This window comes from Chinchilla lanigera, unplaced genomic scaffold (assembly GCF_000276665.1).
Source record: "Chinchilla lanigera isolate Chin_1 unplaced genomic scaffold, ChiLan1.0 scaffold00005, whole genome shotgun sequence".
Taxonomy (NCBI): Eukaryota; Metazoa; Chordata; class Mammalia; order Rodentia; family Chinchillidae; genus Chinchilla; species Chinchilla lanigera.
The window spans coordinates 14,868,781-15,012,959 of record NW_004955406.1 but is presented as its reverse complement, the minus strand read 5'-3'; the positions used below and the strand labels follow the sequence as shown (position 1 = coordinate 15,012,959).

The 144,179-nt window shown below is 44.6% G+C and overlaps 3 protein-coding genes across 6 annotated transcripts in view; 2 read left to right on the top strand and 1 right to left on the bottom strand.

Annotated features, from left to right (window-relative positions):
* The window catches only part of Tnr (tenascin R), a 504,972-nt gene extending 499,260 nt beyond the window's left edge, over positions 1-5,712 (top strand). For both annotated transcript variants that reach the window (XR_001236464.1, XR_001236463.1), the window contains one exon: positions 5,111-5,712. The gene's annotated coding sequence lies outside the window, so the exon portion shown is untranslated. The remainder of the gene's footprint in view (positions 1-5,110) is intronic.
* Positions 5,713-51,500: 45,788 nt separating this feature from the next.
* On the top strand, positions 51,501-52,123 carry Kiaa0040 (KIAA0040 ortholog). Its single transcript, XM_013520951.1, has one exon. It carries the CDS (start codon positions 51,524-51,526, stop codon positions 51,845-51,847), a length of 324 nt encoding a protein of 107 aa, XP_013376405.1. The 5' UTR covers positions 51,501-51,523; the 3' UTR covers positions 51,848-52,123.
* Positions 52,124-62,387: 10,264 nt separating this feature from the next.
* Tnn (tenascin N) lies at positions 62,388-130,546 on the bottom strand. Of its 3 annotated transcripts, XM_005374897.2 has the most exons (22): positions 130,389-130,544; positions 124,592-125,008; positions 122,978-123,352; positions 122,148-122,411; positions 117,715-117,900; positions 116,503-116,592; positions 105,937-106,200; positions 101,189-101,452; positions 100,328-100,591; positions 95,060-95,323; positions 93,124-93,387; positions 91,119-91,382; positions 89,228-89,491; positions 87,284-87,544; positions 82,853-83,116; positions 80,620-80,750; positions 79,506-79,638; positions 78,919-79,070; positions 72,941-73,037; positions 71,528-71,695; positions 65,550-65,713; positions 62,388-63,570 (listed from the first exon to the last, which is right to left on the bottom strand). In XM_005374897.2, exons 2-22 carry the CDS (start codon positions 124,983-124,985, stop codon positions 63,430-63,432), a joined length of 4,668 nt encoding a protein of 1,555 aa, XP_005374954.1. In that variant the 5' UTR covers positions 124,986-125,008; positions 130,389-130,544; the 3' UTR covers positions 62,388-63,429. The 3 variants fall into 3 exon arrangements, with proteins under 3 accessions (XP_005374954.1, XP_005374955.1, XP_013376393.1); XM_005374898.2 differs by lacking the exon at positions 91,119-91,382 and having other exon boundaries at positions 130,389-130,545; XM_013520939.1 differs by lacking the exons at positions 89,228-89,491; positions 91,119-91,382 and having other exon boundaries at positions 130,389-130,546.
* Between the last annotated feature and the right edge of the window lie 13,633 nt (positions 130,547-144,179).

Here is a 144,179-nt window from a genome sequence, read left to right as displayed (position 1 = left end):
GCTTTTAATATTCTGAGCTTTTGCTGAGTTTCTGGGATCTTGATCACTATATGTCTGGGTGTAGATTTATTTTGGTTATGATTAACTGGAGTTCTACATGCTTCACTTAACTGGATGTCCAATTCTTTTACCATGCCTGGGAAATTTTCTGCTATTATTTCTGCAAATAGTCTTGTTATGTCATTTGTGTTGACACCTGCTGTTTCATTAATACCTATTAATGTGACGTTGTTTCTCTTTGCTTCATCTTGCAGTTATTGAATTGTTATTTCCTGGTTCCTTGTTGTTTTTAAGAGATCCCTCCTTTCATGCTCATTAGTGGCAATGCTGTCTTCAAGTTCTGAAAGTCTATCTTCAGCTTTGTTAAGGTGGTTTTGCAAGCTTTCAATGCAATTTTTAATTTCCTGGCTATCTGTTTGCATCTGTTTCATACCTTCTAGTTCTTTTCTATATTGCTCCCTGAAGGTTTCCATGAGTTGTCCATGCTCTTCTATTTTCTTGTCTATGTCATCTTTAGATATGCTGAACATTTCTTTCATTATTGTTGTCATTTCTTTTCTCACCTGAGACATTATTTCTGATCTGAAGTCTTCTATGGCCTGAAGGAGTTGTTTCTTTACTTCAGTTGCTATCATTTCAAAAATTTCAAGTATATGACTTCCAGGCTCTTCTGTATGACTTCAAGCCTCCTGGACTTGTTTTGGGTGTTGTGGAGGTCTGGGATTGCATTTTGCTCCTTCATTTTGTCATTTTTGAAGATCCAGAGGCTCCCTGGAGTGCAGCCTCACTGTTCTGATTGTGTGTGAGTGGCAGGGCGAGAGTCTGAAGATCCCCAGTGGTCAGTGTAGCTCCTGTGCTGGTGAATGGTAGCAAGGTGGGGTCCCAGATGCTCCCGACATTTCTTGTATTCAGTTGGCTCCCAGGCATGTGTAGGAAGTGGAGGAAGCTCACTGGCATTCCTGAGACTGTCTGGGGTTTAGGCCAGCTTCCACGAGAGTAGTGGGAATGCAGATCATGTTCATCAAGGCTTCAGATATTGCCCAGAACAGAGCCTGCTTCCCACACTGGAAGGGGAGGGATGAGGTGAACTCCCTGAGGCTGCTGTTGCTGTCCAGGTTTCGGTTGAGCTCCCAGGGGGGTGTGAGTTGTTCTGTCAGTGACCACCAAGGCCCCAGAAGTTGTCCAAGGATCCACATGCCTCATACACTACTGGGGGAGGCACCAGAGTGGCTCACCGAGGTTCCTAAAGGTGTCTGACCTTCAGCCCAGCCCAGGAAGACACACTATGGATGTGGCGAGGAGCCTCCAAGGCCCCAGAGTGTGCCCGAGGTTTCACCTGCCTTGCCTGCTGGTTAGGGATGCAAAGCAGCAACTCACCGGGCTTCCTGAAGACATCTGGGGTTCAGCCCAGGCCAGACCAACACACTATGGGTGTGGCGGGTAGCCACCGAGGCCCCAGAGGGTGCCCGAGGTTTTGCCTTTCTTGTTCGCTGGTCAGAGGGGCAGAGCCCAGACCCACTGGACTTCCTGAAGATGTCCCGCTGCATGGTAACTTTAATTGAGTCTTTGTACCTGCCACTCATTTGGTTATGTGTCCTTTCCCCTTTCCAACCCATAAGTGCTTTGTGACTGTGTATTACCTATCTTTGCTTATCTAGGGCTTCAAATGGTGAATGATACATTTGAGATTGTCAATACCATAAATGTTTGTGGAATAACTAAATATCCAGCAAGATATCTGTGAATTTCATTGTTCTTTGATATTTTCATCCTTCTCCCTATATAATTGTCTTATTCTCCTAAAGATTTTTCTCTATATGTTTGTTATTTATACTCTATAGAAGTTTCTTACTTGTACTCTATATAAAAAACTCTATATAAGTTTCTTACTCTCCTGAAAACTCTTAGACTTTGTTCACAGGACCAATATAGAATAAATTTACCATCTTGCACTCTGCTGTCTGCATACTTGCCTAAGAGTTCTTCAAGGGTGGCCACTGTGTACTTTTCAGACACTCTGTGATCACATCAAAGGACTCAGGAATAACTGCTGAATGGATGAACAAATCAATAAATGACTGTGCTTTAGTTTACATGTTACACATGTACAATTTTTTTTAATTTTCTCCCTGATCTGAGAGAAATACAGATAAAGATGCATACACACACACACACACACACACACACACACACACACAGGCACATGACCGTGCAATTCAGAAGGAAGAGTTCTAAAGAGTAGAAAAACAAACAAAAAATGAATACATAGTTAGAACCATGAACATCACTGTGCAGCTTTTCAGTTTGGGGTTAGGTCCTACAAATTGTTCTTCATGATTGATGGAAGGAGAAAAGATGTGAAATCTACACATCATTTTTAGCTGCCTAGAGAGGAATCTCAGTGTGAGTCCTATTTTTCACACAGATGGGGAAAATTGAAAAACAAAGACATGTCAAAATCATCCAATGGCACATTTCAGTTTTATGCATAGCTCCAGCCTAGAGGAATTTACAATCTACTTTCTATTGTAATCATTCCAAATGTTTGCCTTTGGATAAAATTTGGGTGGCTTAATGTAATAAGAAAAATAATACACAGAAAAGATTATGAGCTTGTGATTATAGGATCATGCCAACTCTGAGTCTAATTCCTTAGCTGTAAAATATGGTATAAGAACACCTACCTATGGGATGGCTTTGAGAATTAAATAATATAATGTATGTCAATTTTAGAACACACTGCCTGGTACATAGGAGGCCAATAAATTATAACTTTCCCTTTCCTCACTGACAGCAACAATCTCTGGGTTATGAACTTCAAGACACTTTTATGTGAAATATTTTCCTCATTGAAACTGTACTAGAAGCCAAAGTTATATCACCAGGAGAATACTTAAGAAAAATGTGATATGCAAAAAAAAGTCATGTTAGGCACCCCCACAGGGCTTTTGATAAATACTTGTGACTGACAAATATGTTGTCAGGGCATAAAATCAAATAGATGGGAAGAGATAGCAACATAAAAAAGTAATTTGGGCTCTTCACAGGATAATGATCACACTTCAATAAATATTTTATTTTTTTAAAGCAGTAGTAAAAGAAACTGGAAATCATTTGAAAAAAATCAAGTTTTCTTCAACAACTCAGTTTACATGAACACCTATAGGCACAGCAGCACTGGGCCCAGAATTGGTAGATTGGAAGCAAAGGTGTGCCAGGTATCAAAAGATATATTCACTCTTGACATTTGTGGCCATCTCTTTCAGAAAGACCCAGGGAGCCAGAGACCTGGCTTCCCTATATGCCAATCACTCAATAGCCGGCTGGAACTCTTCTGAGAACAACATCACCCTGAAGACAGGGTTCACCTCATAAATATCTGTTCAGCTTCTAGGTACCATGATAGGCTCTGGAACACCAAGATGAATGGAGCATGATTCTGATCCTCATGTACAAAAATAGATATGTAAACAAGCAATCACAAATAGAGAGTGGCTGGCTATACATCAGGTGTCTACAAGGACGTGTGGTGGCACAGAGGAAACAGCAGTCAGTTCCACCTAAAAGACAAGGAAAGATTTCTCAGAAGTGGTAACAGTTGAGCCCACCCTAAAAGATAAGAAGCTCACCACACTAACGGAAGGTAAAGACAACTGATGGAGGAGTACACCTTGAACAAATGCTCAAATACTAGAGTAAAATCAAGGAATTTTGGAAAGCTCCAGAAGAACTGAAACATTCATAAGTCATGCATACTATATATGTATACAAATATATGTTTGTAAATATAGTATCTTAAGTGGATAGCAACCGGCAGCAGATGATTATTCCCATCTGGCTGATGCATGCACCATAAACTTTCACTCCCTTTTCTGTGAGCTCATCAGTTCCACCTAATATTTCTAAACTAAATACCTCAAATTCTGATTGGTTATAAGTCATAAATGATCTTCCTTTGTGGATGCCTTGCTCCCCACAGGTCCTTATCCCTAGGGAGGGATGCCAAGGAAGAGAAGATGAAAGATAGAGAGACACAACTCTCCAGTATGGGGATCAGAGTGGCCCAGCAAAATAACTTAACTTCCTGGAAGAACAAATATTTTGGAATTCTTAGAAAATGACAGAACTGCCAGTATTATATGAATCATCTATGCACACTGTAAAATCTAAAACATAGTCTCCTTCTTTTGCAATATAAAAATGGAACTTTTTTGAGCAAAATAAAAAATAAAAACGAAGACAATATGTGCCAATTTGTGGGCAAATCTACATCACTGTAGGGGTTTGTGCCACTGGAGATTATCTTACTTATGCTACAGAAACAGCCAATGTATTGCATGTGGACCTCCACTGCAGACATCACTAAGTGATCTTAGGATATTTTCCCACTGAACCTGAGAGAAGAGGTTGAACATGGTCAAAGAAAAGAATGAAAGTATTCAGTACTCTTAAAAATAATGTATTTTACGCACCACTGGAATGGCCCTTTGGTGGAGTTAAAATTAGCACATCTCAGTATCATTTTCTCAATTTCACATCCCATACCTGCCACAAAGCGGTTATGGCACCTTTCCCTGGGTCATGTAATTTCTATGGGTTTCTAATTCCTTTCCTATAGAGCAAAGAAATGAACCAAATAACTTGCAAAGTTGATTACTTTTCCAGTAGTTCATATTACTGGGTTTCCTCTTTACTCTACATCAGGTTATCTCTCTATATCCATATTAAGAACCACTTGTCTTGGACTATAGAAATGTAGCTCCTCTTTCCTGATGGCACATGAGCAGGTTCTTGGTCCAAACAACATGCTTCAGTTAAAGAGTCCAAAGGGCTCAGTTGCTCAGTGTCTCTCTGCCCCTGATCTTTGACAAACGTTCACTAGACCCACAGCTGCCAAGATGAATACTTCTGCCCCAAAGTGTTAACTTGAAAATCAAGATCTCATTTGTTCTCTGTGGTTTCATTTCCTGCCAGGAAACAGAGCTAAAGGGTACAGATGGGGCCTAAAATGGCAAACACTTTTAAAGTAAATTTTGAATTCACCATAGTTTCATTTTCTGAGAGAGACTGATAAACACAAGTACCCTCTTCTTTCTTTGGGGTCACGCAGGAAGGCTTTCCAATGGAGGACCTCTGGAAGCCCTACTTCTAGATGAAGGAAGTGTGAAGCTCACTCTGGAATATAAAGTGCATCCTGGAATTGCGATGTTGGGTGGGGCCTCCAGTAGTGATTTCTACCTCCTTGGAATCCATGGACGGGAAGAGAAGAGGCCCTGGAGTGTTCCAGCCAGTAGGCAAGAGGTGCCAGGAGCACAGGGTACTTCCTCCTCCAGGAGGAACATGGTGGGTCACTGGACAGAGCGCACCTCCACCCTAACAGCAGTGGGGGAACAATCTTCTCTTGGAGCAGCGCACTCTGTGTGCATATTGGTACACAGGACAGTATTCAGAAGCATGAATTGTAAAGCCTGTGACTAGGTTTTGTAGCCTCTATGACTTGAGCTGTCTAAACTTCATCTTTCTCATCCATAAAATCACATGAATAGAATCTAATCATAAGGATCATTGTGTGATTAGATAAGACAGTGTAAAGCAAGAAGGTATAGTATCTGGCACACAGCACTGTGCTGATATTTACTGGAGTCTGAGATGGAAGAAATCTGTAATAATGATCCAATATTTCCTTAAATAAAATAAGTTTGTTAACTATGAGTTTTATGCTTTGATTCTGATTTCTAAAAATACTGCATTAGGGCTAGGGACATAGCTTAGTAGTAAAGCACTTGCCTAAAGCATGAGGCCCTGAGTTCAATCTCCAACACTGAAAAAAAGTTATATTACAATATTACTTACCTTGATGATTAAGAGTGTTTTTTCACACCCCTTAAGTTTTGCACACTTGCCCAAGAACTAGTGTTTATTTAGCCATCACCATAAAATGACTACATAGTATAATTTAGCACTTAATTATCTAGTGTCTTGTACTACTACTACTATAATTTCTATTTCCTGTTTTCCCAACTAATTTGTATATTTATTAAGGACAAAATTATGACATGCATCTTTTATCCCCAAAACTGCCAAGTATGTAAGAGGTTCAAGTGGGTATTTGTCTAATGATTCCATATAGCCCATGATATACAATTTAATGATCTGCTGTTCTGCACTTGCTTCATGTATTTGAATATTTTGTTTTATGATCCTTGAGGGCATGGATGACATCTGGCATTTATCCTGTGCTATATCTGACCCAAAGCTTGGGGGCACAGAATTAAAGCACTGCCAGGAGCCTTTGAGTTCTTCTAATCTCACCTGCTGACTTTACAAACAAATCATTTGATACCCAAAGAGGTTACATGGTGTGACCGAACCAATCAGAGATCAAGGTGGGATGAGACTTCAGGTCTCTCGGGGTCTTTCAACACTAGTACTTTGTTGATTTTCTTTTATTGCTCCCTGCTTTTCAGTGCCAAGCATGTAGGGAAAATTCAATAATGTGTAGATTGTTGACTTCTGGAACTTGAGTAATTTTTGTTTAAAAGAGGCATAGAGAGTCATTTCCCAGAAAACTGCATGTATATTTTAGATGTATACTTACCAACTAAGCATATATTCTAGCTTAGTATGGCAAGACAAGTAAGAGAATACTGGACAGTTCTGAGTTCAAGTCCTGACTTCACTATTTTCTAGCTGTATGACCTTTAATGAATTCAACTTTTAGTTTAATTTGCCTCATTGAAATCATGGTACTTAACATGAAGAATTATGAGAAATTATATGAAACAAGCATGTAATGAATATGGTAGACTACTGAACACATACTAAATTTGCAAAAACTTTTAGTAATTATCACTGTTCTAAAAGTAAGCCCTAATTGTGAGGTAGGCTCTAATGCCAGAGAGATTGAATCATGCATATGATTTTGTAATATACCCATATTTTTGTATTAGCATGAATGAAGATTGAGAACAGAGAGCTAAATTTTGATTCAAGCATGTACGTTTAGGCTATACCTTTTTCATCAACTCCCATAAACAACTTTTATTAGAATCATTGTGTGAGATCTCAGTTCTACAGAACCATGACAGAGAGCCCCAGCATCCTAGCTCCTGAAATTTTACAGATTCCTCAAAGCTCCAGGAGTCCAGGTCAGTAGACAATGAAAAAAGAACTGTTACAGACTCAGAAATACCTAACCATGATTCCATTTTTGGTTCCATTGAAGAGAAAAAAATTTACATTAGCAAGGATGCCTAATCAATAAGCAGACGCCTAGACAAATATAATACAACACTCCATGGTTTGGAATACTGCTAGCAGAAGCCTGGTGCTGCATACAATGGATTGAATAGCTCAGAGAAACCATTTACATACTTTGCACAGTATCTCACCTTTTATTCCCTTTTGCCCTCACCACAAAGCAGATCCCTGAGCCAAACTTACATCACTCTACAGGAAAATATGAGGTAGGAGGTTTTCACCTGTTTCTTAGGACTTAGAAGTGGAGGAGAGGAAACATCTAAATATTCCAAATTTCAAATTGAACATCACACCATTCTACATTTTTGCAGTACCTTTGCTCCAAAATACTCAAACCACTTTGCATTAACATTCCAGTGAAGCAATCAAGAAGCCAAGAAAAGCTTTAAAGAGCACTTAATTTTCAAATCATTGTGGTAAGAAAAATAGGGGGAAATTACAAATAAAAACTTTTTTTATTCAGAGTCAAATCCTCCATGGCCTATTGGAAATTTCTCTGAAATTTCAAGATTCCTCAAAAACAATGTGATATCCTAAGTTGGATCTTCAAACAAAGAAAAGATATTGGTATATAAACTGATGAAATCCAAAGAGCCCATAGTGTAGTGAATATTTATATACCAACTCTAATTTCTTAGTTTTGACAAATGCACCATTATCAACATTAAGAGAAGCTAAATAAAGATCAGCCATGCTCCTTATACTTATTTTTGCAACTTTTCTAAAAATTTACTATTATTCCAGTGTTTATTTTTAAAATAGCCCCACAAACCACATTAAGGTTTTTGTGGAGTTTTTAAAATTTGTTTATTTTTATTTTTGTTTTCATTTTGCCAAAGAACTTGTATTTGGTGGGTAGGAAGGGTGTGGATTAGTTTTTTCTCTTCATGGTAAAAAGAACACTCAAAACACAAACATTCCATCTTTTTCCCAGAGGGCAAGCAAAAAATGGTGGCCAGTTACGCTTCTCTTCCAGGTAATGCGTTGGGAAGGTAAAGAGGGTTGGAAATTGGATTCTACAGTTTGCAAAGTGTGGATAATGATAACTTTCTCAAGAGTTACTAAGGGGAGGAAAGGAGGAAAGGTGAGCTCACTCGTGCTCCTTCTTAGAATAGTCTCACAGGCAGCTCCATCAGCCCCATCACCAAGCTCTCAGAGGGAGCCTCACCCACTCGGTGCGGCAATTGTTCCTCTGTCTTGTCAGGCAGGGCTCCAGTGTTCCTGCCCTCGCAGAGCTGCTGGATGGCCCCGCCCCTGGCCAGCCAGCAATGGTCTCTCCACCCATCACACTTCTAGAAGGCAGTTTGCACTCTGCTGGACTCCTGCCAAACCTCCTGCTAGCAGCTCTGTCCTTGTATCACTTTTTGAAAAAAACAGTTCCCTTATCACTCTGTTGGGGAAAAGAGACAGAAAAACCTACCCCTGGTTCCTGGTTTACTTTTTGGTCAGAAGCGAGAGGGGGACATGAGCCACAGGTTAGGGTTAGGGGTCCAGCCCCTGCTGCACAGAGTGGTACTTGGGGCTTGTCTCCAGAGCAACACTTACTCCCCTTGGCCTTGGCCAACTTCAGGTGCATCCTCATTGACTCAACAGTCTTTGCTCCAAGGAAACACTTACATTCATTAGGTCTCACTGTTTTGTGACAGTGTAGTTCCTATCTTTTCTTCCTGGCTTTGTCTGGTCTTGTCGATAGAACTTGTTAGGCAAAAAAGGCCAAGTTTCTTGTCCTACTTTTATAGGTTGTAAACTTTCTTCAATGATCTCTGTTCCAAATATTCTTCCTTATTGTTCTTTGAAAGCATCCAAATATCCCAGAAATTAAAAGTATTTCATCATATTTATATATAACGTATTTTCCCACACACAGCCTTGTCTACCTAAAGGTGGCCGCATACTCTATGCTATATGCTAGCCCACCGGCTTTTCTGCAGAAGTGGTCAGGTGTGTGATCTGTCAAGAACATTCATTGTGCTTTTTGGCCTCTTAATATCTGAACCCCCTTCCTTTGTTTGGGGGTCTCTCTCATTGTGAGGCTGAGCAGCTCTCCCTCTGTGGAGGCTAGCAGTGACAGATTTGTTTCACCAAACTCCCTTGCAATTGGGCTGGCCTTAAACTAGTCTCCACCAACCAAATGCAGACACCAAGCTGTAAAGTGTGATACAAAAAAGCAGGAGTCACACAGAATCCATTCTGGCAACAGAGAGAGCTCCATCCAGCACCAGCGGCAATAGAATCAAGGGTAATTTTCAGCATTTACTGTCAGTGTGGCATGGAGACTAGCTGCAGCATCTGTGCCCGGCAGAGGCAGCCTGTTTTTCACTAAACCAGTGCTCTAGCACAATTTGGAAATTGTTCCTGGCTCCCTAGCCATTGAGCCCGGCCCTTTGAACTTTCTGGAAATTCTATGAGCTGGACAACTTCGCAGGCATGTACCCTATGTAGTTAGTCACACAGGTCCCAGATTTAGCAGGCCCCTATGTTTGCATAATGGTCGACTCTTGCAGCCTTGCAATTCTTAAGATTTATTTTTTTGACAAAAGACCACTTTCCTTTTGCTCTTGGCTTCTAAAAATTACATAGCCAACTCACTGAGACTTAGCTAATACGCTTTAGGTCAAAGAGTTCTTAACCTTTTATGTGCATGAGCCCTTTGCTGGTCTGGTGCAGCCTCAGAAGCATGGGAGAATATATTTAATGTACAAATCAAAATATATAGAAAACCAATTGTATCAAAATACAGTTTTAATTTAAAAAATAAAAATACGTAGCATAACATGTATGTCTTTTTATATTTGTGCTTTAAGTAAATTTAGTGACAGAACAAATACCTTCTGTTAATCAGAAATAGTAATGCATATACACAACACTTGAAATGTCTAAAACAACTGAAATTGACTTAAAAATATGATTTCCAAAGATGATAAGTCACATACATTCATAACTTAAGGAAATACTAAATTCAGTATAAGTCTATTGAGGAAAGATATCATCCAATCATGTTATAAACCCCGAAATTGTACACGAGAAAAGCAAGAGCACTGGTTTAAATAAATTCCTTTTCTATTTATACAGTCAACACTATCACTTTGTGGTTTACAATCAAGAACCCTGTTTGATAGATACCCAATGTGATCCAAGTGCCAGGACAGCCCTGGCAAACCATAGTCCCTCCAGAGAAAATAAAGGAACTCAATAATCATAATGGTTTCAGGTGAGTCAAAGGTGTATCTAACAAAGCCCTGCCTTCAGCCATTTGGATCTCAGAGGTGAAAGTATCAACGATGACACTCCAGGATGCTCTCTGAAAGCATGTGACGAGCACCATGTGTGTGGCATGTGCTCTAGATGGCTGAGCATCTAGATGGCTGAGCCAGTGGAGATCTCTTCCACCAGGGGCAATCAGCTGTGAGGAATGGTTTTTCACTACAAGAAAGGAGATAAGAAACACAGTAATACAACTCTTGCTCCAAAGCCTGCAACAAGCTAACAGAATGATAAATGTTTCTCTTCCTCTATTTCTCAAATCCTAATCTAAGAGTCTTTACTTTAACCTAACTTTTCTCAGGTATTTCTATCTGGTTTTTTTGTTTGTTTGTTTGTTTGTTTTTCTGGTGTACCATGAAGGAAATATGATGAGAACATACCTCCCCAAGTACTCTTCTCTCCTCCCCCAACTCCTCTTTTTAGAAGAGGGAGACTCAAGAGCCCTTTGGTCAAAAGGAATATGTATATCTTTTGGACACACTTGAAAAGCCTGGATTTAGCAAAAGCAGAAAGGAATCCATTTACATAGAAAGCAATCCATTACTCAATTCCACTTGAGTTTTAGGCATCTACTGTGATAGCTAATGCATAGATGAGGATATGGGAGGCCAGAGAAGTTGTAGTTTACTCAGTGTCACAAAGCAGCATATCGGAACTGGAAGAGAAGCCCAGGTATCTTGCCTCTTACCCAGTGTCCTTTCCTACTGCCACGCTGCTGCGATGAGCAGATCATAACAAAATGGAAGGTTGGTCTGCAGAAGTACATGCAAGCAGATCATCTAAAAACCAAGAACACACACCCTAAATCCTAGAGAGCAGGTGTCCACTAAGAAAGGAGAAGCTCACAAAGGAAGACAGATCACTCAATCTTCCAGCCCCCTCCTGGGCTCAGCCTGAGCCCCCACACAGCTAGAAGTCACTTGGCTGGTGACCAGGGCAGCCCATCCCCTTCCTGCCTGGGAGTTCGACTCATAACAACAGCAGCAGCAGGAAAAGGGTTTCATGAACATAAAAATAAACAAACTTTCTATTTTTAGCACGGCTGCAGCTGTGAGAGCTTCATTCTTTGCTTTTAGCTGCAGCATTCTGAGGGAGCAGAGGCAGGGGTGGGGGGCTGGGGACCAGGAAAGTAGGGGCAGTCCTACTGGGAGGCAACTTTTCCTTTACTGAACTTAATTACATGCAGGCCACAGAGACCAATGTCCAGCCTGGAAGTCTCTGGAGTCTGCAGGTCTGGAAAAACTGGAGCGTGTCCACCAGGAAGTCAGCCACATGATTGGGCTATTTTCTGGCCATATATAGAAATAAATAATCTTTTACCCACATGATTTTTACAGCCACTGAAAACTGGGTTAGTGACTCCATCAGAGGAGAGGAAGATAAGTGGGCACATTCTGCCCCCCTCCTCCCATCTTCACTTAGGCTTTCGTTGCAACTTGTGTGAATCTCACAGGAACACAGATCCAGCATCTTTCAGGCTGACATTCCGTGTGCAGAATTCTTGATGAACCTGCAGCACTGTTTCCCACCCAGCCCTCGCTGACAGCTAGCAACATCCGGAACCTGAGAAAGGACAATGTAATGCTGAAGGTGAGAAGTAATTGGAGCTGTCATTCTTTTCTGTTTGCCTGGGACAGGATTAGATGTGGAGAGAAGGGGGTTCCAAAGCCCCTACCAGGGAAGCACAGAAAGATCCTTCCTCATGAGTGTCACAGTGGTTTGGGGGAAAGTACACACCTGGCCTGGTTTCAGAAGTGCCTCTTTAACCTGGTCCCTACCATATCCTCACTCCCAGACACTTTAATTAGTTTCCTTTCCCCATTTATGTCTTTCTCATGCACAGTCCCAACTATACTTCCAGTCCTTCATAAAGGGGACAGAATCATAGTGCCAAAGAAGAACTGACGAAGGAAAGAGCTGCTTGCTTTGGGTGCCTACAGGGAGCCAGGCATATGAGGAAAGATGTCATGCACATTCCTCCTCAGAGAAAGTTTCTAAAGGTTCCCAGACCTGTCCTTGTGGCTGAAGGTCTTCATTCATTGACAAATGTTTACCAAGCCACTCACAGCGTGCCAGGCACTGTTCCTGCCCGCAAGAGCTCACAATGCAGTGTGGGGAATAAACAGGCAATTTTATTTCCATGGGTTGGCTCTTTGATAAGCAAGCACATAGTCCTGTAGGAATACAAAGGTCTGGCTTCTGCCTGTCTTGGGGAGCCGAGGAGACCTTGTCAGAGGAGATGGTGGCTGAGCCAGGAACCAGGCAGGTAGAGATTGGGTAGGAACAGTTATCAAATATTCACAGCTAAATTATGTAAGAACTTAACCTGGCATTTCAAAGTTACTGACTTCTATCACCTAAAAAAATTTATTGTGATAGTTAACTGTGGTATCAGCTTGAATAAGAAACACTTAGCTGATTGGTTTAGCATAGTTCTGGATGATGGACTTACTGAACAGGGAAAACCCACCCTGGGTGTGGATGGCACCAACCAATAGGCTTGTAGCCTGGATAGAATAAAAAGGGAAAGAAGGAAGGCTTACTTCTACTTCTTTGAAGGAGCTCCAACCTTCACCATTGCCTTAAGATGTCTGTCTCCAGGCTTCCAGCTCAGACTCCTCAGCCTTCCAACACAGACCCTTTGGCTTCCCGACATGGGTGCACACGGGACTTTTCAGTGAGCTCCAGGTCTTCCACCTTTCACTGGACCATCCAACCCTCCAACATGCAGACAGCTCTTTTGCATTCTTCCACACCTGACTCTGCAGGTGGCTATTGTAAGCCCACCTTATAAAATCATATATATGTAAAATCTGTTCCTCTAGTGAACCCTAACTGATACAATTTATCATGTTACTCAATAATATGTACTAAGCAAAACAATGGGCTGTCAAATTATAACAATGAGAAGAGAGTATTATAATTTATTTAAATATGAATTTCCACAGCTAACAATGTAATACCTAGAATCTTGGAGTTGAAAGAGGTTATATGGGCTATTAAATCCTCCTTGCAGGTGTAGTAACCCCTTCTATGCATCCCTTTCAGGGGGGTCATCCCACCTGTATGAATCACTTCAGTGATGGGGAACTCACCACTGATCAAGGCAATGTGTCAGTGCTCATTACTCCGTTGGTTTTAAAGACAGAAGCTAGAATACAGAGACATTTTACCCATTGGACTTTCTGGCTCTAGTCTCCCAATCTCTCCTCATTCTAACAAATGTTACAAAAGGTCACTAGAGTTACTTTCTTTTAGAGCAGTTAATCTATTCCCCCAAATCGGCAGTGACCTCAACTATCTAGGTACAAATTCTAATCTCTTAAAAGACTAGAATACTCCATACACAAATGTTATACTGATTATCTTTGGTTATCAGGATTATGAATGGCATGTTGTTTCTCCACTTCATAGAGTTTTTTAGTCTTTCCCTAGTTTTTCTGCAAGAGACAAAAATTAATGTTACCAAAAAGTCTTATCATTTTTATTCCTCTTTCACACCTTTGTTCATGCTATGCCCAGCTTGACAGCTTTTACTCTCTTTCCTTATATTTAAATTCTTCTATACCTCCTGGAGTCTGGTCAATCCACTTTTATCACGAAGATTTCTATCAGCCTGCCAGCCCTGACTGCCCTTGAATTCAAATTACAAAATTTAGCATTTCATTATAAGCAGTTTTCTGCTACTTGCTAATCATTTCAAGGGTCAGTGTCACATTAGGCTATAAATTCCTTAAGGGCCATAGCATAGCATAGCATAACATAGCATAGCATAGCATATATCATATCACGGTACCAACCTAGCACAGTCCAGAGGTTATTGTAGGATCTGTATAAATATTTGCTATTTGTTGTGGATGGATATACAGATGAAATTCCATGGGTTGTATTTATCAGCTTGGTGGTTAGAGCACAGTTCTAATGCAGTTTCACAAATCATCTCATTCTGTGATTCTCTAACCATATGCAGAGAGCCTCAGAGGGATATGGAAAAGCCTCCACCAGGGAAGGACAGAAAGATCCTTGTATCCCACGATACACTCTTGTATCCCATGATTTCCCATTAGTAAGAATTCCTTCCAAGGCTGATACCCCTATTTTGCTTGAGTTTGTTAGCCTCAGTTCTGCTTCTAGATATTTTCAGATGACGCTTTCAGTATCCCACCAAGAAATGTTCCTGGAATGTGTCACTCCTCCTGTATACTGCAAGTAGAGACCACTGGTCTAGGAGCCAAAACACCTGAATCTAGAATCGAGTTATACAACTTCCAGGGACAACCAGGCTCTACAAGCCCCAGCTAGTCATTGACTCTGCCCACCTACCAAAAACTGGGTCAAATTAAGCAATTCATGTGAAATATCTTTATAAATGAAATTTACAAAGGCCCAGCCATTATTATTGTTGATGGTATCATCCTAGAATCAGTTAATCGCATTTTGTCCCATGGACACGCTAAATCTGTACAAATGATTGAAGTAGATGGCACTGGAGCTCTGAATTCAGAAAATCTGGGGTTGAAGCCTGACTCTAATATAAAATCTACTAAAGTCTCATTTGTTTTTATATATAGCATTTGGCATGATACTGGTAATATATGTGTATGGAATAAGTGTTTCTACTTATTGAATTCTCTGTCTCCCACTTACCTGAACTTTGATAAATTTTTGTGTGTTCTAGATCTGAGTTTCTATAACTGTTAGGTGTCTAAAATAGCAGTACCTCATGGTGTTGTTAGGAATTTTAAAGTAATACATAGAAGTTTCTTGTATTTGTATATACCAGTGCCTGGCATATAGAAAACAACAAGCAAATACCAGTTAAAACAGAGAGCATAAGTGCATTCCACAATTTAGTTAATGAAGGCTATCCCATTGTTTTAAGATGTTTTTGTCAGCCCTTCCTTTCACCTGTTATGAAAGAGCCAGCCTAGAAACAGGAAGTTGGTTTGTTGCAACACTGATATTGTGAGTCACTGAAGTAGTTAAGGAAGCAAATTTCAAAGCCACAGTTACCTTGTGGGCCCTTGAGGCAAAAAGAATGAACAATTTTAGCCTTCACAAAAACTTCTGCAGGAATGAATGTACTGGGCAGGGCAAGCAGGGCCTCCCAGGAGTCACTTTGTCAGATGGACTCTGTTACCTAGGCAGTGTAAATGCTATAGGAAACTCACAATGGGCTCACTCAATAAATTCGTAAGTAAACCCTCCCCCAAGAGAAGCGCAGATGACAAGGGAAACCACAAAGAAAGGAGAAATGAAAGATCTTTAAGGTTCTGCTCCCACCCTGGGACCACAGCCACAAAAATGGAATCCAGAGACCTACTGTTTACATTTGAACAAAGCCAGGGCTGAATCCCAACAAAGGGTCCTGAACAATATTGCCAGCCAGTTTACAATTATCAAAGATATACTATAAAAATAGCTTTAAAGACACAATGGGGGGAAGGAGTGAGCCCGAAACAGAAAATGAAAACAGAGCCCCTAAATGTCCCAGAGGTATAAACAAAGAGACTCCTAAACCACCACAGCACATACTCAAACTCTAAAGCCAAAGTGAAGAAGTAATGCAGCCCAAATGGGCTTGGGTAAAAAGAACAGGGTAGGGGCTGGGGATTTAGCTCAGCGGCAAAAAGCACCTGCCTGGCAAGCGCAGGTCGTGAGTTCGGTTCCCGGTACCGGAGAAAAACCAAAAAAAAAAAAAAAAAAAAAAAAGAACAGGGTGTTGCTCCCTTCAGAAGGCTAAGGCCACAGAGACCGTAGTAGACTCAGGGAGATCATCTTGGCACGGCCCATCAGCTGGAATCCAAGCTCCATGTGAGACAGGAACAACCATGGTGGAACAGTGGTGGACATGAAAGCCAGGCCAGGATGACAAAAGAAACTCCTGGGCGCAATAAATGATCACCCTTTGCAGCATGGCACGTTTCAACAGACCCATCACAAGACCTTGATTAAGCCACAAAAGCAGAATGTGTGCATAGAGTAAGAAATGGTTACTGAGGAAAGATCTTAAGCCCTCCAGCTTCACTTATCCTAAGTCAACTTAAAATCACTAATTTCGAAGGTCACATGGCTGAGCAATGCATTCAGTAGCTTTGCTGCAGATGACAGCTCTGAGTGTGAGCTGTGGTAACAGTTGGCTGGGTTACATCCCACAGACCTGAAGCCCACTTTTTCTGAGAACACTGACTCTTTGCATGGGCTTACAGATGTCAGGTGGGAGACTAAAATAGGAAGAAAGGCCTGGCCCTCCTTCTCCATATTACGTGTCCCCTTTGCTAATTAACCCACGAGTCAGAAACTACTCAGCTCTGCACACAGACTTGATCATTTGAAAAAGTTTTGTCCAAGATTATGATACTGTCTAAGACTATGATATTGGGTTAACTTGGTCTATTGCCCGTTGGAGCTGGTGCTTCTTCTCTTGTATCCCTGGGCTTTTTCAGCAGCTCAAGCACTGAAAACCCTTCAGCCCTTCCATAAAACCAAGACATTTATGCAGAATCACGCCACCACCTGTAAGAGTAACTCGGCAGTTCCTGAGCAAAGCTGACCACCTGTTAGCCCACCAATCACAGACTGATGGTGCCAAACACAAAGAAATTTGAGTTGACCATGACTGCCAGGTGGCTCAAGTTTGTCACCAAAAGAAATATCTTTTGGAACCAAGCCCCCAGCCAATGATAACTGTCAGACTTTAGCTCACCCTCAAGAAATCAAAAAGCCTTGCTGCTCTATTTGAAATGAGAGCAGCAGTTTGATCAATCTGTAGACCAACTGCTGCCTCCCTCTAGCCAAAGCCCCTATTTGGCTGAAGGCTCTTTGCCCCCGTAAAGGTTTGGCAGTGCAGAAGTGTGTATGTTGGCAATATTTGGCCCAGTCTCATTTCTACCATTCCATGGTCAAAAGATCTCTTCTGGCCAGGAAGGCCAGGATTCTTTTACCCACACAAACCTTGAGGTACGTACTGTGTAAGGATCCCCTGGGTCTTCCTGGACTCCTAACCACGTGGAATATTCCCCGTCTCCTGCAGCTCTCTGCTACGGCCCCACCATTTACACATTCTTCCAAATCCTCTGGAATCCATTTGCATTGCCAGTTGTGTCACTTCTGAGAGACAATCCATTCTATCAATTCATTACCTGCTGCATGAAATAGTATTTCCACTGACTTGTCCTGAACTTGCCTCACTGTTCTCAGACAGTGCTATATTTCAGGATCTGGTGAACAAGTCTCTGCGCATCTTATCCACACCATTTATAGATTCATCATCTCCTGCTAACAGCCTTCGCCTTGCCAGCAGCCTTCTGATTTCTCATCATCCTGATTGCTCTTCAGGGACTTTCTCAATCCCTGCTTTAGCCCTTATACCATGCTCCAGGCAAGAATATTTCACAGTTTTAGATGAGACTAGGACTATGTCCTCAGTGGAATATTTCCCACACTTGACAAAGGTGCAGTGCTGTCCTGGATGCAGCCCTTTGTATTAAACTTGGACTCTGTAAACCGATGGGAACTGCCTCCCACCAGTGGATTTGTGTAAGTGGATCCACGCTGGCCAAAGCCACCACCCACCTCTCTAAAGCAGGGCATTGCCAAAAAGAAAAACAAGTGTAGTCAGTCTTAACCTTCAAAGCAGCTCAAGTTCAGTACCTCATATACCCCACTGATTTTCACATCTGAGAGGGTGGCAACACCATTTGTCCTAAACACACTGATGTGAAACCAGAGGTCATCAAATGTTAAAGTTGTCCTTAAAAAAATGAGCTTAAATTTCCAGCCCTAGCTCACCAGTCTGCTATTTTGGAATTTTCTTTTCTAATTAGTTGCTAATGCTCTGTCTCACTCCATTTAGAGCCCACTAACCTCTTGACCATCTTCAAATATCCTTCCTGAAAACAAGAAAAATAATGAGGATTCGGCACGATGTAACAGCCCTGTGGTTGCCTAGGGCCATGCATGAGTTCATAAGAGTTTGGATTCCACTGCCAACAGAATAAAAATAGTAAGTGGGTGTTCAAACCTGCTTTTCTATAAAGGATGCATCATCCATCCAGAATGAGAACATTCTGGCCAGGTGCCCACTCCTTTCCTTATACCATGAGTGCATCTTCCTGGTAACATAACTGCCCCAAAATACTTTGCAGCCTTGGTGAGCCAGTGCTAGCAAGTCCACCATCTTGCCCATCTGTGTGTCCCTGATTTGTCTGCCAGAGAATCTACTGGCTTTTGCCCTAGACTTTTGTCCTCATGGACTGACATAGCACAGAGGTTCCATCTTACGGATAGCCCTAAGGTTTTCCTTCTGATAGGCACATCTAAGAAGCTCTAAGCTCAAGTTAATTGCCTCAGTTTCTCCCTGTATTCTCTTAAAAGCAGCCTGCAATACTGCCCAGGAAAGCGTTTTCTATAGCCTTCACCCAGTAAGCATCATTTCCAGCCTGTACATCACCCTGCCCTGGTGTGAAACTCCCTCACATATGCCATTTTCTTCTCTTCTGGGTGATAGAGGGGTTACAGGATGGACTGAGAGATCAGGAATGCTTCATTCAAATCTGAGCTCCACCATTTCATAGCTATGGCCTTGAGAAAGCTACTTTCCTCTTTACTTCAGGAAAAGGAGAACAATATTATATCACATAAATGTGGAAGACCGAATGCTACATTGCGTGTAAAGCTCCAGGAGGAAGGAGATCGCCATTTCCTAATCCTCAGGTCAGCATTCAAACCCTCTGGTCATCTCCACCCCCACCCCCACATCCAGGTCTGTGTCCCTCAATGTTCTGGTAGACTAAACTCTGGATTCAGGCACCTGGAGTTCTCTCTGTATAGAGGAACCAGCTCTATACAGAGAGATTATTGTAAATCAAGGTGTCATTGCAGACTGTGCTTTACCTACCTGGTCACCTACGTACTGAGGAAAGCCTCTCAATCTGCCACTCCCAAGCCATTGCTTCAACCCACATCTAGGCTCTGAGCTCCCTTTGGGCCCTACCTGACTACCGGCTACCCTATTTCTGGGGGCTCCCTTCCCCTTTCTTCTAATTCAAATCTAGATTGAGTTCTCTCAGCTTGGATTTCTGAGATTTCATCTAATCTCCCTTTGAAAGAATACTGGTTTGGGGTTTTTTTGTTTTGTTTTGTTTTGTTTTGATTTGGTTTATTTGTTTGTTTTTCTCTTTCCCTAAATAATGTTGGCATTTCTGCCTAAAGTGCTGAATTTTCTCTTTAGCCTTTCAACTCAGAACCCTGCATAAACAGAAGGAGTTGTTGCTAATTTGTAGCAGTTGGTCACACCAGTCATTGTAATGCCCCCACACAGGGGCCAGCGGATATTATTGCCCAGGCACTCAGGAAAGACTAAGTCGCAGCTCTGCACCTGGTACTTGTTCACCTGGTACCTGGGCACCTGGCAATTGCAGCCAAGAAAGCAGATTCTCACGTCCTTCCCAAGTCTACTCTGGCAAGGCCCCAGGTGCCTGCCCCAGGTCCCCAGGTCCCGCTCCACAGCCAGGTCCGGCCATCACCACCTTCCCGACCCATAGGAAGCTGGGAGACCCTGCCCTGGATCATCAGATCTGTATCTGCAGTCCTGCATCAGCAATGGCACAGGACTCTTCATTCTTCAGAGTTCCAGTTGCTAGGAATCAGCTCCCAAGAGATCTGAATAAAAAGTAAACAGGAGAGCAGCTAGGTATGAGAGGAAAGAACCCCGGAGAACTTGCTGAGCATAGCCTCCCCTCCATCTCTGCTTCTGCCGGTCCCGGGGGCGCACAGTTTTCCTGAACGTCTTCAGGGAAGGGCATTATCTCCGCGGGGGTTGCAAGCGCCCCCTGCGGGACACCGGGTCACCGGGGCCTGTCTCGTTCATCGCTGCAGTCAGGGGCCTGGAGCCTTCATCCACCCTGCGCCTGGTCTCCCTCCCCAAGGCCTCCCACCCGGTTTCCAAGAGGGCTGCTCCGGGTCTGCCCCAAGTTGCGCGTCCGGTCCGAGAGCACCGGCGCGCCGGTGGAAGCCCCGGCTGGCGCCTGCGGGAGGAGGCTGCTGTCCTGAAGGAGGCGCGCTCCGGGCCGGCTCGAGGGGCAGGAGCGCGTCACGGCGGGCGGGGTGGGGACTGGCGGGAAGACCGCGAGGGAGGGCGCGTCTGGGGCGTGCGCGCCCAGTCCAGGGGCACCGGTGACCGCCGGCTCAGGGTAGAAAGCTCGGGCCCGCCGGCGAGCGGGAGAGACGGCAGGGCGGTCAGATTCAGGAAGTCGTGTCTGTGACACGCGGGGCAGGACGAGCCCTGCATAGGTGCGGCGCGGCCCGCGGAGGAGCAGGTACACGCGGCGCGGCGCCCCCGCCCGACCTGGCCGCGGGGAGGCGGGGAGGGGCCACGGAGGAGCCCCGCCCACCCCCTGAGCTGGGGTCGCGGTCCCCGAGCCAGCACCCGCGGATCCCCCGGCCACCGCGCAGGCAGGAAGCCCTTCCCGGGACCCGAAGGTGAGTTTCAAGACTTGCTGTTGCTGCCGTTGTAGTTTTTCAAGATACATTTTAAGCTGCCCTCTGTTAGGAAGGGGACTTCCCACTCACTCACTTCTTTCTGTTTGAGAAAGACGAGATCCGCCCTAGAGAGAGGCGAGAGGGAAATACTTCTAAAAGCCTTGGCTGGATCAGGACTTTGGTTCTGCTTTGCGCCTGTCCTTTGTGGGGGCTCCCAGCAGTCTCCCATCTGCTTCTGGCCCGAGGCCACATGGGCTCCTCCGGAGTTTGAGGTGAAGTTCTCTAGCTCCACTTGACCACGGCTGCCTGGAGGAGCAGCTTGAGAGGACGGATAGACGAGCTGTCTTGTGAAAGCGAAGGCCTGTGACCGCCCCCCGCAAAATACATCCTGGGCTGGAGTGTTTCCTTAATCATTCTAGGTGATGCCAAAGATTCACTGAGGCCAAGAAAGTGGCCCAAAGGCACATGTGGCCCGGAGCCAAGAGTGGAGTGAGACCTGTCTGAGTCTTTGGGGCATTTGCAGCGACAGACTGTCTCCAGCCTTGCTGACTCTTTAAACGGCCCCACTGTCTGACCCTCTCCCACCCCTAAGGGTGGAACGGGGCAGCCAACAGGACCCGTTTCCCCCAAGATTTTGAAGCGCCTAGTGGAATACTTTGTGTAAAGATAGTCAAGGGTAGATATTAGCTGGAGGGAACACCAGCCCTGCTAACTGAAACGGAAACTGAAGCAGAGGCCAGAACCTGGCCTAGTTTAACCTACCTACAACACCAGCAGCCAGGTGCTTGATGACTGCGGGACTGCTCCCAGGCTTCTGCTGAATGAGGGATGGGAGGAAAGGCATATGCTCCCATCTTGGAAGCCCCTGCCCTCTAAGGCACCTATACTTCCTTCACTCAGATACAGCTCATAAGAACCCGAGGCTAATTTTAAGGACCCCTCCTCATTTGGAGGTCCTCTTGGTTAATGGGAGAACCTTGAGTTGCAAAGAGCAAAACTTAAAGATATTGGTGCATCTGTGTCTAACCCTTTTACAAATGGCCTGCAACTTCTACCTGAAGGATTCCACAACTGTCTTACGGGCCTTTAAGTTAATTCCGTTCCATCAACCACTTAGTCAAATGGGATTGTCCTTTGCTCCAGTGCTGGGCTGCAGAGGCAGCTGCAGAGGAAAATCCGATCAAGTCCTTCCTTTTGTCTGAAATTCCACCTCCCCATCTCCACCCCAGATACAGTTTTAGGAAAGAGGAAAACAAATGTTTCTCTGGCCTTTGAATATTGTCAGTATTCAGCCTATAGTATGAAAAGATGACTTCTGCCCTTTTCTGCCCAGACTAAACTCAAGAGGATAAGAGACATTCAACAAGCTGCGTTGTTGATTGTATCAAGGAGGGAGGTACACCACCCCATCCATCCATTCAGCACTGCCGTACCTACTGTGTTGTTGACCAGTATGCTAGGGCCTTGCAGTCTGAAGATAGTACTGAGGAAGCTTCTACTTTTAAGGAGCCCTAGTCTGGCAAACACACAGCTACAGAAACAAACTGTAGTTCAGAATAGCAGTGAAACTGTATCCAGGAGGGAGCAAGAACTCCTCTCCAAGGAGTCACCTGGGAAGCCAACACCTCAGGAATGGTGCATGAGCAGGGGTCTTAACACTGACTAGGAGTTCCCAGGGCAAGGGTATTTTGGTCAAAGGTAAAATGGCAGGTTGGAAGAACAGCATTTAATAGGCATTATGCTACTATACCGTCAAGGGTGCACTCTCTCCTACAGCAGTGGGAAGCCATTTTTTGTTTGTTTGTTTGTTTGTTTTTGAGACAGCATCTCTGTTTGTAGTCCCGGCTAGCCTTGAACTTACTATATATCCTAGACTGTCCTCAGACTCACAAGCCTCGTGCCTCAGCCTCCTTAGTGCAAGAATTACAGGCATGAGCCACCACACTGGATCATTTTTGTTGATTTTTAACTGGGGAAAGGGTACAGTCTAATCCTTACCAAGGTTTGTGCTTAGACAAAGAATTAACGGAGACTGGCTTGAAGAGATGAGAAGTAGATAGTGAGGACCTCCCTGAAGACAATGTCAATAGAAACTGTGAAAAGGAATGGATTTTAGTGGTGTTGTTTAGGAAGTAGAACCAAAAGTGTCTGGTGACCAAGGGAGTGCAGTAAGGGGGGAAGGAGTGGGACAGAGGTTGACTGTATGGTGATGTTCATGGAAACCATGTAAGCTAGAGGAGGATGCCTGGGGAGTGGGTGGTGGAAGAAGGCAACAACTGGCACCTGAGCCATATCTGAGTTGGACATGGCCCCCAGAGGTGTCCCCCGGGAGGTGGAAGGCAGGCGATTGGGTGTACCGGTCTGGAGCCCAGGCAGAGGTCAAGGCTATTCCAATTTAACTGTCCCAGGAGCTGTGCAGAAAAACAGTCTTGAAGACAGCTAAAGAGGTCTGTGACGGCACTATCAGTCAGGCCCTGAGGACCCTGCAGAGGCTTGACACTCTCAGCAGAGGCGCCCTGTAGGCATTATTTTCATACCTCATGGAGGGATGACTCTCTCCGCCTTCAAGGCTTTCCTGAGATGCCTGGCAGGGTAATTCCTAAAACAGTGGAGAGAATTCTGGGTTAATGGCATACAGTTAGTACAGATGTGTTTAACTAAATGAGTGAATCCCCAGGAAGCAACTGAAAAGTGAATATTTAGCTCAGTTGTAAGATCTGCCAAGACATCTCCAGAACTCATACTCAAATCCTTAGTTACTACACCTGTGAGGGAGAATCCTGCCTTCGTTATAACAAGGAGGACGGCCTGCTCAGGCAGACCTTGCAGAGTTCTTTTGGTCTGGCTGCCAACATCCTGATTAGGATGTTATGCAACTTGAATGGGGAAAAAGACCTTGAATTTGGAGCTAGACAGATGTGGATTCAATCCGTGGCTTGACCACTTATTAGCTGCCCTTGAACAAGTCTTTGAATCTATCAGCTTCATTTCCCTTGTATTTAAAATGAGTATAATTATTACTCACCAGGGCAGTGGTTAGAATCAGAACCCAAATGAAAAAGAAAGTACACTTAATGTGCTACATAAATTGCAAGGCTCTATAAAAATGTAAGGGGTTTTATTATTATTACTAATCTTACCTCTTGAAGGTACCCAAATCAAATGGGCTCTGTGGGTGTAGGAGATCTGGACAGCATCAGAGGCTCATATTTGCAGCTTTTCAATTGCTTGAAATATTTTAAGTCAGTATCATATCAATGATATGCATCTATTCTGGTCAGAGTCCAAAGAAGCCACTATTCTACTAATACATATGCATGCTGGTTGTTCATTGTACAAGGATTCCTGGGAGCTCATGGGGCTGAAAGTGCCAAGATTCCACCTGCTAGGCCTTGGATGCACCCCACTTGCAGCTGAGCCCACCTGTTGGCAGCTTACCTTTTTTCTAATCCTTATCAAAGTGCTGCTTATACCCACAGTTCTCCTGATTGTGAACATCAGTTGACTGCCTAAATTTACAGTCTTCCCTCATTCCAGCCAGGGAGGTCTAATAGATTTCAACCCAGCAGAGCTCAAAATTTATGCCAGCATCAAAATTTTCAAGTGAACAGAATTCTAGTAGTGGTTGGTTGTTGATAAAGAAGAGGAAGTAACCACAGATTCAAAGATTTCAAATGGAAAAACACTTTACAGATGAGCCAACTCCACCCCCTCATTTTGTAGATAAGCAAACTAAGGTTCAAAGGAGGAAAGTGTGTGCCCAGTCACACAGCTGATTAATGGAGTCACCAGAATGCAAGGTTCATCTTCTTCTTGCTCAGGAATACCCAGTACATCTGGAGTCCCTATTTCCTGGATCTTCTGTACCCTACAACAGGACACGTGCAGACACTCTAATGCTGGCAGAGTGGTAAAATGGAAGGCCGGCCCTTGGAGGTTGAACCTTTCCCAGCAGCCCCTGGGGCAAATCTGGTGCAGATCCTGAAGAAATACCTGTAGATCTCATCCATGAAGACGTCTCCATAACACACCCATCCCTTCTGTTTCCTCAAATTCAATCCTTAAATTTTTCTCAGGAGTCGTCCAAGTCCTCTCAAGAAGGAAGACCACACTGAGTGCCTTAATTAGCTAAAATCCTTGCAAGGGTTTGTCAGACTTGTCTTGTGTACTGTTGGGCCTCAGAGATTAGAAGGTGTTGGAGACCAGTGCATGAGTCAGCGTTACACATCAAATACCAATGCATAATTTAGCGATGATGAGAAAGACGCCAGGTGAACAACTTGTACTATGAAACAGTTTCAGTAAGAGAGAGATAAGGACAGGAGCCAAATAGACTTTTTTTCCCTCTCCAAGCAGCAAAAGGAGACTCTGCAGCAAATTCTTTGAAGGGCAGTCCCTAGGGCAGCAGGACAGCTCAGGTGTCTGGTGTCCCCACATCAGTCTGAGCCATCTGAACAGACCATCAACTAGGGACCTAGGTGGACATTCAGTGGGGGCTCGGAGAGCGGAGACAAGTTCTAAAATGACCCTCACACAAACACAAGGTTCCTTTCTCAGGGGCAACTCCCAAGGGACCATGACAGTGTTCAGACCTAGTCCCTGCTCCCGGGAAAAGATTGGCTCCAACAGTTGTCAGCAAGTTGCTCCATGGAGTTTGTCTCTAAGAAATGAAAGAAAACATAACCATCACTACATTTCTTGGCCAAAATTGAAGGCTGTGCTTCTAAGCCACTGCAGACTTGCTCTTAACTATCTCAAACTCTCTCTCCCCATGGGATGGATTTTTCAGTCAAGAGTTTTTCCTCCTCAAATATGACCCTCATTTCAAGAAGAATAAGTTTAAGGAAAGCCTACCAGCAACCTCACTTAGTTTTCTGGGCAAATAAGAAAAGAAAATTGATATAAAAGGAGGAAAAATATAAAAGAATAGCAATAGAACAATTGCATGTCATAGAACTTACAGTCTTTAGATTGTCCTGAAAAAGAAAGAGTTGGGGGTCATGGGCTTAGAAAAAGATATGGTATGTCCAGCCTTGGGCTGTACATGCCTGGGCTGCACTGAATAGAAAGGAATATCTTAGGCTTCGTATAAAATATATAATATGATTAGTGTATATCAGCAACATAACTTCTTTTTTAAAATATATTTATTACACCACAGTTGTGTGCAACCCACAGGCCAAAGAGAGAAACAGTGAGGGAATTCCATTAGCTTTAGCTTTATGGAAGCAGAATGACACAGTAGACACGCTGTGCATCAACCTAAATAACATGACCGTGACTACTGTAAGTAAGAGAAAATATTGCTGTTCTCTGAGTCTGGAACCTACTTATCCTTTTCCTGATCCAAGTAAGATGCTGAGCCTACGTCCTTCTGCTTGCAGTTTGTAATCTTAGAATCTTGTGCACCTCCACTGGAGGGACCAAGTGCAGGCTGTCAAAAGCCCTCTGCGTGTGGTCATCAGTCACCCAAAGCCCTGGCCAGAGCCTGCAAACTCCAAAAAGCCATTCATATACCCTGACCTGACACCACCCAGGAACAAACACCAGAGTCCAAGTGACCTTCCTAGTAATTAGGAGCTCAGGGTAAACAGATGTCCATCCAGCTTTCTTGGCTCCCTAAGACTTTCAGTGTGAATGCTACATTCTCAATAGCCACTTGTTTAGTGGTGATGCTAAGAATCTAAAGCAGACAAAGATGACAGCCATGGCCTCACCCACCAAACTGTCTTATGAGGACATCACAACATATACTGCTTATTCAACATTATGCAGGAGAAATTTCAAAGCCAACAGAAAATACGCCACTCTTCAGGCATATGCCAGCCTTGCAGACTTACCCTAGCTATTGAGCCCCCTTATTGTAAATGACAGTGGTTTCCATAACCTCCTCTGCCTTTCACTCCTGACTTGTAATATCCCCTCCTACCCCAGGGCCGCAATCTGCTGAGTAGCACTTGCCAGCGCAGCACAGCAGGGCCTCGTTTAAAGCAGCCAGGCTCATTCCACGGTGACCTACACCATCCCATAATGAAACCTCCACTGGGGAAGGGGAGCATATTTGCCCGCCATACCACCTAGATGTAGCCTGCTCTGCGCTATTACAGTTTCCAAATTAGAAACTGAGACCCTGCCCTGCAGGATGTTTGGACCAAAGCCTTCGCTGGGGAAGGATTAAAGCAATGCTGTGCCGGGTGCCAGGGATCCTTGGTGATTTCCAGTGCCTCTGCCCTCCCAGGTTTGCATGAGGAAGCCAGAGCTAGGCTCTAACCATTTCGGGCCATGGAAAGAATACCTCACTTCCAGCCAAAGGCCCTGCATCCTCCCACACTGTCTAGGACAAGGGAGGAGACATAGTCACAGGGCATGTGCCACCCAGAGAAGGAGGTCAGACGCTCTTGACTGACATTTTCCAAGAATAAGCTTTCGGTGGCTTGAAAAAATATTAGTCTTGCAAGGTGGGGCCTCAAAAAGAGGGAAAAACATTTAACTACTGGGTGTATGGTCATTTAACTTTTGCTATTGGACTGAATTAATAAATAGACACCAAGGAGGTCTTTAACATCATTTTACGGTTCTAAATGATTAATAATAGGAGCTATCCCATTCTTTTCCATGTAAAATCTATCAGTTTTTCATGAGATTTTTGCATTATCCCCTTATGTATTTTTTATTAAGGTGAAATTCACATTATATAAAATTCACCATTTTAAAGTGAACACATCAGTGGCATTTAGTATGTTCACAATGTGGTACAATCCCTGCCTTCACCTAGTTCTAAAATATTTTATTATCCCAAAATAAAACCCGCTCAGCAGTTTCTCCTTATTGCTTCCTCCTTTCAGGCCTGGCAACCACCCACCTGCATTCCCTTCCCATAGAGTTACCTATTCCAGGTACTTCCTGTCAATGGAATCAGGCACTATGTGACCTTCAGTGAGTGACTTTTTCATTAGCATAATAGTTCTAAGGTTCATCTGTGTTGTAGTATGTATTGATACTTTATTCTTGTTTATGCCTGAAAATAGTCTGTTCTGTATACACGCCACAATTTGCTTACCCATTCATTTGTTGATGGACATCTGAGAGGTTGCTATCTTTTGGCCTTTGTGAATAATGAGGATCCAAACATGTGCCCACAAGGACCTGAGTGCCTATTTTCAATTATTTGGGACATACACCAAGGAGTGGAACTGTTGAATCTAATGATTATTCTACATTTAACTGTTCCATGAACTGCCAACCTGCTGTCCTTTTCCCCATATTTTTACCAACATACTTATGCATTGTTTCCTTTCTTCAAGATACTATGCATATTAATATATTCCTATGCCTCGTCCCTTATCTGATGCCTTTGATCTTATGCTTTCAAAAGCAGTGTTGTTGGGTTGCTTGAGATAGAAAATACTTGGGGTAGACTAAAAATTCTTGGTGTAACTGAGCTGGAGCCAAAAGCAACATTTATAGAGTCCTGTATGTGTACTGGGCATCGAATGGAGCCTTTTGCCTACTTCCTCTCATCTAATCCTCAAGACAACTCCACAAAAGATATACCGCTGGTATACCCACTTGACAGAGGAGGAAACTGAGGTCTCCGCCAAGGAATAGGTACTTTCCTCCCGGGTCCTACAAAGGAACGCTCCACTGATGATAAATAAGAAGCTGTTCTGTTTCTCAGGAGCTTACAGTCTACTTTGGCAGGATATTCCTAGGGCACAGAATCTGGCAGAGTAGCTGCTCATTAAACATAGGCTAAGAAATGCAAGGCCAGGGATATAGCTCAGCGGCACAGCGCCTGCCTGGCAAGCTCAAAGTTCTGAGTTCGATTCCTGGTACCAAAAGAAAAAAAAAAGAAATGCATATACTTCTTCAGCTGGAACTTCCATCCCCTGTCACACTGTTACGGGACTTCAGTGCCTGGCACCTGTATTTCAGCTCAGTGGCTTTCTCAAAAAAGGCATGAGCCAGAAATCAGGAAAGGACACAAGAAAAGGCCTAAAATGGCATGTGTTGTTCTGTTTACCTCTGAATGGCTCTGTGTACATGAGAAGAAAATAGGAAGGAGAGGAAGAGGAGGGCTTTCTAATGGCATTGTGTGTGGTCTTTCCATGCCCAGAGATGAAACTACGTAGAGTAGCCTAGGATCCAAAAGAAGAAAGGTGCTAGTAAACCTCCTTCCAAGACTGTAATTTCTTATTCCATCTCGAGGTCTTATTATTCCTGCAAAGACTCCGAGCTTACAGCTGCACAGGTCCTGAGGCAATTCACTGCAGCCAGCAAGGCATAAGAAGCAGTAACTTCCTGGGAAGATCTGGACTCCCCACATGGTAATTCTCGCCCCTCTTTCCCACGGTCAGAGAGATCTGGGTGTGGCACCCTCAGTCATTTCAACTACCCTTTGCAAAAGGAGAATTATAAAAACTCTTAGAGGCCTGGTGGCCTTGCTCTAGATGCAGAAGCTGCCCCAACATGACTCTAGCTGCTTTTTAAAAACACGCATTTCTAAAACAGAACAAAGCAGGGGCAGATTCCACCCTCAGGGACCTACCCCGCAAGGAGCCTGGGAGCACCTCACTGCACGTCCGTGCCCTCTTTCTTAAAGCCGTGAGAAGCAGCTTCTTCCCAGAGATGAGTGTCGTGGGTCTCTGCTCCCTAGTTCCACCATCTCCTCACACACCACCCAGGCAGGCTCAGGACTGTGCCATTCTGGAATTCCTGTCACCTGCTTTGTCCCTGCTCAGGTGGCTCCCCAGATGAATAACCTAGTTACCTGAGCCATAAGTTGCTGCTTTGGGCTGCAGTCCCAATTGTGACAGTTTTCTTTCCTGTGGTGCCCAGGCCCCAAGCCTTGTTCCCTTACCCTCCCGCCCCTCCCGGCTCTCCTGCCCCATGGGCTGGCCTGTAGATACAGGAGCTCAGGTTGCCGGTGATGAATATGGAGCCCTGTGCCTGTGTAGGTAACACACAGTCCCCGCAGAGACATTCCTAGCTCTAGTTCTTTTCCATTCCCCAAGGCCCTAACCAGTCAGCCGGTGAATCAGTCAGTAAACATTTATAGGCCTCGAACATCCAAGCACCATACTAGGCATTGGTGATAGCCCGAGGAAAAAGTTTGCAAATGACTTAGTGTCAAGTGGGAAAGCAGACATGAACAACCTCTGTAGTATCAGGAAACAATCACATTCCAGGCATTGGCAAGGAGGTAAGGTGGTAGTAAAGGAAAACGTTTTTCAAGGAAGATGGTCTCAGTATTAACACATGATTCCAGAAAAGAGCCCTAAGCTACCAAGCCCACTTTATTTCTCACCGCTGTCTGGTGGGAGCTACGTAAGAGTCAGTCTTTGCGACAGTTTTACAGCTCTCACTGGCTGTGAAAAAATGAAAGCCATCTTTCCATAACACATACCAGAGTCGTCGTCGTTGTGTTCCCTCTGCATGCTTGAACTCCTCACTGTTGGACAGCAGGCATCACAAGCTCAAATACCCACAGCGAGCCTGATGGATAAAGCTAACATTCACTGAACACATACTCTGTACCAGGAACGGTTTTTAACTATATTACATGCACTACTCAATTCATCTTATATCCACAACAGTCTTAGGATGGAGGGTCTATTGTTATTCTTCCTTTATAGTTCAGTAAACTGAGGCACAAAGAGGTTAAAAGGATGGTCAACTAGCTGGAGTGTGCTGGGGTCAGGCTTTGACTCAGTCTACTCCATCCAAAAGGTTGGTGCAGGTGTTGCAAGAGCAGAGGGATGGTGCAATGTGCAAACTGGAGAGCTGTAGATTGAACGAATTCCATTCACTGGTCACATCTACCTTGTGGGCTTCCCATTGGCAACCTCAGGTCTAGGTTTGTTCATCTTGAAACAAAAATCTTAGGTAGTGTTTGCAAACCTTGTGCTAGACATTGATAGTGTTGCTATACAAGCTGTGTGCCCCTCAGTGTGTGTATAGGTGTGTGCGTCTGTGATAGAGACAGAGACAGAGAAAGGGAGAGAGAGAAAATAGCAAAGAAAGAAAAACAAAGAGATCCCTTTGAACCAAGCTTTTGTTACTCAGAGCCTCATGACAGATTTGAAGTTAGGATTATCATCAAACTGAAGGATATACAAAGAGATAACATATGGATAAGGTGGATCAAGGCAGGAGATAGAAAACCCATTATTCATTCATGTTTTCATTGACACAATAATCTACCTTGTTGGTCAGCTGTGAAAAGTATCCCCTGAAGGTCCTTAGACCAAGTCATCATCAGCTGCCTCCATCTCCCAGCCCAGGGAGTTCAATATCCCTGGCCATTCAAGTCATAATACCTTATGAGGTGTGGAGGGAAAGGAAATTTCCCAGTGACAGTCCTCCTCCACGGACCACAGCCTGGAGGAATGCCTGCCCCATGCCAGGCTGCTCCCTGGAATGCCCTGGCATTCGGAGCAGCTGCTAGAGAAGGGCTGAGGGAGTGGAGGGCTGGAGGACAGAGCTGCTTGACTGTTGCCATAGCAACAGAGGGAGGTTGGAACCCTCCAGCTCTGGGCTGGAGCCCGCGCCACCTTGATTGGATTTTTCCTTTGAGCCACCTGTGCCATCTTGCACAGCCTGGAATCCCCTTTGTTTCTCATCCTTGTTGCTTTTAAACATCCTAACCACTCTACAGGTGCCCACTCAAATCCCACCCTCCTCCCAGGCTTCCCTAGAAACCTCACTGGAATTAACAGCTCCCTCCTCTCTGCCCCCACAATGATTTGTTTAAATTTCCCATGGGACATTTAACTAGTCTTGCCTTATGCTCCTTCCATTTCCCCAATAGAAAATAAATTCCTGGAGTTCAGAGTTTCTGCCTTTAATTCCATTTTGAATCCCTTGTCCAGATAGCTGGTGAACATTTGACTTCTCTTCATGCAGTATTATCTAGGAAGATTCAGCAAAGAGAGAAGGGTGCTGTGCACATAGTAGGTACTGAACAAATGTGACCAGAACTGAATTATCTGCTGCTGTACTACAGGGAACAGAAGTAGTAGTTTGTGGCTCCCTAGGCCTCAGATGTATCAGCCATCCAGGCTCAGGAAAGAAAGACAGAAGGAAGGCAGTCCTTCCTTCTAGGACAAATCAAGGTGAACCTTTTGCAGTGATAGCAGTGGGGTAGTGCGATGTGGAGCATAACATAAGCATACTTGACTCAGGTGGCTCCGCAGCCAGAGATGACTAAATGGAAAGCCATCAGTTCAAGCACACCGATATGTCCAGAACATAGCAGTAAGGACTTTCCAAAGCATAGGACAGTCTCACTTCCATTTGAATCATCTTAATATTCATTATGGCACCCATGACAACAAGGCCAACGTCCACTGAGGCCATCAATGTTTGCAGTGTGCCTACCCTGTAATGTCCAAAAATAGCTGGTATCTGAGCATGTTGCCCAGGCTCAAAGAGTTCTCCAAACCCCAAATACTGAAATTTCAGAAATACTAAATTCTTGAGTATCTTCCTTTTCTTACCATATTTAGTATGTGAACCTAGAAAGCAGTGTGCCAGTGTGGAAGGGGCCAGAGATATTCAGAGGTGGAAGAACTATCATGTCATCTTTTAATACCTGGGAGACCTAGGACACGTCATTTAATTTTAGAGAGCCTCAGTTTTCTCATCTGTGAAAGTTTAACAAATGTTTCCCAAAGACAAAAATATGTCCTAGATGTTAGGGAAGCTGTGATGGAAATAGAGTCCATGTGGAAAGAAAGAAAGATGATTAAATAAGCAATTACCCTAGCACGGGGTTGTGGTAATAGGGTGGGTTTGGTGAAGGACACAGAGCAGGACCTCTGACATTCAGTAAGATCAAGGAAGGCTTCCCAAGGAGAACTAGATTTCAGCTGAAACTTAGGGGAAGAGAGGCCAAGAAACTCAGTGGTTAAGGTGGGGCTGGGGTGATAGTTGGGAAGCAGCTGTGGTTCCACTTACAGAAGTTGGTGTGAGGCCCCCAAACAAGAGGAGAGCCGCAGATCTCATAGAGTGTGAGAAATGGCGGCTTTGCCAACTGTGACAGTGATTGGTGGTCACTGCTGCTCTCCTTTTTCTCACTCTTGAGCAGTTGCTGTAGTGAAGACAGCATCACACTGGGAAACTGGAAAGTTGCAACTCTATCTGCCCTTGGCCACTAACCGGCTTCACAGTTCTGAACAAATGTTTGCTCTTTAGATTATTTGCGTGTGAAGCAGGACAAGAAATCCCTCCCCTTCCCACATTAGAGTGGATCTTAAGAAGAAATGTCTGCAGGAGCTTTTTAAAAATTCAAATGCGCTGTAAGTGGGTGCTCTTGGTAGGACTTTCCCCAATCATAAATAAAACCAAGCCCATTCGTATGTCACTTCCGAGCCTGGAGAAGTGATTGTGTCAGTGTTTTTACCTCCTGGCTCCCATTCCCAAGAGATCAGGAGATAAATAGCAATTTCATTCTCATTGGTTTGGTGATATTTCATTTCAGGTCATAATCAGATTTTGTCCAAAGGAGAAAGTATGCTATTAATAAAAGGTTTTTCTTTGATTGCAATATCTGTGATTACTTTGCCCAGCTGGTTAGGGCAGACTGCCAGTGAGCCCAGGGGCGGGGGCTTAATCCTGCATAATCCCAAATTCTGGCAGTTATGGCTAAGATTAGATAAGAGAATGTAGAGCCTGAAACCAAGTCTCATCTGCTCCCGACCTCTGGGGCCCACTGCGTCCAGCCTATCTGAAGCCTTCAAAGCTCCTGGAACGTTACCAGTCTTGCCTCTACCACCTCCTTTCCCACTGTTTCTCAGGTTTCTTCACTACCACCCCAGTCTCACCCCCTGAGCGTGCTGGCCTCTGCGGCTGGCTTCCCCTCTTACCCAGCCTCAAGCCTTCCCCCACCAGCATGCCCAGCCCTACAGGTGACAACAGGCAGCAGAGGGGCCAGCACAGCCTCCATCCCCTCCAAGCCAACCTTGATCTCTCCTTTCCAGCACTACATGATTTCTGGCACTTGCTTGTATTTAGTTTAGCATTTAATTACTTTTTTTTAATTGCAAGGTATTTCCAGATTATAAAGCACTCATCTGAACATTATTGTTTGACTTACACAGTCACACTGGCCAGTGAATGAAGTCAATGTTATTATTATCTTCCCACCTTAGCGGTGGGGAGCCTGAGGCGTATGAGGTCCCATGATTTACCCTACTACCTGGCTAAGCTTTATGAAGAAAGCGCGTTAGGATAAGAACTAGGTCATACACTTCTTTCCCCCATTGGCACTATGTGGATCACACAGTAGATTCTTAACTAACACGCTTTGAGATGCGATTCGTCTATGACTACAGGGAAAATAATTCAAATGGCATATTTTACTGAGGAAAGTAATTCATTGTTATTAGTTTTATGAGCCTCTTTAAGTATAAAGAACCATATGTTTGCAGCATTATTTTTATTACGGTAGCTCAGTAAATGACGTCAGGTAGACTCATATAATCTGTACGAGCTCCCTGCCCCAACCCTGCGGGTCATCAGAGGGCAGCCAGAAATGCAGTTTCACTCCCTCTGCTCACGTGAGCAGCCCCACCGCCTCCTGCGATGGATGGAATGTGCTTGTCAGAACTTGCTCAGCAGGATGGACACGCTAGGCCAGTCCTTGAAAACCTGGAATCCCTGTGCACCTGGAGGACCCAGGTCGCCTGCACTAAGCCAGCAATGGGCCCAGCTCCACTCCAAAACTGTCCTGGAGAGAGGGGAGAGCGGTATCCATTCATGCATTCTGCATTGAAGGCATGACAGCTTCTCACCTTCAGGGCAAATTTTCCAAGAAGTTCAGGCCACGTTGAACACTGGGGAGAAATGAGAGTGGCATTTCTCTTTTTTTGCCATGCTCCTTCATCCACCTGGAGTAATACTGTGACTTAGAATACTTGTGCAGTTCCCAACAGCCCAGGTGCACATTCACAAGCATTTTCTGCTTTGACCTAAGGACCTGGAAGGAGGTGCTTGCCTGCTTGCCTCCAGCTGTTTGTTTACCTTAGCAAGTATGCACATTTAATCAAATATTTAGAATGGTTCCAAAAGACTAAGAAAAGCCAATCTCCTTTCCAGCACCATCCTCAATTTTCTTCTAAAGAGGCAACACACGCTATCATTTCTCGTGTACTCTAGATTTTTCCCAAGCTTGGAGATAAAGAAAATGAGGCCAAAAGCAGCAGAATGACTTTCTCAAGGACACACACTGAGGAAATCCTGCTTCTCAAGCTAGAGTCTCCCATACAAGTGCAGCTCTCAAACTGTCCTTTAGCCGAGATCTGGCTCGTATGAAAACTTACAAGAACATACACAAAACCAGGCTTCTCTGAGAAAGGCACTTCAGAGATGGAGCGGAGAAAGTTTGGGTACCTTGAAGGGATCAAGTAAGGGCTGAAGCCAGTGGAGTTTAGGGGCAACAGTCTATTTATAAGGAGGCAGCTACATATGATTAGACTAAAGACATACCGTCTGTATCAAAGAAAGGAAGCCAGGAAACAAAGGATACTGCTTGCCTGGCACGGGATGATGCGGCACAGTTACTATATTACCTTACTCATACGTATTCTATGCATTCTTTTTATTTGTTTATTTGTTTTGATTTGTTTTGTTTTGTTTTGTTTTGTTTCCGGTACCGGGAATCGAACTCACGACCTTGTGCTTGCCAGGCAGGCACTGTGCCGCTGAGCTAAATCCCCAGCCCCGTATTCTGTGCATTCATGCATTACTATTTATCAAAACTATGGAAAGGAAGAAACCTCCATGCTATGTTAAGAATGCATATTTAAACCCACACGGAGAGGAAGTGAGTTCATCTCCAGTCAACATCAACTCCCCTGGGCAGCCCTCTGGGACACAGGCAGCAGCCCAAAGCCTGGTGACTCTGAAATATACTGCACTGAGTGTACCTCGGGATGAGTTATTATGGAAGTGAGAATGCTTCTCTTCACTCCCTCTATGATTTAGCCTTCGCATTTTAAGCCTTAATGTTACAATACGGTAGTGTTTGGCTTTTAATGGCCCTGAACTTTTGTTAACATTAAATGAAGGGAGGAAATGGAAAGGAAAATAGAACCATATCTACACTGCTTCTGAGTTGCATAATTGTATATTTTTGCCACTCCATTAGTTTTCCACTATTCCAGCCTGTAAACTTCTCCCCCATCACCACTGAGAAAAAGAAATAAGTCAGTCATTCTGTTATTGCTGCAAAGTTTGCAGCACTCTGAATTCCTTTTCCTGGTATTAAAGACAGTGATGCAACTTTTAATTTAAGGTCTGTTTTTTAATTACCCCCTATGTGGGAGACCCTGAATCACACAAGGGTTTGGTTGTCTTCTTGCTTTTTCAGAAAACATTTTTTCCCTCCAAGAGGCTCTGACGTTTGAGGACTTAGGTGTCCACACTTGGCGTCACCACCCCGGGAGTAGAACTTTCCCTTCATTTGTGGAAAAGAAAGGCACCACCCCACCCCAGCCACTCCTAAATGACAGATGATCTCAGAGGCTCACACTTTCCAAAAATAAAACCTCACCTAGTCGCTTTACCGCACCCACAAATACTGGCTCCAAAATCTACCAAAGAGTTTTGAGCAGTAAAAATGAGAGCTGACTAACCAAGGTCTTTCACCGTAACCATGGCTACAGGTTTTATTAGCACTAATACCAGGATGTGGTCAGATTGGATGTATACAGAAGTATGAGCTGTATCAGAGTGTGTGCTCATAAATCCTCCACACTGGAAACACAGCTCCTGATGACTACGATTCATAAAAGACCTGAGGGAAAGGGAGGGTGGAGGGCTGCATCAGTAAGAAAAGCTGTGTTCTAATTTTAGCTTTAATTCAGCTTTTTAATATCATCCCCTAACATACCACCACCTTGCATTTAGATTGCAATTTTCTTTTCCCTTCTCAGTGTTCTTTCACAAGTCTTGTCTGTTCTTCACAACAACCTTGAGAGATATCCAGGATGGGTAATAACCTCATTTCTTAGATGAGGAAAGGGCTCAAGAAGCTTAGCTGATTTTGTCCAAGGTCAAAAGCATGGAGGACAACAGAACAGGACTATAACTGGGTCCTCTGACTCCTTGCTTAACAGTCTTTCTACTCCCCTCCCCCCACCAATATCTAACGTGCTTGTTCCTCTTGCGAACCTCCCACATCTTTATCATTTGTCTGAGCAGCCAGAGACCCGGGTTGGTCCATCAAATTGGACATACAGCTGCTAAGAAAGACTTGCCTTGGTCCCCAAGTGTATTTTTCAAGCCACTGCATGACTGATAAGTGATTGCACAGAGAACAGGCAATGTTGTCCCTTCTCCTGAGGGCTTGAAAATCCAGGGGCTACAAGCATCGATTGTCTGCAGGGATCAGGTGGGTGGACAGGACTGGGTGGAGTGGTGAGGTAGGGCATCAGAGAGACTGCAGGCCTTTTTAAAGCTGGCTGCAGCAGCTTCATGGGAAGTTATGTGACTATGAGGGAAGTGAGTGTAGCCAAATCTTAGGACTAAGATTGAGAATTTGATATGAAATCGGAGGAAGCAGAAAAAATAATCTAAAAAATAAAAGCGCTTGTGTGTTAGATACAGCTCTTGGACTGCCAGTGAGTACTATGCCTACTATAGGAGTTTCCTGCCGCTGGGGCCCATCACCCTTGTCACAGGTGATGTTGTATTGCACTTCTGTACTGGTGTGTTTAGTCTTATTAAATCTGAGCTCCTTGAGGCCACATTAGCCATTAAATCAGGCATGCAGGTGGCAGCTTTCAGATGTTGGGAGATGAAAGCTTGGGTGAACACACCATCATCCTGCCAATGACAGCTGCAGAGTGAGTAATTACAACAGGATCATTGAACTCTTAGGGACTAATTTCAAACCTTATTTTGTCTCTTAGTAACTCCATGGGTTTGGGCAAATTTCCTAATCTCTGATAACCTCAATTTTCCCTTCTGTACAATGGGGCAAAACCCAGGCTTCCCCTGAGTTGTTGCATGAGACCTCATAAAACCTTGAGCACACACAGAGTTGTGAACTAAACAATGACTCAACGGATGGCGGCGTTTGATTCAACAGATGATTGCCTGCTCTTGTAAGAGGCAATAAAACATTTGCCGGCCCTCTGTTTTGAGGCTTTGGCCTTTTGAAGTATCCAGTCCAGAGAGGTGGGTCAGAGGAAAACAAGTGAGCCTTCCAGTTGAAATGAAAAGGAGAAAGTTGATAGCAATGGGCAAAACAAGGCTCCCCTAAGAAATTAGATGCCGGAGGTCAGAAGGGCTGACGGAGGGAGCAGCAGCTGGATGAGGGGAAACAAACAGCAAGGAAGCAGAGGGAGCAGAATGTGTCTTCCCCGCTTCCCTGAGGCAGTCAACTTGCCCTTTAAGCCAGTTCAGTGAAAATTGATCAAACTCAGGTTAAAACAAAATAGTTCATTAATAAAAGGATGTTGCTACCTTTCATAGAATATGAATCACAATAATAAAGGTGTTTTACAGTTTTCAAGACAGCTTTAAGGCACCCACTGTGAAATATACTTAACTTCCTGCTTAACACACACTGTTTCATTTGCTCCACCCAGAAATGCACTCATTCATTCACCCATTCAGCAAATCCTGCCGGCACACGTTCCACTAGGCACAGTGCCAGAAAGTAATGCCGTCAGTGGATAGAATATCAGATCCCAAGATGCCGCTACCTCTGTCCATGGAAAAGAAAGCTGTGCTCTTAGTGTTTACCTGAATGTCCCCAGACCCCACTGTGTGTTAGAGAGGGAGGCAAAACCCTTGGCTATGAGTTTTCTGGTTTATGAGAAGAAAAATTAGGAAATTTCCTTAACGATCTCAGGGAGGTAAGTATGCAGAAGACGCGGACTTTTAACAGCCTGAGATATCGTGTTCCTTTACCTTTAGCATGGTTGAAATTTGCAGAGAGTTAGACACCGTTTCCAGTGGTTATTGCTAAGAGGGTGCCAGAAAGGACAAATTATTCTCAGAGTCTATGACCTGGATCCTGGGGACACAGTATAATTGGGGATGACTAAAGGTAGGGAAGAAGAAGGAAACAGAGAGGAAAAGAATGCTCCATTTTTCCATAAGAGAAAAATTGAAGGAATCCCAATGAAAATCTCTTTTTAAACTACTTTGATTATTCTTAAATCATGCTCTAAGAATTATTTTCCTGGTATCACTGTTGAGAGCAGAGAAGGTATCTTTTACTTTCCCTGCATGTCTAGCGTGGCTTAATTAATACTTGATTGATTGAAAGATTGACTCATTTGAACCTGAAGTAAAATGGAGCTTTTTAATTTTCTTTTCTGCTGAACCTGAAATAGAGCATATAATAATTAGGAAAGGGTCCCTTGTTATTAGAATGTCCCAGCTACAATAGGCTCTTTGTAACTGAGCGAAAGGAAAGTAAGTGATTACTTAGGAGCTGATAAAACACACACACCCCCTCTCCCCACTGCTTTTAGTGACCATGGGATTTTCTTGATCATTATTTCCCCCTGAGTCTAGTGGCTAGAGGATCTGACTGGACAGTTGACTAAATAGGTAGGTAATTATTATCACAGTCCAGCACAGATGGCTGTATCCTTCACTGCTTCTGCTCTTTCTCTCCAGTGACCTGGATTGACTGACTGGTGTTTATCCAAGATTTAATTTTTGAGATGACAGGAAATTAGACCTTTAGAGATGGAGAAGAGGATCAGGGCAGGGAAAGGCAGAGAAGAAGGGAGTTAAGGGACAGAAAAAGGTCAGTGTGTTAAATACATGCTCCAGTTTACCAAGTGAACATCATCATTCTATATAACCAACGTGCGTAATGAAAAATTTAAAATCCTTTAAAATCTCACTTTTCCTTCCCGACCCTTGAGTTAGCTTCATGTATTCATGCAGCTATATGGTATACTCTGAGCATCCAAATGGAACAGAATAGTCGGGAGTGGCCCTGTTCTCATGGAGCTTATATTCCAATGGAGGAAGACAGGCTTTAAACGTGTACAGCACCATGACCGGGGCATCATGAGTGAATGGGGAACTCCAGAGAAGGGAATACCACAAACGTAATAAGATGGGATCGTGTGACAGAAGTTGACCGGATTAGGAAAAGCCTCTTGCTGAGGTAACGTTAGAGGGAATTTGAATGGAAATGCATTTGAGCTGAGATCTGAATATTTTGAAGTACTCACTCCACAATGTGAGAACAAACATACCAGGCAAAGGGACAGACGAGTCCCTGGTCAGGGGGACAGAACAAAAGCAGGTGTGGCCAAGGCACAGAAGAAAGTAGGGAGAGCAAGGCAGGGTAGAGATGGAGCAGGGGCTACGTGATGGAGGCAAGGGACAGATGATGGAGGGACTTTGGGGATATAATAAAGGATCTGAGATTTTACACTTCAGGTGATGGGAAGCCATAGGGTATAGACCAGAGGTGGGAGCAACATAATCTGGTTTGTGTAGGAAGAACAGACCATAGTGAGGGAAGAATAGACCTGGAAGGTTGATAAGGAAGCTACTGCGGTAACCTGGGTGACAGACGACAGTGACCAAGACACAAAAACAGAGGGAAGTACACGAACTTGGAATATAAAGGTAGAGTGCATGAGACGATCTGATAGGATGCAGGTAAACGTGAAGCAAAGGAGAGAGAGAAGGATGCATGGCCCTTCTACTTAGTCCAAGTGTTAAAAGAATTCATTCATTTTTAAAATATTTATAAGCACCTATTATGTGATAAGCACAACACTAGACTTTCAGGTCATATGGAGGATTGAGACTCTCTCCACTTGAAGCAAGTATGAAAACAGGTCAAGTACAAGGGAGTATTTGAAATATATATATATAACCCTTTGTATTTTTCTCTATTCTTATGATTTGTCAAAGGAAACAAATAATTATAATACAGTGAGATCAGGCTTTAGAGATAATTGCCTCTGAAGAAGCTTGAAAGAGATAGAAATCAGTTTGGCAATGGGAGACGGGAAACAGAGTCACAGAAGACCTCGCAGAGAAGGCTTGAGTAACAGGAACATCCCAGTGTATTAGTCAGCATTTTGTCACTGGGACACAATACTCGACAACTTAAATGAGGAGAGGCTTCATTTGGTGCATGATTTAAGGGGATTCAGTCCATGGTCTGCTAGCTCCAAGGCAGAAACATCATGGTGGAAGAATATGGTGGAGCAGAACTTCTCACTTGGTGGTAGCTAGAAAGCAGAGCCAGAGAACAGGGCCAGAGAGGAAAGAGCCCTGGGCCAGATACAGTCCCCAAGGTCACACCTCCATGATCCACCCATACATACCCAGAAGTATACTTTACTAATGCCCTGGGCATCTATCGAGCCAATCAAGTTGACCGTCCAGCTTACCCAGGCAGACAGAACATAGCAAAGTGACAGCAGGGAATTAGGGGAAATTTAGGAAAGTGTGGCACTGTAGAAGAAGAGAGTGGGATGATGGAGTCATAGATTACAAAAGCCTTATCCTCCTTACTAGAAGTTGTATTTATTATAAGTAACAGAGAGCCAAAGAAGGATCACATTCAGATTTTAGAAAGATGAATTGAAGGAAGGAAAAGCTGGAGACCAGTCTGAGGGACTGAACAAAAGCAGTAACAGTAGACATGATACGGTGCCACCCCTTCATCTCAGGACCTTTTCTCTTGTCTTTCCACCCCCACCCTCCATGCGTGTACCAGGCAATGGGACAAATGAGGCCCCAGTCAGCTCCCTGTCCTTAGCCCCACCTCACCTTCCCTATTCACCACGGTCCAGCTGCACAGCTTCTCTCTCTCCTGGAAATGCCATGCTCTTTCCCACTTCAGAGCCTTTGCACTGGCTGTTTGTGCCACCTGGAAGTCACTGCCCTTAGCTCAATGCACAGCTGGGTCCTTGTTATCCTTCAACTCTCAGTTTAAAGTCACCTCTGTGGAGGTCACTCCAATGATTTCCTTTATAATTTTCCTTTATAAATATAGTGACATAGTTGGACTCATTTACTGTCTTCTCCCAGTAGACCTCTCCCAGTAATACTGTTATCTTGACTGTATCTGCAGCACCCACTGCCGTGTACTGGCTAGGTGCTTACCAAGTACATTAGCAGAAGGAAAGAAAGGAGACAAAAGGCCAGAATAGTATGGAGGTGAGAAGGGTGGGTTGTGTCCCATTCCACACAGTTCCACAGACACAGGGTGAAAAGGCATATCTAAACCATTATAATTCTGCCTCTGATGATGTCTCCAGTTTAATTTTGGAAGGATTGCTTTGAAAAAGAATGATGAAAGGAATAATGTAAAGCCTCCTTAGTATAGGAAAACTAGAAAGAGAGGGTAAAAGGCCTTTTAAAGGAGACCTGCATAATCAAGCTCATGACTCCAGAACCATTTGAAATTTGAAAAAGACAAAATCATTAGCTTATGAGTAAAGGGATATTTATGTGGACCACCCTATTTGTTTGGGGTCACATCATCAGGACTCACATTTATTGTGAGGCTAGGCTGCAAGGCACTGATTCATTTAATCCATACAATACCCTATCATTAATTCCGTTTTACAAATAAGAACACTGAGCCACAGATAGAGAGGTTAACTTGCAGTGTGGTACAGCTAGCGAGCAGTGGAGCCAGAATTCAAACCCAGAGGATTTGGTCTAGAACCACCACCCAAAAGCATTGAGGTGAACCACTCATGGGTCAAAGCTATCCTATGGGAGAGTTGTTGAAATCATCACAGTGGAAGCATTACCCACGGGAGCTTTTTTGTTATGTGTATTAGTCAGGTAAGGCCAACTGCTATAGCAAAACCTCCCCAAACCTCAGTGGCCTCATCCAAAAAGATTTATTTCTCACTCATTTTGCCATCCGTTGTGATCATCCACAGAGCACTTAGGAACACCTTCCATCACTGCTGTCCCGAAGCTCTTAGAGTCCTTCCCTGGGTCCTTTGTAGATGGCCCAATGAGCAAGCAGAAATAGGCAAGGAGCAGTCATAGGACCACATAGGGAAGGACAGACAGGGGCTGAGGGTGCAGTCTAGCTCACGCTCAGGAACAGTGTGGTGGGTCTCTTGCAAAGGTCTGAGCAACTAATATGAAGACAACAATATGCAATATAGCAACCATTGGTGAATTCCTACCATCCTGTCCAGTGAAACTCTGTATTATCTCTAATGTTTTATCTAATAATTATTTTTTTATTCCCTTTAATGGTTTGAACAATCTTACTTTCTTACATCTGGTAATCTGAGCAGTTTTGTTGAAGATAACAATATGTAATATAACAACCACTGTTAATTCCTATCATTTTGTTTTGAAATCCCATATCATTTTTAATATTCTTGCTTTGTTTTGTTTGTATTTTGCTATTATTCTTTTTTTTTTTTTACTATTCTCTTTAAAATTTAAAAAAAAAAAAGCACTGCTGAGGTACAGATTTGTAAGGACTTTTGGAGGGGAACCTGGCAAGAAGGAGAACTGAGAGTTGAAGGATCTTAATTCTAACCCTAACTCTACTAGGTTAGCTGGGTAACCTCGAGCAAGAGGTCCCAGATGTCTCATCAATAAAGTAAGGAAATTCAATCAGGTGGCCCATTTCAGGGTTCCTCTAATCCACAGTGCCCATAAAGTCAAATATCATTTCATTATTTTTAATAACTATAGCACCTTAATCATTTCTATATTGATGATCTATTTGTGCTGTTGTTCAAAATTGCAACCATAATTATAACATCGATCCTGAGAGAAAATACCATCTATTTTCCCTTAACAATCAATATCTAGTTGCACATCATATATGCATGCTCTAGGAAATAACATAGCCTCCAACTTTTATTAGGACTAGTTATTTGAAGCAATTAATTAAATTGGAAATAATAGTTACCTATTTTAAAATGCTTAGATCTGGGTTTAAGTAATAAACATAATGTTCTACAAGCAGATTATTTGCCATGATCTGACAGTTTTTGTACAACACAGTACTTACATCTATTAGAGGGCATCTAAGCATGCCAGGTTAGCAAGGTGAGAACCGTCAAGAAAATATATACCCAGAGCAGCAGAGTTAATAACCATGGACTAATGTTTCACTGTGTGCCCTCACAGCCAGGGAGCCTGGGTGTCTGATGCGTGTGATATTATCATCACTGTGGGGAGTTGAAAGCAGGGCCAAGGTGTGGATGGACAGACGGAGAGGGCTAGGGTTGAATAAGATGTTTTAAACCTCCAGGAGAGATGGCAGGGGTCAGAGGCTGTTTGACAGGACTCTTATTTTGGCAAAAAGGAAAATGTGTGTGTGTGGGTGGGTGTGTGTGCATGCCCACGCACACATACACACCTAAATTTGGAGAACTCACAGCAGACTAAAGGTAGAGAGTAGAGCCATGCTGTCCTTTTTGGATCCTTTTCAGGAGAAGCAGTGGATCCAGCTGTTCATCCGGTAACAATCCCAGTAAATGTGTTTTTTCCCTGTGATTCGACTTCTGGAGGACACTTGATGATGTATTAATAATGGGAATCGTGGCTGTAAATTTAGAGACGCTCACCTGGAAGGGTGCCCGAGGGTTGCAGAAAAACATGTCGGGCGTATTCTTTTAAACAAATTTCTTCTGTGTCTTAGGATGTTTCAGACAACCTGGCTGTGTGTTTGCTGTTTTTGTAATTCAGGTGGTAGCTCAGTCACACCCACTCAGAGCCTCCCTTACCCTCCCAATGGGTCCCTTGCCTGGTGTCCGCAGGCATAGCATGGGAGTTTCTTCCTGTTGCATGTACTATGTTTATACTGCCACTCCTATCTGTATGGTTCTCTGATGCATGTTTGCTTCCACACTAGACTTTTTTTATACATGTCTGCAGTACATGATGTTTATGTTCCTTGTGTGGAGTTGGTGTGTGTACATAGCACATCCCAACCCCCTTTTCAGCCCCTTTCCATCCCCTCCTATCTTTTTATCCTGTTCCCATTTGAGAAAGCTCTCTTTCTCTTCTTACTGTCTATATTTTATTTTACTCTTTATTTATATTTTAAGTTTCTCATATAAAAGAAACCAGGCAATATTTAAGCTTCTGTATCTGATTTATTTCACATAACATTGTGGTCTCAAGGAGCACCTGTTCCCCTACAAATGACTCAAGTTTATCTTTATAGCAGAGTAGTGTTCCATTGTGTATGAACACCACATTTGCTTTACCCACTCATTTTTTGATGGACGTATAAGCTGCTTTCAATATTTAACTATTATAAATCGTGCTGCTATAAACATAGGTATGTGGGTATCACTGTAATATAATGTCTTACACTCTTTCGGCAGGGTACCAGAATATGCTGGGTCAAATGGAATTTCAAGTTTTAGTTTGAACACTAACAAGTCAGGGGTCTTGTTGCTTACTCTTAGATGATCAAGTCCTAGTGTCACTCCCAACATGTAGTGAATGCTCACAAATCACTGCCCGACAAGACAGCAGACATCTTGACTGTTGCTTCGTTTCCATCCCTTTCCCTTAACCCTCTGCACCCCGATTCACCTGCCCCGTCCACTGCGCTGCTCGCACAGCACTGTAGCCCTTTGCGCACAGCTTGACCACAGGACTCATAGTGCACTGCTGCTATTTTCCTTTCTCCTCCTTGCTAGACTGGGAAGGCTCCAAATCTGAAGGCGTGGGGCCAGATACATTGTTGGGCCTCAGCAAATGTTTACAACATGGAATTGTGACTTCCAGGAAACCAGTTCTGGCTCAGATGCCCTGACTACACACAGCAAGAAAAAACACCAGAGGAGGTGCCCCACACAGGCCACTGTGCTGCTGTGTGAGGAGACAGACCTCTTCCCTGCTGCCTGAGGCCACTAATTCATTCCTTCATTCCTGTGCTCACAGGCGACCTCACTCACCTTTATAATACTTCGCACACAGCTGACAATTATCCTGAAGCACTCAGGCTATCTGTTGCCTGAATTATAAATTCCTAGGTTGACATCCGATCTACTGAATCAGGATCTCTAAGAGTGGGGCCTAGGAATCTGCATCTTTAACCCCCTGAGAGACTGCCTGGCCAGAAGTTTATCTGGCTGTCATCCGAGGTCATTGGGCAGAAGAGATAAAGCAAGCACATGATAATCCCAAAGCAAGACAAAGCACAAAGAAAGGATATGAGGAGAGAGCCAAGGGGAGATCATTGCCCCTATTTTAAACTATAAGGTAGTCCTCCATGCCTACCGGGAGTCTGAAGCTACCGCAGAGGAATCTCTTACAGTTCTGATAGAGACCTGAACTTCTCTCTTACAAGAAAACTGAGGATTTGTACCATTTCGAGGTCATTTTGGGGTTGGTCTTAGGGATTTAATTGGATGCCTTCATGGTCCCTGTCTTGAACATTTCTAGAATGCATTTACTACTGGACAGACACTATTCTTTACATGTATCTTTTACATGAACTTTACATGTATCATTCCATCTAATCAGCAGGAATAATGAGTGGCAAATTAGAATGCACTACCCCCTGTCTTGGAGAGCTCCAGAAGAACACCAGCCCCAGGCCAGCCCAGAACACAACATCACAGCAGCTGTTGGCCCACAGAGCGTGGATCAGACCTTCCTGAGGAATGGCTCGCCCCTGTATACTTCCCAGTTTCCCAAATCCTGGGAGGGAGGCTGGGGCCTGCAGACCCTCTCCTCAGACACCAACAAATATTCCCCAGGTGACCTTTCCCCATACAGTCATTGGATGAAAATCTAGAGTCACAGCTACAAACCTACAGATCAGCCATAAGCAGGCTGGTCACTCATGAAACCCTTTTCATTTGAGTGAGATGGGGACTTGTAGTTCTTTGCCAATGACGATTGGGCTTAGAGGTCAGGGATGGGGAGGAAAAGCTCCAGGCTGGGATTAGCCCATTGTTATTTGGAGATAACCCACTGTTATATGGATTATGTTTGTATAGTATTTTACAGTTTACAAAATGCATGAAATAGATTGAGCCTTTTTAATCCTCACAACATCATTATGAGGGAAGCCTATTAACTTCTTTGTATAGCAGAGGCTCAAGAACTTACCAAGGTCATGCAGGTTAACCCAGGGCTCAAACCCAGGTCAGTTTTCTGGTCCTACTATCTTGCTCCCCATCAACACCTTACACATGCTGGAAGAAAAAAGAAGACTGGTTCTCCCCCAGCCCCAAGACATTACAGAGAGTAGAGAGATAATAGTATTTGGTTTCCAGAGAACTGAAGGTAACTCCTCACCCCCCCACACACACAACCACAGTCGCACGGTGAAGGTTGATTGGCATCTATTGTTGGTTTTACAACAACAGATGAATTCCATTTCAAATAGTGTCAGCGATACTTGAAAGCCAACAAAAGGCGAAGGTCTCCCAGAGAGCATTCTACGGGCCCGGAGTGTGGCTTCTTTTGCAAAACATCCCACAGAAGCGCCAACTTTTAATTCATACCACCAAGGAGATATTTGATTGTTTCCTGGAAATGCTAATAATGCAAAGCTCATAAATACTAATGAAACACTATAGATTAGCGGAGCTCAGCAAGTAACCTAGGGGGGCCAAGAAGAGAATTCTTAGACTAAAAAATATAAAGAATACCTTTTAATCGAATTTCCCCTAGACTAGGTTCCCAAATGTTAATGAATACTCTCTTTGGCTGTGTGGAGAACAGACTCAAATAAGTACCTTTAGAAATGCAGAAGTGAGTTATTGACTTAGCCTTAGTTTGAAAAGAAATCTATTTATTCAAAGGCTATTTTAGGTGCCAAGGGATGGACAAGTTTAAGACAAAGGTAGGAGGGGTAGGAGGGGCAGGAGGCCCTGGGACGCAGAGGAAAACACATAATTCAAATGCATGCTTTTATTTCAGCCAACCAAGCTGCCTCAGTTGGAGTTTGCTTATTATATTTGTCTTTTATGACATGATCCTTTAATAATAATAACTCCCCTAGAATGTACACAGCTCCATGATGTCAGAAACTATAGCTCTGTCGTTCATTGCTGAATCTACGCCTAACAAAGAGCATAGCACATATTAGGTGTCCAATAAATGTTTGTTAAATGGATAAAGAGCTCTCCTAAAACATTTACCACCAGTGCCAGAGAACTATTTATCCCTTTACGTTGCTAAGTACATTTTCTTTCTTTGATAAGTGGGAATGACATAGAAAAGCACAAATGGTTTTGTCTTTTTACCATAAATGCCAGGTAACTCAGAACTTATTTTATTACATATCTCATAAAATCTCTAGGTGACCTAATAAGTTCTTTTTCTTTAAGGGAAAAAAATAAAAACCATGTTCCAGAGCTTTTTCTATCTTTGGATCTCGTCCTGAAGGGCAGCTCTGATCACAACTTCTCCTGTTACAAATCTCCCAAATGAGCACCCACCGCTACTCTGTCCCCGAGATGCCGGCCTAGCTTATCTTCTGTCATCTCCTCTCCTACCCTGAGCCCCGGGCTCAGCAGAAAATGTCCTGTTCTCCTGCTTGGGCTCTAGAAGTTTCTCTGCCTAGAATGTCTGAACATTCTTTTCACCTATATTCTTAGTCAAAATCCTACTTATCTTTCAAGATCCTTCTTAAGTGTGTCCACCTTCGTGAAAACTTTCCTAATATTCTCCTAAAGCTCGCTGCCCTTCCTCTTTCCATGGCCGACCCCAGTAGTGGGCCTGTGGTGCCCTTCTGTTCCCTGCGGAGATCAATATCAGCCTGAGGCAGGATAATTTATCAGTAATTGTGGAGATGGTCATCCTTTCACATGAATCACTGATTATACATGCAAGGAGGTGCTTGGCCCCAGAAAACTGTGTAAAAAGTACCCAAAGTCTTCCACAACAAATGTGCCAAGATTTCATGGGCCACAGAAGGCTGAGATAAAAACAAAGGCCATAGCCAAGGGAGAAGGTAAGCCCAGAAGAGAGGGAGTGATATGAAAGGAGAGCACCGAGAGGTTATAGGGTGCCAGGGATTTCTTTTCTCTACAAAGAGCTGGGTTCCTGGTGGGGTGTGGGCAGATCCATGACATGGGATGTCCCCAGGTCCCAGGAGGGGCTTTGGAAGAGGCTCCAGTGAGAGGATGTGGCTTCTTTTCTCTGTTGCATGTTGAATTTAAATGTGGGCAGCCATGTGCTTTCTATAAAACTGCACTTGGGCAGGACTCAGGTTTTATTTTATGTTTCTTTCAGCATTTGGCAAGTGCCTAACAATGGAAAGTAAATCTCCACAGTCTTTTCTACAATAGACTGGAATAAATGTTTAAGTCAGTCTGGGGAGTAGCCAAGGATTGTAAGATTCTGCAAATCCTGGGATGCTCGCCAAAAATGGGTTAACTCCATACAAAGGAATAGGAGGCCCCAGAGCAATGCCTGTGACCCACTCACCTCCTAGAGATCTGGAGCCAAACTCCCCAGGAGCAAGGCCAGCTCAGCCACTTGTGACTTGTGTCTCCATCTCTTCACTGCGGAATAGGGAAATCATGGTACCTATTTCATAAGGCTGTAATGAAGATGAAGTGACTTAATGGGAGTAAGGTGTCTAGAACAATGCCTGCGTAGAATTAAGTGCTTAATAAAAGTTAGCTAAAAGTATCATTGTCCTCCGACAGCATTACTTGGGTCACTGTAAACCAAAGGGCACAGTAGTAAGTGCCAGTGTGTATAATTGCAAAAACTGTGCAAATCAGGAGTAGGGTAGCATGCCACCCAACCGAGACTAACGTCAGGTGGGGCCTGGGTAGGTACACTAGCCACTGAGTGCATGAGACATTTACAGAGCAAGTTGTCCAAGGAATGAGACCTCCAAGGACAGCCCCTGGGGTACTGTGTATAATGCACCACCCAAGAGGGCCATAACTTTCTCCTCCGGTACAAGGCAATAAAGTAAACCCTGAGCCAACCTGCATCTGTCCACAGTCACCGCACCATCCTGTTGTTCGCTTAAAAGATAAAGTACATGAGAAAGTGATTAGAAAAGTATTAAGTGAAACACATCATGGGGCTGGGGATTTAGCTCAGCGGCAAAAGCGCCTGCCTGGCAAGCGCAAGGTCGTGAGTTCGGTTCCTGGTACCGGAGAAAAACCAAAAAAAAAAAAAAAAAAAGAAACACATCACAAAATAGTATTACCAGCATTAGTTCTTCCACTTGCTCAGCACCCTTGCAAGATGGCAGGACTCATTATCCAGAAGTCTGGCAGCTCTGTGTGGCCCCAGACATGTCACCCCTCCATTCTGAGCTTTATATCTGTCTTCCTTAAGTGATAGTTGGACAGGATGAATTCTAAGTCTCCAGCCTAAAAATCAGTGACTCTAATAATAATGATAATGAAAATAACAATATAGTATATTAACCAAAAATAGTATACTAGCCAAAAACAATAATAAATAATAATAATGATAATGATAATAATAATAAATCAGTGACTCTAATAATTTGGGTCCAGGGGATGTCTTGCACCAAGAAATCTTATGAATTTCCTTCAATCATAGTTGTCCTCAAGGTCTTGTTTGGCCCTAAGAACCCATGGATTCCAAGTCCCAAGGAAGCCTGTTGTACTTAAGTGCTGAGGCTCAAGACAGGTATGGAGAGGTAGAGAGGTGACAGAGGAAGAGAACAGTCCCTGCTCTACACTGAGGTCGGTGTAGGAGCAGAGAGGCGTCCTGAGACTCCACCCTGGTTTCCACAGAACTTCAAGGCTCCTCTCCCCTGAGAAGAAATGGAACAGGCAGAAAGGAGACTTGGGAACCAAGCAACTGAAAACAGAGATGAAAGTAAGAAGAAGGCAGAAAGTGGAGGGAAGCAAACACAAAAGCGGGACATAAAGAGGGGAGGAGACATGGAGCACAGAAGACGGCAAGCAAACAGGAGGGCAGGAGTCAGGCAAGATGAGGACCAGTGACCTCAGCCTGGAGGAGGCCCAGTGTCTCCTGCCACCAGCAGCAAGATGTAGCATTTCATCTTGTGCTTCAAACACGGCTGGGTCCGTACATAGAGGGTCAGACCCCAAACTCCCCTGAGGCATGCATATGCAACAGCTGTCAGGTAAGCTGCAGTGGAGAAAAGAGCAAAAGATCCTTGTGTAGAGTCCAAGGAGCCAGCCCCTAACCAGAACATGGGATATGCACATTGATTCATTTATCTAACAACTCTTGATCACCTACTGTGTACCAGACCTGATATCATATTAATTCTCTTATCCTGAATTTAATATTGTGTGTCCACATAGCAGGAACTAGTTAGTGCTTATCGACTAAATCCATGAAATTATCTTGTTTGTTGAGTCTTAGTACAATTTCAGTGGACTCTTTGGAAATCTTCAATTTCTTCTCTTTCCTAAGCCTAAAATCGGCGATGCTGTTAAAATTATAAACCATTTCCATTGCATTTCTCTTGAACTCTCTGTTTCAATCTCTTCAGGTTTACTTGTGGCATGCTCAGATTCAAAGCTGAAAGAGGACTAAATTCCAAGTGTCCACGGCTGTGTCTTCTTGAACCCAGGACTTGCTAGTGAGTTGCATGGGACATCTGTCCCCATACTGGCCAAGCACCATGGAGAAAATCAGCTCCTTCTTCAGCTCTCTCTGGGAGACCATCATGACCAAACATGAAGAGGGCATCTTCAACACCATCTGCCTGGCTGTCCTCCTGGGGCTGCCCTTACTGATGATCCTCACCCTCTTCTTCATCTGCTGCCACTGCTGCTGGAGCCGAGCAGGCAAGAACCGCCACCAGCCAGAACGACACAATAAAAAGAAGAAGAGGGATGAGGAAGACCTCTGGATCTCTGCTCAGCCCAAGCTTCTCCAAATGGAGAAGAGGCCATCACTGCCTGTCTATTAGCAAGTACAGGTGCCTCCCTCCAGGGCCAAATCTCCTTCCAACCACACAGAGACTGGAGAGAAGGAATCCTTGAGATGATGCACTCATGTCCACAGAACTGCTCAAGCCAGGAACACATCTCAGACTGAGTGTCCCAGTGGAAGACTCTCCCAGGGGAGCACATGGACAGTTCTTGCACCGCCTTGGCAGCTACGTGTCCAATAACAATGCTTCGCTACAGAACTGGACGTCTCTGGCATACCTTATAAATAAAAGCTCAAAGAACATTCATCCTGACATGCTGATGTGGCTTCCAAGTATACACACACACACCAGTAACACTTATGCAAATTCAGGCAACAGGTACATGGGCAAGTATATTCTGTTCATCAGCTGTCCATTGACTACATCCTTTATGCAAGGCAGTACATTATATGCACATGCAGAAATGGCTCATGGAAAAGTATGCCCCGATTTAGGCACATACACACAGTTATATAGCCAAGCCAGACTCCTGTGCACTGTCTGTTCCATATACCACTCAGGTTGGAGATGTGTGTGTCCCTGTTCCTATTTTACATAACCTTTTACTGTAATATTCACATCTGGACATTCCAGCAACCTGGTACAGTCCCCTCCCAATGTATATTGATATGGACACACCAAGTTCCTGCACTTCTGGCCCCTTACCTGTGCCTAAAAGTTTCAAGTATGGTGGATTAAAATTCATCGAAAGCTCTTTTCTTGGAACTCATGACAGGGTCCTCATTACCACTGATGGATGTTTAATGTTGTCCAAGACCTCTCTGGGATGCTACCCCTTAACCAAAGTAGACTTTTCCAAGCAAGAACAAACCACTCTTGGCAGTGACTGCTAGAAAGCTATGCAAATCCACTCATTCACTTCAGTGGGCTGCAATTACGTACCTGGGCAATGCATATTTTACAGATGGGAAGGGTAGTAAGATGCTACACCGGAGCTAGGTACCTTCTTTATAACCGAACATTTTCAGTAGAGAAGGAATTAAAGACAGGCTCCAGTACAGTCTCAAAGGAGGCACACTGGAAATGATTTCCTGAGACTGCCCTGGGTGCAGGGTATGTTGCAGGAGTGCAGGAGTAACAGAGTTTCAGTGAAACTAGGCTAAAGCTGTAAAACGTTTACTAATATTTATCTTGAAACTCAGGCAAGTGGGTCCTCATAACTGGTTGCTGTTGGCTATGTGATAAGGTTAAGGGTAAACTTGTAATACCTCACCATCCCTCAAAGTGACCTTCTCTTCATCAAGGGCCACCTGCTTTCTGCAGTGGACCAGACTAGGTGTTGATTGGCAGGACCATATGTGCAGTACCAAAGGTCCAGCAGACACATGTGCTTGAGGTACATGAGGCTGCGTAAACAAGATCTGCAGTGAATTGAGAGTCTTTCCCTTGCCCCAGGCTGAGGTTGGGAAGCAGAGTTAATCCACCTCTATGATGAGCTGGTTGTGTTTTGATTCTATTGTGAGGACATTATAAAGATAGATAATTCCCAACTTGGGAATAGATTGTATTTTAACAGTTCATTTGTGAATCTGCCGGGAAGCTTTCTTGAAATATTTTCCCATGGAAGCTGTTCTAGACAGTGGCAAAATCACTGTCTAATTAATAAGATAGCTAAGCTATGACAGTTATAGTAGCAAAAATCCAAGTTCAATGCCTATGTGAATGGAAAGATGTCCTCTGTTTGCTCATTTGTGTTACCTGGAACTCACCTGCCCTCCTGACGTATCCGGGCCCATGGAGAGTGGGTATTGGTAGTGACTCTGTTATCAGGGTCTCCAAACAGATAACCATGTGAATCGTAATTCAGGCCTATATACATTTTAAAGCCAGTCGCCTTTCACTCCACATAGCCCTAAAGTCCCTAGGCATTCAGGCATAGTCTTTCTGATTATCTGTCCCCGTATCACAGGGACAACTTGTATTGGTGCATCCCACTGTCCCCTGCATATCACAGGATGGTTCCGTCATCTCCCACACCACCTGCTCCCCATGTCTGCTGCTGCCCACTAGGTCTTCCCATCCTCAGCTCTCAATCCCCCCAAAGTGGATGACTTGGGAGAGATGTGGGAGCTGACAGCCAAAATAGGGTGTCAGATATGATCCAGGAGAGTGGATCACCTGGATCAGGGACCATGGTCTCCATGGCAACTGGCTGCCGGTTTGAGTTAAGGCCGCAGTCAGCTGTCATTGCTGTGACAAGGCCTCTGTCTCCAGGCACAGTATCCCTGCTGTATCTTGCTCGAGTTGCAGGCATGAGACACCCGGAAACTTCTGCATTGCTTCCCCAGAGTGGGACCCAGAACGCCCAAAATTGAATGGGATTTATTGCCCGCACCAGCCTTTCTGAGGTGTCTAGAATAGTGCCAGGCACATGGTAGGTCCTCACATTCGTGTTGGATTAGTGAAAGTGTAAAAGGAGCTAAGGCAAATGTCCTTTCCTTTTTCTTCTCACTTTATTCTTATCTTTCTTTCCCATTCTCTTATACCCTCTTTTCCCGGTACCATCCCACTTCTGTCCCTTCATCCTTCTTTGCTCGTACTGGTAATGAGCAAAGTGGAACCTCAGAACCTGGCAGGGGGGTAAGTTAATGAGGAATGGAAATGATTCATACAGAAGAGGTTTCTTAAGCCATCACAAGCTCAGACAGGACCTCCTCACCCCTGAGTCCTGGCCTGTACTTCTGAACAGCCTCAGCCAGACTCAGATGATAATCAGAGGTCTTTTCTCCAACACTCCATGGACTTACTTTCTGTTTTTTATTTCTTGGGGGTGGAGAAGGAAAGGCAAAGAGGAAAATCTAGAGAGAGGGCAGTCGCCTTTTAAAGAAGAATATAAGTGATCAAAGTTATATAGTATTTGTCAGTATTTTTCTGTAAAATTCAGACACATGAAAAGGAAATTTTTATTTAAATAAATATTTTTTAAAATTTGAAGCTGTGCCTTGCCTCCTTATTTGCTGCAGTCAGTTACCTCCTTAACATTAGGTGTTACTTCTGCTTGCTCATCACTCAGAAATGGTGCACGCAGGGACTCTCCTTCCGGGACACAAAAGGCCCTGCCCTGCCTGGTCACGGTAGAGCCTTCCAGTAGAGCCAGAAGTTGGAAAACGAGGGATGTGGCTTTCTTACGCTTTGCAAAGCAGACAGCCTCAGATGAAAGTCCTTCAGAGACAGCAGCTGCAGGAAAGCACAGTGATTTCCTTGGCAGCACGTATGGTTCTCATCTCTGGGACACCCACAGTGTGAAGGAGGAGGGGCTTACCTTGGGCTCATGGTTTCCGAGGTTTCAGTCCATGGTCTGCTGACTCCAAGGCACAGAGACATCGTGGCAGAAGAGCATGGCAGAGGAAAGCTGCCCACCTCCAGATAGCCAGGAAGCAGAGAGCAGGGAAGAGCCTGGGACCGGTCACACCCCTATGACCCACTTCCTCCAACTAGGCCCCACCTCCTAACAGCCAAGTTAGCTATGAACTCATAAATGGGTTAACCCATTGATGAGATTAGTGCCCTCACAGTTCAGTGCATTCTTACAGGAAAGGAGGAAAACAGCAAAGATTTAAGCAAAAGTAGGCCTCCGGATTAATCTAGTGCTAAGAAGGGAGGATCTACAGTAGCCACTAGGGATAGAAATACATGTGCTTGTGTGTGTGTGTGTGTGTGTGTGTGTGTATACCTTGTTTTCAGTCTTGCCATAGCCTCATGTTGGTTATGAAATGAAATGATTTAGATACTCCTGATCCCTGTCTTGGTAATGGCAAGCTTACCATCAAAGCAGAAGCCATCTGGAGAAGTACTGTCCAAGAGAACCAGGAAGGATGGAAATTTTCTCCATACTGTCTGTTAGCCACACATAGCTGTTTAAAATCACTAAAATCAATTAAAATCCAAGATCTACTATCCCAGTCACACTGGCCATGCTTCAAGTGCTCAGTAGCCCACTGAGACTAGCAGCTCCCATCCCAGACCCCAGAGGTCTTTACTCTCATGGGAAAAGCAAGCAAATGTGTTGGTGAAGTGCTGTGCTGAGTGCATTTGGAGAGGGCATAGGAAAAAAGGCTACAGCACACACACTTTGCCCTGTCTCCTACCAGAAAGGTGATCTGAGTAGTTCTAGCTGATTCCTGAGCTCCCTTCCCTGCCACCAACACTCAGGACAACCAGGGAACAGAGACACCATTGACTTTCCTATTCATTTCTCCAGAACATTCCTGGACCTTCCAGTGCAAAGGAAGGACGGTGCCCAGAAACCACCCGGGGAGGGAGGAGTAGCTGCTGCGCACTTGAGGGCAAGTAGAGCTACGTGGCATCGGTCACCCGCCCAGACCCAGCCACACTCTGGGGCCTGAATACGGATTTATACAGTGCCATCATCCGCCAGCAACCTCAACTCACCACGGCACTTCTGCTCTGGCCTCTTCCCCTTTGACTGTAAAATTACCCCCAAAGTCAAAGTCACAGGTTTGTAAGACTGGACAAAGAATCATTTCAACCAGACTTCTGTTTCCATCTTAGTTTCTTAGGGATGTTTTCAAAGGCCTCTGTGGGCAGCCCCACAAAGAGACAGGAAGGGTAATGTGCACACTCTGGCCCCCTCCTCGGGCTATTTATTCCATAAACAATTTTGGCTGCTTCCTGTCTGTGATGATTAATCTTGACTGTCAATTCGATTGGCCTGAGAGACGCCTAGGAGATTAGTGAAGCTTCTGGTGTGTCGGGGTGGGTGTGGGGTTGTGACTTTGGGCTACTCTCTCTGGTCCCTCAGAGCCAGCTACCCAGGGCTGGAACCTTCTAACACACTAAGCCAAAAATAAACGTGTAAGTTCTGTATGTCAGGTATTTGGTCAGAGCAATAAAAAAGCTGACCAGTACACTATCCACAGAGCACACCACTAGTGATATGAACTCATCCTGGAGGGGCTCGCAGCCTGGCTGAGGGGACAGACAGGCACATAAACCACCGCAACACAGTGTGGCCGAGGTTCCCTAGAGGGAAGCCCTCCGGCCAATATCAGGACAGGCTGCCAGGAGCACACACAGGTGCAGAGAGTTACACAGGACGAAGCTAAGAAAGGAGGCCCAGTTTGCATGGCTGAAAGAGCATGAAGGTTCACCCTGAAGTGGCAATGCCAAGGACAGCCTGACCAGGGCCATTCAGAACCCTCCCTGAGTGCTGTGGGATGGGACGCAGGGCTAGAGTGGTCCCAAACCTCATGTCAGCTCCCACTGGTTATGTAAATTAGGCAGGTGACTTAATCTCTCTGTTAAGACTTCTCTGCAAAGCAGAGCTACTAATAGTCCTTATCTCACAGGAAGGAGAAGATTAAATGAGATCATGCCTATAAAGCTCTTAACACAGGGCCTGGCTTACACAAAGTCCTCAATAAACATTAGGTATTATTAGTAAGAGTAGAAGAGGAATCATGAGAGAATTGTGTCCTAGGAGTCAAAGAGGAGAAGCTTTCAAGAAGAAAGCAACAGCCCATGCAGTCAAATGATGCAAAATGGTCAAACGAGAAAAGGATTCCCCTTAACATGTACCAACCTTCCTCTTTCTCACCCGACCCTTTCTCTTTCCTCTTTTGCGAACTGTATAATCCTGTTGGCTATTCATATCCTTAGAGCTGACTAGAGATATGCCTCCACCAAGGAAAAAACAACCTCAAAATTTGTAATGAAATTACAAAGACTTAAAGGTCCAAATCTGCTGTCTTACCATCCCAGGGGGCTTTATAATACATATGGAGCACTTTCATTATCTCATGGGAGTTCCACTTTATAAATGAAGAAGATGAGGCCCCGAGAAGGGAACCATCCTACCCAGCCTTTAATGGAAGCTAAAGCCTTCAGCTTCCTGCCCCAGTGCTTCCATACACCGGGTACCCAGGTCCAGTCCTCTGATTTGGACCCCTCAAAGACTGCTGAACTAGTGGGAGTACCTCCTTTGAGTCTGACTTACTGACCGCAATCAGGGCTCTGGCTATGAGCCTGTAAAGTGCCCAAATGTCTCCAGAAGTTTCACAAAGAGCCGCATCTGCCTCCTTAGGCTTCTCTGATTAAACCTATTTCTCTTTACTCACCAAAATAAAAAATCCCTTTCCTTTCATTTCCTTCTTTTATTTGAATTAAAATGCTACATAAATGCTATTGTTTTCTATTTCTGTCCTTAAAATTATACTGCATTTCGTCTATTTTCTAGATAAACAGATGTTTATGGAATGCCCTAGGAACCTAACTTCCTTCTAGAAAGCTGGAATTGAAATTCAATGCATTTTCCTCATAGAAACGACCAACAGGAAGACTTTGGAAACAATGTGAAAGCTAAGAACGGCCTGAAATTCCTTCCAGGGGTCCCTCATTCGCTCTTCTTCACGCTGACAACCTCCACTGCCTGACTCATCACCCAGCGCCACCCACCATGTCTGGGGATGGAGCTCAGTTCTCACCTCTCTTCAAGGTAGTGCCTACTTACCTATGTGTGCATTAGCCCAGCAGCAGCACCGCCTGAGCAACCACCAGCTGCAGGCGGGATGCTGAGCTGGACCCGCCTGGCTGACTTTCCAGAAGATGCAACCCAAGAAAGGAGAGAAGTGGGGGACCACAGCCCCAGAACTTTATGGGGTTGAGAAAGGACGCTGGAGTGAGAGGCTCCTGATAGCACAACACCGCCATCTCCTGGCTAGACTGGATATAGCAAGCCTCTTCGCGGGACTGCCGGTACAACCACGCTGACCGGTTCCTGCTGTCAGGCGCTCCCTCCCTCCCGACCCTCTCCGCCACCCTGTGAATAGCTTAAGGTACTCACATAGACACTTTTTCAGCAGAGGATCTTTTCCAGTAACTGACTGAATTTCACCAATAACTTTTCACCGGTCTTTTTGGTTCTCCCTTTGACACCCTGTTGCTTCGTTTGTTTTTCTCGCTGTCCACCTTCTCTCGTTTCTCTCCTACACACGGTTCTTTTCCTTCCTTGATCACGATTCTTTGAGTCATTCTTTATCTCCCTCCCGGGCTCCTTCAGACTTTTCTGCCCTTAATAATCTTTGAATCCCTGAGAATCCTAAGTTATAAACAGCGTTCTTGACCTCATTTAACAAACATAAACTTTGGGACCCGTTCGCAGAGGAAGCTGCTATCAAAAACAACCGGCTCCAAACACCGCCGCGGAGGGAGCCATCCTCCTCAGTCCAGTCCATGCTGCTCCTTCGAAAAGTTCGCTTTCGTCTATGCCCTCCTCCTCTTCCCCACAGTCTCCAAACAGTCCTTACCTCCTGCCTGAGCTATTACAAGAGCCCTGGCTTGTCTGCGAATCTTTATGCTTTGCACTCCTCCCCGAGGACGGCTAGTGGGTACAGGGTGCCCTGGACAGCGGGAGTAACTTCTGATGTTCGGCAGCTCGGTAGGATAACCATGGTTGGCAACAGTTAATTGCCTATCTCAAAATAGCTAGCGGAAAGGGTTTTGAATGTTCCCAACACAAAGAAATGAGAAGTGTCTGAGGTGATGGGTGTGCCAGTGCCCCCGATCTGACCGTTACGCATTGTGTGCAGGTATTGAAATGTCACACTGCGCCACATAAATACGTACAATTGTGTGTCGATTAAAAATAAAAATATATTTTTCAAAAACTTGACCCACCCCCACTCTCCAATCCTGCCACCAGACATATTTGCAAAATGACAAGCTTGACTGTGTCTCTCCACTGTGTAGACCCTACAAGAGCGCTCTGCTGTCCAAATACACCCATGTGAGAGCCCTGGCCCCTGCTCCCACTCCAGGCAGGAGCCAGGGGGGTTGGGAAACTCAGGTGCACAGGACCCACCTGAGAGGCCGGAAGTGGGCTCTCCGGAAGGGAGGCTCGCGCTGACTCTGACAGTGGTGTGAGCTGAGAGCCGCTGCCCCAGCAAGAATCCGCTCCCTCGCTCCACCAGCTCCCGGACTCGCCTCACTTTTCCTCCCTCAACACCACACGACATACTCCATGCCCTCATCTCTGCCACCGAATTTCCTCCCCGCAGCATCCTTTGGGTCCATAAGCTTCCTGGGTAGGATCAGTCACCCCCGCTGTGCTCCCCATGCCCCCTCGATCCACTGTCTTGTGCTGCCTCTGCCGTGGTTCATTCACACGCTGTCCCCGCCGCCCTGTGAGCCGCTCAAGGGCAGCAGCTTGTTTTGCTCACTGCCCTCTTCCTTGGCTCTTGCCTGGAGGGGGCAGTGCTCTGGGAACTTCAGCCCATGCTGTGTAACTTCTGTCCTACCCACCCCCACCCCCGGTGCTTCCACGCAAACTTCTCCTTGCTTTGGATTGTCCTAAAGGGGAGGAATTGCTTCCTGCCAGCTGCAAAACCTTGATGGCTCATAACCTGGCTCTAAAACATGGTTGACCCTCTCCACAAAGCAAATCCACCCAGACACCCTTTCTATGGCCTATGGGCAGCTACCAGAGTCGGAGGGGCCCGTGCTGGTCATGTCAAAATGAGGTTGAACACGGAGAGAGGTCCAAGTTTTCCATAATCAGAACAATATTCTTCACAAACAAGCTCCCAACTTCCTTCCCCGCCTCAGTAGAAATGTAAAGGACAGTTGAGGATTTTTATGACCGCCCAGGAGGGTAGCATAAGTCCTATGGGCAAACGAACAAAAGACCAACTCCAATTTCCCAAAAGTCCTCTTCATGGCTAGTGGTGGAGAAACCCTGGGGTCAAAGAACCTGGAACATGAGCTCTGTGATCTGTTGCTGTCACAGGCTCCTCCAGAGCGACCACCAGTGGTCCCCACACCCAAGCATGTAAGCTGCGGTTGGGCAGCAGACTCCAGCCAACACCTGCTGGCTCAGAACCTCTAAGGATGGGCTCCGAAATCTGTATTTTGACATACATATAAAAGAAGCATTGTCAAAGTTGAGAAGCACCACCATCATCCACCACCATCCAGCTCTGAGTCCATCCCTGAGGCTGGATTCACTTTGCCAAGATGATATTCTTTACTAAAGAGCCTGGACCTACCAGGGACGAGCCCAAAGCTTCTGAGTCACTGAAGTGCAAGCTCTTCATACAAATAGGCATATAGCAGAAGGGAACTCAGAGAGGGGAGCTGGAACTGAGTAGCTACTCACAGAACCTATTAAGGAATTAGCTCAGGCTTGGGTTCCTACATAGCTGGATCAAGCTGGATCAAAAGAAATCTGACAGGTGTCTGCAAATACCTCCACTTCAGAGAGGCCTCCATAGACCCCCAGCTCCTGATAGAACACCACTGTTTACGTTTATATCTAGATGTTCCCCCCAAAGCCTCATGTGCTCATAAGTGGGGTTTGGGGGAGGTGATTGGACCATGGGGGTGTGATTAGTCCACAATGAGTTTATAAGTAAATGAGATGCTGGGAGGTGAAGCCTGGTTGGGGGAGCTGGGTCATTGGGGGCGTGGCCTGGAGGGTCTCTGTCCCTCCCTCCTCCCTGATGGATCTCTGCTTCCTGCTGCCATGTCACAAGCTGCTTCTCCTCTGCCATGCTGACTTGCCCTGGAACCAGCAGACTATGGACTAAACCCTCACAAACTAAGAGCCAAAATAAACCTCTCTTTCCTTAAGTTGTGGGAGTCAGGTATCATGTCTCAGAGATAAGTAACCAAGACAACCACCTCCAGGTTCCACCACCAATCACCACCTCCAACTCAGTGCTAATTCTTCTCCTGCAGCATTCATCAGTTCTTGCAATTATACATTCACTCACCATTTATTGTCAGCCTCTACCACTGGAAGATAAGCATAATTTACTTGTTGTTCATCATCAGTCTGCAGGTCTAGAATATAAGGACTAGAATACATAAACCAAGAAGATAGGGGAATATTTTGTTTACTTGAATAGGTCCAGTGCTTAGACTAGAACCGGGAACTTGTAAGATTTAATCAATATTTATTGAGTGAATGAATGAATGAATGAATGAAGGCACACCAGCTCCGTTAGCATGAGAACTAGATCTGGCTTACCAACCTCCACTTTCTCAGTGCTAAGCACACTGCCTCATTTAAAGCAGGCCAACACTTAATAGATTCTCGATCAATGAGCAATGCGCAAACACATTTTTTAATGAGTAGCCCCAACATCAACACTGGACTTCATGCAGGCCATTCATTCTTGGATCCAACAGTGGCAGTGGCATTGCTCATTGTGTCTGTCTGGGAAGGGTCAGGAAAGGGAGAGACAGAAGCATGCTGAAAATGTAAACGCTGACAAAAATGGTTGCAGGAATATGGCTTGGCATTTTCCCAGAGGTGAAAACCTGAAGGAACCTGGACACTGCAGGCCTCGCAGTGCACTGTGGCTTCTAGAACATCTGCCTTCCTTCCCACTCACACACCTCTTCTGCGTTCCAGGTGTCACTATTTGCCACCGCACAGAAGGGAGAACGGGGCCAACCAAATTCCAGGATAGCACACAAACTGTACCTTCACTTGCGCTTGGGTAAATTTAGAATTCAAGTGCACTTATGCAGGGAAAATAACACAAGGCAAAAGTTGTTTTTTTTTTTTTTTTAAATCAAGTGGTTTGTTTATTTTCTCGAATAGGAATTTAAGTTACCTCAATGGTCACTGACTTGGCTACAGAAAACCTTCCAAAATGACAGGAAACAAGCAAAAGGATCTGCCTTGCCCAGCGTCCAGTCAAAGCCAGTATCTTCTCGGTGCCCGCTCAGGGGTGCAGCAGTGCGGGGCGCCAGGGGAACAAGGAGGCCGAGGCCTGGTGGGCGTGATAGGGAGTCAGGGAAGTCTTGGGAAGGAGCTAGTATTTAAGAGAGTCAAATGATTTCAACTGAAATGAGTGAGACTTTATTTACAACATATGCAGATCTAGGAAGATGATTATGCAAATGGCTGGAAAAGGGGCAGTTAAAAATAGCAGTAAAATGGCAGCTTTGGTCTCCAGCATGCTGGAGACCAGTCAGAACCCAGCTACATGAGAGTACATCTCGGCCCCTCCTTGTTCTCTTCATGCGTCCTCATGACACTAGCAATGAAGAAGGAGTGGGATGTACGCTTTCCCCCTCAAAACCCACGGGAAGCTTGAGGCAGCAGTCATCGAGTTACCTCAGCCCTGGCTTCTGCGCAACCCGAACCTCTCTTTGGTGCATCTTAATTTGCATTAGCAGAGATTTTAAATACATATACGTGCACCAGTTCCTAGAGATTTCCAATCAGTGAGGCCCTGGAAGATTCATTTTTTTTCCACCCTAATCCAGTATATTTGGTGCCAAAAATGTGCTGAAATAACCTTGCAGTTCCAAAACCGTCTTTTCCACCCATAAGACTGTGCAACTAGGAAGGTGCGGACCCTAGGGCCCCCTAGCGGAGACGGGTAAAACTGCAGGTGACAGGGAAGGACCCTCTCGGATTTGAAGCGTGGTGACATCTGTTCTGCGGGTTACCCAGCAATCTCAGAAACTAGAGGCTATAAGCACCCTCCAGCCTTTCGTTTCTCAGACGCCGCCACCCACCGGCCCCCAACTTTCTCAGCCCCGACCCCAGCTGGTCTTGTCTCCTGCAAAGCTTGCTGGACGGGCCGTCAGAACATCCTCGTCTTCCCTCCCAAAGTCCGCTTCTTTCTGCCATGGAAACGCTCTCTGCTGTAGCCATGAGGGCGAATTTTCAACTCCACATAAGGGATGGAGAATTCATGTCCTTTCCACGGCTTCCAGTTCACCCCCTATGCAAAAAAAAAAAAAAAAAGGCAACATCAAGAAGATGCTCTTGGGAGGAAGGGAGAGTGGCTTTTGGTACTGAGGAATCATTCTTCAGTAGTCAATCCATTTCCTTTCTGCTGAGCGCAGAGTAAGGAAGCGCAAGGGGGTGGTGATCAGGGAGGTGAGGACCAGATCTAAGGTACACGCCCTCTGCTGGGTGGCTGGGGTTAGACCTGCCACGGGGACAGAAGCCTGGGGCGCCGCCAAAAAGTGAAGGGTTTGAGTCCTGACACCAGGACAGACGCGGAGCTAACACGGGGCTTGGCCCGGCCAGATATGAGCAGATTAGGTTTGCCTCCCTCTTTTGCTTTCCCCAAAATTAAAGGCAAAAATAAACATATTAATTGGCCAATTGTGTAAAATAATTTTCAATTTAGACTGTTTAGGTATTAGCTCCGGGGTAACAAACAGCCTGCTGAAAACTAAATTTCATTTTATGTCTTTTGACTGGTGAGCCCAATAATATTTAATTCACTTAATAACCTTGCAACCTGGCCAATAAAGAGCCCAAGTGACCAATTTTATGTATTTTAATTTGTGAGGTAAATAATAAACAAGAAACTAAATGCCTTGCAGACTGTGAAAAGCACATTAACTAGATGAATGTCTTTTATTAGCAAATATAGGGATGGTTTAGGGCATGCTGGCTGCTCATTTCAAATATTTGATCTCTGATCGCAGGCTTCTCTGAGCTGGCCCCTACACTGCCACCGTGATTCATGGCCCACCTTCCTTGGCTTCCCAGGGGGCAAATTTCTCTTCCATTTGAAAAAGCACATAAGGAGCTGATTAGGACCGAAGTAATAAAAGTGTACCCGGACTTCCCATGTGCTAACATTGACAGTAATATTGGTATGGGCTAAGTTCTGAGGAAAGAGGCTTCCTGAAGGCTAAGATCAGGACCTGGGAGGCAAAGGTAGAAGCCCAGAATCAGGAGTCCAAGGTTTAGAGAAGGCAGGGATTAAGGATAATTAGGAGCAAAGACACAATGTTCAAGGAGCTGTGAGGAAGCAGGCAGGAGATGCACAGTAGCTGGCAGAGACTCAAGATGAGACACAAGGGCTGGGGAGGTTCAGGAAACTGCTAGAAGGAAGGCTTCCAGCAGAGAGGGGACAGGAGCCCTCCTGGGCTCCCATCCCTACACACTCCTGACGCAGAGACAGAGCTAGCATGGTGCTCTAGGCAGATTCTGGATGGCTTCAGGTACAGTGGATCTAAGGAAGGCTCTGACCTAAAGTAGAAGACTGCTTTCCCGGTGATCAAAGGACTTGAAAAAAACACTCTGGTTTAATGAGGAGAACAACTAGAAAGTACTATGAAGTGTCTGCTGTGGACTGATTGCTTGTGTTCTCCCAAAATTCACAGGTGGAAGCCCTAACCCCCAACGTGATAGCATGAGGAGACAGACTTTTGGGAGGTAGTTCAGATGAGATCAATGTAGACTTAAGGATGAGCTCTGCGTCCCTATTAGACAAGGGTAAGGCCAGGACTCCCCTCTCTTTCTCTCTGCCACATAAGGATATAGTCAGGAAGCAGCTGTCCACAAGCCAGGAAGCAACCCCTACTACCCACCACTCACCACCCACCAGACCCTCACAAGAATCAAATCTGTCAGTCTGATCTTGGATTCCTCAGCCCTCAGAACTTATCTGAGCTACCCAATCTGCATATTTTGTGATAGTAGCCCAAGCCATGACAGCAGCCATGTGTGAACTTGTAAAATGAGATGGTGTGTCACTCACACCACCAGTCTTCAGGTGGGGGGCAGCCTGAGCTTCCCATCCACCTGCCACTAAGAAAGTGTGTAGCATTGGAATGCAGAGTAAGCAGGGCCCCAGCTGGGAGCCTTATAAACAGGGAGGCCACCCGACGAGCCTGCACGGTGTCCCTTTGGAAGCTGAATGTGGACAGAGCCTAGACAGAGATGTTTCCTGCCACATACCTCACTATGCTTGGTCTCTCCGTATTTGCCATTGGGGTTGGCCAAGTGGCAGTTCTTGTACCACCAGCCCCCGTGATGGGTCAGGGCACAGTTGCTGAGGGCGATATCATTGTCTCTGTCAAAAGTTGTGAACTTCCATCCATTGTGGTATGTGAGAGCATCCCCTGCAGGAGAGAAGAGGGAGACGAGAGCCTTTATTCAGCTGCTGAGGGGCTCACAGTCTGGCCTGAAAGAGGGCCCAGCAGGAAACATCTAGGCATGACAATGCCAAGGATCCAGCCAATTATATGTCACAGATGGTCACTACTCTCAAAATGGCCAAACTGAGAACGTGACACAGATGAGCAGGTTCTCTGCCCCGTCGTCCAAACTCCAGGCCTGTTTCTCCAGTGCCCATGACAGCTTTTTGGCTTGTAAGTTCCACAGTCTCCACAGTCACATGACATCAAATGCCTGACCGCCCCTCACACAAAATAACGCTTTCTTCCTATCTCTGCCAAGGTGACCCTTCTCCCTGCCACCCAGTCTGGAAACCCCAGTGCCATGTTCAACAAGGCCTTCATATCTTTTATCCAGCCTTTCTTTCTCAGGTGTTCACACGCCCTACCTCTGCCCCCGTGGCTGCCAGCCTGGGTCTCTTCTCACTTCCGTGGGCCCGTGTGAGGGCCCATGTGAACCCAACAGTCTTCTCCCTGACTTCTTGCCTGCCAACCCCTCTGAAGTTCAAACTCCCATTGTCATCCTCTCATCTTCACGTCCTCCTTCCTACCACAAAGAGGTGAATGACTCTTCCTGGCTTTGCAGGCTTGTTCCTTGGCTGTCCCCTCTGCTCAAGTCCCAGGCCACACCAGGCAAGCTCCATTTGCAGAAAGGAAAGGTCCACCTCCTATAGGGCTTCACGCTGACTTAGCACTGGACAAACCCTAACCATCCCTCAAGGCCTAACTCCACTCCACACTGAGGAGGATTCTCATGGTCTTCCCACCACCCTTCTAACACATGCACAGATGCATGCACACACGCACACACACACACACACACCCCTGAACTTCTAGAGCCTGTCCAAGGATATAGGTACTACTTAGTGCTTCCTCACATCCTGTCCAGGATTTACCTTATTTTACTTGCATTATACCTATTTCCCTATCATATTTGTCATCCTGTTAGAAGTTTACCTTCTTTTCTAGCTCATAAAAGGCAATAAGGGCTCACATGGATCACAAGCTTAAGCAAACTCTGTTCCTGCTATAACTCCATTACACCAAGGATCATCTTCACACACATGTTCTCCTCTGATTCCGTAAAGTAGGCAGAGCAGCTCTTGGTCATATGAAGAAATAAATGCACAGGGAGTGGACCTTAGGGCTTGTCAAGGTCCCATAGTCCGCAGATGAGAGTCAGGACTCAACTCTCAGCCCTCAGATTCCAAGACCAAGGTTCTTTCCATGTCACCAAGTAACCTATGGCTCCCTCATTCCAACAGAGGGCTTTGATTGTGCTGGGAAAAAGAAGGTGATCTCTACCAACCAGCCTCAATGGTCCTCCAAGTGAGGTCCCCAGCATCACCTGAGGACTTGTTAGAAATGCACATTCCCAGACTCACCCCACTCCTACAGAACCAGAAACTGTACATAGGGTGGGACCCGCAATCTGCATGGGCCAGCTCTTCCGATGATTCTGATATGGGCTACAGCATCATTCATTTCTTATGCAGTTCTCTGTGGATCAGCACCACATTCAGTTCTGGTAATACAAAAATGAGGAAGTCCTTGCTCTCAAAAACTTAGTTGGGGTGAGTGCGGCAGGATCACAAAGCATTGCTACGAGAAGGAAGACCCAGCTCAGAGGTCAGCTGCATGCTTAGCAAGGGCCCAGCCCTGGATTCAACCCTTAGCATGGTGATAGAGCTGGTAGCACCTTGTGTCCCAGTTTGCCCCTTGAGCTCTGCAAGTTCAAACAACAGCTCCTTCCTGCCTCACCCAGCCTGAGAGATCATTCAGACAGCAAAATGGCTGTGAAGAAAGGCACGCTGTCGCTTTGTCCGTGCACGTTTTCTCCTCCCTCTAGATTCACCCACACAGTTAACTACGGCTTGAAACAACACACAAGGGTGCCCTTAGTAACATCCTTTGAATGAGCACCGCTTACCTCACTTGCACACAAAATTCCCAGGGCTGTTTTCGAAGAATCTGGGCAGAGGCTTTTTAAAGATAGGGTTTCGGCTATCTAATCTTGGGCACTGGGCCAAAGACGGGTGAGGCAGGTTTAAGTCTATATGGAACCTTTTTTTTCTGCAGATAGATTTTCTGCCTTCTAGAAATGGAAGCCATCCTAATGTTCAGAATGTAGAGAGTGAGTGTACTCATGAATAAGAAAATAACTTTAGTCTGGTCATCAGGGCCTCGCTGAGACAGCATTCAGATTTATTAAGCTTATTTCCCTAAGTAAAATGAAGTAAAGTAAAATAGACCGTGGTGCTCAGACTCCCTCCCTCCTCAGAGGTTCAGGAAAAAGCACTGCATTGGAGGTAATTCCAGAGTGATTCCAGGACAGTGTCTTTGGTGAGAAGCTGGAACTTCTCAGGTGTGTGCCGGAGAAGCTGATGACTGACATAAAAGGTCTGAACCCAAGCTCAAGGCAGGGCCATTGGGCGGGTCATCAACCATCTCAGTCGAATTTCACTCTCCTCCTCCAGCATCTCATGGGACAGGCAGCTACCATCTCCGGCCAGGAAAAGCCATCACATCATATCTCCACAAGTGACATACACCCCCAAGACTATAGGTCTCAGACTCAAACATCTTTTATCTTAGGATCAGGAGTTAGCAAGCAAAAGAGTGATGAGGGACATTTCTGGCTTTCTCGTTTATACGCGTATCCATCAAGAGTTTTTTTCCCCCTTTCTCAAGCACTGGCATTTAAAAACTCACTTCAGGCCTGGGGATTTAGCTCAGCGGCACAGCGCTTGCCTGGCAAGTGCAAGGTTGTGAGTTCGATTCCCAGTACCAGAGAAAAACCAAAAGAATAAAATAAAAAAAATAAAAAATAAATCTCACTTCTGAACAAGGAATGTACCGGCATTTGAGATGTTTGGTATCCCTGGCCCCAGCCCACTCAGTGCTGGTCCAGATCCCCAGGGCAGGGCCCACCCCCCAAACCTGAGCACAACTGAGCCATGGACACCTGGAACTTGAAATCCGCTGTGAACAACTGGTTGGCCCATTGACATCATTTGGCACCACTCCACATGTCTCTTTAGGTTTCCATTTTGATCTCTAAATAGATGAATAGTATCTTGAAGGCAGAGAGTATCAGACAGCCTCTCTGCCCCACTCCAAGACTTAAAATAAGAAGCTGAGGGGCTGGGGATTTAGCTCAGTGGCACAGCTCCTGCCTGGCAAGCGCAAGGTCGTGAGTTTGATTCCCGGTACCGGAGAAAAATAAAACAAAAAAAAGCTGAATTTACATCCCATCACTCCTGGAGTACTTCCTTCATGAGGGAATAATGGATTTTTGGATATGACTTTAGTGGGACGCAAAAGTTAAGGGTCCACCTGGACAGTCTGAGGAGGGGACAAGCCCTGAGCCACATGGTCCCTCTAGGGCCGCACATCTCTCTGCTCTGAGCAGAGTTCTCACCAAGGTGTAAGTGGGGAGAGCCAGCACATGAACAGAGAAATCAAAGTGCTCACCTGACATTTAAATGCCTTTCCTCTAAATAGGGCCTCCTAACTGAGGACATGAGACTCCAGAAGCTTCCTAAATTTTAAAGCTCTTCTTATGGACCCATCAGCATATATAAGGAAAGCTAAAACTCTACTGATTCCCAACGTGATTCGGACTTTAAAGGTAGGAATGATCATATGCACAGGAAGACCAGATTGCCACCTAAATGCTACAGGATTTGAAAGTCTCCCAAGGCTTCCTATTAAAAAATATATCCCCCACTGATTGGCACTGTTGCCCTGAACAACCTTAGGATGGGAATTATCCCCTAATCACAGTTAAAATGCAAATAGAGTACCTGGGAGGAAAATCACATTCATTAATCCCCAAATAACATTGACTCCCTTTCACTCACTTGCCCATTAGCATCAGCTCATTTGCTGGATTATGTTAAACAGGCCCAGAAAAGGCAAATTTTAATGTTCTAGGAAAGGAGAAGGGACAGAATGGGAAGAGAGACCTGAATAAGGTCCCCAGGAGGCCAGCAAGAGGTGCTATATCTCGAGGAGAGAGGTGGGGAGCAGGGGCCAAAGGGAAACACCCAGCTTCACATGTTGTCCAGGGGTCAATGGGCCAACAGATGGCACCTGTGGAGACAGGGGCTGGTGCTTGTGGCAAGAACAGAGAAGAGGGCATTGGAAGCAAAGGGGGTGACTGGATAGGCTCCATGTAGACTGAGACCAGAGCAGGAGCCCAAAGGGTGTAAGAGAGACTGGCTGGGTGTCCTCCTCTACACCAAAGGGTCAGGATCCCTTCAGGAAGCCATCAGCAATGCAGTCCAAACTTATTTAGACATGGGGTGGGGATAGGCTTAGTCCTACAGGATATAAACAGCTCTTTGCACACTTTTTCCCACCCAAACCCTTCTTGGAATCCTTGGACAGTTCTATGTAGCCTAAACTCCACGGACTATAGTAAGTGATCACCCCTCCTACCTCACCCCTTCACCAAACTCACTCCCTCACCGACCCCTGCGGAACCTCTTGAGTCTCAGGAACTACCCTGTAAGATATTAAAAATCTGAGATTACATCAAAAAGTCCAGCTAGCAATTTCATTTTTTAAACTCATTTTCTCCATGCCAGGCTCTGTGCTAGGCACAGGGAAATAAGAGCAAAATTCATGTGATGGTTTCTAAAAAGTGAGATTATAGATCTCAGTGAAATTCAGCTGTCCGCCATCAGGAGCCTGTGGACAATTTTGAGAAGTCCTGTGAAGCTACATTCCAACAACCGTGCCTCCGCTCAGGCCCTGCTCTCGCTAAGGGCCCCGCCCTTCCTCCCACCTAGGTTCAGCTCTTCTCTCTGAGAATCTCAGCCCCTGCCCTGCATGAAGCTTCCTCCATCCACACTGATCTTCAGGGCATGCGCTCTCTCCCCTGCTTAGCTCTCCTCTGTCCTCACCATCTCGTTGACTCTGCGCATAAGTTACCTTATAGTCTTATTCTTCTCTTGACATGTGAGTCTGAGGACAGAGACTGTGTCCATTTGGCTGGTAACACCTTTCTACATAGTTCTACCAAAGTGGGAAACACAAAAACCAAAGAATAGACTTACTTCGCTTAAAAGCTGTAAATACAGACTCTAAATATTAGTATTAAAGCAATAACCACATCTCCCCTTTGAAATGAAATATTTACTGGTAAAATTCCAGCATTTCCCTTACCTTGATTAATTTTGTTCTTTTCCTTCACTAATGAACACATCATCAACCAGCTAAAATCCAACAAGCAGCTGATCGAGGCGAAGGATTCCCTGCTTTGAGCTGACCTGCTCATTTCCGGGTTATCACAGTTGTTATAAGTTAATGAAACCTATCCTTACTGTTTGAATCCGCATTTTCATTTTTCCGTCTTTATAGCAAAGTACCACAAAATTCTTAAATAATAACAAACACAGGCCCTGCTGCGCAGACAAAGACGAGACAGCCACAGTGCTGAAGCCTAAGGAAAGGTTGAATGTACTAGGAAATCACGAGGAAGGCTAACTTCATCAGCGAATGCCCACAGCCTGAACTGGGGGAGTGTAAGAGGAGGGATTTTCCTGGAGGTGGGGTGTAGCAGTTCCAGATGCGTGAAGGTCAAGGATTGCCTTAACATCTTTGTTCACCCCCAGAGCCCTGCAGAGCCCCAACTGTTAGGACAATTTATCTCCACAGAACAATATTCCACCCCCACCCAGACCCACGGGACCTGGAGAACGACACTTAGACAACAGAGAGCATGAGACCGTAGCAGTAAGGAAGCACTCTTACCTGCTGTGCCTCTGTACTTCCCAACTGTCAGCTTATACCGCTCCTTGGGGGAGGCCACTTGGAAGAAATCATACACGGCATAGGCAGACTCGTTAGAAGTCTGTAAATCCACTCTGACTTCATACCGGGTAGGAGTGCTGGCAGTGAGATTGTGTAGCTTGTCAAGTCCTACAAATACAGAATGGAATTCTAGTGACCAGTTATGGTTTCTATCTAGATATCCCCCCAAAGCCTCATGTCCTCATAGGTGGGGCTTCTGGGAGGTGATTGGACCATGGGTGGGTGATATTCCTCAGTGGGTTACTCCACCAATGAGGTAACAGCTAATTGTGACGCTGGGAATGAAGCCTGGTCTGACAGGTGGGTCACTGGGGGAGTGGCCTAAAAGGATCTATCTTTCTCCTCCTCCCTTCACAGCTCTCTGCTTCCTGCTGACATGCCATGGGCTGTTCTCCTTTGCCAGGTCCTTCTGCCACACCATCCTGCCTTGGAGCCAGCCAACTATGGACTGAAACTTCTGCAAACTATGAGCCACAGTAAACTTTTCACCTTTAATTTATTGGTGTCAGGTACTGCATCCCAGCGATGAGTAAAGTGATTAAGTGACTAAGACACCAACCAATCCATGGGCGCACTCTCCATTTGCATCTGACTTTCAAAGCCAAAAGTCACCCTAGCTTCTATGTTTTCTCCCAATAAAGGGTCTTTCCAACACTTTCTCTTTAGAGCAAAAGGGCCAATTTTCTCACCCTATTATTGCCTTGGCACTGTCATACTAATGACTCACATGGAAGGGCATAGTTGGGGGAGGGAAAGAATCATGGGACGAATCTGCCCATCAGCTCCATCTCTCTAGAACAGAAGCAGTTCTTATCGTCCACGTATCGCACATGCAGACAACAGATCAATGCTCGCTCTCGGATCCCTAAAGACTTTGTACCAAGCAAACCACAAACATCTTCTACTCCATTAAACACAGAGTATTCAGATTATGATTTTTTAAATTCCTCATTTCCCAATTGATGCTTTGGGCTGTTTCACTCTCTGTGAACATCTGCTCCAGAGGAGAGAGAGGGAAAAGAAAATAATGCCTATACGGCCTGGCATTACCACCAGAATTTCAGGGACTACTAGAATGTCCTTCCAATAAGAGCCTAGAATCCCAATCAGACAACTGCTTCTCTACTATTTGTAAGAATTTCAGGCTCCAGGCAGAGCTTACACACAGCATAAAAGCCACCTGGGGCAGTCCTACCTCTTAATAAGTCTGGAGTGCATGGGAACCTTCCCACTGGCATGGCCTCACCCACACGGTGTGTCCCTGTCCCTTGGACCTCTCCTTGAGCTGCCTGACCAGCTTGTCAAGGGGAAAATTATTCACAATCCCACCTTTTTGGTTCTCAGAAACCATACCAAGCCAGAACTCCTGCATAGGGTCCCCAAAGCCTTCCACATAGCTCCGCCAACGCTTGAAGAAATCCAACTGCCCAGTGTTCCGTCTCTGGAAGACCTGAAAAGGGACATGGAAGGTTTGCCATGACACACTGAACGGAGAAAACTGAGTGACAGGCGGATGATATTTGTATTTCTGAAGGTGGCATCAAGAGTCAAGAAGGGAGTATGAAGCTGCCCATAGAGTGACTTCCTCCAGAAGCACATCTGTATTTTTCAGAAAGGATTTTTATATTTGTATCTGTAGATTCACTATACTGTCTATGGTATTAATAAGAATTCCTTAGGTACAAAGAAGCATGTTAGGTACTAAAATGCATAAATTCTAACAGAGATTTCTGCCCTCAAGAAACTTCAATTAAGAGCACAGAAAAACTTGGAGAAGGGGTGATATAGTTGCCAGGGGTGCAATGTGTAGGACAAAACGTGCCAGACTTTTGCTGGCTCTGACCCATAACTTTCAACATCTATTTAACTCAACTAGGGCAAGTTATATTTATATGTTGTCTTTCTTCTTCCACTCTACAGTTTGAAAGTGGGAATCATTTTTAGTTCACTTAATTCTTAACGTAGCAAGTATGTAAAATTTATGGAGAACAAAGTTCATCTGACAACTATTCATTGAGCATCTGTTATGTAGAAGGCACTATTGCAAGATGATGTGGAAAACTAAAAAAACAAAAACAGTTCCTCACCTCATACACCCAACTGCCCAGTAAATGATACAAGCACGAATAACGAAACATGCAATTAAAACAATGAGTGCTATGCAATAGGACTGTGAGAGAATTAAATAGGAGAACCTAGTCAAGGAGCCAGGAAAGCTCGCCTGAAGAAGTAACTGAGAGCTGCAGTGTATGTAAGAGTATCAGACATGCTCAGATCGGCCTAACTGCAGTGCAGAGAAGGGACTTGCCGGGCAAGAGTGGAAGATGGATGATCAGCTAGGAAATCACTGCAGTGGACTGGTGAGAGAGGATAGTCCCTTGGATTAGAAGCTGCCCTGAGAATAGACAAAAGTGGGCAGAAGGTAAAACCAATACACTTGGTAACAGACAGAATGTAAAACTGGAGGAAGAGAAAGTCAAGAAGGATGCTTACAGTTTTGGCTTGGAGAACTGGATGACAATCACTAAGCCGTTCACCTAGAGGGGAGACTCAGAGAGAACGGGTTTTGTGAGTGGCTCCTCTGGAAATGTAGTGTGAGATGCTTCTGAAGTATGGAGCTGTCACATAAACATTTGAATGTAAGAGTTAGTCCTCAAGAGAGGTGTAAGTTATACTTTAAAGATGGCATGAGTCTGAGAAAACGCTAGTAGTTCACCGAATTCCATTTCACTCTCTTTTCCCAGAAAGACTTCCTCTTCTATTCCCCTGCAGTTAAGTTAGAGCCATGTAATTTCTAACCAAAAGGCTACAAATGGGAGCACAGAAGAGTGGGTGGGATTCTCTGTGTTCTCTTGTTCTGTCCTACGCCATGGCACCGTGCTGAAGGCCACGTGTTGAAATGACAGAACCACAAGATGGAAGCAGCCTGAATCCCTGAGTCACCACTTAGAAGAGGCTGCCAAACCTCCAGAGGACATTGCACACAGGAGCAAAAAAGCTTATTATTAGATCGCTGAAATTTGGGGGTGGTTTGTTACTGCAACAGAACCCATTCCATTCTAATGACTAGGGAGCCATCGGGCCAGAGGGGAAAGTGAAGTCATGGGAACCAATGAGGCCATGTAGGAAGAAAATAGGAACTATGAGGAGAAAATGGTCTAAGATCAAGCCTCAGGGACTTCTAATGTAGAACAGCCACATGGGAAGAAATTATTTCATTAAAGTGAGAAGAATTAACTGGAAATATAAAAAAGAAAACTAGGAAAATGTGGAATCACAAAGCCACAGAGAAATGATGGTTAGTAGTGCCAAGTACTCATGACCCAGGAAGGATTAGGAGATCAAAACTGCCCCTAGAACTTGGTGACATGGGGTCTCTAGTGACTTTAGCAAGGGCTGTGTAGGTGGGAGACAGGGGCAGAAGAACGGGTGTGAAATGAGATGGATTTGGGTACTGTGAAAAAATGGCTACTTTTTTTTTTTTTTTTACAAAAATTCCTCTATTTGGAGGACGGCCATTCCCATCGGAGTAAATTGGATTCTTTTATATGAAGTAAACTTAAAAGTATCTAAACCCTAAATACACTTTTTTGCACTACTGGACTTGACCATATATAATTCTATTTGACCTTGAGAGCCAAGCTAAAAGAGATCCTAGCTAATCTCAGAAATGATTACCACTAACCAAAAGCTGAAATTGCCTCTTTCTACTAATTTTTCTCCATTTTCATTCAAATGCAGAAGCCCCAACATAAAATCTAACATCCCTATTTTCCACCAGGATTCACAGCATGTGTCTTAAAATAAAACACACTGTCTTCTAGTATTTGTTCATTCTTTATGCTTTTCTCTGGGAAGAGTCAGAGGGAGCAGAGGACAGGTTATCCTGCAACAGTGCTGACACGCCACATGGGTGCTCACCTTTAACTCCTCCTAAAGCACCGCTGAAGGCTCACTGGCCCAGGAGGGGCTGAGCTAAGGCACCGATTGGTAGGGACAGGTTCCAGGCTCCAAGTCCGCCATCACCTGTCCCTGGCCGAGGGGTGGTGAGTTGGGCACTTCTGTTCCTGACATTTTGCCAACTCATTATAAAACAAGGACAGCAGTGGGAAAGAAGGCTCTACCACACAGAGCTGCTGGAAAGGCTCAATGAGATGACACATGTCCTATGAAAATGTCCTACAAATGGGAAAGGGCTGAGAAACAGAATTCAGGAATGACCTCAGTACACGATTACATACTGCCTTCACACTGACTTTCCCGTAGTTCAAGTATCCTCCATTCTGCTTCATTCATTTACTCACTTACATAACAATCATTTACTGAGCATCTGTTGAGTATTTGCTGTGGGCAAGTGTATACGATGCCACTTTGCAGATGTGAAAATCCAAAACAGCAGGTAGCTGGAGTTACACAGCTACTTACTTAGTGACTAAAGCAAGGATAACACACATCTCCTCATCTCTCAGTCAGACACTTTGAAAGTACCAGTTCTATCAAGTCTATTTCCCAGACACCATTCTTAAGACCTAGAAGTTTTTTTGTTTCCTAGCGATAAGCCTGTGCCAGCACGTTCCCAAGGTCTCCCCTTGTATCATGCACAATGGAATCCTAGGGTGGATGTGGAACCCATGTTTGCCTCCACATCCATTGTGTCAAATCACATTCCTGCTACAAGGGCAGGTTCAAATCCAACCCTGCCCTTCTTAGGACAGATGCATTACAGAGGCATTTGGTCTCCATCTCTAATCAATAAACATAATGCCCAGGCTTGATAAGAGCTTTCCAGCTGATTTTTTAAAACAATACTGCAGCTTGGCTAGGCAAGCGGGTTCTGGTGCTCTTTCCTCCTTGTTTAGACCAGATCCATGCTTCCCAGCTGTGCCCTTGGGCACAGTAATCAACCTTGGGAAGCTTCACTTTTTAAAATTATCGGATCAAGATGACAGTGGCTCTTCTGTCGGAGGCTAAAACTGAGGCATCAGCAAAGTCATTAATCTTAATAAATCATAGAATATTTAGTCTGGAGTCCAGCACATGTAGATCAGTTACTATTATATCTCAATAAATGTTAGTTTGCTTTTGATTACATCAAATTCACACAAGTTGGCCCATAGGGATCATTACTATATCAGGAGCAGGCAAGCTTCACCCAGAATCCAGTTCATTCTCATTCTGAATGGAAACACTTCAGTGAACTATTTGGGAATAACAAGATCTCCCTAGCAAATAAGTCTTAAAAGGGGGAAAAAATTCCTAATGTCTGGTTCTATACACCAGAGTTGTCATTACACTCAAGAACTTAATGTCCTGAATGACTCAATCAGGAAGACAAAAAAAATCAAGATTGCATTTGAAGACCTGTGGAAAGAGGCTCTAAGTACAGTCTTTAAGATTTCCAAGACAGAAAACAAAGCTGGAAATATTTGAGACATTTAAGCGTTCCCTGATGTTCTTTCCAGCTTCCCACCAGCAGCCTTTGTTACCTCAGGGCAGAGATCATCTGGCCTGGTCACCAGCTGGGGTTCCTACTGACGTGTGGAGAAAAATTTCCTTAAAAGGATTTTAAAAGTTCAGAAAAAGCAGGGTACTCTAGGTTGTCATTCGGTGACAGAAAACCCATAAGGCATAAAAACTGTCAGTAAAATATGTGGTGGCAAAGTTTTCAGACTCCACATGATTTCTGGAGCTTAGAGGAGAACACCGTCTAGTCTCATGGATTATTTCCAGGAATCTGGGTCAGAATATAAGACTTGGGGTGGGGTGCGGTGGGTTATAGTGTTGGTTACACTGTAGAGTGGTTTCATATTTCTGGAACTGACTCTGCGTTGAGCCAAGGTCATTTTCATGGGCAGGATACAAAGGGCAAGCTCCCTAAGTACAGAGATTTTACTCTGATTCTTTCACTGCTGGATTTTCAGTATAGTAGGAGCCCCATAAATATTTGTGCAATAATTCATGGGTTTCCCAGGCAGATAGGCTAACAGATATCTTTGCTAAAGGCTATCCTAGACAAACATCTCTTTCCCTATGTGAGCTCGGCTTTCAAAAAGGCCATACTAGACAGCACAAATGTCCTGCCAATGGTCAATTACAGGCACAATAGCAGGAAATTGGGCTTCAGGCCTGAAGGGCCCAAATGCTTAGAGTTATAATGGTGCTGATGAAAAGCAGCAGGTACAACCCTATGGGCCTAGGCAGCTGGAAGACCTCCCATGCTACATTCTGTTCAGTTATCTTACAAATCAATCAGGAATTTTTCCATCCAATCCAGTTTCTGTCTTTTAGCAGTCAGATGCCACTGTGCAGATAATAACTTTTCCTCATTGCTGCTCATCAGATGGCATCATTTTACCCATGGCTGCTCAAGTGTCTTTGGTTTCCCAGACCCCTGAGCAAATGTGTAAATGAATGTAGTTTGAGCACCGTAATATCATGCTTTCTCTTTCCCACAATGAGCTGCAGATGCACAGCAGGTGAAGGCTGCACACTGGTTTGGGATACCAAGAGCTTCTATCAGTTTGGGCACAGAGAGAAGCGGGGTGTGGGCGATGGAAGGATCAGCTTGCAAACTTCAAAGGCAGCTCATCATATAATTGGATCAGCATGCAACCAAAGAAGATGCCATGTCGTTTAAGCAGACAATGACCCAAGAGAACAAAGCCTCCACACTGAACAGGAACCATTAGGACACTGCCCAAACTTCCCATTTTCAGGTCTTAGTCTTTCAAATCAAAGCCCAAAAGGTCTTGTTTCTGTCCTGTTGGAACCAAGCACAGAACCTGAACAACAGGTTCCAATTCAGAGAACCAAACCCCTAAAAAGCCTATCATACTTTGTCTTGGATGATCCATTGGGAAAACCAATGAGTTACAAGGCTGGAGACCTAAAATGGAGACCCAGCTGTGTCATTAACTTGTATGACTTAGACAAGGTGCTTTTCTATGTGGGCCTCACTGTCTCTATCTGTAAAATAGGAGTAAGAATCCTTTCTCACTTACTCTAAAGCTATCATCTGAGGGTCATGGTTTTCACAGTGCTTCGAAGTGGGTATGATTTAGGTAATAAACACACACAGGGCTTTATTGGAAGATGATAAACCCACAAGACTATGTGTTCAGCCCTGGTTTAACCAAGCATGTTCTACGGCAGGTATTGAGTACTAGACTCTAACCTTATAGTCTCTCAAAACAGCTGCAAGTAACCAAAGATCTCTCCTGTGGCTAACAAAGTAGACCCCCCTCCAAACGTTCCAGGGGCAGCTGTGACCAGCTGCCTGGGCAGAGAAACAAGGTGCGTCGTGGAGTCCCTCAGGGCTCTGCAGGACTCACAATCCAGCCGCCTCCATCTGTGTCCATGTCACAGTACACCTTCAGGGGCCGGTTGACATCTCCATTCAGGTAGATGGTATAGAGGCCACTGGCAGCATTGCTGTTCTGCTGAACCTGACTGCAGTCCGAGGGGTGTGGAAAACGGGCATCGACTGGGAGCCAAGCAGAAGGGCAGTGTTGTTAGAAGAAAGGCAAGAAAAAAATTCTTTCTTTCTTTCTTTAAGGTCTCTGCTTTGTAAGGCAGTTTACTTTGTTTAGAAATTATTTCATAACCCCATTATCTTTCTTCTTCTAAATCTTGACTCACATCTTTTTTCTCCCTCTGCTCTCACCAAACTCTGAAAATGCACCAGAACCAAAGTGAAACTCATATCACTTCTTTCCCCAAACCAGTTCCCCCACAAAGGAACATTCTATTTCACTCCCTTCTGTAACCTCTTGCTGTACAGATTTCTTTTGAACCCAGCACCCCATTTTCATTTCCCCAGAGGAGGAATCCATAGCTGTATATGCACTTGCTCCTCCCCGGCCTCTCCCCTGCTCAGTAGCTATTGCACTATCATCCCAATGGTAGGAGTCCAAGTTACCTGTGGAGAGGGAGGTGGATACACTCCTGCTTCGTTGATCACCCTTAAAAGCAACCAAGGAAGCAGGGTAGGTGATGCCCTGCTCAAGGCCTTGTAACTCAAATCTCTGCTCACCTCTTCCAAGCTTTACCTCCTACCAAACAAAAGAGATAGTAAGCAGGGAGACAGCGGTCAGTGTATGATCCCCCAGCACCCTCGCTGTCCACAGCATTCACTGGAGTTACTGATAAATGCTCTCCAAGGGCCCAGCAGCAGCTCAGAAGCCCCAGGGGCCCCAGTCACCTCTCTGGAGAGCTGAGTCACAGAGATTCAATCCAATAGAAGCACTAGCTGAGACGTCACACCATGTACTGCCACTTGGGAAGCACAGGCTGGTCTTTCTAGGGATGTCCACCTTCAGATACACACTATGCACTGACTATAGCCACTACTAGCACCAACAGGAGACAATGCTAAAGAAATGCCAAGAAGGCATGAAACTTGGCCATTGATATCTGTGAGACACAGAGATAGTTGGTATTTCAGAACATCCTTGAATCTGTCTTACTTCCTCTGTAAGCACAGGGCTAACTTTATTAGCAGACTGTCAGAACATTAATTGCAACCACAAACAAAAAGCCCTTCCTTTTTTCCACCCTCTTTCTTTCTTCCTTATCAAGGAGAAAGAATGACAACATTCCATCTGTGGAAGTTTAACACATTTGCTGGCCTTCAGATTCAAGGGGGCGGTATACCCTTGAAATAAGCACCTACCATGTGCTGAGCACAATCCTAAGTAGTTTAGATACAACAATAAACAAAACAGACAAAAATTCCCTGCTCATGGAGCTTGTACTTATTAGGGAAGACCAACAATAATAATAATTTTAAAAAGGGCAGGTATGTGGCCAGCAAATATACAGTGGTCAGTAGGGGCAGGCGCAAAGGTCAGTCCTTAATGAGACCACAGTGTTCACAGATGACTATGCTTGCACATAGCAGGTGATCAATAAGGATCAATTGATTGATCAGCAGGCTGCCATCTGACCAGCAGTCAAGCCGACTTGCTCAAGTCAGATGCTTCCCAGAGACGCTGCAAAGAGAAGGCACCAAGAGAAAAAGAAAGATCCAGTACCTTCATGGTACCGTTGGGGAACTGGTAGGTCAGAATGTAGCCGTCAATCTGAGCAGAGGGCGGCAGCCAGGTCAAGGCCCCACCAGAATGTGTTACACCAAATGGACGAAAGTTTTTGGGAGGATCGATTTCTATAAATAAAAACATCAGGTGATTATTATTATTGAAAGTACAACCAGACAAGATAATTCTTGAGCTATTAATTTGTTCTTTCTTCCTTCATATTCCCATCCCTCTTCCTCCCTCCAAACAGGTAATGAGTCTGTTCTTCCTTGCTATGGAGCTTTCCTGACCCTCCAGACCTTTGTTTCCAAAAGTAAAGACCCACTGGAGGCAAGAAAATGAAGGAATAGGACACTGGGCATTCCCAAGGGAGGGAACATGGGCCCATTTCCCAGTACATTCCTAGGGAGATGTGGGCTCTGCGAAGTCTAGACAGCAGATGGGTTCTCTGAGAAGGCAGGGTTTCCAAAGTAATGTAGAAAGATGGAGAATCACAGGCCTAGCAGGGCCCTGCATGCAGAGACCAGGGCTGACTCAGCAAATACCTGTCTGAGGAAATGACAAACGCCCCCAGTGCCTGCCACCGGGAAACTCCTGAGGACTTACACAGCCTGAGGAAGGGCACAGTTCCTAATGTCCTCAGATCTCTGAGCATCAAAACAGAATGGAGCTTATGATGGAAGATAAGTACAGAAATAGGAAGCTGTATTTTTAAATATCCAGATATGTGGTCTTAGACGCACACCCAGTACAGAGGAAAGGCAGACAGGAGAGTGTTCACAACAAAGCATGAAGGTGGGTAGAAAAAGCAGACAGCTTTCCTGCGTGTATTTCTCCACCCAAACACCAAACGCACATGACAGACCGGGAAAACTAAAGCTAAGCAAAAACACTAGTCACCACTATAACAACTGGTCAGACAGCTCATTTCTTTAACTAAATAAGATATGAATGGAAATTTCCATTTTGAAGAAACATCACAGAAGGCAGTTTTAATTTAGAAGTTCCCAAAAAGATGTCTCCAGGCTATTTTCTACCCAGTAGCATTTCAGCTGAGAACTGAATTGCAATATTTTAATAGAAATCAGACAGCTGTTGCTTTGAGTTAGGTTGTTTTGACAAATTTTGAGTTTCAATAATATCAGCTTGGTTTGATTTTCTAAAGCATAACATCTGGCATGGATCTTATTCTATCTATCACAGAGAAAACTGGATTTTCTTTTAAAATGAAAGCAAAATTGTAACTACTTAAATATTTTACATTCATTTCTGCCCCCTCTTCTGCTGCCCACCATCCCCTGGCCACGGACTTGGGATGTCTGTCTTGGTTACGTCACATTTCTATGGGTAGAAAGATGGCAATTTCATTATTCTCTTTTAAAATGGAGAAAGTGAAGCAAAGAAAGATAAAGAAGGAAGATACGATAAAAGGAGCAAGGGACACACAGAGAGAGAAAGGTGGAAGGAAGAAGAGAAGGAAACACTCATTATTTATTGACTCTGAAGAGCCACAAAGAGTACTAGGGCCTCTGGGGAGGGAAAAAACGATGTTTTCTTCACATACTTTTGTTTAGTTTGAAACTTGTTGCTAAAATAACATACTAATTTTGAGATTTAAAATGTTGGCTAATGTTAACTAATACAAATTATGATGAAATTTAAGGTATTTCTCACTGCAGTGGTCCTGGTTGACGTGCTTGACCCTGGAAGGGATGAGCAGACCTCACCCAGATTCTTTGAAAGGCCCCATAGACTTTCCAAGTGCTGCTAAGTCTGATTCTGGGTCCCATTAAGCCAAGGCTGGAGGCTGCATCATGCACACAATATATATGCAGCCCAGGTATCTCTGACCACCCCCAGAAGCCGTGTGGAGGAGGCTGCTCCACCCTGGGCCCCACCCTGGGAGGGGAAACAGAAGATCCTGCCTCTCTCTTCCCACAACTGGACCAGAGGCCCAACCAGATTCTGGGCCTGGCAGCTGGGCTAAGTGGATGGGGCTGAGGGAAGCCACCTTGTACACAACCATCGCACCACGTGCACTATACTCTGTTGTCTGATCTGAACTGTTATGACAAATCATCTCCTCTGAAGGTAAGTAAAAGGCACCTTGAGAAATGTCTTCTAATGAAGCAACAGCCCTTCCTGTTCCCCTCCCTGGCCCAGTCATACAGGAGGATTCATGGGCTCTGTGAAAAGTGTGAAGGGTTCCCCGGGACTTGCCCCCTAGTACCTGTCAGAGCCTTGGTGTTGGCCTTCTTGCTCTCTCGGGCTCCTTTCACGGCCCACACTTGAATCGTGTATGCCGTACTGGGCTTCAGGCCTGTCAGAATGGTGCTGCTTTGCTCCTTTGCCACTGGAATCTCCTTGGTCTCTCCATCCGCAGATGTGTAGCGCACCATGTACCTGTCGATGGCGGCTCTCACTGGGTCCCAGGAGATGGTGGCTGTAGTCTCTGTCACCCGGTTGGTTACCAGATTTTTGGGGCTGTCAATTTCTTTTTTTAAAGGAGAGAAAAGGCTGAATTTAGAACCAAGGGGGTGGTAACCTCTGCTCTGGTTATCAATAATAATGGTATAATTCCATTTAAAACAGGGGTAAGAGGCCCCCAGGTTCCATTTTCCAGGGAAACAAGCCACTGGATATTAAAACTGGAAGGAATTGTATCTTCTCTATCAATATGGAAATTTTTTGTTCCTGTAGTTCTCCCCAAAATAACCACAAAAATCTTAGCAACAAAATAAGCCACGGAAACTGCTGTTGAAATAGCCTCTTTTGTAACCTCTATGGAATCTACCAGAAGTTGTTTCAATGCACTTGAGAGCTAAGTAACAGCTTCTCTCCCACTTGACTTATAAAAGCACAGGAGAACAGAGGCCCAAGTTCTTGTTTTCTTGTGTTCAAGCCAAGACTAGTCCCTCTTTGCTCTGAATTTTGAGGTCTCTCAAGGACTTCACTCCTTTTCACGCGCCCCTTCCCTCCTGCACCATCAGACTCTCCTCCACCGCTGTCCCAGACCAGCCAGCTCTCTGCCTCATTGCTCTACACCTCAGCACCGACACACTCAACATTGCTCTACACCTCACTCACCGCCCACTCACTCCTCAACTCAGTCACGTTCTGTCCCTCACCACTAAATCTGCCACTCTAGGTCGCCAGTGTTTGGGATGGACATCTTTCTGATGGACCCCTGGCCGGCACACTTTACTCACATTTGGGTGGTGTTGAGCAGAGTTAACACACTCCCTCCTTCTTGGAACATTCTCAGCTCTTGATTTTCATGTCTACCCACTTCCCTGAATTTCCTTCTAACTCATTAACTCCTGTGCCTCCCCCTCGATCCTTTATTAGCAACCTTCAAATATCAGTGCACCCACAGCTCCTTCTTTTCCTACTTCTCTATATTTCTCCCCAGGAAATCTCCACCATGTCCACAGCTTGAAATTTTAACTCGATACTCACTATTCCATAGGAGTATCAGTTAAGCTCCAAGCTTATATCTACTATTGTATACCCCCCACAGTGCCTGGCCTGTATTAGATGCTCAGTAAGTATCTGTGGAATAAATGAATCACTGAATTAGCCAAGGAATCTAGGAAGTATCTCAAATTTAAATATGTAAAAGTCTTTAAAAGACCACTCCCCGTGGTCTTCCTTCTCAAAAAATGGTATATAATCTTCCATGCTGCTCAAATCATATTTGATTCCCTGTTATCTCACAGGTCAAGAGTATCATTTCTATCTCTAAAATATATTCCCAGACATCCTCTTTTACACCATCACACTTGCTCAGATCATCACCATCTCTCACCAAGATTTTTATACTAGCTCCTTTACTAGTTTTCCCACTTCTATCCTTTTGTCACTTTCACTTATTCTCCTCACTCTGACCTGAACAATAGTTTTATTTTATTTTTATTTTTTTTTTTTTTGGTTTTTGTCCGGTACCAGGAACCGAACTCAGGACCTTGCACTTGCCAGGCAGGCGCTTTTGCCGCTGAGCTAAATCCCCAGTCCCCTGAACAATAGTTTTAAATGACTGCTGTTTCATGTCACTCTTCTAATGCGTATCGCACTTCCTCTTTTAGGCACCATGTGCTTCTATATGACCAGACCATGGTCCTCCCTGCCCCATCTCAGAATATGCACTCCCTCACCTTCTACACTCCAATGATAGGAGCCTCTTTGCAGTTCCTCAGCTATCTCATGTCTGTTCCACCTTAGGACTATCAATTGTGTTCTTACCTGTTATTTTTGGTGTCTTGATGTCACTCCCTCAAAGCCTCAGGCAGTCATGAGGGAGGCAGCGGAATCTAGACTTTGTGATTGGTTCATTGTCTAGTGCTGAGATTGGGCGTGTGAGTGCTACACCACCCTATGGCAGGTAGCCTGCATACAATAAAAGGGAAGAAAAAAGCTTGCTCTTCCCCTTTTGCTTTTGTTGCTTTTGCTGTCTTCCTCCATCAGGAACTATTGCCCCTTTTCCACCATGCCTTGGAGCCAGCTGAGTATGGACTGAAACCTTGACAAACTATGAGCTAAATAAGTCTCTCCTCCATTAACTTGTGGGTGTTGGGTATTTTGTCTTCAGCAATAAGAAAAAAGTAACCAAGAAGTTACCTATGCCAGAAATGGCTAGTTTCCCTAGGATCCATCCTCCCTTTCTTCTACAAGCACACTGCCTGGTAGATCTCTCTGCAGTGCCACAAATATTCTATAGTCTACACTGTCCAACATGGTAGGCGTTAGGCACATGTGGCTAGTGACCATCTGAAATGTGGCTAATCCAACTGAGGAAATAAATTTTTATTTTAATTGTATTAATTAGCTACAGGTAGCTATTTAATTTCACGCAACAGTGAAACAGAAGTTGAACCTGGGCTCATGGCCATCCAGTTGAAGACCTCATTTCTAGCCTCTTTGTAATGAGAGCTGGACCTATGTCTTAGATCAGACAGTGAAGTATGAGAGGAGTGGGTGTGCGCAATATTCCAGTCATGCCCTGCCCTTTCCCACGCCCCTGCCCACCAGCTAGAATATAGACGGGGTGTTACCATGTAAATGAAGGCAACTCCCAAAGGATGACTGAGCCAAATAAATAAATAACAAGAAGGCTGGGTCTGTTATACAGAGGAACTACCCGATAACACTGGCTCACTTATCCTTCACCATTCTATGAAGATGAATAAATTCCATTGTAGCAGAAAGTGCCCCCAGCCAGTATACTTCAGTTTCTTGGTTGTCCGGACAATAGTTCCTGTTCCAATTCCAGTTGCTCCTGTCTCTTAGAAATGGCTGGTCACTGTGATGCATAGCTGGTCATTCTGAGGCACAGTGTATAAACCAGTCCCCAATTGACAAGCCATTCTGCCTCCATATTTCCTGCTTGCTTAGCCCATATGAGCCCTAAACCACCAGAGTCAGGGCCTGATATGTTGGGAATAATCCCTATCAGTGCCCATCAACATAAATAAATCGGCCTCCAAATCCTGGGTGCTGTTTCAGTGCTTCTGTTTGCCGTTGCACCTTTATTGTTCAAACAGCCATCATTTGGCTATCCCTTCCAGTGTGCATCCTATTACTCTTCACCCATTTAAGAACCATCCTTACTTGTTATTCTCTATACCTCTGCCACCATTATCGCCTTCACAGAACTTATCACAATTGATAGTTATAAATTTGTTCTCTTGTATCTCTCCCACTGGACTTCAAGAGACTGGAGGCCACATTCGTTTTGCTTACCACTGTATCCCCTGGCCTGACACTTAGCAGATGTTCATTAAAAGTTAGCTGCATGTTGAACACCGGGGTCCAGCTTCATGGGCGAACATTTGAAACTTTACACCGTACAGCATCTATTAAGTCAAGCCCATATAAAATAACCTGCCACAAAACAGTTCTCTAATTTCGTAGTTTTAAAGAATTTTATATGGGTTTCACATTATTTAGTATAATTTTCTATTGCTGAGAGGCACAAAGCTTAAGAAAAAGTTTAAAGACATTAGTAGGACTATTCAGCACAGGGTCTCCTACTATGCTTTGTTCCTTTTTTAGGTGAAAAAGTTTTTTTACAGCAAACTCTTAGCTATGATTAGACTCCGAAAACCCTGATGAAATTTAATTGCCACTGAGACAGTAATCAGAAGAAGAATCTTCGAGAGGTGGTTGTGTTATGAGGGCTCTGCTTTCTTGGATGGATTAATGCCATTAGCGCAGGAGCGGGCTACTACCATGGGAGTGGGTTTAGCTTCAGCACCCTCTTGCCCTCTCACTGTGTCTCAGATGCCTTCACTTGACCTTCTGCCATGTCATGAACAGCATGAAGGCCCTCACCAGAAGCCAGCACTATGCTCTTGAACTTCTCAGCCTGCAGAACTGTGAGCAAATAAACCTGTGTTGTTCATCATTTACATAATCTGTGGTATTCAGTTATAGCATAAAATGGATGAAGGCACTCTTCTAAAGTAGCCTACAACCCCTGAAATCACAGATTCCAAAAGCAGCTGTGTCATCCTTCAGCAGCATTAATTACTTCAGCCTGTTCTTCTCTTCCTTCCTATTACATGATAAGGTAAGAAAGGAAAAACAAAACTTGACCTCTCATAGATTTAGCACGGCAGGTGTTACATTCCCAGAAAACATTACATTCCTAAATATGCATTACCTGTGGGGGCCTTGGTGTTGGCTTTCTTGCTCTCCCGGGTGCCCTTCTGGGCCCACACTTGGACGGTGTAGTCAACACCTGGCCTCAGGCCAGTCAGAACAGTGCTGGTCTTCTCCTTCACCGGAATCACCCTGGTCTCTCCATCGGCAGAGGTGTAGCGCACCACATACCTGTCAATGTTGGCCTGCACTGGGTCCCAGGAGATAGTGGCTGTATTCTCTGTCACCTGATTGGTTACCAGGTTTTTGGGGCTATCAATTTCTAAAAGGAAAAGGACTAGTTAATATGTGCTGTGAACAGGCCCAGGGGTACAGAAACTGGTAGCCATGTTGCCCAGGATGAGACCCTTCATATTTTGTGGGTTTTCCATCTCCCAAGCTCTTTTCTTGTTTTTTTAGCTGTTTCATGGGCATACATCTTCTCTCCTCAGACATACTTGTCTCTTCAAGTAAGAAGCACAATTGAGCAGGATGTGAAGATCCAAGTTCTATTATCTCTGCCAAAATTTTAACAAAACAAATCTCTCTACTCATTTAGTAATGTATATGGAGCCCTCACTCCATACAACTCATGCTCTAGGCAGGATGCAGCATTCAAAGTTGTAAGTGACCTGAGCTCTGCTTACAAGGAGTTAACAATTTTCTGTCTACTCATGACAGTGCAGGCCTCCCATTTCATATTTTAAAAATTCTAAAACACAAATCCAAATGTAAGCCCTGGGAAGGGTAGGGCTGCTCCTCATTGCCCTCTGTTCCCAGGACATAGAGGAGGATGGGACCCATGAGACGTGCTCAGTACCTATCGTTAAATAAATCTTCAAAAATTAAAATCCTTTTTAAATAGCTTTCAGAAACTGTGTCTGTGTCGGTTTTACTTGACACAACTGCACAAATGAACAGTCTACACTACTGGCTGTGTGTTAACTTGAACGCACGACTTTTGGCATCTATGTTCACAAATGCGTGCTTTTGCAAATCACTTTTATCTATTTATAAGTGACAGTAATCGAAATTAAGGATACAAAGAAGCCAGCATTTGTAATCCAGAGTTTTCAATCAGTCCATAACATAACGTGTGGAAATATGAAAGATAATTTTGTATACTTGTTAGTTACTAACTCAGATTATTAAAATGAAAACAATTTTTAAAATAACAAAAAAATTTTAAAATAAATAAATAAACAGTTTTCAGCAAACATGGATTCACTTGCCATGCTGATTTGCTGATTAAAACAATGCACAAAATATGGCCATATATCTCTTTCACAATAACAAGATATGAATGTAAAACAAAAATTATCCTTATCCTCAAAACTCTGGACCACTTGTACTGTGCCATTCTACAGAGAAGAATAAATGTCTCTCTTGCTGAAGTAACTGTTATTAGGTGTTTCTGCCAATTACTACTTATACCATACAATCTAAGAAAAATCCCTACCTCATCATGCCATATACCAATACCATGTGCATGCCATCCATAGAGCTTATCATTACTTTTGGTACAAATAAATTTTGTGAATTATGATTAATTCATATTAAAGCAAACCACATGCATCTACTTGCTATAGATGTCACAGCTATATTTTTATAGTCAAATAACTAATACACCAGTACTAGTAATATTTTTCAGTTTCTATTCCCACACACAAAGTTACTAAGAGACCATCGATATTGTCTCCCACAGAAGACTCATACACTTAAAAGAGGTTTTGATAAAGACAGCTATCAAAAAGAGTTTAGAGAGTGTATGAAGATCTGGGTATGTATTAAGGAAATCAGATAAAGGAAAGTGAGGAATGGTATGTGCAATGGATAATGAAGGAATACCAGCCTGCTGGTACATATACCATAGATTTCTTCCTACGTTACAGGAGGAAAACAGAATTTGACTTCTGGTAGGTTTAGCATGACAGGTATTATACCTCCAAAGAACAACATCCATTACCTGTGGGGGCCTTGGTACTGGCCTTCTTGCTTTCCCGGGCCCCCTTCTGGGCCCACACATCCACCTTGTACTCCACACCTGGCCTCAGATCTGTCAGGACGGTGCTGCTCTGGTCCTTCCCCAGTAGAAATTCCTTGGTTTCTCCATCAGCAGAGGTGTAGCGCACCACATACCTATCAATGTCAGCCTCCACTGGGTCCCAGGAGACAGTGGCAGTGTTCTCTGTCACCTGGTCAGTCACCAGGTTTTTGGGGCTGTCAATGTCTAAAAGAAAAAGTGCGGATCAATACAAACCACCAAGTACTAAACTGCGAGACCATGAAGCTTGAACTAAGATAGTTTTTACATCTCATATGTTGGTTCTCATTTGTTTCATGGACACAGACCTTGTCACCACAATGGATTCCTGGATCTTCCAAGAGGAATCACAAGACCACATTCTGGGTGGGCGTCACAGCCACAGTCAGAGGGGCTGAGTTCTAGGCTCAGGCCAAAGGCAAATCTTGGGAGCAAAAAGCCCCGTTTGTAGCCAGCAGACCAGAGATCTTATCCTAGATCTTCCATTAGCTAGCTGTGACCTTAAATAACTCAGATGCCTCTGACTTGGCTTAGTTTTGCCATCTGAAAATGTAGGCCTTAGACTTAGGTAGATGTTAAGATCCCATAATATCCCATGAATATTTCATGGATCCAATACCATGAATCACTGGCTGTGTGACTTGTAGATATCATGCACCTCACTGTATCAGAGGATTCTCAATTGCAAAATGGGAATACTGATTCCTGCTCTACTGATTCAACAGTAGGTATATAAAATAGCATAACCAGAGTGAAAACGTTCTGGCAGTTCCCCAAAGATTAAAGATCAAACTACTACATGAGCTAGTAATTCCACTCATAAGCATATACATCCACACAAAACTGGTGTAAAATTGTTCATAGCATAATTTCTAACAATAGCAAAAGCAAGGAAACAACTCAGTTGTCCAACAACTGATGAACTAGTAAAAAAAGTCACATCCATACAATGGATTAATTTATAATAAATTAAGTGCTGATATAAGTTACAACATGGCTAAACCCGGAAAATATTACGTTTTTTGAAAGAAGCCAGTCACAAGGATTATACATTGTATGAATCTGTATATATTAAATGTGCAGAACAGGAAAATCTATAGAGATAGACAGCAGCTGTTACCTAAAGCTGGAGGGAACAGGATGAGAAGTGACTTGTATTAAACAGGATGTTTCATTTGGTGATAAAATGTCCTGAAATTGATAATGGTAATAGCTGTACACTTCTACACTATGCTATACTATACTACACTATACTATACTATACTATACTATGCTATACTATACTAAAACTGCTGACATAAACTTTTAAAGGGTAGATTATTAAGATATATGTAGCTAACACATAGATAAGGCTGCTCCTAACAAAGGAGGAAAGCAAAATGAAAAACTTTAAAACGATGAACCTTTACTATATATATTGCTGCAACCATAGAATCCTCAGAGCTAAACACACAGTACTCAGAAGGGAGTATCCACTAAGAAAGCAACAACCCCTTTTTGTTCCAAGCAGATCATAGTAAAAGACATTTGCCTAAAGAAGTGTGTTATAGTTTGCAAACCCCAACAAGAAAATGGTTCCTTCGTATCTCTTCCATTTGAAGGAAAATATTTTGAGACTGAGCGCAAAGGAAATACAAAATTGGAGAGACTCTGGATGGGTGTGACCAATCACCATCAATCTTAAGAGACTAAAGAGTGAGGCTGATATTCTTATTTCATATTAAAGGTACTGAGGATGGTGTGAGTAGTATGACAAAGGTTTACCATAGACCTAGAATGACGAGTTACACTCCCAAAAAGCAATGTTGGTTACCTGTGGGGGCCTTGGTGTTGACCTTTCTGCTCTCCTGGGTCCCCTTCTGGGCCCATACATCCACCTTGTACTCCACACCTGGCCTCAGGCCTGTCAGGACGGTGCTCCTCTGCTCCTTCGCTACTGGAACCTCCCTGGTCTCTCCGTCGGCGGAGGTGTAGCGCACCATATACCTATCAATATCTGCTTCTACTGGGTCCCACGAGACAGTGGCAGTGTTCTCTGTCACCTGGTCAGTCACCAGATTCTTGGGGCTGTCGAGGTCTAAAAGGAAATGTACTGATCAATACAAACCATCAACAGGCACCAACAAGTAAGATCATTTTGCTTGAGCTGAGGCATTTTCCTGTACTTGCAGTTTTCTCATCTCAAAGTTTGGGGTTTTTTTGTAGTTTTATGGAAATAGACCTTGTCTCTACAGCTGGGCTCTTGGATTTTCAAGAAGCCAGCCCACATCCTGGATGAGCATCAGATCCACAGCTGGAGGAAGTGAGTTCCAGGTCCAACCAAGAGGCAGAGCTGAGAGGCAGGCAGCCTCCCGGCCTACAACCAGCAGACTGTAGATCTTATCCTAATTGCAATCAGCCGGCTGTAGCCCTGAATAACTTGTGCCTCTGACTGTACCTCAGCTTCCCCAACTGGGAATGTGGGCCTTAGACTAACTAGATGTTAAAGTATAATAATATTTCATGAATATTTATGACTCAAACCCCAGGAATCATCACCTAGGTTAGTAATATGTAAAATCATACACTTAACTGTATTTGAAGATTCCCTACTGCAAAATAGGGATTCTGATTCCTTCTCTACTGATACAATAAATTTATCTGGAGACCAAGTAATTGAAGAAAACAGTCCTCATTCATTGCTGGTAGGCATGTAAAATGGTATAAACACACTGGAAACATTCTGGCAATCCCTCCAAAGTTAAAGATAAATAACAAATGAACCAGTAACTCTATTTTTAGGCATATATCTTAGAGAAATGAAGATGTATATGCATCCAAAAACTTGTACATGGCAGGGATGAGAGTGCAGCTTTGTGGGAGAGCACCTGTCTGGCATGTGCCAGGTACTGGGTTTGATCCTCCACACCACAAAACAAAATGCACAAATGCCCCAGTGTGATCATTCACAATGGCAAATAAATAAACAGTGCAACAACTGATGAACTGATAAGGAAAATGTGACATCTCCACAATAGAATATTAATTTACAGAAAAATTAAGTATTGATATCAGCTTCAACATGGATGACCTGGAAAGTATTGTGCTTTGTGAAAGAAGCCAGTCACGAAGGCATCTATAAATCTCTATATGTTAAATGCCCCAGACCAGGAAATTTATAGAGACAGACAGTGGTAGTTACTTAGGGCTGGAAGAAGCAGGGATACGGAGTGATTGGTAATGGCTCTGTACACCTCTGTGACTACACTAAAACCAATGAATTGCAAACTTTAAAAAGATAGATTTTACAGTAGATAGATACATCTTAATAAGGCAGTGCCTAACAAAGGAAGAAAGAAAAATGAAAACCTTCAAAACTCTGAACTGTTACTGTATATCCTGGCAACCCTGGGATCCTCAGAGTAAACACATAGTACTCAGAAGAGGATTAATCATGAAGAAAGCAACAACCTCTTTTTGTTCCAAATAGATTACAGTAAAAGAATCTCCCTAAAGCATATAGTTCACAGATCCCAGCATGAATAACTCTTCCATTTAAAGGGAAGTATTTTGAGCAAAAAGGAAACAAAATTGGAGAAATACTGGGTGAGTGTGACTAATCACCATAATCACAGGAGACTAAAGAGTGAGGCTGATATAAGGTCCTTATCATATATTAAAGGCATCAAAAGATAGTGTGAGTAGTAGGACAAAGGTTTACTATCCTGCTCTTTTCCTAATCACTGGTTTCTGCCAATCTCAGAAAAGGAAAACCAAACTCAGTCTTCCACAGACTTAGCAAGACAGGTGTTACATTCCCAGAGAACAATGCCCATTACCTGTGGGGGCCTTGGAGTTGGCCTTCCTGCTCTCCCGGGCCCCCTTCTGGGCCCACACATCGACCTCGTACTCCACACCTGGCCTCAGGCCTGTCAGGACGGTGCTGCTCTGGTCCTTCCCCACCAGAAATTCCCTGGTCTCTCCGTCGGCAGAGGTGTAGCGCACCACATACCTGTCAATGTCAGCCTCCACTGGGTCCCAGGAGACAGTGGCAGTGTTCTCTGTCACCTGGTCAGTCACCAGGTTTTTGGGGCTGTCAATGTCTAAAAGAAAAAGCACTGATCAATAAACGCTATTACCAGGCTCTGAGAGTGAAGCTATTTTGCTGTCACTGAGACAGTTTCCTGCACTTATAATTTTCGCTTCTCCTATGTTGGTTTTCAGTTGCTTCATTCACAGACCTTGCCTTCAAATCAGACACTTGGATCCTCCAGGAGGCAGGGCGGGATCACTTCCTGTCTAAGCATCACATCCACAGTTAGGCTGAGTTCTAAACCCAGGCCACCTGGAGTACAGCCAGCAGACCAGAGAGCTCATGCCAACTCTGCCACCAGCCAGATGTAGCCTCAGACAACTTGGCTGACTCTAACCGAACCTCAGCTTTCCCATCTGTGTACATGGGCCTCAGACTGAATAGAATGTAATATACCATAATATTTCATAGATCAAACTCCACTAGTCTCCAGCTAACTACATAATTTTTGGAAATCATACACTTCACCTTATTTGAGGATTCTCAACTGCAATATGATATTCATTCTTGTTCTACCAGTTCAACAAATTCTTCCAATGACCAAGTAAATGAAGAAGATAGCCCTCATTCATTGCTGGTAGAAATGTAAAATGATACAACCACTTTAAAACTGTTAGTACTTCTAAAATTAAAGACTGAATTTCTAAATGAGCTAATAATTCCACTCATAGGCATACGCTTAAGAGAAATGAAGGTGTGTGTGCACACAAAAGCTTGTACATAACTGCTCATAGTATTTTTATTAACAATGGCAAAAATTGGAAACAGTTCAAATGTCCAGTAACTGCTGAATGGATAATAAAAATGTATATATCCATATCATGAAATATTAATTCACAATAAATTAAACACTTATATGTGCTAAAACATGGCTGAACCTAAAGAATAGTATGCTTTATGAAAAAAACAGTCATAAAAGACCACATATTGCATGAACCCATACATACAAAATGTCCTGAATAGAGAAATCTACAGAGACAGACAGCAGTTGTTACACAGGGCTGGAGGGAGTACAGGCAAGAAATGGCTACTAATGGGTCTGAGATTTCCTCTGGATGATGAAAATGCTCTGAAATCTTCAATGGTAGTAGTTATCGAACTGGGTGAATATACACTGAATTTTACATTTAAAGATGGTGGATTTTAAGTGTGTAAACACACCTTGATATTGTTTTCAGCAAAGGAATAGAAATGAAAAAGCTTTAAAATTGTGAGCTATTACTGAATATCAGTGTAACCATAGGATCTTCAGAGAGAAATCCACAGAACTCAAAAGAGGACTCACTCCTTCAGTCAGCAATCACTCCATCTTTTTCCACGGAGATCACAGCAAAAGCTACTTCCCTACAATAGTTAAGTCACAGATCCTTACATATGTGGTTTCTTTACATACGCTCCCTTTCAAAAAGAAATATTTTGAGACTGGCCACAGAGGGAATACACAATTGGAGGATCAGTGAAGAGATCACTGATAATTTTTGTAAGATTACAGTATGAAGTCCACATTTTGGGATAATGTGCTAAAGGGTATTGAGGGATAGTGGGAGTACTATGACTAAGGTCTACCATCCTGGTCTTGTACAACTCACTGATTTCTAACAATGTCACAGAAGAAACACCAAACTTAAGCTCCTGTAGGTTTAGCATAAAAGGTGCACATTCCAAAGAACAATATCCATTACCTGTAGGGGCCTGGGTGTTGGTCTTCCTGCTCTCTCGGGTGCCCTTCTGGGCCCACACTTCGACCTCGTACTCCACACCTGGCTTCAGGCCTGTCAGGATGGTCCTGCTCTTGTCCTTCCTCACTGGAACCTCCCTGGTCTCTCCATCAGCAGAGGTGTAGCGCACAACATACCTGTCAATGTCGGCCTCTACTGGCTTCCAAGAGACAGTGGCAGTATTTTCTGTTACCTGGTCAGTCACCAGGTTTTTGGGGCTGTCAATGTCTAAAAGGAAAAGTGCTAATCAATATAAACCATCAACAGGCACCAAAGAGTAAGACCATTTGGCTTCAGCTGAGGCATTTTCCTGCACTTGTAGTCATCTCATCTCATGTCTTGGTTTTTAGTTGCTTCATGGATGCAGAGCTTATCTCCCCAGCTAGGTTCTTGGATCCCAAGGAAGCAGCACAAGATAATGGTGTGAGTACCACATCCACAGCTAGGGAAGCTGGCCTCTAGGTCTAGGCCAAGAGGCAGATCTCGGGGGCAGGAAGCCCCCTGAGCTATGGCCAGCAGAACAAGGGTCTTAGCTCTACCATCAGCCAGTCGTGGCCTTGGACAAATAGGCTGCTTCTGTCTGTGTCTCAGCTTCTTCTTTTCTAAAATGTGCAGCTGGATGGACTTTTAGGTTGACTCTATACTAACATTCCAAGCATGTATCTACTTTCATAAATTACTGATTTGTTTTATGACCTTGGGCAAATTGTTTCAGTTTACTTCTATATTTGTAAAATAGAATGTTTAATAGGTATTTATATAACTCTCTAGTTAGCTCTAGAAATCAAGATTTTAAAATGTCACATAGAAAGGGGGATTTGAAAATGTTAAAGTATTACAGTATTCACTGATCTGAAGCCATGGAATATTTGCTCCATAATTCAAACTGTAATCAAGGGTAAACTAACCTCTTTGCATCATCTTGCTCCACAGGAAAAAAATAAAGGGTGTGGGATGTGATATTATCCTTTCTTATCTTGTATAGTTGTTGTACTATATGAGCTAATAGTGTGTCTCTTATGACTGTTCTTAGCACTGACCAGTGACTATAAACTCTCATTATTAGTGATATCAATTTATCAACACTTTGTTAGGCTCCTATATACCACACACACAAAGGAAGGTGCTCAAAAATGTATTTTACCAAGAAAATTGTAGTATTCTTTTTTCTAAATGGTTCATCACAAAAGCCATTATCCTACAGTCATTTGCTCATAGGTCCTATTACATATATTGGTTTAGGCTATAACGTCAAGAAAACGGATATTCAGTTCCAACCTGAAGGTTCCAAATAAGACATGGTCAACAGTCTCATAGTCCCTGATTTACCAACTATCTCTGGCCCGCAAAAGAGATTGGAGAGACCAGTAAGGTAGGCTTAAAGAATTTTCTGGAAAGAGTTAAATGGTTGGTCCCATAAGTGGGATCCAAGCCTTAAATACACAGTGTCAATGTGGTACCTTATGGAGATTATCAGTCTGTAGAGCAAGAGATCTCAATAGGTGTGATTAGCAATGTCTGAAGACATTTCTGATTATGAGAACTCAGTGTAAGATGAGGAGACTACTGGCATGTAATAGGTAGACAAGAAGGACACTCCTAAATGTCCTACAATGATGAATAAAAATCCCTGCAACAGAGAATTACCCACCTGAAAGTGTCAGTAGTGCTAAAGTTGAAACTTTCTTCCTAAAGCTTGGGGAACACCATGAGCTAGTATCCATTTTAGGGTGATACATCTCTAAAATTATCTATGGTGAGAGAACTGTGGCCTATTCTGATGCAGGAAAAGAAGCTGGAGCACTGTAAAAGACTTGTACATCCAGCTGAATAAATAAAGGATGTATGTGGTTCCACATAGACCATTCTGCCCACAAGCCAATGGGCTAGTTATGGGACAAGCAGAAGAGGGCTTCCCTGGCTTGTACTAGAAGCTGTCAGAGGGGGCCACCTAGAGGAGCAAGATGACTCCACTAAAGGTGCTGGGGTAGATGCCCTCCCTATGTATGCGTGAAAGAAGGGGAGCAAGAGACCAGAGGAGACAAGCATTTGCCCATAGTATCATTACAGTGACAGACCCCCAGAGAAAGACAAGCACAAAAGTACTCCATAAGAGAGTCAGCTTTAATACTTATAAGGTCCCACAACAGGCCCCAAGCAACCATGATTATTTGGCTGTCATGATCTTCCACAAACACTGGCCTCTCTTCCCTCACAATCCCTGTTATGGTCTAGATCTAAAATGACTCCCAAAACCTCACGTGTTCAGAGATGGGGCTTGGTCAGAGGAGGCTAGGGGGGTGACCTGGAAAGGTATGCTCTCATTCCTGAGTTCCTGGCTCCCCTTTTTCTCCACTTTCTCCTGCCTCTTCTCTCTCATCTCCTCTTCTTCTTCCTTTCTTTCTCCACTCCCCCTTCCTTTCTCCCTTTGCCCCTCCTCTTTCTCCTTCTTGGTAAGCAGCTGTCCCCGACCATGCTGTTTCTGCCTCAGAGCCACATGACCATTGACTGAAACCTCCAAAACTGTTAGCCAAAATAAACCTCTCCTCCTTTAAATTATGGGTGTCAAGCATTTTGTCCCAGTGATGGAAAAGTGACTAATACAAAAAACAGATACCAGCAGTCAGGTCAGTGCTGTGAATTGTACCTGACCATGTGGCTTACAAGCCTTTGGAACTGATCAGCAAGAGTCTGGTAAGCTTTGCAGATGAAGGCTAAAGAAGCCCTAGAATGATGTAAGTAGAGCCTAATAGATGATTCTGGTCAGAGCTCAGAAGGCCAAAATGCTGACAGAAATGTAGACAGTAAAGGCCAGGATAAGGAGGTTTCAGTAGGGAACAAGGATTCCATTGGCAACTGAACTAAAGGCCTCCTGCATTAACCTCTAGCAAAAATTGTATCTTAATTTTTCCCATGTCCTGACACTTTGTAGGAGACTGAGATTAAGGGCAGTGGTAACTGATCTAGCAGAAAAAACTGTCAATGCAGCCCAACATTCAGACTATGGCCTGGATACTGCTGGTTCCTTTTAGCCAGATTTATAGTAAGAATCAAACAAAAAGCAGAGATGAGTGATTTGAAAATTTTACAGTTTCATCAGAAAAAAAGCACTTGCAAAGTTTGGATCAAGGAGAGTATGGTTGCTGAAAAGATTAGCATTAAAAAGAAGCCAAGTACTTTCTATCAGGACAGTAGGAAAGGTGGCTTAAAGGCATCTCAGTAACTGGCCAGACTTCATCCTTCAAAAGCTCAAGTGTGTAAGAGGATAAGCTCCTTTGAAAGTCCTCGATTTGAGAAAAAAGCCCCAGGATGCTCTGTTCACTCAAGGTTGCCTAGAAAAGTGCATCCCTACATCCAGCTATCTACACACTCAGAGGCCATTGTGTCAAAGGGGGCCAGATTACTTCTTGAGTTGATAGCAGACCTTGGCATCATCCATGTGCTGCTGGTTCTTCAGGCATATAGAATGCGAGAGTTGTGGGGTCGTGGAAGTGTCCACCATATTTCAAAGGAAGGTTTGAGTGGCTAGCCAGTGTGTCCCGAGAGGGAAATGTGTGACGCTATGAGAGCAAAGCTGAAGGTGCAATGGAAACCATAGGATGTTGGAAATTCCAGGAACATGAATTATCTGCTGAGGAAAGAGTCAGGCCAAGAGAGAAGCCATGTGGGCTTCAATCAGCAAGGCCTTAGAACAGGGCTGCTCAAAGGCTTTGGAGCACAACTTGCCCCAGGTTTTTACCATGGAGCTGAGGACTTAGTGTATGCCCTGCTGGGTTTCATTCTTGCTTTGCTTTGATACCACTTTACTCCCCTAGTCCTCATCTTTGGAGTGGGACTGCTTACCCTGTACAACTGTACATTGAAAGTGTTTAACTTTCTTTTTTATCTCATATTGTGGCCCACAGCTAGGAATTTGCCTTGACTCTCAGAGGAGACTTAAGACTTTTCAGCAATGCTGAAACTGTTAATACTTTGTTAACTTTTACAGATGAGTAAATGTGTTTTACACAATGAGATGGACATGAGCTTCTGGGGGACAGGGTGGAATGTTATGATTTACATATAAAATGATCTCCCAAAAGTCTCAATTTCAGAGGTGAGCCTGGTTAGAATGGAGAGTAGGAGTGACTAAGGGAGTGACCAGCCAAGGTATATTCTTTTCCTAGCCCTTCCTGTGTCTGTGTCTGTTTCTTTCTCTTCCTCTTCCTCTTCCTCTCCCACTTTTTCTTTTTCTCTCTTTCTTTCTCCCTCTCTCTCTCCCTCTCTCTCTCTCTCCTTCTCTCTCTCTCTCTCTCTCCTGGCATCCTGGCTGCCATCGATGAGGAGCTTTACTCCTCCATTCACAACGCAATTTCTACCTCAGCCAATTATGGATTGAAATCTCTGAAACTGTGAGCCAAAATAAACTTTTCTTCCTTTAAGTTGCAAGCATCAGGTAGTTTATCCCAGCATACAATCACTCAACCCCCTTCCTCTTGACCTCTGGCTTCTCCTCCTCTTCCTCCTCCTCCTCATGCTCGCCCCTATTCCTCCTGACCTTTGACTTCTCCTCAGCTTTCATCTCCCAGCTGTGCCAAACACAAACGGGTCAGAAATTGTACTTAGCAAACTGGAAGAATAGTGCTCGAAGTATAAGCAGGAAACAAGAGAAGGTGAGCCATCTCTCCTCTCATAGTGGGCAGTTAGTGGGCAGATGGTCAACTCTCAATGAAGGATGGACTATTACATAGAGATAGATGTTACTAAAAAGAAGACGGCATTTGCAAGAACTACATCTGCTTGTTTTTAGCTGATAAAAAGAAAAAAACTGTAATGATTGTGGCCTAAATATTCATGCAAAAGGCAAAAAAAAGGACAAACATCATAGAAAGGGTTTAAATAGGTGGAAGGTTAAAAAAGTTGGTTTTGGATTATAATCCTCAAGTCCGGCTCTCTCCACCTGACAGTTGCTTATGCTTTCTTCATATTTATTCTTTGCCAAAGCAAAGAGGCAAAGAAGAACAAGGGACCAAGAGCAATAACCATCACTCTTTAGAGACCAGGATTAGAGAGTACAATATGAGACATACTCTAAGGGAAGTCATAAAGGAAGTGAGAGGTATATAATTTATTATGGAGAGATACCAACCTCTAATCTATGAAGCCTCTCTGTCTGACAAGATCAAAGAAGGAAAACCAACCTAGCAGACAAGGAGTTTAGCAATGACGCAGAGATAACACACACTCTATTACCTGTAGGGGCCTGTGTGTCGGCCTTCCTGCTCTCCTGGGTCCCCTTCTGGGCCCACACATGAAATGTGTACTCCATGCCTGGCTTCAGGCCTGTCAGGACGGTGCTCTGCTGTTCCTTCCCTACTGGAACCTCCCTGGTCTCTCCATCAGCAGACGTATAGCTCACCACGTACCTATCAATGGGAGCCTGCACGGGGTCCCAGGAGACAGTGACCATATTCTCTGTCACCTGGTCAGTCACCAGATTTTTAGGACTGTCAATGTCTGAAAGAAATATGTTGAGAAAAGCCTTAGCTCAGAAGCTGTGGAAGGCACATTCACCACCCCATCATCCTGATTTTCATCTTCTAAAGTTCTCAGCACCAAGCAAAGGGATTCCCACCCTGGGTCTCTGGTAGGAGTCAAGGGAAAAAGTAGCCTCTTGTTCTCAATTTCAAAGAACAAACTGTTATAAACCTGGTACCTTTTCTTGGCTTTCAGCTCCCTAAAATGTGAAAGAAACAATGTCTTCTTAGTAGCTTATCAAGATTGCCCATTAAACATCCGACATGAAAACAGGATACCTAATTTATGACTTTATCAAGGACTGCAATAACTAGACCCTATATCTTGGCCTTATATGCTAAAAACATTGCTACTATACAACTTAAATTCTCCTTTCTGGTGGCCAAGTAGTTTCACAAAGCTCATCACTATCAGGGCAGAGCAGCCCACAGAGAACACTTCTTAAGCCCACTGCCTGCCTTGCATCTTTAAGTTTCTCATTACAGAATCTCTCCTCAGGCCAAACCGTTGGTACCATGCACACTTCACTCCATACACTCAAATTTCAGTTCCAATTGACCATATCTCTCTGGTTACCTGTGGGGGCCTGGGTGTTGGCTTTCTTGCTCTCCCGGTCTTCTTTCTCGGCCCACACGTAGACTTTGTACTCCACACCTGGGCTCAGGCCGATCAGGTCAGTGCTGGTCTGCTCCTTAGCCACTGGAATCTCCCTGGTATCTCCATTGGCAGAGGTGTAGCTCACCACATACCTGTCAATTTCAGCCTCCACTGGGTCCCAGGAGACAGTGAGTGTATTTTCTGTTACCCGATCAGTCACCAGGTTTGCTGGGCTATCAATTTCTTTAGGAAAGATACAAAAGAGGATAGTTTTAACACCGTGGAGTTCCTAAAAAGCCAGCACAGATACAGCCAAAATGATGAGCTCAATAAATTTCATTCTGCTGTATGCCAATGATTCAGATGAATTATAGGTTTAATTAAGCAACTGTTTGGAAATTCCAAGAATGGGCTATTCGCACTTAATGAGAAGTAGTTTTCAGATCAAGCCAATATATAGAAATGCTATAAATTTTTCCCACAAGTTGCTTTTGGATAAAAAGAATTGATCTTCACATACAAATTTCTCCTTTACCCAGCATTTACATAACATACTTTCATTCACTTCTTAACTCCTTGGACCTGAAAGCAGCTATATTTCAACAAATGTCTGCATCTGCTCTAATATGAGGTATGATTTTAAAAATACAATGAAAATGCTGTTCAGAGCCATCCAACCAGAAGATGGGGATCTTCAATGTGAGAATCAGGGCTTCAAACCTTAGTGTGTAACAAGTTTCAACTTGTTCATACAGTCAGTGAGTTGTGAGCTACAGTTGAGAGAAGGTATGCTTTAAAGTATGCCATAAATCATGAATCACAAACAAAGCATTATCATGAAATTGTACTGATTTCAATTGGGTTTGCACCATCTTACCACTTCCAATTCCAGATTTTTAAGAAATATCATCATGAGAAATGAAACTTTTTTTATGATTATGATCCTGAGACCAAGATTCAGAATGAAATTCATCCAGTGATTGTGCGAAAAAAGCACATCAGCCAAGACCCAACATCAAGGTGATGTTGACTGTGTTTTCCAGCCATGATGGAATTGTGTGAGCTGAGTTTGTACCCAGGGACACTACAGTGAACTCTGAATAGTATAAGGGATTATTAGAGAATACAAGGAACAATGTGTGTAAAAAAAAAAAAAATAGCCTGAGAAATGGACAAATGATTTCATCCATCACAACACTTGATGTCACACTTCACTTCTGGTATGGCAATTTTTGTCCAACAAAGCACTACAGTGTGTCTTCATCTACCTCATTCACTGGATCTGACATCAGGTGACTTCCAGGCCTTCCCCAAATGACCATGTAAAGTAAATGTTTTGAATCAACTCAGGACATTGAGGCAGCCACAAGCGTGCAACTAAAGACCCTCATGAAAGAGGATTTCTGTAGAAGTATAAACTGGAGACTTTTACAGGTAAATGGATGCATCTCAAGACCATACTCATAAGTAAAATAAACCAGATGCACATGTGTAAACATTATACTGTCTCCCTAGTGTGAGAAGCTGAAAGAGTAAATAAGATCCAAAATGTACAATAGATATTGTAAAATGGGAAGAAACTTCAAAAGGAAAGAGAAACTAGGATGGGGGAATGGAGAAAAGAAAGAAGGGAAAAACACACACGCACAGTTAAGATAGTTATAATACTAATTCCTCTTAGTTCATTGAAAAGAAAGCTTTGTGCTAATATTGTTTGGATGATTAAATGCTGATATCTTGTTCTCTGAGTAACTAATTTAAAGATAACAAAACACAATGTATTAACCATTGTTACCCTCCTATTATCTTGTTTTGAAATTTTGTGGGTTTTTCTCTTTAACATTAAAAAGGGAGGACTTCTATAACTGCTTCAGAAAGTGGAAGAGTGATGGGTTAAGTACGCTTGAAGGGGGGGCGGGCATTGGGGGAGCTCCATGGCAATGGTCTTTTACTATAATAATTTTGTGTCTAATTTAAACATCCACCATATGTTTTGGTCACACTTCATATTTCTAGTATAAGGAAAATACCCTGTGAGTGGGAGTTGTCAGTTCTTTCCATATAAAACATTATGTCTGTAGCTAGAGATACAGGAGAGTTTTAAATTAATGTTATCTGAGATCTGGACCCATAAAAATAAATCCTACTTGTGAACTCTAGGTTTCTATATGGCTCAACTGGGTCAGGACCTGGCCTCTGCCATTTACCAGTTGCCCACATGTGGCAAATTATGTAATTTAAATCTCTGCTTCTTCACTTCTACAAAGAAGGAAATATTACTACCTACCTCATAGGCTATGATGGGTACTAAAGGAGATATGGCACTGTAAATGTTTATATGAGCTGTTAGTATAATGACCTTTTATTCTCAAAGCATAAACCCTGAGAGAGAGTACAATAATCCAAGTCATTTAGTATACAGTGAGAAAATGGTATGTCTTTATCACCCTTTTTCAAAGACCAACTCCTAAAAAAACTGAGCTTTCTGGGAAAGCAAATGCATTTCCAACCTATAACCCATCGTTCGCCAGACATGGCGGGCCAGCTCGGTGCAGTACACAGCGAAGGGAGATGAATGGCCTTTGGGATCACAGAGTTCAGGGTATCCAGACATCTGTGATGCAGGGACGAAAGACTTAGCTCCTGAGACTGAGGTGGTTTTAATGCTCCAGCATCATCCTTCACTCTTGAACCACTTCACAGATCTACCCATCACAAAAAGCACTTGCAATTCTCTCATCTGCCATATTCTCACACCTCTGTGCTTCCTCTGTTCACCTCATCCTTCCAGACTCCCGTCAGATGTCCTCTCCTCCCACTGCCTGCCATGACCTCTCTCACACCTCAGGCTTTTGTTGCTACCTTTTTTTCCCCTTAGGCTCCCAGAGCTGCAGGAATATCTATTTCCTTTAGAACATAACTCAGTGTTCTTTTTTTTTTTTTTTTTTTTTTGGTTTTTCTCCGGTACTGGGAACCGAACTCACAACCTTGAGCTTGCCAGGCAGGCACTTTGCCTCTGAGCTAAATCCCCAGCCCCAGAACATAACTCAGTGTTATGTTCTAAATACCCAGAGGATTGTGAATGCCATAAAGACACATCTATGAACTCTGTTTCTTATCTTTGTTGCCCTAGAGCCCAGCTCCATGCCCAAGCCCCTCGCCCAGCAGCAATGCCACATCCCCCAGGGTGGGGTGGTGTACCTGAAAGAAAGCAGATTCTTCTCTACTATAACCTCCACTGTCTTAGAAATTCTGATCCACATGCTCTTTCTTTGCACAATGCTAAAAAATCCTAATAAACTGAAAGTCATGTTTAATGTAAACCAGGAGGTGGCAGTCTCTAGTCCTCTAGCCAAAGTCTGAATCACTGCAGATCACTCATTCATTCATTGGACAAGACCTCACTTAGTCTAAGATACCTAGGCTGGACTTAAACTTGCAGTCCTCTGCCTGAGCCTCCCAGAATGCTGGGATTACACTTCAGATCTTTATACATAAAGTTTTATTGGAACCTAGTCATCACAGTTCATTTACATGTTATTTATTGTCTGTGGTTATTTTCATGTTTTCTTGGCAGAGCTGAGTAGCTGCAACTGAAACTTTTTGGTCCTCAAAGCTGAAAATGTTAACTAATCCTTTACAGAAAGTTTGCTGATCCTGATTTTAAATAAACTTCGGTCTCATCATCCTCACTGTCAAGTTCTCTTCTTGCCTGGAGAAGAGATCAATTCTCTGAAGCCTACTGGGACCCAGGAGGTGTTGCCTCACGAAATAATACAAAGACCAAAAGCTGATTGCCATTCTAAGAAATAATCGCTCCTATCACTTGTACAGAACTTGCTGTGTGTCAGGGACTTTCTAGGAATCAACTCATGGAATCCTCCCCAAAGGCCTCTGATGTAGACACACTTGGGCGCTGCTTTACAGACAAGAAACTAAACAATGAAGGTGAAGTAACTTGCCCAAAGCCGCTCAACTAGCAAATGCCAGAACTGGGATTAAAATGTGGACCGCCAAGCTTCTGAAACCATGTTCTTAACTATGTACCTGCTTCTCTGATCGTCTCTCTACATTCAGTGTCCAGATAATAAATGAATCTTTTCCCTCTGATTTCCTGTCAAGTGTTTTGGAACCTGAAGTAGGCACCAAGAACAGGCTGCTCTGAATTCAGGGAAGCACCAGGGGAAATGTAAGAGGAAAGAATGGCCAGGTTATGACATCTGCAGGCACAAACTGAGCAGAAGGAGTGGAGGAAATATGGGGATGCTTAAGTTTCTGAAAATGTAAAGACAAAATCAGTACATTTGGTGACTGTTGACTCAGAGGATGTAAACTATTTCCATGGTCTGAAAAATAGCTCTAGATTATATGCAAAGTGCCTATACAGCCACTACAAACTGGGGTAAGTATTCAAATTCACTGTCTGTCTGATGTTTGAGTTTTCACGTTCAAAAAATGAAAATGAGAAGATGTTGGCTCTGTTCTAAAAAAATTGCATATGGAATTCCAGCCCAAACAAGAATGACCTTCCGCTTCAAATAGTCTAGTTTCTTCAGTTTTAGCTAAGGAAAAAAAAGGAAAATAATCATAATTATGAAACTGAAAATTGTCTTTACAAATTTCCCCATCACTACCAATGAAAGAACTGATGTCAAATGCAATGACCTCCCGATTCAAAATCAACCTTCTCCTTTCCCTGAGGAAACCTGCTTCCATTCTTCCATTACCTGTGAGAGCCTTGGTGTCAGCTTTTTTGCTTCCCTGGTTGCCTCTCTCAGCCCAAACATAGACTTCGTATGCCTCTCCCGGCTTCAGGCCAGTCAGGGTGGTGCTGCTCCGGTCCTTGGGTACCTCTCTGTCCTTGGTCTCTCCATCAGGGGAGATATAGCGCACCACGTACTTGTCTATGTCCGCCTTCACTGGATTCCAGGAGACTACTGCTGTGTCTTCGGTCACTTGATTTGTGACTACATTGGTTGGGCCATCAATTTCTTCATAAAAACACATAAAAAATTTAGACAAACCATTTGGCTGGTCAAGATCACAGCTGCTTTAAGATCTAGTTCACCTGGGTAGCCTCATTCAGTAATCTGCACAATGCAAGGGAGTTTCTCCATGATTCACTGACAGGTGGACATCTGACCTCTACGAAAGGGCTCCCTGATGAACAAAACAATCCATTCTTTTTTCAGATCACTGAACACATTAGAGGAAACCCCTTCAGGTGTAACCCCTTAAAGTGTAACCACTTCAGATGAGTCTACCTTTGACAGACAAACAGCAGCCATCTAATTGCTCTTCTAGGAGACTACCCAGCAAGTTTACAAGAGAATTTATCATTCCCCTTTCAAATTTCCCTCAAATCAAAACAACTCACCTCTCTTGTCTATTTCTTCTGTTTTAGCTTCTAGACTCGACAGTTACGTGTGTAGAAAGGCCTTTCCTTTCCTTTTACAAATAAAAATCCCCAAAGCAACAATTCAGTGCACATCATTATGTGCCAGGGAATGCAATGGCACTCAGCACACACAAATGAATAAAACACTCAGAAATCCCTGCCATGTGACATTTATATTCATAAAAAATGAACCCAGAACAATATGCTGGTCATATATTAGACATACATGTGCTTTCCAGAAACATATCCATGGCCTCAAAAAATCCCTAATCTTTTTCACACATGTTCCTACTCACCCTAAACTTCTATCAATATCTGCTAAGTACCACCACCAGTCATTCCATTTCAGAAAGTCTTGGTTAAGTTCTGGCATCTCTATTTTTAAAATAAACTTTCAAAACTCTCAAATAGCTGGGCATGGTGGTACATGCCTGTAATCCCAGCACTCAGGCAGATCATCTTGAGTTCAAGGTCAATCTATATTATGCAGAGAGACTCTGTTTCAAAAAAGGATAAAAACTCTCAAGTAACTCTGATGCATATCAAAGGTTGGAAACCTCCATGTTAAGAAACATTATCCCAATGTCGTGTCATAAGTTGCATTGCGCCCTCTACCAAAGAAAAAACCATGTTGAGTGCCACCTCCCAATACCTTAGAATATGACTTTATTTAGAGTTGTCTTTACAGAGATAATAAAGTTCAAACGGCATCATTAGGATAGACCTAGTCCAACATGGCTGTATAATATATTTCCTGGGCCTGACATTTATTCTTGTTATATTTTTGTTTTATAGATCCATTTATAATTTAGTCTTTTCAATACCACCTTTTTCAGGTTGACTTTCCTGTCCAACTTCTTATCATTGGAGAGTTTTATAAGTAAGTCATCTGAGCATGTCCTTCAAAGCTGCTGATAAACATGCTCCACAGAACAAAGCTGAGGCATTCCACCCAAGCCTCCCTACATACGGATCAGCATCCTCTCATCAAAAGACACACAAAACAGCTTCTTACTCTCAAACACCTACACATTTTCCTTCCTCCTTGTGCTGCTCTTGGTCTCTTGGTCAAGAGCTCTTCAGAGAGAAGATACAACTTCAAATGGTCCGATCTGTAACATCAGCTTCAATGCACCTTTCTTGAACACAGTGTTTTATTTGTATGTAAAGATGAACTACGTTCCCCCACCAGAGGCAGTGACTATTTCATTAAGTAAATCAACTGCCCATACACTGAGCATATGTTAAGTGTTTGGTGCTTTTTATACCTTCTTTTATCAAATTCCATAGAAAAAAATATAAGGCATTTATCAGATTTCCTACCCACCAGTTTAGAAAATCAATAAAGGCTACCACTTTTAGGCCAGTAGCTACGTGGCAGACCGAGAAATGTTAGATAACCTGTTTAAGATCACTCAGCTTAGGAGTCACTGACTTCTCCACAGTCACCGAATGTCTACTTAGCGCTGGGGATTCAGTCGTGTCATAAGTTGCACTGCGCCCTCTACCAAAGAAAAAACCATGTTGAGAGCCACCTCCCAATACCTTAGAATATGACTTTATTTAGAGTTGTCTTTACAGAGATAATAAAGTTCAAACGGCCTCATTAGGATAGACCTAGTCCAACATGGCTGGCATCCTTGTAAAAGGAAGAAATTTGGACACAGAGACAAACATGCAAAGCAGGATGAAGATATAAAGACACAAAAGGAGAGGATAGCCCTATGGCTTGTACCTACAAATCAAGAAACACCAAAGTTGCCCACTACAGGCATTCCACAGGCTAGAAGATACAAGCGGGGAATCACCCTTCCAGCCTTCACAGGGAGCCCTGGGGACACCTTGATATCAGAACTTTAATATCCACAGCTGTGAACAAAATTTGTACTGTCTGTGGCCTCCCAGGTTTTGGTACATTGTTAGCATAGCTTTTAGGAACTAATATAACCAGTAATCAAAGACTGTCTTACGGAGCTTACTTTCTCCTGGGAGAAGATAAACAGTAAACATGGAGTACAGTATTATGAGGACAAGTAAAGAGACAACAGAATGATGAACAAGGGCTAGAGGTGCAGCCCAGTGATGGGCCATGTGCTTAGTATTCCCTAGATTCAACCGCCAGCACCAAAAAGAGAAAGAAAATGATAAGCTAACAATATTCATGACTTCAGGCAAGGAATTCAGGAAAGATCCCTCTCCTTGAAGGTGTTACATCTGAACAAAGACCTAAATGAAATGAGGCAGCTGGCCAGGTGTAATTGGGGAGAAATTCATTCTAGGTGGAAGAAGCAGCAAGTCCATAGGTCCTGCTTCATCTATTCAGAGAAGAGCAGGAGGCCAGTGTACCTGCACAGACTAAGTCAAGAGGCTAGGTGTGCGGCCAGCGAGGTTAGGGCAGAGTGGATGCAGAGGGCCTTGAAGGCCATGGTAATAACTTTGACTTTTACATCGAATGAGATGAGAAGTCTTTGGGGTTTTGCAAAGAAGAATGATGTGCTCTGTCTTGTATGATAAAAAGATCCCTCTAGCTGCTATGCAGACTACAGCAGGTCAAGAGTGGAGGTCACCTAGGAGGTTACTTAACAGTTTATGTGCAAGGTAGCAGGCCCTTGGACAGCTGCAGCAGGGATGAAGGTCATAAGAAAGGCTGGGTTTGGGGATTTGCAAAGGTGATGCTGTCAAAATCTGCTGATGGACTTGATGTGGGATACAAAAAAATGATTTGTTGTTTCCAGGCCTGAGCGCTTTGAAGAACGGAGTGACCATTTACAGTGATAGGGATACCGAGGGAGGAGAGTTTGCAGTAGGAGGTAGAGACAGGAAGGGACCCAGAGGTTGCTTTGAGGCACATTAAGTGATAGAGTCAAGCGTTAAACCCGTTCCCATCTATTACACATTTCTACTTTCTGCCACTGTATCCTGAGCAGCGCTATCACTAGTCTGGAATCGCTACTAATAACAAGCATAAATAAAGTGTGGTCTGTAATCTGGAATCCAGCAACCACAGTACATTAGAATTTGGAGAAACAACTAAGGAGAGACAATGATCTTGACCCATTGCTTCTGGGAGACAGACCCTGGGGACCCGCCACCAGCAGAGCGAGCATCCAGGGAAAGAAAAGTGGACAAGCCAGATGCACACACTCACAGGGACCCCTGCAGGGAGGCAGGAGGCTCAAGAGGGTGCCCAGGAGAAAGCATGCGCGCTGTTCCCTACACTCTTGTCCCTCTCTGCACAAGAAATGATGCCGCATGTGATAGGATGACAAGAGCCCTCCAAAGGCAGTATCTCAGTCTGGGGGAAGCAAGGATGAATGAGGGATGAATGAGGGATGGGAAAGTAAGGGCGAGAGAAGAAGAGCACAAGAGCATCCTAACAGCCCTGCTCCTGAAGTCCCTGGCCCTCACCCTTTCCAAAGCGACCCACATCTACACAACCCAGAGTGCTCGCGCCTCCTCTGCCTACCCCAGAGCAGTGCTTACACCCGCAACTGCCAGGCCCCAGCATAGGTCCACAGCTCAGCGGCATGGACGTTGCCTATGTGTGCTGAGAGGCCCATCGTATCCACACAGACAGACGGAGCAAACAGCAATGAGCCTCGGACCACTTTTCCTCAGTAGTTCAGAGCACTGGAACAGTGGAGCAATGCCAGGAAAAGAACTTTGGGCTATGAAAAACAGGAAGACAAAACAGACTCATCCCATGCCATGTATGACAGGAGAATGGAAGTTTAACTCAGAGAAAAAAACATGACCTTGCCAAGCTCACAGAGCCAGCTAGAGGCAACGTCAGCCTAGAACCCAGGGCTCTCTCCACACTTCCACGCTCCTTTCTCTTAATTCCCTAAAAACAGCTTAAACCCGAAGGCAGCTCTGCACGGAGCTGGTCTCCTTGACTTTCAGGTAGTAATGAAATGCTGAGACATAAGAATGGGGAAAGAGCTCAGAAGTGTAACCCCTACAGTACACCTGCTCTATAACACCACAACCTCCCTCTGCAGCAAGAAAGGATATGCAGATCATTAAATAGTTTTTCTACAGCAAAAGTCTCCCAGTAGTTGCAGAAGCTGGCCAAATCATAGATGTGTCACATCTGTACATCCAACTACAGGACAAGCCCTCTCCACCTCAGCCTGATTTCCTCATCGGGCTGCAACTTCCTACCTGCTTGGCATTAGGAGCTCTGCTAGATCTTTCTTGGAGTTCTACATGATCAGAGGAGTCAGAGAAATTTAAGGAAATATCTGTGAGATTTTTTTTTATACTGAGGGTTGAATACAAAGCCTCTGCACTGAGCTACATGCCCAGCTCGTTTTTATTTTAGTTTGAGACAGGGTCTCACTAAGCCATTAAGTAGCCCAGGCTGAGTTCAAACTTGTGATCCTCCTGCATCAGCCTCCCAAAATGCTAGGATTACAGGTGTGTCTCACCATGCCCAGCTTTTGAAACTTGTAAGATTTGACAGGTGACTTACCTTTGAGTACATATGTTAGTTAGAAGAAAGGTGAGCCCCAACTCAAAGAGATATAATTGCAAAATATGAATGTGTAGAAGGGGCTAATTAGAGCTCTGTTTGCATGAAGAAAGTTTGTCCCACTATATGGCAAGATGCACTCGGCTGGGTAAGGAATGGCTGGCTGCAGCCTATACTGTAATGTTCAACAGCACATCTGCACGCTCCAACGTACAGCCACAGCATTAGGAGCCAGTTCCTACACTCACAGCGGCCACCTTTGAACCACCCAGTGCCTGGTATAAAGTGGAACAACCAGGATATAAAATCTATGGAGATGTGAGCTTGGGGCCAAAGATAGCGGGATGGGTCCTATGCTACTGATTTGAAGGTGTGTTCAAATCACTTGAAACCATGTTACAGATGCCTTAAACTCCTGTACCTATGCAAACCATTGGCTTCTTCTCACAGCCTTTTGTGGCTGTCTTCCCATAGTAGCAACAAAATTATTCAGAAGGCACCATGTATAGAGAATGTGCTTACAGAGATCAACCCTTCTTCCAGCTCTCCTCTAGCTCTTCTTTTGAAAAGGTTAGCAACTGTGGTCTCCAGTGAATTTGAGTTCAAGTGACAGCTCAGCTATTCACTAGTGCACCCTGAGTCTCCTAAACTTTAATTCTCTTATCTATAAAATGAAATAATACTCAAAATACTATTACAAGGACCACAGATAATATTTATGAAGTTTCACAATATACAGAAGCCCTCTAGAATACAATGGTCACCCAAATGATAGAGATCGTTGCTGTTTGTCAGTCTCTGGTATTTGTGTTGGGTATATGCGAGAGACAGGAGTTCTGGATGTGACCAGAGCTCATCCTCGAACAGAAAAGGATTTGGGAAAGAAAATCTTAGAAACTAGACCATTTCAAATGGAACATTGTGTGGAAATCAGTAAAAAGACAGAGAAGCAAAATTTCTCTTTCATAGCATATATTATGCTTATATCTAATGTCCCCCCAGAGCTTCATGTGCTCATAGATGGAGCTTTGGGGTGGCAATTGGATCCTGGGTGTTGTGGGAAGCTCATCATTGGATTAGTCTACTCATGAGTTTATAGCTAAATGAGATGTTGGGAGGTGAAGCCTGACTGGAGGAGTTGGATCACTGGGGCATGGCCTAGAAGGGTCTATATCCCTCCTCATCTCTTGAGCACCAGACCACCACCACCACCACCACCACCACCACCCCTTTTTGCTGCCCTGTCATTAACTCTTTCTCTCCTGCAATGCTCCTCTGCCGTGGCGCCCTGCCTTGGAGCCAGCTGACTATGAACTGAAACCTCTATAAACTGTGAGCTAAAATAAACTTTTTCTCCTTTAACTGTGGGTGTTGATATTTTGTCCCAGCAATGAGAATATAACTAAGACAGCACAGCCTGAGGGGGGAAGTTCTGGGAAAATTGCTGACAAGTGACTAGTTTGAGGACTTGTAAAATTACAACAAAGCAATTGCTTCATACTCACTGTCTACAGCAGTGGTGAAAAACGGAGGGAAAGGGAGGCTGATCTTCATTATCCAGAGTGAGAAACTGAGGACAATGGCTAGAGATCTGCCCTTCTTGTCACTGGTTGTGAGCTGTGGCTGGGAGGGCGGATGGGGAAACACAGAGATTTCTCTGAACCTCACTGTCCTTGAGGCTGAGCCACTTCGGAAGCTGTACCTTGCTGGAGGGCGCTCTGCACTGAGTGTGTTAACAGGGTGAGAATTTTCTGTCAACTCTGTTCCTTTTGTAATGTCAGTTTGATAAGAAAAAAATTCTGAGATAAACAATTTAATTACAAGTGTGGAGATACAGGAAGTTAATCAGTTAACCATGGTGTATAGGTGGAACTCACAATAAGATTTTTTCACATTTAGGGGCTGGGGATTTAGCTCAGCAGCAAAAGCGCCTGCCTGGCAAGCGCAAGGCCGTGAGTTCGGTTCCCGGTACCAGAGAAAAACCAAAAAAAAAAAAAAAAAAAAAGACTTTTTCACGTTTATAAATATATATTCAAACCTCAACTTAAGTGCCCCACTATGCCCTGTTTTCTTATAAACTTTTGGAATTGTAAACCCCAATCAATCGAGAAGCAACAAGTACTCCTTCTGATGGGCCTCCCTCCTATTCCAAAGCTTGCCCCAGCTTCCCATAATCCCACCCTTCTTACCAGTCAGGGTAGGAGCTGCATAAACGATGTATGCTTTCCTTCCCCAAATTTAAAAAATTATTCTTGGCTCTGGGTCCTGCAAACATGGCTCCAGCTGCTACCTGGTTTTGCTGCTGATGGTTACAGGAGCTTGTCCAAGGACATGGACCTTTTTTTCTGGCAAGCAGCCCTAATAGCTCAATACACTCTTGGTCACAAAGGTTTGATTTAACAAATTCCACAGGGTGACTTTTTAAATGGAAAATACCTGAGCCGTGTCCTTTCCTCTTGCACATCCTCATGCTATCCTGAAATTCCAGGGTCTTTTTATATCTTGTGAGATACAAAATGTTTATAAGAAACAGATTATTTTCCCCCTTAAATTAATTAATAGTCTAGCCAGTTGAAAGTAATTCCTGCCCTTAGAAATTATAGTGTCTTTTTGTTTTATATGTTAATAGAATACATGACACAGATTTAGTTGCAATCCAGTAAAAAACCCATCCTGCTTTGGGATATAATTGGCAATAAAAACACTGCTTGGTCACTAATATTCTAGTTGGAATCACATACTTGAAAGGTTAGCTAGCAATTCAAGGCCACATGCAATTACATGTTCTAGGAACTCAGAGACAGAGATTGCTGACATTTAATGTGGTCACAGAAGGCTTGCGCAGAGCAGCGAACCCTGAAGGGCAGGCTTCAGGATATATCATCTTTGTTAGTTTCCTGTCTCTTCTGCTCAACTGTACCCAGCAATAAATATTTGTTGAATTAATTCATAGGTAGAGATAATAACAGGTTTTCTAGGCTGAAGTAACATATAAACAAGTGCACAAGGTATAGATAAGTCTTCTGTGCCAGGAAACCCCAAGAAGAGGCTGGCTACAGGACAACTAGAGGAAGTAATGAGAATAACAAACCTAGGTTAGACAGGCCCACTGAGGCCAAGAAGAGTTAGACCTTCTTCTAAGGCAAAGAAGAGTCTCAGACGTTTTTCAGTGAAAGAGTAAGCAGTTTGAAAATGAACCAGCTGTAAGGGACAAAAAGGAAGAGAGGTGTGATACTGCATAATATGAAATGCATGCTTGGTCTTCGTCCCCATTTCCTGGGGCACGTCTCCTAAAACCTTCATCATTTCCAATGTGATTGGTGTCTTTTTTGTTTCTGTATATGAAAGACATGATTGATAGCTGAGGTATCTTCAGGAGAGGAACTGGTTGTAAAGGCAGCAAACCATGTGATTAGAAATTTGGACCTTTCAGCCAGACTCTCCCTTGTCCTTAAGATAAGGTGGAAAGGAGTGCAAAATGTTTACTCCCTGCTGGCCAATGATTTAATCCATCATGCCTACCAAAGCAGGCCCTGAACACCCAAAGGACAGGGTTCCAGAGCTTCCTGGCTGCTGAAGATGTGGAGATGCCTGCAGAGTATTGGGATCAGAGAGGCCTAGAAGGTCCTATGCCCCGTCTCCAGTACTCTGTCCTACACAGCTTTTGTCTTATCCTTCATAATATCCTCTGTAGTACATGAGTTATGTAAGTAGAGTATTTCCCCAAGTTCTGTGAGCTGCTCTAGCAAATTGACTGAGCCCAAGGACGAAGTCATGTTTACTGACTCTCAATCATAACTTTATTGTTTGTTGGTCAGAAATATAGGTCGCAACCTGGATGGGACTGGAATGCAAAGGCAGAGGAGTCTTTGACGCTGAGGCCTCGCCTTCTCTTGTTAGACAGTGTCAGCATTCACTTGAATTGAACTGAACAGAACCAAACCGAACCGAACCAAACTGAATTGGACATCCAGTTGGCATCTGATGGAGAATTACTTGATATATGGGGAAAATCCCCACACACATTTTGGGGATCAGAGGTGAATTTTTCTGTCTTTCACTGACTACATAAGAAAGGAAAAAGTATTTATCCCCTCAAGGAGTACAACTGAGAAGGGCTTTACCTTTCCGCTAAACCCAAGGACTCAAGCTCATACAACATGCGTTCAAATCCAAGCTCTGTCATTCCTAGTTGGTGATCCTTGGCTTAACATCTCAAAGCCTTAGTTTTCTTATGTATGACACAAAAATAGTAATACCTACTCTGTAGAATTCCTGTGAAAACTAAATGAGATAATTTATGAAAAGTGTTTAGGAAGTATGAGATCTGGTACACAGTAAACTCTCAGTTCACAGCTGTAGAGAAAACTACTAGAAGCAAGGAAGTACTTGCCATTTTCCAACTCTGAAACTTTCCATTAGTCACTACTCACAGGCAACACAACCTATATTGTCCGATTTACAAATTACATTACATCCTCCTTCAAAACTACCCAGTTAGGGGCAGGCCTGGCAAATGCGAGGTCCTGAGTTCAGTTCCCAGTACCCAAACAAACAAACAACTACCCAACTATAATTTTCACACTCCAGATCTGCACTCTGTTAAGTAGGTAAAACAGAACTCACCCCTTGTATCTTCTCTCCCTGATTCTCACCACCTCAACTAGCTGCTTCCAGGACTAAATTGAAAAGAACTAAAATACTTTCCAAGCAAGACTCAAAACTCAGAGATCCCTTCAAGGCTCCAAGGATTATCCTCCACCAATTTTCCTTATATTCTAGACCACAGGTTCCCAGCATGGGAGAGGCAGGAGCAGAGTTATTACAGGAGGCTCACAATTCAATATGGGCTCAAGCAAAGTTTAAAAATGAAGTTACATAGATGCCTTGTCTATATGTCTACAACATTTTCAAATTCTGTTCTCATTAATAAATTACAAATTATGATTTATAACATTCTGTCTTTATCAATTTTCTCAATATATAAATGTTAACTAAACCATCTCTCCCACATCACAGTCTTTAATATCACTTGACATTTCAAAGCAGATTGTCCAAGTGTGGGTATCAGGAAAAAACAAAGTGCATGAACAAAATGAAATCAGAGATCACCTGTCCTTAGCTATGTCCCCAGGCCCAAGATAATAAACACCTTAAAACAAGTGATTGAAATAAGTAAAGATTAAGATGTCAGAAATCATCTTTTCTCTTGACACCAGGGTTTGGGGGGAGATTTTCTATGGTAAGAAAACTCTGAAATAGAAGTTTGCCTGCCCCCCCACACACATAGATGTCCATACATAAAGGGGTAGCATCTCTCTGCATGTAAATCCCAGACCTTTCATTCAGAAAGGAGTCATCCAAGAAACACATAAGAATAAGAACATAAATAAACACCCACAGTGCCTCCAGATAGCTTACCTGTCCTGCCATTCAGGAGTATCGGATTGCCCTCCAGATCTCCTCTTATGGGGACAACTGTGATCTTATAGTCCGTCCCAGGCTCCAGACCTGGAAACAAGCAGCCAGTGCCAGATGTGAGGACAGGCTCTGGAACCACTTACATCACTGCCCTTCCCTTGGATCCTTCTTGTGAGGCATAGATGAGGGGTTCTGCTCCCGTGATCAGGGGGATAGAAGCCCCATTAAGGGGGCTTGTCCATTGTGGGAGGACCGGGACAGATGAGGTGTGATTGGTGGAGTGTGGTTTTTTTGTTGGGTCATCTAGAACTTACTTTCAATTTTATTTATAGCCCCAATGTTTTCCTTCTCTCAAAAATTATCTTCTCTTAAAAGTTCCTTTCCTTTTCATTGTAATAATTAGCCCAGATTCCACCCCTCTTTCTTTTAAAGTTATTTCTCTATAGAAGCAACATGAATGAATCTTCCGTATGGCACAATATTCAGACTCCACTGGTAAAAGGCAGGTAGAGAGCAGTGTGTATAGGGCTCCCACTTATCCACCCTATAAATGTTGAAAATGCCAAGAGATGTCCTCTCAAGAAGGAACGAGGGGAGTAGATGGCAGATAAGGATTCAAGAAGGGTTTAACATGCAGCAAATAACCCTCAGGGCCCTCAGTCTCATGGACTTCTTCCAAAGCACTGTGCCTAACTAGCTTCCTGTGATTGTATATGACTTTTTTAAGGAGGGACCTGAAAAGTGTATTAATTTCAAGCATTGTAAAACTGGACCCAGCCTTGGGTCTTCATTTCCTGAGTTCCAGCTTTCGGCAGAATTAGCTCAGAGTCCCTGCTCCAGGCCTTTTGACACATTCTTCCAGGCATCGTGCTCAACAAAGCAATCTCAACCCCCTCCTTACACTTCAACACACACACACACACACACACACACACACACACACACACACTCCTGCTACCAAATCCATCCTAATACACAGGCAGGGTCTTACTTGGGAGGACATTTCAGAAGTGTGCTCTGTTAACATGGTGCCCTGGGAGTCCAGCTCTGGGATGCCAGCACACAGTCTCAGGCTTCAGAAACAAGCCCATGTCTGGCAGCCTCAGAGGTCAGGGTTTCAGTGCGATTCCGAAGGCCCCAGGACCCTCTGTGCACACTGTCCCCACCTCAGCATCCACAGCATCACTTCACATCCCCTTTGTTGGCTCTTACCAGTGATGTCATATCGGCTCTTGGGTTCATGGCTCTTGGGTACAGTGACCTCAGCCACCTCATGCCCTGTCAACGGGCCATATCGCAGCTTGTAGTAGTCCACCTCCGTTGGGGGATTCTCCCACTCCACGTCAAGGGAGTGCTCAGTCTCTTCTGTCACCCAGGCAGTGCCAACCACAGCAAGATCTAGGCCAGGGGTCACAGAAGGCAAGAGCAAACGATGAGCAGAGGTCAAAGGCATGAAAGAGGTTGTCAACTACCAAGTCAGCTTCCTGACCCCACTGAGAGATGGCTACATTCCCAGGACATAGAGCTCAAGGGGCTCTCAGAGCCATCCAAGTAGCAACTAGCTGTTGTTTTCAGATTCTCCATGGAAAGAAACTGTGTTCTGAGAAACCTCTGCTCCCCTATCCCAACAAATGCCATGCAGCCCTTCCTATCCAAGCTGACTGTGGCCAAGCCTGAGCCATAGCTCACAGGCCAACCGTGCATAGCACCCAGCCAGGGCTTAGACTGCTCTAATTCCCACCCTTTGGTTACCAAGTCCCTGCCCTCAGAGACAACCTCAAGATGAGATACACGGGCCCTTCCATGTAAAGCTGGGACATGCATTTTAAATTTGCTATATCAGCTCCTTCTTCCGTGGTCCAAATATAGCGCTTTCCCTAAAATTCTCCACTAAAAATTGACCTAAGGCAAAAACAATAAAGTAGGTGACTTTTAACTTGGTTTTTCTATGTATCTTCGCTGCCCCTTCTATCAGACTGTAGTATTCCCACGTTCTTCTAATGTACTTGTGCTGCCTCATGTATCTGTCCTATGAATAAGAAGTGATGACATCTGTATTCACAGCAAAGTACTTAGGGCTGAATGTTAGCCCTTCCACATGGAAAAAACATGAAATCATAATAATTAATACAAAGAAATAGACTGCGGCAGGAGCTGTAGGGAAGTGCTTGTAGGTGGGCGGTTCTAGGGTGTTTGAAGAGCACTTTGAATTCCAACAGCTGTGGAATTCCAGGCTGATGGTGCAGGTTGGCCTTGAAATTTGTAACACGAAAGATGTAAGTCCCCTCGATTCCAAGCCTTGTCCCCTCTGCTACCCCATCTCCATCTTAGCTTTCTGGAAGCATTTCTGCCCACACCGGCCGACCACTTGTCCCCGAGTGGGACAGGAAACTAGTGCATCAGGCAGGATGTGGACTCACTGATCTCAAGGTTCCTCAGCCCTGAGTGGCCCTAATGTTCTGTTACGGATAAAGAACTTCATTGCACCTTTCCTCTGCAGCATTTTCTCCCGCTACCAGATTCTGCCTTTCAGAATCTCCCCCGCCGCCCCCCCCCAATTCTGTTTCTGGATTTCCTTCAAAGATGGAATTCCCTGAGGGTCAAGTGAAGAGGAGAGTAACGAAGGGGACTGAAGGGCTGGAGAAGAACCCTACATGGCTTAAGAGAATTCGGAAGGATTCACAATAATAAATAAATTCACAGGGATTTAATGAGAGTGTTCAGATTATGATGGGGGATAAGTACTGCTCAGTCTGAGCCTCCCTTAGGAGCAAAAAAAAAAAAAAAAAGAATGGATTTAACTTGAATCAGATTAGACAGAAAGACAAACTTCACAGTAGCAGGACGTTACAAGTCTCAGAGGGGTTGTTAACACTTTCAGAACACATGTCCCTGTCTGTCCCTGGGAAGCTGGACTCTGTCCTGGCTGAAGGCAGAGGCAGATACAAAAAAAATGGAGGAAGGAGCAAAGGAGCCCCTGCTGGCCAAGAGCTGGCCTGGCTCTCATGGAATGCGGTTCTCCCCCTGGACATAAACCATTTCAACATCAGCATAAGACAAGGTCACTCTGTGACCACACTAGACCAAGACAAAAACAAGCCTCTTCCATGACATGGCTGAACACAGACAAGAAAGAACATGGCTATTGTCCCCACTAATGGCCAAGCATCCCCTCTCCTGACTCATGGGAATGACAGTTACTTCTTTCCAATTAAAGTTTCCACCTGACTCTCAGTGAGATTCACTAAAATACCAACCACAGAATCAACCCCACTCCTTGACAAATCCCTGCTTCCTTAAATCCTTCCCCAAGTTAGCTAACCCAACCCCAAATTCTACAATCACTCCATCCTTGCACCCTCTTATATAGGATGCCCCCACAGTTTTCCACAGTGTGCATTCTGCCATGCTAAGACAATCAGCCCAACTTGTTCAACCACAGGGGTATTTCTAGGGGTCTCCAGCTGCAGGCACCGGCACAGGCCCTCACAAACTGTGCCCTCAAGCTGCCAAGTCTCTCTCTCTCTAGGCTTTTTCCATCACAGTCTATGCCCCACTCCGCCCTATTCCTGCCCCCAAAATAGGACATGCAGCCTGACGTTTCTGCAAAGACAAATGCATGCCAAAGTCCCATCCGCCTGGGCCTTTGACCAGAAGTTTAGGGCAGGATGGAGGCAGTGAATTTTTATCAGCATGTAGAACTGTGCCTGTCACATGGTAGGGACTCAATACAAATGCGTTGAGTGCAGGAATGGATCAAAGTTACTCAACTCAATTTCTCCAACCCCTCGAGGAGCTAAGTTACTCTAAGACCTTTCCTGAGGAAATAAGACTTTCTAGAGTATAGCTGCTAGGCAGACTACTCTTAGGGCAAGCTCCTGTACTTAAAAGGGGAAACCTACTGCCCTTAAAGACTGTTAACCACCTTCAAAGTTGTTAAAGACCCTGAGAGAGATGGGCAAGAAGCCATACAAAATGGCCAGGTCACTCTGACTCCTTCTTTTTTCATTATACTACTAAATTCTTCACACAGAGGCATTTGAGTCTGCCACGTTTTTGAGCGTGAGATATATGACCCCAGACTCTGCATTCTCAGGAATGGGTCTATTTCTACATGTGATGAGGAGTATTTCCCACATGAATAACTGTCTCAACAATAGCTCCTTGCTTTCTTTGTTCAGAGGAGAACGCAGAATTTAGAGTTACCTTTGCGCCTCTCCTTACTTGCTGCTAGTAACAAGCCTCTCTCCAGTATTTTATCTCTTGGCTGTGTTTTGTGGCTTTGCGATAAGCAAGAGGGAAACCTACTGCATTGATGTTAGGGCAGTTAGGGTGAAGCATCCACTTGATGGGCTTTAGAACCCACCCAGGGGATCAATGGAGCCCACTTCTAGGGGTGAGTTGGTGGTCATGGAGGTGTGGCCTTGGGTCCATGTCTGGTCCCTCATCCCTTCCTCCTTGGCACTGTTCCTCTATTCTATTTTCCTACAGCATGAACGAAGCAGCATTTCTTCACCACACCCGTCCACCATGATGTTTCTGCTTGGAGCCAACCACCTATGAACCAAATCCCCCATAACCATGAGTCAAATTAAACCTCTCATCCTTTCAATTAGGGGCATTGGCTATTGTGTCCAACAATGCGGAAACTGCCTAACACAACTGGGTGACACAAGCATGATGCTTCTCCTTTAAAACATGTTGGTGATACTAGATGTTGCCCTGAAGACCATGTCCTTTCAGGCCAGCCTCCACCAGTCCTCGGTCCTGCTGTTTTTCCTTCTGACCTCTAGGAATTAAGTCATCCAGGGCCTTTCCCCTCTGGCCTCTGAGTCCCGCCAGTGGGGGTCACCAGCAGATCAGAGAGCAGGAGGGAGTTCAGGTGAGTGAACTTCATTTCCTCCCTGCAGGAACATGTTGGAAAGCCTGCAAGCCTCTACCAAATGCAGTCATATTTTCCTACAACTTTTTCTGAGTCCAAATACTAACACCTACTTTTTGCCCCATTCAGGATGGGGTGGATCCCACTGATGCTAGACCTAGATTGTCACCCTGTCCAAACACTAGCCATGCCTTGTGTATAACCCCTTCCTTAAACTGCCCCATTTGTGCGCTCTTTCCTGCTGAGATGGGTCTAATTGATACAGGCAGCTTCAGCAGCTCCTTACCTATACTTAAATTTGCTAAGTGGCCTTGGAGGCCCAGGGAGGGGTTAGGGATATAAGTAAATTCTTTGGCTTTGGTGGGGTTTGGGGCAGGGTACAGAGCAATCAGACTTTACTAATCTCAGGGACACAGTGACTTCTTTTTTTTTTTTTTCCGGTACCGGGAATTGAGCTCACAACCTTGCGCTTGCCAGGCAGGCGCTGTGCCGCTGAGCTAAATCCCCAGCCCCCACAGTGACTTCTTGAACCCCAGTTGGGCAGGCTGCCACTGCTAAATTGGAGGTCCCAATAATCAGGGAGAGGGGAGAGAGAACTGAACTCTTCTCCAAATGTAGGACTGCAGCAGCTCTCGTTTTCCGACCCAAAATTAGAGCAATGACCTGACTGACAGAAGCGTACTGTGTCTGTGGGGAGAGCAGGAGAAAACATTTAACACGGGGCCCTTCCTGGAAGAACATAGGCACCTGGTTGCTTCCTCACCTGTGGTGGCAAGGAGGTGCTGTGGGCTGCTGGTGATGTCCTTCTTCACGTTGCGCAGGGTGACTATGTACTTGGTCCCAGGCAGCAGGTCAGGAATCTCATAGGTGTGCTGCTCCTTGGGCACCTGGATCTGCTTCCCAGAGAACTCCTTCCCCAGCGGATAGTAGCTCAGGACATAGTGGTCCACGTCGCTGGAGGGCTCCCAGCCCACGAGCAGGGAGTTCTCCGTGCTCTTCAGCAGCTGCAGGCCCTGAGGCGGGATGACTGGCGCAGAACAGGGACAGGCAAGAGAGGGCGAGAACTGAGGAGCCGGAATCCCTGCCGGTGAGCAGCCACTGAGCGGTGCTCGGTGCTTTGCACCACGATGGCGATCCTGGAGCGTGCAAGCCTGCGGGTAGCACCCTTCTCCACACACACCCCAGGAAGCTACGATCTGGCTAGGAGTCAATACAGACTTCCCGTCCCCCTAGTGGCCATTCGATCACAAGTAAGACCAGGGGTCCCCAGAGCTCAAGCCCCAAACCAGCAGTATCTGCATCACCTATGACCTTATAGGGATGCAAATTCTCAGGCCCCGTGCCTTTGTTTGTGGGACAGGATCCAACCAAGGTGCTGAACTGCCCAGGCTGAAATCAAACTTGTGATCCTCCTGCCCCAGCCTTCCAGAATGCGGGAATTACAGCCCCAGGCCACCACCCAGCAGTCTGTTTTAAAGATCCCTGCAGAGAATTCTGCTGTAAGCCAAAGCTGGGACCACTGCACAAGACCATGTGTTAACACTGGTTACACGTGCAGTGGAGACCCTGGGTGGGAGGGAAAGTGGCTCTCACCCTGGGAGCAGTCGGGACCGGTGAAGCCCAGCTCACAGTAGCACTCGCCGGTGTCGCAGAAGCCGTGACCGCTGCAGTCGCCGGGACAGCGCTGCTCGCTGCAGTCCTCCGACGTGAAGTCTTCGTGGCACTGGCAGACGCCGCGCACGCACACGCCGTGGCCGCTGCAGTCCTGCGGACAGGCGGGGTAGGCGCAGTCGGCGCCCACGTAGGGCTCGTCGCACAGGCAGCGCCCGTCCACGCAGCGCCCATGGCCGCTGCACGCCCCGGGGCAGGTGGGCAGCTCGCAGTCGGCGCCCTCCCAGCCCTGCTCACAGTGGCAGCTGCAGGTGCTGGGGGAGAAGGTCCCGTGGCCGCTGCAGTGGCGGCTCAGATCTGGGAGGAAGAGAAACGGTGGGTGAGTGGAGAGTGGATGGAGGGTGGGATCCTTGCCTGGAGACGGTTGGAGAAGGCCAGTGGCTTGCGGTGTGTGGAGGAGGACAGGCTCTCCAGGGGGAGACTGGGTTGGTGCTTTCCCTCTGGGCACCTCTCATTTGCCTGAGGAGCTACACAATCACCTCCATCCCCTTCCCGAGTGAATTCCCCTAGTGCCTTCCGTCTGGATGGTGGTGATTATTCAGTGCGTCTCTGTGAAAGGGACTTCTATGTTCCATTGGTGGCTGGTGGCTGGTGGCTGGCCCAGGGAGGTGGGCTGTCTGCTCCTGGGGGAGAGAGGCTGAACTTAGCAAGGCCCCCTCATCAAATAAGTTGATGGCTGGAAAGGTGGACTTCCAGAGCGTACAGACTCGCCCGGTCTCAATTCTGGGCATGCCAGTAGCTAAGGGATTTAACTGAGCTCCCCTCCGGCCCTGGACGCAAGGGGCAGCGGGAGGGCAGGCAGTGCAAACCCTTCTGCTTCTCAGAATACCCGTGTCCCTTCCTAAAGACCCTCCCAAAGTAGAGCTCCTCAGAGCAGATCCACGGTGTTTTATTCATGGCCATGTCCCTGGCTCCTAATACTGTATCTGACTTTTAACATGGGCTGATCACCATAACAGTTCCTTCAGATATAAAAATGTATGAAGTTGCACTCATTGTCCTCTAGTTCAGTGTGGGTGGTTTATGTTTTGAGAAGGGTGGGCAGAGAGAACTTTACTATGTAAAAATGAAATTGTAGCACTTTATAGCTAGTAGTTCCAACTTCCTGAATATCTACCATAGGCCTGGAATCTAATACATATCATCTCTAGTTCTCAGAACGATGCTAGCTGGTAAAATTATCCTCACTGGACAGTTGAGGGAACAAGAAGTTTGCCCAAAATCACACTGGGCCCTCCATCTTGCTTCCCCTTTGAGAAGAGACGGGAGCCGCAGGTAAGGGGCCCCTGGAAGCATTCGCATCCAGAAGCATTAACCCAGGAGTCTGCTCAAGAGCTGCTGGTCCCTGTTCAGGCCTCCACATACCCCTGAAACTAGCACCCACCAATAAAGAGCAGGGAGGTGGTCCACTCTAGAAAACTCAGAATAAGAGGTGGGAACACCAGACTCGGAGTGTTCATGAGGCTGATGGAGCACCCAGCACATAGTAGGTGCTTGTCAAGTGTTTGTTGAATGAACGCCAGGTGGTAAACTCACCAGCAGCCCCTTGGCAGCAGCGCTGGACATTACACTGCTCCTTCATCTCTGCCATCTCTTCCTCTAGTTTTTTCACCCGGGCTAGGAGATCCTGGAAGCTATCTGACAAATCACAGTCCTTCTGCGGTGTCTGAAGGCGGATGTTGTGCCTGAAGATGAAGTTCTGTTCCTCTCCCTCCTTCCCCATGGCCAAGAGTGAGGTACTGTCATTGCCAAGCGGCTGTGGGTCAGCCTCCACCTGCACCAGGCCGGGCTTGGCTACCTCAATCTTGTAGGTGTGGCTGAGGGTGACCTGCTGGTCCTTGTTGCTGCAGACATGAGGCTCGGGCATGGCCGGGGCAGAAGTCACCAGAAGCACAGAGCCAAGCAGGAGCCCCAAGGGGAAGAGATCCATCCTCACAAGACCCTCCAGGAAGCCTGTGTCCAGGAAGGTGCAGAAGAGAGTCATTAATGTGCTGAAAGAAATTAGCATTTTTGAACCGATTCTAAGAGTCCACAGGAAGCTGAGAAACGAGGGGAAAGAATTCATCCCATCTCTCCCAAGGCTCCGAACCAAGTATCTTCCTTTCCCTCCTCTCACACCACGCATTCCCACCTGCTCGCTGAGTGTCCCCTGCTCGTGCCCCCGGGACACCCTTCTGAGCACTTGCGACACCTCAGGCACTGGCCCCGACACCCTGCGGGTAGAATGGAACGGTCAGGGGCACATTTTTCACTGCCTCGGGACTTGGGCAGTGGGTAATAAGTGTCCACACACTGGAAAGGGAGCTGATCTTGTAGAAGGCAGGGTTGAAGTCAGAATGAACAGGGGGAAGCAAGAAAGAGACAGGCGTCTGAATGGCCAGGAGGAACTTAGAGGTGGGAACTTGGCTGGAATGAGCTGCACGGCAGAGACAGGAGGGAGGCCTCGGTGGGAGAGGCCTGTGCCTCAGGCTTGGAGAGGCCGAGTCTGTGCCAACCGAACAAGGCACGTTAGAAGCCTCCAAGAGGGCAACTGGGGCTGTGGTGTGCGTGGGCGCACACGCTGGGCAACTGCAGCAGGAGGTGCTGGCAGGTAGACAGGGGAAGCTCTGCAGAGCCCACATAGGGTGCTAGAGCAGTACTGCGGGTATTTGTGATCTCAAGGAGTTTCAGTCCTGGGCTTCAGCTGGGAGAAAGAAAATATGTGGCCTGGAGGGCACTGAGGCTCTGATACTGAAACGGATTTGTCTTCATAAAAGTGATTCTCTTCTAAGAGCAAAAGCAGCCAGAAAAGCTCAGGGATCCGCTTGTGACTTCTAGGAGAGGTTGGGGGCATTGCACGGCAGGCGCAGGGTAGAAATAGTGACATTTCCCAATTGCCTTCTTAACAGGTTCAGCCGAGTAACAATTCTGCACTTAATGCTCAGGATGAGAACTGAGACTTAGCACCGCACCGTATCCCACTAACCTGCTGCTAATGAGAGCAGACACAGATTCCAACCTGGAGCAAAGTCTCCGGTATGGAGCTGCTAACCCCTGTGTGCTCCTGGGGTCCCAGTAGCAACCCACGGTGATCACTAAAGCACCTACTGTGTTCAACACAGCACATGAGTTTCTGTCATACAAACTCTTCCTGCCAGACAACGAGTCAGAAAAGCCGAGCCCTCTCCCCATTCCTTCCATCCAGCACCCACCTCCAGCCCCTGGCTCACTGTCCCTGAGACCTAAATGGAGTGCAGATGTTTTTCTGAAGAAGTTCTGAACGAATACCAAAAAAAGAGAAAAGGCCAGGGACTCTTGCCACAAACCACAGCAAGGCTGCCCACAGCCCCGTCTCATGGCGTTTGTTTTTGAAGCCTGGAAATGAGAAACCCCAGGAGCTCCTGCAGAAGCTCTCCGAGTTGCCTGTCCTTAGGCACCATAGGGAGACATTCTCACTAATTGTAGCCTCTCAGATTACACAGGTTGAGCTCAGGTTTTCCTGGGCAGAGTGATTGGTCAAAAGAGGAGACAGGGAAAACCTCGACCTAACACTCTGTCAAGTGTCACAAACAGGAAGGGAAGCTGCCGGTGCTCGCTGCAATGCATGCGGGACGCTTTCCTCCTTGAACAGCAGGAGGAAGGGGTAATTTGGTCAAAGACACACACAACAGCAGAGACAGGGTCACACACCAGGTCTGCATACACCCCGAATGAGAAGTACTCATGTAGACATGAAAGAGAAAAACACAAAATCTCCTTTTTCTTGCCATGTTTCTTTTAAGAGATAGATTCTTAAGAAAATAAAGGAAACTTGGGCCGGGCATGGTGGCACATGCCTGTAATCTCAGCACTCAGAAGGCTGAGGCCGGAGGATCGCTATGAGTTCAAGGTCAAGCCTGCCATACATAATGAGACCCTGCCTCAAAAAAAGAAAGGAGAGAGAGAGACAGAGACAGAGAGACAGAGAGAGAGAAAACTCAAAGTATGGATACTTAATAAACCATTGATAAATTGATAACTAGGGGCTGGGGCTGGGGTGTGTCTCAGGGCTAGAGCACATGCCTGTGCCCACACTTTCTCTGAGCAGTGTCAAGATGATTCTCGGAAAGATGAATTGTTTCCCTGGCAGGGAGGATAAGTCCAGTCACTTCTGAGGAGAAGCTGGAAATTCCCTTCCTGAGAAACACCCAAGTGCACCAAGACCTCTGTCCCCTGGGGCTGCTCTCAACCAAGCCATGGTCAGCAGAGGACGGACTCCCAGTGCTGATGGTCCTCTCCACCCCAAGGGCTGGGTGCCCTCTGTGTCACCTCATTCTCAACAAAATAGGACACACACCCTGGGTCAGGAAAAATACTCATGCTAAAGAGAGCAGTGGCCAACTGGTAGCCACCATTACAGACCTTTCTAGTTAAATTCTGGGCTTTCTCTGGCTCCCACATTACCTCATCCTGACTTTATGGTTAACCGCAAGCAAACGAGAGCACTGCTTTGGGTTTTAGAAAAACTGTATTATCATGGATTTCCAGTGCAGTCACCTAAGATGTTCTGCACCCAAATGACAGGGTGGACATCATTGACCTATGAGGGAAAATGAAAGAAGTAGGTGGCTAGGGATGTATGGATGTCACAAATGTCACTGGCAAATGTGTCACTCTTTCCTTAACTCCCTTCGGCATATTTTGCTAGTGATCCACAACCTGGGCCTTGGGTGACTCAGATGTCTTGTGACCCAAGCGCTTGCTCCAGGACGGCATGTTCTCAAGCAGCTGAGGAACCGACGCGGTTCAACTCATCTTGAAGTGGAGACCTCGAGCAACCAGTGCACCTCGGTTCCTTTGTCCTTAGGTGTGCTCGAGCTTTGTGCAAGGCAGCACTGTTCCTGAGTCAACCCCCATCTGGCTGAATCAACTACAGTACATACAAATATTTTTATCTCTGCTCTCTGTGACACTGACCTGCCTACACAGGTGTTCATGGAGGATGCAAGACAGGTGTGGATGAGAAGGAAAACTTGTCTTAGTGTGAAAGGCTTGATCTGCTCTATCGAGACTTCCTCCGGGCCCCTGCATTCAGAATTCAGTGGGGTCTGCCCAGGAAGTGCTTGGCACTTAGTCACTGTCTCAGGGGTCAGCACAAGCTTGTTTGCTCTGCTTACCCCATTTTAATCTGCCTGACAAAGGCCCAAATGGGTGATGATTATGGGGTCCACCGTTCTGTAAGCACTTACAATGTGCCAGACTGTAATGCTAAGTGCTTTAAAAACTTTCTGTGGGACTGGGGAGTAGCTCAAAGGCAGGGCCTGTCCTAGCATGCGCAAGGGCCAAGATTCAATCCCCAGCACTGAAAAAAATAAACACAAAAATAAACTTGTCCTTGAACACCAAAAGCATTCATTCACCCACACAGGAATGAGTTACTTTTTCACAGAAAGGCCTTCCTTTAGCTTTTGGATCAGGCTCAACCGCAGTGAGAAGATAAAATAGACCCAGGTTCTACATTGAGAGACCTTCCTTCCCCACATCCAACCAGATACCCAATTCCCATAATGACTAAGTACTGCTTGATTCACACTTAGCGCTGTTCCCCGTGGGCCCGAGGGGCATCTGATGGTAAATCTGCTTCAGTCAAATGAGGAGAGGCGCGTAATGACAAGTTACAATTCCTCTCTCTAGTTTAACATGTGGTTTCCCATGTACTGGACTAACTTTAAAGCTCCAGCTTTCCATCAGGGAGGAGTGGCTTTGCTAATTTCCAAGGATTTCTGCTGTTCCAGCCACACTGTCTGGGCACATTTGCAGATGGCAGCTGGTTGGCATTACCATGAGCCCACTGTGGTGCAGGAGGCAAAGCCCTTGTCCCTCAGGGGTCGGGCCTGGGATTGTAACATCATCAGCTCCCAGGCTGGTGGCTCCAGATGCTGCTACAGAACCTCACCCACAAACTCATGTCTGCTGCCAGGCCCTCCGGGAGCCAAGGCTCTGGCATGAGGGGTGGATGGTAAGAGTTTCCGTGGGCCTGGGCATGGCTTCCTCGGGCACAGGAAACAGGAACACACCTCTGTCTCTCCTACATTTCAAACCATAGGACAGCGCTGGAATGGAAACCACAAGCCATGGAATGATTTAGAGTTATCCATCTTATTTTCCTTACTTTGGGAGTTAGCTGCGGCCCCTAAACTTGGGGACACAGCGGGACTCAAAGTTGTATGGAAGAATGTCAAGAGCCTTCTCCACTCCTCTGAGAAAAGTGATCCCAGCAGCAGTGCTGCTTCTCCCTGATTGCCTTCTCCCAGCCCCTCACCTTCACTGCGTCTGCAATAAGCCTGGGCTTTGCCACCTATCAGTATGTAGCTCTGGCTGAGTGGGTGTCACCTGATACCTCGGTGATATCTTGGTTTCTTTAAACCAGTGGCCTTAAGCACTGGGGTGCTAGTCTATGTCTAGGTGTGGGTCATTTGTTATTGTTATGTTCAGACAAGTTCTTTTCTTTCATGCTTGTATAAATGAGTTTCATGTCTTAAGTGAAACTCTGTCTATTCTTGCTCATTTTTTCTCCTTCTTTTTTCTAAGTTTCTCCCACATGCAAAAGTTAATATGTAAATAACAAGTCAGACCCCTAAAAACGAATCTGTGGCGTCATTCTTTTCTTTCTTCTTTCTGTATTAGAGACTGAATCCAGAGCGTTTGCACTGCATACATCCTCAGTCCATTTGCACTTTTTATTTTGAGACAGGGTCTCTCTAGGTCACTCTTGAGATGTTTCAAAATGGTTTCTCTGAGATATTGTGAGGGCATTTGTATGGGAACTTGGGGAAAAGAAATTAAAGAATAATTAAAATCTAAACAATTAAATGTATAAATCTCAAAGCCCTTTAAGTGAATTTGCAAACATCATCTTAATTGGTACACAAAAAAAAAAACCAGAAAAAGGGAAAGTTCTAACAGTTTCATGATCACAACTAAAAAAAAGTTCTGTTTTAGTGTTTCAAAGAGCAGTAAGACAACAGATATGAAATTACAAAAAAAAAAAAAAAAGAAGACACCTCTGACATTATAAAGAAACCAACAAAGAAAAAACACGGGAAGGACATGCTAGATTCAAACCTTTCATCTAAAAATGTACTGCTCCAGGTAGAAATTGGTTCAACACAGACTGCACCTTGCCAGGTAAGCAGAGCCAGGACAGGGGACAGAATATAACACCGCGTGAGGACGAGGCACACAGGTCCTGGGGAATGAAGCACTTCCTACTTCAAATCTAACCTGAGTGACACTGCCTGTGTGCCTTGACCCCTGGGCATCCCACCTGGCGCCTTCCTCTTGCAGCTAAAGCTCCAGCAACTGGCTCTCTTACCTGGGAGCCTGCCTGGTGCTGCTTCCACGCTCCGCCTCCTGTGACCGCCCAGCACTGAGACCCTGGTGTCGGGACCTTGGTGCTCGTCTGCCCCTCGATCTCTTCCTCCTTAGTTCTCTTCCCTGGGTTTTTAAATCCTGTCTAGGCCAGAGGAGGAGCCAACAGGGACTCAGGGGGTGTTTTCCTCCCTTCCCAGCAGAACTCCCTTCCTGTTAAGGGCTGAGCAGTTCATTCTCTTATTCTAACTAGGAGAGAAAAAAAATATACATTTCCCTCTTCTTTTTTACTTTGATTACACAGCTGCTAAAAATACTGGAGGCTGTTTCCATTTAAGTGCATCCAGGGTAAGTGTATTTAAAAAGTTTGCATGTCTCTTGGCCAGGAGCTGAGTCCTAGGGTTTCAATATGTGTTTATAAAGTCACCTCCTCTGTCTCCTGGTGCAGGCCCTCTAGGACTTACTGTCTCTTCCCTTTAAACCAGGCAAAGACAGCACAGAAAGAAGTGAGCAGAGACCCACAGGGACAGACCCTGCTCTGCCCCCACTCTGCCCTCCATCCTGAGCCTGTCACACCTGTGAGGGAGAAGGACAGAGGCCTGGGGCTCTCGTGACCACACCTTCCAGATGCCTCCAGCACACCGGCCACGCAAGAGCCAGGTAAGGACAGCAGCACCCCACCAGGCACCCTGTTGCCATCACATGGACAGCTTTTGTCCTTTCTACGAACCAGAGCAACTTCAATGGGCCACAGCTGCTCCTCCTGCCCTGCCTGAGGTAGATTCTAGAAGAAGCCATGGAGTTTCCGGCTTGCACAGGGGGCTATCGAGAGTTGCTGGGGGAAAAGAAGGAAGAGGACAGGACAGAAGAGTCACCCTCGGCAGTTTTGCTGCTGAGGCGGCCCCATTTTGGCTTGATATTCAGGAGGCCAACACTGAGGAAATGAACTTGTTCATTCACAAAACAGCCGAGCGTGGGGTGGGAGAGGGTCTCAAACCATCCTCCTGAGGACAGGGTTCAGGAATAATAAAGAAGCAGGGCGGTCTGAAGGGTGAGGGGTAAAGGAGGTTGGAGGTGAGGACAAGTGACCTAATCAGGAGTCTACACAAACCTGCTGGATTTTCCCGGGATATATGTTCACAAGATGATGGCGCTAGTGCGCTCTGAGGGGGAATTTTGGCCTCTGAGATCCAAAGATCACCCCTCCGACACTCGCACAGGCGGGAGAGAATGGGTGAGTGGCTTCAACAGGTTTGGACTAGACACAAGTGGCCTCCAAGCTCCTGAAGAACGGCTTAGGGAGCCATTATCATCGTGAGCCACTTGTTGGAGGAGTTACCTGGAGCACAGCTAGTGGAAACTAGTAACCTACTGCTCAGGGCCGTGACCTCTAAAGTTGTAAAAGCAAGCAAAGCGAGTCAAGCGATTTATTCATTTTCGCTTGGCCTCAGTTGGATGGAGAGCCAGAACGCCTGTGTCTAAAGCTTAGGTCCTCCACCGGCACATGGCCTGTGACTCAACCTCTTTGTGCCTCCTTAGTCCTCTTTCAAGTAAGTATGTCAGCAGAGGATACAGCTCCGCGGCACAAGCACCTGCCTGGCAAGTGCAAGGTTCTGAGTTCAATTCCTGATATCAAAAAAAAAACCAAAACTGTATGTATGTTACAGTTATTGTAAGGACTAAGTGAATTGATACAGTAAAAAACTTAGCCTCCACCCAAGGACACTTAGTATCAGTTGCTTTTGTTGTGTGTGTGTGTGTGTGTGTGTGTGTGTGTAATATTAAGAGCTGAACCCAGGGCTTTTGCACTGAGCCACCTGACTAGCCCCATATATATATCTATATATATAAAAAATTTTTTTTTTCACTTTGAGACAGATTCTTGCTAAGTCACCCAGGCTGTGCTCCAACTTATACCCTCCTGCCTCAGCCTACCAGCGTGCTGGGATTATGGAGGTGTGCACCACACTCTGCTTCATTCTTCTTAGGTATCCCACTAAGTAGTCTTCAATCTGCTCCTCAGTGCAGAGGGAGTCAACTCTCTACCCTTCTTCACTTAAACGAAAATAGTTCTGTCTGCCTCTCATCGTGCACAACAGTGACTGGTCTAGAAAGATGCCCCAGCCCCAAGCATCTCTCTTCTCCCTTGAACTTTTTCTCTCTGCTTCTTAAATTTTAAAATCTCTTCTAGGGAAACCTAGTCCATTAAATTATCATATTCTTAATTCCTATTCACTAATTCTCCCCACAAGAGTAGTTTTCACCTACTCTCTCCATTACCACAACTTCCGTGTGCTTAGTAGTAGAGCTAAACCCACACTGAGCTCCTCAGCTTCTCTAGGGCATCAGTTTAACCAGAGAGAGGTTTCCCTCTCCCCAGCAGTGCAGGAAGGCAGTCCAAGGCTGGGAGTGCATCGCCACTCCTCTTCAGGGCCATCTGCCAGCCAGTGAGAAGGGGAAAGGGATGGGGTAGAGGGGAGGACACACTCATTCATTAAGGACACACTAAACAACCCAGCTGCAGGGGCACACGCCTGTAATCCCAGCTACTTGAGAGGCTGAGGCAGGAGGATCACAGGTTTGAGGACAGTCTGAGCAACTCAGCAAGACCTTTTATTTTTTATTTTGAGAAATCAAAATTTTAAAAAAGGACAAGGGATGTATCTCAGTGATAAAGTGTCCCTGGGTTCAATTCCCAGCACTTCCAAAAAACTGTGTAATTCTCTCCTATTTGCAGAAAAATTGTGAAAATGTTACAGAGAATCTCCATATAACCTGGACCCACACATTCCAAATGTTAACATTTGTCTTAGTTACTTTCTCACTGCTGAAACAAAATACCTAACACCCAAAGTTAAAGGGAAAAAGGTTAATTTGGCTCATAGTTTGTAGAGGTTTCAGTCCATGGTGGGCTGGTTCCAAGGCAGGGTGGCATGGCAGAGGGGCATCACAGAGGAGAAACAGTTCATGGTGGGCAGAAGGTAGCAAAGCTAGCAATGGGCTAGACAAGCCTCTTTCTGTCCTTTATCTTGTATCCAGGCTACCAAGATTAGGGCAGTGCCAAACCAGTCAGTGAACTGATTTAGTAATCACACACCCTTAATCCTAGAACCTTTAATCCTAGCATTGCACAGTAAGTCGATCACACACTCTAAATTCAACCACCTCTGAAAAAGCTGGGGGACATCTAAAGACCAGCTATAACAACATTGCACCAGATTCACTTTAGCACTCAATCTTTCTACATATTTTCCTTAAAACTTTTGAATATAAGTTATAGTTTGCCTCTTTACCCTTTCATCCCTAAATAACTTTAATGTACAATATTTCTCCAAAGCAAAACCATACTCTAACCTAATTCTGATACAATGATCAAAATAAGGGATGTAATTGACATAATGCTATTATTGTCTAACTTACAGACTGTACTTAAATCCTATCTACTATCTCTTTTTCATAGCAAAAAATAATTACTGACCCAGGATAATTCATTGCATTTAGTTGTCCTATCTTTAGAGTCTCCCTAACCTAGACCAGTTCTTCAGTCCCACCTTTCAGGACCCTGACTTCTTTGCACAGTGAAGGTCAGTCATTCTGAAGAAAAGTGAAGCTCCTCCTCAGTTTGCATTTGCCTGTTTCACGCTCGTTGGCCTGCGTTTGGTTCAAGCTAGAGGCTGGTGTATCTCCGTGGATGATCTTGTGCTCAACTAGAGCTCAGGAATACAGAAGGGAAGGGAGGATAGCACTTATGGATGGCTTGATGTCAGCCACAGCACCCACCCACACACCACTGGCAAAATGTTCCTGAATCTTGAAACTTCATTATACTACTCCCCTGCCTGCCCAGTATTCTCCAAAAACTCATAAGTTAGAGGATCAGGCTTCTAAAGCTCTCTATAATTGCTCCATCACATCTCTTCTTATTTATCCCATACCCAAACTTTCTCCCATTATTTACAAACAGAAACCATCAGGTTCAACTAACTCAGACTCCTCCCCATCCCAGGTAAGCATGGTGCCCCTCTCTGCCTGTGGCCCTGGCCCTGCGGCCCCTGCTTCTGGAGACCAATCCTATCTCTATGTCCATGAAGTTAGCTCTGATATCTCCACTGTATCACCTGAATCAAGGTGGAATGTCTACTTTTCTAACAGCTGGCTCCAAAGCCAGCTTAGAGATGGCTGTCTTTGTTTGGAAAAATACTGGATCTTAAGGATGGGCTTACAATGAAACAAAGAAACAACACCCCCACACACAAAAAAAAGCTAAACACTGTGCAAGACCTGAGCAGGGAAAGGAAGAAGATTGCAGAAGTGTTGAGGCTCAGGCCCGGGAGGAGTAAACCAGTAAGAGAGTCCTTAGACATTGAGTAACTTTTGAAAATGAGAATGCCTATTGAATACTAAGTTGTTTGCTTAAATTTATATAAATCCTCCTTCATGGTTCAAAACCTTAAATTGGGTCTTCTTCTACCCACACAAATGCTTTTTTCCACTGGCTAGAGGGCTGGAAAGCAAATAAACAAGAAGGATCTAGGTCATATCTTGGTCAGTGCTGCCGAAGAGAAGGAAATGGCCATGTGATTTAAGACACAGAGCCACAGCATTCAGAAGAAAGAATTCAGAGACAGCTATGAGCATAGGAGATGAACCCCTCCCCGTTGCCCAGGAGAGAATTCACAGAAGTTGGTGATGGTGGTAGAGCTGGAGGGAGCTCTGGATATCCCATAGGTTGTAGGACTGAAGTTGGAGTTTACTTTATTTACCTTCCAGGAAAGGTGGCTTTGGCTGGTACTCCCATTGTAGAATTTCTTCCCAGAACCCTCATTTACACGCCTTCAGTGCGCTTGCCCGTCAGATGTGTCCGTACAGAGGCTCTTTAACCTCAATAGGAGTTGGGGCAAGAGGACCCTGTTTCCCTTTATTGTCCTCATTACTTATGCAAAGTGTAAAATGAGTTACCAGAAAATCCATCCTGACAGATGGGCTCCTCAAGACAACCCAAGGATAAGATAGTTTGCCTAAACATATTGAGCCTAAGCCGCTGTGGAAAGCACTGCCTGGTCTACCTGGCAACAGCCTTGCCCCTCCCAGTGCCCGAGAGACCCCAAACTGTATTTCAGCATCTACTCCTGTCCTCCTGACGTGGGACTCCAGGGAAATCTGGGCACATTCCCTGGCCCTGGTAGCGGTTTCTGACTATTCTAGCCTAACCAGGATCATCCCATCGCCTTTGCCAGTGATGAGTCACACAAACACCCGCAATGTATTTGGGGTCAATGACATAAAGGAGAGCGCACTGGCAGAGATTCAAGGGAAGGCCCTACACACACACACGCACACACACACACACACACACACACACACACACACACACGCCCAAAGAAGAGCTGACTCTTGTCCCATCTGCTTAGTGCCTGGAACTGTGACAGACACCTTGTAACTAACCATAAGGAATGCCGGCCAGAGACGAAGAAAACACACCCAGGGTGCCAGACAGGAAGTGGATGGAATCTGGGTTTCTGAGCTCAGTGCCAAGCTGTTGAATGAAACTGTCCCTCGAGTATCCGTACTTCAGAACTCTGTAGCATCAGGGTTTTGTCACTTAGAGTATGACTGTCCTACAGATTCAGCAAGGAACGGCTGATTGCTCAGTAGCAAAGGGATCTATTGACAAGCTGCTATGACTATGAACACAGCAAGCCAGGCATAACAATGCCAACACTCTGCAAGGAGGAGGCAAGAGGATCTCAAGTTAGACCCTGGGAAAATGAGCAACTGAGTGAAATGGTGTCTCAAAATTTAAAAATAAATAAATAAAAAGGGCAGGGGTGTAGTTCAGTGTAAATACCCTGGGTTTATTCTGTAGTACTGCAAGTTGAGGGAGAGAAGGAGAGTGAGAGAGAGAGAGAGAGAGAGAGAGAGACACACAGAGAGAGTTATATAAGGAACTGGAAGAGGAAATGGAGCATCACAGGCCGCAGCACAGAGGCAGGGACATCCAACTCCAAATCTTGCCATCCTTTTAGCTCCACTGCGCTGTCTTCAGACCGAGAGTTTGCAGTAGATTAAAAATGGCGCACAGATCCTTTGCAGCTCCTCCCCTCAGGAAGCTGACTCTACTTGCCCACTCCTGAGCCTGGCCTCGCTTGGTGACTTCCTGTCCCTCTTAGAATACGCCTAAGGTACATTATGCTTCTGCGCTCGGGCCTCCCGATGGCCCGCAGCTCTGCTCTCCACCTGTTGGAACAGAGCGCCCTAAGCCACGAGGAGAGAGAGGCCCCGCCGGCCTAGCCGGGGCAGCGCATCTGAACAAGCCCAGCCCGTACCAGGTGAGCAATCCCGGCTGAGTCTAGCCCGACAGAAGTTGAAGCAAACAAATGATTATTTTAGCTTACTACAATTTGGAGAGATTTGCTGTTCAGCAGTGGAAAAATGATACAGGAACCTATACCCAAACCAGGGGAATTCGTTTAACGTGAAAATAATTTCAATACATCATTTTACCCATTCCAGAACAACCTGGAAAAAAAGTTGCTTGTTCAAGTGATGGTTCAACCAACATATTATTATATCATCTCTTTTATTTGAGAAAAATGTAGGATAAAGCATTCCAGTTGCAGTCATCTGCAGTCATCTCCCATTGTATTTGTTCCTAAAAAGAAAAAATATCCAAAACCCCAACAGACCAATGTGCTGGCTCTGAGGAAGAATGAATCAGTTGTGTATAGTCTGGAGACTCGGAGCTGGTCTCAGCAGGTTTTGGTGTGTTTGAGCGAGTTGGAAGACATGTCTTAGTATCCCTAATTAGGATGCTGCTGAATCTTAAAAAATTTAAATCAGACCTGAACAGACATCTACTGTCAAAGTCTTATCTTGGCATTCACTGGCATGTTCTCTCTCTGTTCTCCTCCCTTGCTCTCTCCCTCCCTTCCTTCCTCTCTCCAATAAGTTATATTCATTCTATACCCATAGGGCCATCTTCCCCGTGTTCCCTTTGTAGTAAATTCCAAATGCATGCCTCTAACACTGCTTACAGAGATGTGCCATCTTTGACTTCAGATGTGCAATTGCCTGTAAAAACAGACAAGAGAATATGGAATTCAGCGTACAAGAAGGTTTATTACTCCCTTCAAGGCAATGCAAGACCTTGATTCTTATTCCATCAATATTTTCTCCTCCTGGGTCAATATTTTTTGATACCCATCTCAGTAGAAGTCAATATCTTCTTATTAATCTCTTTCGGCAATAACAGTTACGATGAGCCAATGACCTGAAATGTATGCGATCAGAGAACTGAATTTACAGCTATGGGCCTAGCAGCTGGTAGGGAGGACAGTTTTCTTTAGAAGGCTCTTTATGTATCACAGGCCCAGAGGTCAATATTTTTAAATATCATTTTTATATTTATGATAAAAACAATTTATTGTTATAGACTAACTAGAGAATACAAAAAACATGAAGAAGAAAATTAACTTATAATTACCATAATCAGGGATAACCACTAATGTTATCCTACAAATGCATAAATATGTGGAGAAATGTGCACATCTATGCACACATATGGAAAACATTGGACAATTAGGAGTGTATTATGCAGGTCATTTTTCTGCCCTTCATTCTTTTTGGGCAGGGTACCGGGAATCAAACTCAGGACCTTGCACTTGCCAGGCAGGTGTTTGTGCCACTGAGCTATATCTGTGGCCCCTGCTTTTCATTCTTTATAGGTAATTTTTTCTCCATTTTCTTACATATGTTTTTCAAGGGCATGCTTTTTAATGCTACATGTATGCCAGTATGTGCCTCTAATGTATAGGAGAAACAGTTCATAGCAAAGGAGCACAAAAACTGAGCAGGTAATGGAAATGTTCAATATTTTGATTGCAGTGGTTGTCACAGAACTTTATACATTTGTCCAACTTCATCAAACTCTTTCCTTCCTTCCATTTCTCTCTTTTTCCTCTCTCTCTTTCCTTTTTTTTTATGGTGCTACAGATTGAACACTGGATGCTCCATCACTAAGCCACACCCCTAGCTGCAAAACTATATACTTTAGAAGGGTGTAGGGGCTGGGGATTTAGCTCAATGGCAAAAGCGCCTGCCTGGCAAGCGCAAGGTCATGAGTTCAGTTCCCGGTACCGGAGAAAAACCAAAAAAAAAAAAAAAAAAAGAAGGGTGTGTGTGTGTGTGTGTGTGTGCGTGTGTGTAAGACAGAGAGAGCCCTTTTTCTTTGTTTTGAGACAGACTCTCACTAAGTTGCCCAAGCTAGGCTAGAACTTGCATTTTTCCTGTTTCAAGCCCCTAGAGTGCTGGGATCACAAGTGTGCACCACCACATCGAGCTATGAAAGGTAAACTTGCGTGCAAATAAATTAGACCTCAGCCTGGGCATGGTGGTGCGTGCCTGTAATTGCAACTGTAACACTCAGAGAGTCTTTGGCAGGGACACTTGGTGAGACCCTATACAAAAATAAAAACTAAAAACAAGCTCAGGATGTAGCTCAGTGCCAAAGCCTGGGGTTTAATCCCTGGTAACACACTATCTCAATAAATTAGATCAAAAATGAAGAAAATATATGCCGAAGGGTCACCACACCATCTGACCCAGTGCTGCCCACGTCTTGGTCTACTGTTTAAATCTCTCGGTCCTGGAAGCACATGGGAATGGCATGGAGAGTTTAATAAAACACGATGCCATGTGCGGGGTGGAGGGAGGTAGATTTGGCCTGTGCTGGGCCCTGGCACATTGCTTTCTAAAAACTCTTATGGTGGGGGCTGGGGATTTAGCTCAGTGGCACAGTGCTTGCCTGGCAAGCGCGACGTAGTGAGTTCGATTCCCGGTACCGGAAAAAAATTTTAAAAAACAAAAACAAACAAAAAAGCTCTTATGGTGGTGCTAATGCATGCATCCTGCAGTCAAGGTTGAAAACCACTGAGCTACACAGTAAGTCTTTTAGGCCAATAGGCAGGAAGAGATAAAATGAAATGGATAAGTTTCACAATCATAAAATAGTTTGACAAATTCTGCAAAACTAAACATGATTAGCCCACTGACTTTTTTGTCCTATTTCCCCCAAAGCCCTGCAATGGTCATATAAATGTTTTTTTACCGAGAAAGTATGCATATCATAAAATTCCTTCCCTTAAAGTGTACTATTAAGTGATGGTGCAGCGGTTGCGTGTTCCCAAGGTTGTGCAGCCATTGCCATTTTCTACATTGAGAATGTTTCATCAATCCCAGAATAAACTCCACATCTATTGGCAGTCATTTTCTAGTTCCCCTCCCAAAGGCTATGACAACTGCTAACCCACTTCCTACCTCTGTGAATGTGGGTATTTGAACATATATGAGGAATCACAGTATGTGTTCTTTTGTGACTGGCTTCTTTCACTTAGTAGTGTTTTCAAGCCTCACCTATGTTGTAATATGCATGAATACTCCATTCCTTTTAATGGCTGAATAATATTTCATCGTGTAGCTACACCATATTTTGTGTACGTATTCTTCAGTTTATAGAAATTTAGGCCAGGGGCTGGGGATTTAGCTCAGCGGCAAGAGCGCCTGCCTGGCAAGTGCAAGGTTGTGAGTTCGGTTCCCGGTGCCGGAGAAAAACCAAAAAAAAAAAGAAATTTAGGCCATTTCCACTTTTTGGCTATTATGAGTAATGCTACTAAGTGTACAAGTTTTGAAAGATACATGTTTTCATTTATCTTGTATATTCACCTAGGAGTGAATTGGATTACTGAGTCATAAGGTAATTCCACATTTTGTTTTGTTTTGTTTTGTTTTCTGGTACTGGGAATTGAACTCAGGACCTTGCACTTGCCAGGCAGGCGCTTGTGCCACTGAGCTATGGCCCCCCACATTGATCTTTTTGAGAAACTGTTAGTTTTCCAAAGTGACGAAACCATTTCACATTTCCACCAGCAACGTGCCAGTGTTCCAGTGTTCCCACGTCTTTGCAGCACCTGCTGTCATCTGCCATTTTTGTTATAATCGTTCCAGTGACTGTGAAGAGATACCCCGAAGTGTGATTCCATTTCTGTAATGATTAACAATATCGAGCATCTGTTCGTGTGTTTGTTGGACATTTGTATATCTTCTTTGGAGAAATGTTTATTTAAACTTTTGCCAATTTTTAAGTTGTGTTATTTGTTGTTTGCCTTTTTGTCCTTGAGTTAAAAGAGTTCTTTAGCTATTCTGGCTACTAGGTTCTCAATAGCTGCATGACTTACAGATATTTCCTCCCAGTTTTTGGATTGTCTTTTCCCTTTCTTGACAGTGACCTTTGGAACATAAACTTTTCATTTTCTAAAAAGGGAGGAAAGTCTTGGTATGAATGTGTTTCATGCAGTCTTATCCTCTAAAAATGTTTGGCTCTGAAAGAAGCGCTTTTACATTCTAGGTGAAATGATGGAATCTGAACATCTGTGAACCAGAAAGGAGTATAGGTGGGGCCATCTCTGCCCTGGCGGTGGTCAAGCCGGGAGCTGCCATCCTGCTGGGAAGGAAACTGCGGTGGTACATCAAAAGCCTGTGTGGGCTTTTCAAAGCAAATTAGCCTGACATGCAGTGACATCACAAGGGTAATATAACAATCAGGCATTATTAGAGCCAGGCATGATGGTGCATGCTATAATCCCAGCACTCTGAGAGGCTGAAACAGGAAAATCCCAAGTTCAACCTCAGCCTGGGCAACTTAGCAACTCAGCCAAACCCTGTCTCAAAATTAAAAAGGGCTGGGATGTAGCTCAGTGCAAAGGCCCTGGGTTCAAACCCCAGTACTGAAAAATAATAATAATAGCAAGGCTTTATGGGAGTATTTCTACCATGAATATCAGTAAAGTGCTTTTCTCCCTGGAGAACTAGCTGTTCTAGCCCAGCCTAGGAAGCTTGAATTGGTTCTGGGGGTAAGAGGTTCCTTTGTGTCATACCACGTCCAAGGTGTCACAGCATCTCTCAAACTTCCAGGGTGAAAATCCCGCCACCCCCCCCAACCCCCGCCTCTCCTGAAGACAACTAACTGTTACAAAATCCGATCATTTTCTTTACCCTCTGGGCCACCGCCTCCCCGTCACATTTTCCTCCAGGCCTTGCTGTTTCTGCTTTTTTTCTCTCTTAACCCAAGTTTGAGTCTCCCTAATAGCTCATGTTTTGGGATTTGTTTTGTTTTTTTAATTGTCGTTTTCTCAGAGGATAGGATTACAGCGGAGCTGCGCTGCAGCGACCCTATCATCCATCCACACAGGGCAAAGCCAGGAGTAATAACAAGGTCTTGCTGTGGAACTGCTTAGGTCACCATCTGAGGCCTTCTGTGGTCCCCACAGCTGAGTTCAGGGTCTTTCCCTGGGGACTGAGGGGCAGGGTCCCACTGGGCACCTCTGCAGACTGACATTCCTGAGCCCCACTTCCAAATCCTTCGGCCCTGTTATCCCAGGTCCACCCTGAGACCGGCCTCAAGGACGACCCTTTCTCCAACCCCTCCTTCCAGGCATGGGCTGGGCCATGCTGAGGGGCAGGAAAAGTCCTTGTCACCCAGCCATCTGCACTGGAGGCTAATGCTGAGAGAGATTTCTTTTAAAACCATGAAACAAAATAAATAAAAAATAAAAAAATAAAACCATGAAACATTTCAGATATGCAAAATGGTATAGAGAAGAGTATGATAAGCAGTCTTGTGTCCCTCTCCAGCTTAGGAAATAAACTATTTTAAACACTGTTAAAGCTCCTGATAGCTCTCTGATCCTGTCACCCTCCCTCCATGAGAGAAATGCTCTCCTGAAAATAGGATTACCATCCGTAGCACACCTTTATGTTTTTACTGCATGTCTATATGTGGCTTAAATATAGCTTTTTTCCTGGTTTTGTATTTTCTAACATTTTTTATTTTGAGAATAACAAGCTTGAAATGATTTCCCTCAACAAATGTGATACTTCAACCTTTATATCTGGTGCTATCAAACTGCAATAATGATTTAAAGTGGTTTTATGTCATAACATGCTCTTTTTTGGAATGGAACACAGTCTATTCTTGCATTACTGATATTTTCTCCTAACGTGTACTTTTCTATTAGCTTTCTTTCTGGTATTTTAATATGCAGATGTTTTTCATTTTAATTTGGTCAAGTTTAACATCCTTTGCCTTTATGGTTTATTTTTTCTGTGGCTTATTTAAGAAACTTTCCTATTCTGAGGTCATGAAGATAGTCATCTATACTTTCCTGTGAAGATTTCAGAGCTTTGCTTTAATACATTTAGGGTTATGATATAGCTGAAATGTTTTTTTTGTCTGGAGTACAAAGAAAGTACCCAGCTTTTTTTTTTCTACCTGGATACCTGTATTTCATCAATGATGCTAAAACAGCTAGGTGTCCATACAGAAGGAAATGTTTACCTCTCTAATAGGCCTTGTCACCTTGCATTTTTCAAGTTTTCTTATATGCATAGATTTGCTTCTGGATTCTCTATTCTAGCCTACTGATCTGTTTGTGATTCCTCTACCAATACACCCTGCCTTAATCATGTTATTTCATCATGAGTCTGTGTATCCTGTCAGGCATGTCCTGCCATCTCAATCTTTTTTTGAGGAAAATTTTAGTGTATGCTTGACCATTATTTTTTCATATACAGTTAGATTCAGACTGCCAAATCTCATACTGGGATTTGGTTGGATTGCCTTAGTCTGTAGTTTAATTCAGAGAAAGTTATAGGCTGAATAATGCTCCCCAGATTTATGTGTTGAAATCCTAACTCCCAGTACCTCAGAATGTTACTGCAATTGGAGACAGAATCGTTAAAGGGGTAATTAAAGCTTAAATTTCAGTGGGATGCTCAGTGGGATGGGCTCTAACCCAATAAGACTGGGGTCCTTCTATTACAAGGAAAGCTTATGTGAAAACACAGTCAGAAAGCAGCTGGCCATCTGTAAACTGAGAGGAGCTCAGAAGAACCAACCCTGCGGATCCCTAGACCCTGAACTCCCAGCCTGTAGAAGTATGAGATAAATTTGTATTGCACTGAGCCAGAGCTACACATTGAGTGTTCCCTGCCTGAAATGGTTGGAGCCAGAGGTGCTGCAGATTTTTTAGTCTTTTTCATGTGGAACATTTACATAGACTTAACCAATGAGCACCCCTAACCTGAAAATGCAAAATTCTCCAGAATTCAAAAATTTGGGGGAATAGGGTCAACAGTTAAAAAGCATCAGATGTTAAGAGCATTTGGATTTCAGATCTTTGGATTAGCAATGTTCCACCCATACTTTGTTTTGGCAACTCTCGTAAAGTAAAACAGATCATAGACACAGTCACAATATTGAATTCTTTTGTCTACAAACCTGGGCTTTTAGGCCAGGCATGGGGGCACACGCCTGTAATCCCAGCACTTGGGAGGCTGAGGCAGGAGGATCATTGGGAGTTAGAGACCAGCCTGGGCTACAAAGTGAGCTCAAGGCCAGCCTGAACTGCATAGTGAGACCCTGTTTCAAAAAGACAAAAACAAAAAACAACAACAAAAAAAAACATGGGCTTTTTCCATTTACTATATCTCTCCACCTGTTATAACCTCTATCAACACAGTCTTATAATTTTCTCCTAGAAATCTTATACATCTTTTATTAGATTTATTTTCTAAGGGACTTCATAGTTTTGTTTTTATTCTCTCCTTAATTCCTTTAACTCTCCCTGACTTTCACAGGTTTGGGCCCTGCCCTCCAAGCGTCTGCTTCTAGAAAGTCAAGATCATGTTTTTCCTGCACCATATGCTTTTTTAAAGGCCCATGTGCCCTCTTGCTGTGGTG

Bases quoted from the DNA above. Each gene is read 5' to 3' on its own strand.
- Kiaa0040 (XM_013520951.1), top strand. From the start codon at position 51,524: ATGGGACATCTGTCCCCATACTGGCCAAGCACCATGGAGAAAATCAGC.
- Tnn (XM_005374897.2), bottom strand. From the start codon at position 124,985: ATGGATCTCTTCCCCTTGGGGCTCCTGCTTGGCTCTGTGCTTCTGGTG. The intron at 93,388-95,059 runs GTAATGGATATT...TTTTTCTTTTAG, and splicing joins CAACACCCAGGCCCCTACAG to ACATTGACAGCCCCAAAAAC. The intron at 80,751-82,852 runs GTACTAGGGGGC...TTTTATTTATAG, and splicing joins CAACACCAAGGCTCTGACAG to AAATCGATCCTCCCAAAAAC.